This window comes from Chionomys nivalis, chromosome 11 (assembly GCF_950005125.1).
Source record: "Chionomys nivalis chromosome 11, mChiNiv1.1, whole genome shotgun sequence".
NCBI classification, from domain to species: domain Eukaryota; kingdom Metazoa; phylum Chordata; class Mammalia; order Rodentia; family Cricetidae; genus Chionomys; species Chionomys nivalis.
Window position 1 is genome coordinate 18340917 of NC_080096.1, and position 121693 is coordinate 18462609.

At 48.4% G+C, this 121693-nt stretch overlaps 6 protein-coding genes and 1 non-coding gene across 12 annotated transcripts; 6 read left to right on the forward strand and 1 right to left on the reverse strand.

The window, feature by feature from the left end:
* Positions 1-2367: 2367 nt before the first annotated feature.
* On the forward strand, positions 2368-13444 carry Cnksr1 (connector enhancer of kinase suppressor of Ras 1). 3 transcript variants are annotated; one of them, XM_057784610.1, is made up of 21 exons: positions 2368-2453; positions 4227-4384; positions 4501-4682; positions 5376-5460; positions 5870-5911; positions 5988-6092; positions 7030-7089; positions 7205-7267; positions 7557-7655; positions 7734-7795; positions 8261-8334; positions 8458-8564; positions 8643-8673; positions 9132-9304; positions 10702-10775; positions 10935-11006; positions 11776-11849; positions 11992-12053; positions 12147-12231; positions 12316-12497; positions 12820-13444. In XM_057784610.1, the coding sequence occupies exons 1-21, from the start codon at positions 2402-2404 to the stop codon at positions 13093-13095; spliced, it is 2118 nt and encodes a 705-aa protein (XP_057640593.1). In that variant the 5' UTR covers positions 2368-2401; the 3' UTR covers positions 13096-13444. The 3 variants fall into 3 exon arrangements, with proteins under 3 accessions (XP_057640593.1, XP_057640594.1, XP_057640595.1); XM_057784611.1 differs by having other exon boundaries at positions 8503-8564; XM_057784612.1 differs by lacking the exon at positions 2368-2453 and having other exon boundaries at positions 4376-4384; positions 4520-4682.
* Positions 13445-14134: 690 nt separating this feature from the next.
* On the forward strand, positions 14135-24195 carry Catsper4 (cation channel sperm associated 4). The gene is made up of 11 exons (XM_057784180.1): positions 14135-14182; positions 14269-14346; positions 14703-14846; positions 16813-16914; positions 18413-18510; positions 18690-18810; positions 19012-19145; positions 21512-21686; positions 23006-23217; positions 23486-23651; positions 24145-24195. Exons 1-11 carry the CDS (start codon positions 14135-14137, stop codon positions 24193-24195), a joined length of 1329 nt encoding a protein of 442 aa, XP_057640163.1.
* Positions 24196-31606: 7411 nt separating this feature from the next.
* LOC130883600 (mucin-5AC-like) lies at positions 31607-43949 on the forward strand. The gene is given in 11 exon segments (XM_057784182.1): positions 31607-31624; positions 33144-33894; positions 35387-35436; positions 35684-35735; positions 35738-35838; positions 38466-38614; positions 39254-39490; positions 41286-41445; positions 41668-41786; positions 42932-42963; positions 43897-43949. Coding segments are annotated over 11 exon segments (1722 nt in total).
* A 6118-nt stretch (positions 43950-50067) lies between these two features.
* Positions 50068-89036, forward strand: Cep85 (centrosomal protein 85). Of its 4 annotated transcripts, XM_057784528.1 has the most exons (15): positions 50068-50199; positions 52363-52472; positions 60698-60767; positions 64004-64156; positions 69398-70092; positions 71422-71555; positions 72027-72144; positions 74429-74614; positions 78556-78708; positions 79188-79339; positions 81693-81786; positions 82668-82718; positions 84522-84629; positions 86327-86552; positions 87502-89036. In XM_057784528.1, exons 3-15 carry the CDS (start codon positions 60713-60715, stop codon positions 87660-87662), a joined length of 2286 nt encoding a protein of 761 aa, XP_057640511.1. In that variant the 5' UTR covers positions 50068-50199; positions 52363-52472; positions 60698-60712; the 3' UTR covers positions 87663-89036. The 4 variants fall into 4 exon arrangements, with proteins under 4 accessions (XP_057640511.1, XP_057640510.1, XP_057640512.1 ...); XM_057784527.1 differs by lacking the exon at positions 52363-52472 and having other exon boundaries at positions 50075-50199; XM_057784529.1 differs by lacking the exons at positions 50068-50199; positions 52363-52472 and adding an exon at positions 58816-58855.
* LOC130884517 (small nucleolar RNA SNORA32) lies at positions 63493-63613 on the forward strand. The gene has a single exon (XR_009058044.1). It is a non-coding gene; the product is annotated as a small nucleolar RNA SNORA32 (small nucleolar RNA).
* A 1098-nt stretch (positions 89037-90134) lies between the features above and the next one.
* Positions 90135-91537, forward strand: Sh3bgrl3 (SH3 domain binding glutamate rich protein like 3). The gene is made up of 3 exons (XM_057784885.1): positions 90135-90296; positions 90833-91000; positions 91119-91537. The coding sequence occupies exons 1-3, from the start codon at positions 90249-90251 to the stop codon at positions 91182-91184; spliced, it is 282 nt and encodes a 93-aa protein (XP_057640868.1). The 5' UTR covers positions 90135-90248; the 3' UTR covers positions 91185-91537.
* A 620-nt stretch (positions 91538-92157) lies between these two features.
* Ubxn11 (UBX domain protein 11) lies at positions 92158-118186 on the reverse strand. The gene is made up of 15 exons (XM_057784411.1): positions 118134-118186; positions 111462-111565; positions 110482-110510; positions 109977-110075; positions 106312-106412; positions 105315-105369; positions 104845-104921; positions 100793-100919; positions 94609-94823; positions 94305-94382; positions 93960-94080; positions 93746-93849; positions 92657-92730; positions 92434-92574; positions 92158-92353 (listed from the first exon to the last, which is right to left on the reverse strand). Exons 2-15 carry the CDS (start codon positions 111530-111532, stop codon positions 92158-92160), a joined length of 1488 nt encoding a protein of 495 aa, XP_057640394.1. The 5' UTR covers positions 111533-111565; positions 118134-118186.
* Between the last annotated feature and the right edge of the window lie 3507 nt (positions 118187-121693).

The window sequence follows — 121693 nt, forward strand, 5'->3', positions numbered from 1 at the left end:
TAATCCCAACACTTGGGAAGCAGAGGCAGGGGGATCTCTGTGAGTTTGAGGCCAGCCTGGTCTACAGAGCGATTTTCAGGACAGGCTCCAAGCTACAGAGTTACCTTGTCTCAAAAATTAAAAAAAAAAAAACAACTAATAGTAATAATTTCAAATTTGTATACAATATATAAAAGTCCAATCAAATATAAAACATTTAAAACTAGTAGTTGCTTTCTAAAAGTAGATTCAATAATCCACTGTTTTATCTTATCAGGATCCCTGGAACTAGAGTCACAGACAGTTATGAGCTGCCATCTGATGCTAGAAACTGAGCCCAGGTCCTCTGGAAGAGCAGACAATGCTCTTCACACTGCACCACCTCTCCAGCCCTTGTTTTGCCTTTTGAGACAGGTATTTCACCAAATCTGCCCAGCATTCTTTAAAATATTATATAAACATTACAATTTTTTGGGGTGCCTGAATTGATATCTCTAAATAGCTCTGGCTGTCTTGGAACTCACAATATTGACCAGGCTGGCCTCAGACTCAGAGTCCACCTGCCTTTGCCTCCCAAGTACTGGGATTAAAGGTGTAATCCTAAACAATGTTCTGTGCTCTTTTGCTTGTTTGTTTGTTTGTTTTTGTTGTTTTGTTTTGCTTTTTGAGACAGGGTTTCTCTGTGTAACAGCCCTACCTGTCCTGGAACTACCTCTGTAGACCAGGCTGGCCTTGAACTCACAGAGATCCACCTGCCTCTGCTTCCCCAGTGCTGGGATTAAAGACATGTACTACCATCACCTTTTTAATTTTTATTTATTTATTTATTTATTTATTTATTTATTTATTTATTTATTTATTTATTTTTCGAGACAGGGTTTCTCCATAGCTTTTTGGTTCCTGTCCTGGAACTAGCTCTTGTAGACCAGGCTGGCCTCAAACTCACAGAGATCCGCCTGCCTCTGCCTCCCGAGTGCTGGGATTAAAGGCGTGTGCCACCACCGCCCGGCTTTACCATCACCTTTTTTAAAAAAGGTTTTGTGTGTCTGGGTGTTTTGCCTACATATACATGTATGCGTGCAGCTTTTGAGGAGGCCAGAAGAGGGCATCAGATCCCAGGAACTAGAGTTACAGATGGCTGTCAGTCACCATGTGGGTGCTGGGAACTGAATTGGGGTTCTCTGCAGGAGCAGCTCCTCTTAACTGCTGAGTCATCTCTCCAGCCTGAGTTGTGCTGTTTTTGAGAGCATTATTCTAGCTGGCTCTGTGATAGAAACTGTGATCTCTGCTTTTTTTTTTGGAAGCCAGAGCAGGAGAATCACTTGAACCATCCATTCATGAGTTAGAGAGCAGTCTGAGCAACACGGCAAGAATGAACAGCTTCTCAACAGTTGTGGCAACAGTAAGCATGCCTTCAGGAGGCAGCTCCCGTGTCTGCAAACGTCTCTCCAGGTGAACGGCTGGCGTGTTTCCTCTTCATCTGTTACCAGTAAAGGCTGTTTGTGCCCTAAAATAAATAATAATTAATGTAAAGTTTTACTTTGAGAAAGGGTTTCTAGTTCTCAACAGACTGTCAAAGGGGTCACAATAAGAGGGCAGAGGCCCTCACTGAAGACTGTTATTTACTTAGTTTTAATTTCCGCTGTTTCATTTTTGTTTTTGGAAGGGCTCTCTCAGTAGCCCAGGTCCTCCTGGAACTTGAAGCCATGCACACTGCCTCAGCCTCCAGAGCCCGGAGGTTACAAGCCGGAGTCACGGTGTCCGGCTCTCCAAACATGTAAAGCCATTTCCTCCGATACTCACAAATGTCCCATGAAGCAAGGACAGTGCCCTGAAACTGAGCACCGGGTCAGCTGTCAGCTTAACAACTCCGGATGGCAGTAACAAAAGGTATCCGGGGACCCCCGAGTGGGGGATGAGGCCACCCATGCGCTTTGGTTCTGCACCAACCACTTACCAGGTTCTCTTCTTGTTGTTGCTTTAGGTGCTGAGAGGTCAGAATCCCGGGCTGGGAAATGGGGCCAGTTTTTTGTTTGTTTTGTTGTTTTAGACAAAGTCTCCCTAAGCAGCCCTGGCTAGCCTGGAATTCGGCTGTGTAGACCCGACTAACGTCAAACTCACAGGGATCCTCCTGGTGAGGCCAGTTTCGAGATGAATCTCCTGCCAGTTCCGGACTGCCCGAGTCACACCCCCGTGGCGTCAACCCCGGAGCCCGCTGGCGTAGCTGCCAAAGTCCTAGGATGCCAAAGGGGCAGGGCAGGAGGAAGACAGACAGGGGCCAATGGCAGTCCAGCGCCTCACCTGGGTGACCACGTGGGCCCAGGTATGCGGCGGCCCCGCCCTGGCCCAGCCCGGCGGACTCCGGGCTCCATCTGGGAGCGGAAATTCCTGCAGGGGCTGAACGCCGCGGGCGGAGCTCAGCATGGAGCCCGTGGACGCCTGGACCCCTGGGAAGGTGGCAGCTTGGCTGAGAGGTTGGTGAGCTGGGGCCAGGGGTGGGCTCGAAGGGAATATAGTGTGGTGTCTTTTGGACAGAAAGTAGGGAGGGGGCAAAGGAGAAAGAACCTGCCGAGTCTGTTAGTCAACAGGTATTTATAGACGGTCTGCCATGTACCAGTGTACCAGGCTCCCCTGAACAGGCACCGTGCTGGTAGACATAGGCCAGGCCACACCAGAGGCCCTAAGACGCAGGAAACGGTCTTTCCATATCTTTGTATGGCTTTGTATGTTCAAGCGCCTGCCAGGGTGGCGACGGGCAGGTGCAGTAATAGGCAAAACAGGGTGGCCCTGGTGGCCCACGCCCCCTTTATCTCCGTCATCTTCTCTGTGCCCCAGGGCCCAGCCAGCTGTTTATTAAGCCCATTTTTCGGAAGTGCAAACATGTACAGGGTCAGGAAGTGATTTGTTCAGTCTTGGAACAGGGCCGTCCCTGGTGTCGCTTCTCTCCTCAACCTGGGCTGGCAGTGAGAGAAGCAGAAACCCCAGCCATTCTGAAGGGGTGAGCACAGCCCCACCCTGGGGTTGCCGTCAGAGGGAAGATCACTCCCCGGGCGATCAAGAGACACAAACATAGGCAGACTCAGAACTGAGGGCCTTCGGTGACCGCAGCAGGGAGTGGGGAGGCCGGTCGTTGCTTTCACAGGGGCAGCTGGAGCTCGCTGGAGGCGGTTTCAGTGTGAGCAGCCCATCCGAGCTGCAATCACGCTCCCAGGCTGGGGCCCAGGCCAGCGCCGCCACTCACCAGGTGTGTGAGCACAGGTCTCAGTTTCTCTACCATGAAACTAGATAAGATGTGACCATGCTGGTGTGACTGTCATGTGTCACTCAGTGTTGGTGTCTCCTGGGAGACATTTAACATGGGGAGGAAGTTGTCCAAATAACCCTGGCTGAGTGAGCTGCCAGAACTTACTGTCACAGGACCACGGAGAAACACCCGATGACTACACACATTCCCCAGGGACAGCCTAGCCTGGTGGGGTGGGAGGCGTGAGCAAGCCACTGTCTCTCCCTTCATCAGGTCTCCCATTGTGTATCAGGGATGATGCATAGTCCCTGCCTTCTAGAAACGTGAAGATCAATGTGCCGATATGTGTAGTGATATTTTGTTTGTAATATCTGACTCTGGGTTTTTATTAGTAATACCAGTTAGAATTTGTGCTACAAATATGGGTGAAGTTCTTTTTTTTTTTTTTTTTTTTTTTTTTTTTTTGTATTTTCGAGAAAGGGTTTCTCCATAGCTTTGGAGCCTGTTCTGGAACTCACTCTGTAGACCAGGCTGGTCTCAAACTCACAGAGATCTGCCTGCCTCTTCCTGCCTCTGCCTCCCGAGTGCTGGGATTAAAGGGCTCGCGCCACCACCACCTGTCTGCAGGGGACTATCTTAAGTGTTAGCTCCCACTCAGTTCTCCCTGCCTCCGGGGGGTGGGGTCCTGGGAAACAAGCTCAGGTCCTCAGCAAGAGCAGTGTGTCTAGTTCTCAACCGCTGGAGCATCAGGCTCGCCTCTTCTGTTTGTTTTATTTTTTGGTAACTGGATTGGTAGATGGCAATGCCAGCAGGTTGGACACACTTGCTAGAGTGGCTGCTGTTTACCCTCCTCAACTCAGTAGCGTCAACTGTGAGATGGGACAGAAGCCAGCCCAGGTCTCAGGGTTGTCATTAGCGACAGGTAGGAGGGGAAGAGCTCTGATGTAATGGAACCTCAGAGTGGTAATGACAGCTGTTTCTCCACGCTGACCCCTTGCTCCAGGCCTTGATGATGCTCTGCAGGACTATCCCTTCGAGGACTGGCAGCTGCCTGGAAAGTACCTGCTGCAGCTTTGTCCCCAAAGCCTTGAGGCTCTGACTGTGTGGCCTTTGGGCCACCAGGAGCTCATTCTAGATGGGGTGGAACAACTCCGGGCCCTGGTGAGTAAGCACTGGCCATAGCATCCGCCACACTGGTTGTAGCATCCACCAGTCTAGGGGTTTGCCCACGTGGGCTGGCTGTTGAAGGGGCAGTAAGATGCTTGTTTTTGATACAGGGCTCCAAACTACCTACAGAGAACCTGCAGAGCCTGGCTCAGGGGCTGCTAGAAAGGACCCAGGCCTTCCAGATCTTGGTCCAAGGCCGGTTGGGAAACTGCCCCGAGACTCCCTCTGATGTCCTCACTGCTGCTGTGGAACTGGTGCGGGAAGCCCAGGCCCTCCTCTCCTGGCTCAACAGGTATTAGGGATGGGGTGACTTCTGACCCTTCTCATCCTGGGGCCTGGGACTGAAGAACAGTGCTTATCTCTGGATCAGATATGTCAGAGCAAACACAAGAGTGTTCAGGGACACTGGGCCACCTTGCTTCCCGCCCCACCCTGGAGCTTGTCGTCCCAATGGTTTATCAACAGTTGAGTTTTTGTTTGCATGTTTGACATTTGTGTGCATGGGGGTGTTTGGAGGGTGGGGGGTTGCACAGGAGTGTATGCGAAGGTCAGAGCATCTCTTGTAAGAGTCAGTTTTCAACTTCCACCACGTGAGTCCCGGGTATTGAACTCAGGTACTCAGACCCTCACAACTGTAGGCAAGCACCTTACGGATAAACAATCTCCCTGGTCCCTCAAGAGCTCTTGGATAGAGAGCTTCCCCTTCACGGGCAGTTGTCTGTCCTACATGTCCGACCTCAAGTGTCACCTCCTCAGGGACACCCCTGTTACCCTTACATTTGTAATACTCAGAACAGGTGAAGTTAAGTCATTAATAATAAAACTGTCTGTTTGATGGCCGTCTCCCTGGTGCCAACAACAGGGCCTGGCACACACGGGACAAAAAAGTCGCGTGCTGAGCCCAGCGCACTGAGGTAGGAATTGTCCCCACTTCTCAGGTGAGGAATTATTCCCAACACAGTGTCTTAATTGTCTTTCCTGTCAGGTACCTCTTCTCCCAGTTAAATGACTTCTCTGCCTGCCAAGACATTGGTGTGTTGTGCCGGGAGCTGGGCCAGGTCTTGCAGGAGGTAGGAGGCCAGGGGCCACTCCAGGTCCCAGAGCTTTTTATAACCTGTGAATCAGACCAAGATTAGGTGTGAGAGCTGGGGGCGGGGAGAGCAAGCACAGGAAAAGGCCTGCCTCTGGGAATGGGGTAACAGGCAATGGGGTGGGTCGTGGGATGTCTCTGGCAGAAGTTCAGGTGACATTTGGGAAAGGTAGCAGGAGAGGACGTGGGTAGTGATTGAGTCAAGTGTCATGTCGGAGGAAGGAAACCTTGGCATTGAACACTGAGACCATTCTAGTTCTGCCAAGGAGACCAGTTAGAGAAAGCAAGTGAGGAACGTCAAAGGCCCTTCTCAGCCTCTCCCCGTGTCCTCGGGAGAAAATGTCCCTCATTGCCATCTAAAAGGGGGCTCCTGTACTCTCTGTTTTCAGGACTGCCCAGAGGCTGAGAAGGAAAGCAACATCCTGAGGATTGTGAGTCTCGGGGCTGGGTGGGGAGGCCTAGGATATGGACTCGGACTCAGCCAGACAACCTGCCCTCCTCCCCCAGTGCAGTCACGTGGCCGGGATCTGCCACAACATCCTGAGCTGCAGCCCAGAGGAGCTGCTGGAGCAGAGGGCTGTGCTGGAGCAGGTGCAGCTGGATGACCCTTCAGTGAGTTGACTCTCACCTTCTCCTGCAGCCACCCACAGCCTTGGCTGAGCCCTGAAGTATGGTCCAGGAGTCCCAGCATCTTGTATTGCTAAGTCTGTTGTGTACAGGTGTTTATTTGAGGGCCCAGAGGATCTACCTGGAGTCTCACCTTTGCTGGGCACCTTTCCCGAGCCAGAAGGGCTATTTAGCGTGGCCTGGGTGACATCCCAGCCCTGACAGGGTTCTGGAGCAGATTAATAGAGATGGGAGGGAACGCTTACACTTTAAACTTGACCAGTTAAGAAAACCAGAGTTAGGGCTGGAGAGATGGCTCAACTGTTAAGAGCACTGGCTGCTCTCCCAGAGGACCCAGGTTCAATTCCCAGCACCCACTTGGCAGCTCACAACTGTCTGTAACTCCAGTTCCAGGGGATCTGATACCTTCATACCAAATGCATATAAAATAAAGTTAAATAAATATTAGGGCTGGAGCCATAGCTCAGCGGTTAGGAGCACTGACTGCTCTTCCAGAGGACCCAGGTTCAATTCCCAAAACCTACAGAGCAGCTAAGAACTGCTTGTAATTCCAAGATCTGACACTCTCACACAGACATACATGAACACCAATGCACGTAAAATAAAAATAAATTATTAAAAAAGTAAAGGAAACCAGAGTTGCTCCCCTTACCCCCAACCCCATGTCATCCCCCATTCTCCCTTCAAGAAAAGTTCTGAGACTCTGCTACCTCAGAAATCAACGACACAGCTTTCCTGTTCGTGTGTGTGTGTGTGTGTGTGTGTGTGTCGCCAACGAGCCCAAAGTTACACAGCAGTTACAATCCCATCTTGAGGCTCTGTTGCCATTCTGTCTACCTGAGAGTCCTGGTGCCCAGTGTGAGGTCCTGCCCATTGGCTCTGTTCAACCCCGGTTTTCTTGACTTAGCTCCTATCTCTACAGGATCTAGAAATCCATACCACCAGCAACTGCCTACACTTCGTGTCCCAAGTAGGTGCCCGGGTAAGAGCCCCGCCACTCTCACCACCCATGCCTACCCTGAATTCTCAGCTGCAAGCCATGCCAGCTTCAGGTCCAGGAAAGCCCCATTCTCTGGCCCCATTTCTCCTCACACTAGGCTCCCGCCAGCTCCCAGATCCTGCCAGGAGATGAGATTGTCCAGGTCAATGAGCAGGTGGTGGTGAGTGAGGGAGGGGCAAGGTGGTGGGGATGGGTGCTGAGGAGGCTCATGGGGGCAACAGGAACATCGCCTGAGGGGTTTGCCCCTTGTGAAGACCAGGGTTGTGGGAGCTGCCTTGCTTGACATGCACCAACACAGGAAGGTCTCAGGGTGACCCCTGGCCTTTCCTCCCCAAGAGCTCAGTTAAAGAGGCTCCTGGTGGCTCCCTGAAGGTGGACAGAGAGGGTGCTCCTGACAGGGAAGAGTTGCTGGGCAGTTTAGAACCTCACTCAGTGTCCCTGTCCCCCAGGTGGGCTGGTCCCACAAGAACGTGATGGAGTTGCTGAGGGAGCCAGGAAGGGTCAGCCTAGTGCTGAAGAAGATCCCAGTGCCCGAGACCCCTTCTCAGGTACCTGCCCCCCACCCCTCCTGCCTGCTTTCTCACTCCCTTGGGCAGCTCTGTCACTTTGTTTTTGATTGTTCCCAGATGCCCCTGGACTCCCCTCACCTGCCAAGCCAGTCCCTGCCTCTGACCCCACTATCTCCCAGGTAACAAGCTCTGTCTACTGGGTGTGTCTGTTTTTTTTGTTTTGTTTTGTTTTTAAAAAGAAAAAAAAAAAAGCTTAATGTGTACTACTTCTTTAAAAAAAAAACTTTATTTTATGTGAGTTGGTGTGAAGGTATCAGATCCCCTGGAACTGGAGTTTAGACAGTTATGAGCTGCCATGTGGGTGCTGGGAATTGAACCCAGGGCCTCTAAAAGAGCAGTCAGTGTCCTTAACCTCTGAGCCATCTCTCTGGCCCTTGTTTTGGTTTTTGAGACAGGGTGTCTCTGTGTAGCTCTGGCCGTCCTGGAACTCACGTTGTAGACCGGGCTGGTCTCGAACTCACAGAGATCCACCTGCCTCTGCCCCCCAAATGTTACCATTAAAGGAGTGAGTCGTTGGGCCCGACTTCTGGGTATTCTTTAAGCGGGGACCAGAGGCTCATCTCCTGTCCTCTTGTTTTCCGCAGGGTTCCTTCTGAAGGTCTTTTTGCCTTCAACCTGTCTGCAGATGGAAGTCCTGGAACCAGCGCTGCCTGGACAGGTAGTTTCCCGGCGCCAGCAGGTGGCACACGCTCTGGAAAAGGCATCTCCGTGCTGACGCTCCTAACCACAGGCCTAGGCCTGAGCTCAAGGATTTCCCTTCTCTCTCTTCCCTGCCTGACAGACTCTGCCTCCCTTGACACTGAGTCCCTGCCCACGCCCCCTCCAGCCCCAGGCACTGTTTCAGAAATAACAGCAGAGTCTCCGGAGACATCTGGACACTCTGACCAGGTAAACTCAAGGACTCAGCAAGGAGGGCCATGGGCTCTGGCTCTAGAACCTTTTCTAAGCTCTTTGTGGTCTTTGCAGAGTTCCACCCTTGGTCGGAAGAAATCAAAAGGTATGAGCGCCCCTGACTGGGTGGGGTCTTAGAAATCTTTACAGGGCTGGGCAGGACCCCTCAATGCACACACATGTTTCCAACACAACAGTCTTTTCTGGAACCATGGACCCCTGCTTCTCGCCTAGGCGTCTTGCTAGCTCTGAGACTGAGAAAGTACCCTCTGATCGTCAGCTTTATCTCATGTGGTGTGTGCATGTGTTTGTGTACGTGTGTGCGTGCATGTGCGTGTGTTTGTGTACGTGTGTGCGTGCATGTGCGTGTCCCAGAGCTTCCCAGAGCACTCTGCCACTACGCTGTATGTCCAGCCTCTCTAAAGTCACTCCACCTGAGGCCATTTGTGACATTGTGAGCACAGAGTGAGTTCAGACAGTTCTACTGGGGATTCCCATGGGGGCAGGTAGACTGAGGGAAGGATGCTTGCTGGACCCTCAGCATGCTCTGCTGTGTCGGGGCAGGTATGGCCACAAGGTTGAGCCGCCGGCGGGTGTCCTGCCGGGAGCTGGGCCTGCCTGACTGTGACGGATGGCTTCTACTACGCAAGGCACCCGGTGGCTTTATGGGCCCACGCTGGCGCCGCTGCTGGTTTGTACTCAAAGGACACAACCTCTACTGGTACCGCCAACCCCAGGTGAGACCCCAAGAACACTTGCATAGGTACCTTGATAAATTCTTATCTGTTTGACACAGAGAAGCGCCATACCTAGCCCTAGGCCTTAGTATTCCCATTTGTAAAGTGGGGTGGCTTGGTAGAGAAATGAGTTCATCCATGTGTAAGAGAAGGTTGTGGGGAACTGGAAAGCTGGCTCGGCAGTGGAAGCACTGGCTACTCTTGCAGAGTGCTGGTGTGTAGTTCCCAGCCCTCACGTGGTAACTCACAGCTGTCTCTAATCCCAGTTCTGGGAGATTCAGTGACCCCCCCCCCTTTTTTTTTGGATTTTTCGAGACAGGGTTTCTCTGTAGCTTTTGGTTCCTGTCCTGGAACTAGCTCTTGTAGACCAGGCTGGCCTCGAACTCATAGAGATCTGCCTGCCTCTGTCTCCTGAGTGCTGGGATTAAAGGCGTGTGCCACCACTGCCCGGCCTCAGTGCCCCCTTCTAACTTCTGTATGCACAGACATGCATCAGTCTGGGCTACATAGCAAATTTCAGGCCAGCTCAACAGAACAACAACAGAGTGAGACTCATGTCTCAGAAGAAAAGAGCCAATGAGATTGCTTGTCACCAAACCTGATGGCCTGAGTGTAATACCCATAACTCACATAGTCTGGCAAGTTGTCCTCTGATCTCCATGTGTCTTGTGGCATGGATGGGTGCACACACACACAGGCACACACACACACATACGCACACAATAGATAAATGCAAGCCATTTTTTTTTAAGTGTAGGGAAAATCATTTTTATTCTCCTTACCTCCCTTTTCTTCTGATATTCTATCCAATTTAGTGATGGGCCGCTCAATCACTTATTCACTCGGTAGACATCCAGGTGCCTACTGGACCCAGCTCTGAGTTAGAGCCCTGAGGGTACAGGGGAGATTTGGATAGTCCCTGCCCATCTTGTAACTTAGAGGCCCATGGGGGAAAGGCCCGAAGGGGAAAGGACAAGGAGCCATGTGCTAGGATGAAGGAACTTCCAGGCAACGTGTGGGAGCCCAGAGAGGTGTCTGATCTAGTCCAGGGAGTCCAGAAGCTTCTTCGGAAAGCTGTGTTTGAATGTTTGTCAGGTGAAAGGGAAAAGGAAAACCAGGAAGGAAAAAGACTTAGGACACAAAGCAGCTCCTGGGAGAGGACCTGTCTGAGCAAGCTCCTCCCCTTTGGCTATCTTTCTGGTACCTTTGCTCTCCTTTCCCTGCTCAGAGGTGCCCCTTGGCCACACCTCCTGCCCTGAGCTCTAGAAACCCAGACAGGTAACTAGGGAGCTTGAGGGCTCGTGGCTCCGTGGCTCCGTGCTGACCTGGGGCTCCATGGCGACCTGGGGCCCCACGCTGACCTGGAACTCAGTGCTGACCTTGTTGTGATCCCCCAGGATGAAAAGGCTGAAGGGCTTATCAATATCTCCAACTACAGTCTGGAGAGTGGACAGGACCAGAAGAAAAAATAGTTAAGTCTTGAGATGGGACGGGATGGGGAGAAAAAGGGAGAGGAAGGGTGGGGTAGGGTGGACATGTAGCAGGTGCCTGGGATTCCTGATCCAACCTCTCTCTGGGTTCTGAATGGGCATGTCCAGAGGAGATTTGACTTGGTTTTGCTTGCCGGCAGTGTGTTCCTGCTGACCCATGACGTGTACAAGCCCTTCATCTTTGCTGCTGAGACCCTGTCTGATCTGAGCATGTGAGTACCACTTCCCCTTCCCTATTCCCATGAGGTCTCCAGCCTCCACATGCTCAAAAGCTGGTCTCAGGAGACTAGACTCAAACTGCAGCTCTCAGAAAGCCTCAGTTTCGTCATCTGCAGAATGGGCAAAGGAGAATTTCAACCTAAGTTGCTCTATGAGGGTCAGATCTGTGGATCTGGGACATGGTGGTTCACCCCTTTAATTCTAGCACTTAGGAAGCTAAGGCAGGAAGATTGCAAGTGTGAGACCAGTCTGGGCTACATAGTGAGTTTCAGGTCAACCAGAGCAATATAATAAGACACTGCCGGGCGGTGGTGGCACATGCCTTTAATCCCAGCACTCAGGAGGCAGAGGCAGGTGGATCTCTGAGTTCGAGGCCAGCCTGGTCTACAGAGCAAGTTCCAGGACAGGGTCCAAAGCTACACAGAGAAACCCTGTCTCAAAAAACAACAACGAAAAATAAAACAAAAAACAAAACAAAAACAAAAAGAAAGGAAGGAAGGAAGAAAGAAAGGAAAGAAAGAAAGAAAGAAAGAAAGAAAGAAAGAAAGAAAGAAAGAAAGAAAGAAAGAAGAACCTGGAAGAGAACGGAGGATAGAGTCCAGTATAGAGCGCATCCTTACTTCCTTACACTCAGACTCCAGTAATGTACAAAAAAGTTCAGGGAAAAAAAGTTAAAAACTGTAGGTAAAGGGTGAAAAGCTCAGAGGTAAGTGGGCTGCAGGGAATGGGAACCCCATAACCCACGTGCTCCTTCCTCTACAGGTGGGTACGTCATCTCATCACCTGCATTTCCAAGTACCAGACTCCAGGCCAGGCAGCCTCTGCCAGAGAAGAAGGTGAGCATCACAGCGTGGGAGAAGGGGCCCAGACATCACTGAGTTCCTGCCTTTCCCAGGCTGGGTGCTGGAGTTCGAATCCCCTGGCCCACTCCCTGGCCTCCCTAAAGCTACTCTGTGGTTCTCCGACTTCCCACTGTAGATTGCTACAGCGAGACAGAAGCTGAAGACCCGGATGAGGAGGCTGGGTCCCGCTCCGCTTCGGTGAGTAGAGTCGCTTCACACGAGGACGTAGGGGCTGGGCAGTAGAATGTGGGGGGCTCCGGCTCATCCTTGCTCTCCTTTGCCTTGATGCAGCCTAGCCTGGCTCCAGCTTGGAGTGACCCATCACCCACGGTTTCACTGTCGCAGAGTCCGAGGACGTCCATTGGCTCTTCAGCAGGTGCTGCGCGGGGAGAAGGGCACTGGGCTGCGTAGATGTCCCGAGTATGTTCACGTGTTCTCATCCTGCATCCCGCTCCCACAGACAGCAGTGACAGGGTGCTGGAAGGAATGGTTCAGGGACTGAGGCAGGGGGGTGTGTCCCTTCTGGGGCAGCCACAGCCCCTGACTTATGAGCAGTGGCGGAGCTCTTTCATGCGGCGCAACCGTGACCCTCATCTCAATGAACGAGCGCATCGCGTGCGGGCACTACAGAGCACCCTCAAGGTGAGCTGGGAGCATTGGGCATGGGCAAGGATGAGGCTCTGGGCTTCTGGCCCTAGTGTCTGGTTCCCAGCTCCACTGTGAGCTCCAGACAGTAGACTGAAGGCTCGAAGCCCTGGCTTTCTGATTCTGGGGCTCAGTTCTGGGCTTCATACTCCATTTGAGGCTTAAGGGTTTCCTGAACCAAGTTCTAGAAGGTTCCGTATACAGAGACTAGATACTAACCCAGGCTCTTGGGCCGGGGTACCCTGGAGCTGAGCACAGGACATGAAGTTCTGAGTTCTGTCCCTCCTGGGGTGAATTTTGCCGTCTACTCTCACTCCAGGCAAAGCTGCAGGAACTGCGGGCCCTGGAGGAAGTGCTGGATGACCCTGAGCTCACAGGAGCAAAGTTCCGTCAGTGGAAGGAACGGAATCAGGAGCTGTACTCAGAGGGCCTGAGCACCTGGGGAGGGATACGGGCCCAGAACAGTTCCTCAGCCCCAACCTCTGACTCCAGAGGTCAGTCCCCACAGCCCTTGCCCACTGCCTCTGACCCCGAGGAGCCCTCTCAGCTTTTTCCTTTGACCTCAGAGAACAGCCTCCAACCTCCTGACCTCTGACCCTGGCTAGTGCCTGACTCCTGACTTCTGACCCTGAGGGCTACGTCATCCCCAGCCTCTGACATGTCTAAGACAGCATGCCCAAGGGGTCTGTGTGAGGCTGGAAGTAGTGCTGGTCCTTAGCGTTATCCCCAGACTGATCCCCCTATTCTGGGCTTCCACAGTTTCTGCTCGTGTGTCCCCTGGAGTGGAGGGAAAGTGGCCTTCCTCTCTGTGCTGTAGAGATCCCCTAACCCATCCTCAGATCTGGATATACCTGCCTCCCGGGTCCTCCGGAAAGGTTTCCCAGACCACATCTGGATGAGCATTTATTTGACATGAGAGATGCTTTTCTATCAAATAAAGTTGATTCCTCTACCATGAACCCTTGTGTCTTTGCTCTGAATTGGGAATCTGCATATACCCCCTCCACACACACACAGGGGTGAAGAGCTGTCCCGCTCGCTTCCCTCCCCCCCCACACACACAGGGGTGAAGAGCTGTCCTGCTTGAGTGAATGCTTTCCATCACAGGGTGGGTGACAAGCTCCCTGTGTAGCTCATTACTCTGAGTGTCCACTCAAGGCTCCTGTGACAGGGTGCTGAGCTCTGTGGTCCTTCATTTCTTTGCTCATCTCACCTTAGCCCTGGGAGGTCAGACCTGCTTCCCTGTTCTAGCCCCAGGGAAGGACACTCTTCTACATAGATAAGAAAACTTACCTTTCTGGAAGGACCGGGTGGGTAGCTGTGGGACAGGTAGCTGAAGGCAAAGAGTCCTGGGCATCTCTTCTTCACTCAGCCCCACCTCTAGTCCCTGGATCCAGAAAGGGGACCTCTGTTCACTGTATTCAAATGACATGGGAGTGCGACCTATTCCCCTGCCCAGCCTCTAATCTCTGACCCCATCCTGAAGCCAGTGGCTTTTTTTTAAAAAATCCGGTTGGAATGTCTTGGTGGAACACAGAAGGGTATATGGGTAATAGCTGCCTTTGTGACCTCACTTCAACGGGGAGAGCTTGCCTGCAGCAAATCTTCACTGGAGAGAAGGGGACAGAGCAAAGATGTCTGAAAATCAAAAATCGTGGCTGCAGCGGCCCGAAACCAGCAGGGTAAAACACTTGAACACTATGGTGGGGAGGCCCTGGGTTGGGCAGGGGCAGTGACCACACTAAAGGCCTGCTCCTGTCCCCTGTAGAAAAACAACACCTACACACTCATGGGCCGGCATGAAGAACAAGTACTCATCAGCCGCAGGGACATCATGGACAAGAAGGTAAGGACAGGAGGAAGGTAGGGACAGGCTGGGCTGAGATTTAAGTGACCCCATAGTTCCCTTCTGCGGCCCTCTGCCCTTTAAATGTCCTGAGGACCTTCGTTAGGAGCTAATGCCCGCTGAAGTGACTCCTCACAGGGACCCCACTCACCAGCAGATACTCCAGGACCCCCAAAGGTCCCCAACAGCAACTCTCTTTTGATGATATTTGTTGTGACTTCTTTCCTGGCAACAATAGCACCCTCTAAGGCAGACCCCCAAGTGGGCCCCCATTCCCAGGGAACATGGAGTAAATATCCAGGCAGAGGCCACCTGTGGTGACACCTGCCTGAAGGAAGGTCTCCGTTCCCTCCCAGGATGCCTTGGACATACAGGAGTTCATCACTACCTTGTTTGTCAAGCAGTTGCTTCGACATCCCGCCTTCCAGCTGCTGCTGGCCATGCTGCTAGTGACCAACGCCGTGACCATTGCTATCCGTACCAACTCTTACCTCGGTCAGGTGGGCTGCTGAACCTGATCTCTACCCCTACTGGCTCTGACCTGGGACAAGGTGCTTCCTTTCCAGGCCCTTGACTCCTTGTCCGTGTATGATGGATGGTTGGATTGGATGTTCTTCAGGACTTGGGTCCCCAAACAGGCCTAGTGCAGCAAACCTTTCACGCTAATGTTTGGGAGGCAGAGGCGGTCCGATCTCTGTGAGTTAGCAGCCAGCCTTGTCTATGAAGCAGGTTCCCAGCAAAGCAGACTACATAGTGCGATTATGTTCAAATAAGTAAATACATAAAAAAGACAGTCTCCATGGACCTTCATGGGATCTGCAAGTCAAGAAAGACTTATTGGGCTAGAGAAATGGCTCAGTGGCTAAGAGCACTTGTTGCTCTTCCGGGGGACCTGAGCTTGGTCACCTGAGTATGGATTTCCAGAACCCAAAGAAAAGCTGGATGTCACAGTCTGGTGTAGGTGAGAAGAGCCTTGTAGCTAGCACAGTGAGGACTCTGGAGGTCCACGCACCAGCCATTGTTTGGTTATGAATGCAGATGGCCCAGCATTCTGATAGTGAACTCGAGCTGGAGAGACAAAAGGAAAGAAGGGGTGGGGGGTAGAAAACAGAGGGAGCAGCATTATAGTTTTTTCTTTTATTCTTCACGTGTATATGTGTGTGTGCATGCGTGCTTGCGTGCATGCATGTGTATGTGTTTATGCAAGTGTACATGTGAAGGTCGAAGGGTGACTTCCAGGAACCGACTCTCTCCTTCCACTGTGGGACCCAACTGAGGTTGCCAGGCTTGATGACGAGCACCTCTACCCACTGAGCCACCTTGCCAGTCCCCGAGGACCATTTTGTTAAGTGTTAAAACAAGATCTTTTTATGGGTCTCAGTCAAAAATGCTGGAACTGGGGCTGAGAGTGTAGTTCAGTTGATAAATCAGAAATTCAATGTCACCCTTGGCTACATAGTTTGAAGCCAGCCTGAGCTACATGAGGTTGCCTCAAAGAATATAGTAGAACAAGAAAAATAAGCAAAGCCTGAGACCCTAGTGTGGAGTTTGTGACTGAAGATCAGAGCCTAGAAGGTTGTAGGTGCAGCTGGCCGGCCGTAGTGGGTGTGGACAGCAGAAGGCCCACATACAGAACAGGGATCGTTTGGCTACTGGGGTACAGAAAGAGAAGAGGCAAGATAACTGGTTTCCCGGGGTGGACTCCATGGACTGGAAGGGGGTCACAGCTATAAGGAAGCTGAGAGAGCAAGATTGAGGCTGGGGAAGAATGAACATGGGCTTGGACAGCGCGTAGCTACCAATCTGCCAACCCGTGCACCCAGGGTACATGTCCTGGATCTACAGAGGGAGGACGCCTCTGGCCTGACCCAGAGAACTTGGAATGCTGCAGCCACAGGGGTGGTTGGGACCAGGCTAGCAGAGAAGTTCTCTAGGGTCTGGGGTCCTGCAACTCCTGGGGGGGGGGGCTTTTTATGTTTTTGTTGTTGTTTTGTTGTTTGTTTTCTTCAGTTCCAGAGTCTGTTTAGCCTCCTCCACCCCCTCCCAAATAGCCCACTCTAGAGGGTGGGGTGAAGGCCCGCCGTGTGCATCTGGGCTCCTAACTCCCCATCTGGGAGATGCGACAGAAAAGAACAGAACAGTCACCTGACACAGCACGTGACTGCACTTAGCACTACCTGGCATATGTGCAGAAAGTAGTTCCTAAAGAAACCCATAGAGATGCTAAGGTGTAAGAGTAACAGGGGTACTCCGCACACCCTCTCTCCAGCCCCCCCACCCTCTCTCCAGCCCCCCCACCCTCTCTCCAGCCCCCACGCCCTCTCTCTAGCCCCCACACCCTCTCTCCAGCCCCCACACCCTCTCCTCAGCCCCCACACCCTCTCTCCAGCCCCCACACCCTCTCTCCAGCATGGCGCAGATTCTGCTCACTGATGCCTCTGCCCCGCTCTTTCTCTGTCCTGGCAGCAACACTATGAGCTGTTCTCAATCATAGACGACATTGTGCTGACCATCCTTATGTGTGAGGTTCTTCTCGGCTGGTTCAATGGCTTCTGGGTTTTCTGGAAGGTAAGGTCCCTGGAATTCCTATCGATACACCCTCACCCTACCCCTCCTTGGGGTCTGCAGACACATCAAGTCTTTGTCCTGAAAAATAAAGGGTTTGTATGGAGAGAGAGTGTATCAGTGCGAGGGGCCTTGTGTGGGGGATTTCAGAGAAATCTGTGGTTGGGCAGAACGTACGTTGTTCAGGAAGTGCCCCCTCTGTATGTCTGAACCCCTGCTCTTGCCTCCCCAGCTCTCTCTACTCACACGAACCCTGGTTTCTGTCTTTGGGGAATTGGAGTCAAGGAACTGAGAGTATCTATCTTAATTCACATGGTTCTGGATCAGAACTCCATAATCTTTTAATGTAATGTATAATGTAGTAATTTGTTATGTTTTATTTTGGTGTGTGTGTTGGGGAGGAGAACTTGTTTGGTTGGTTGGCTTGGTTTTTCCAGACAGGGTTTCTCTGTGTAGCCCTGGCTGTCCTGGAAATTAGTTCTGTAGGGCAGGCTGGCCTTGAACTCACAGAGATCCGATTGCCTCTACCTACCCCCCCCCCAGTGCTGGGATTAAAGGCGTTTGTGTGTGTGGTGTGTGGCATAGACTCAGTGAGGTGAGTAAGACTTGAGTTTATTTGATTGCCTCCCAAGGTGAAGAGCATCTTCCATAAAAACAGAGCTTTCTTTTTGAACGTTTACCTCAGTCACACGTTGAACAGAAGGCTGTAGTAAACCACGCGGAGTCCTGGATCAGATCCAGTCCAATCCCTCACCCTCTTGCCTTCACTCACCTCTGTGGTAATCTTCTAGCCCCTGTTTATCCTCTCAGCTGCGCTTTATAGTCCTAGGCACAGAGGCGTGTATTTTTAGCGCTCCCTTTTCTGACTGTAGCCTACTGTAAACAATGCTTTGCTCTTAGCTGGTACTTATGGGATCCTGGTAATCTTTCTGTATTAGTGCATGATGAATGGGCTGTAGCTTATGCTACTACCGGTCTCTTAACTGCTGGGTCTGTTAGTTGTTTTCCACTTCTTTTGTATTTATATATTTATGACTTAGTTTTGAGACAGGGTATCACTATGTAACTCTAGCTGGCCTGGAACTCCCTCTGTAGACCAGGCTAGCCCAAACTCACAAAGCTCTTATTACGTCTGCCTCCAGAGTGCTGCGACCAAAGACATGTACCACCAGGCAGCTACTTTAATGTTATTAATTATAGTGTTTGTCACACTTTATACTGAGGCAGGAGCATCCAGGAGTTCTCAAGTCACCTAACTAGACAGATCAAGTCATTGGCTAAAGGGCTACCCTTGGATGTATGGGGGCGTCTTCACTGTGCGTCTCTGAGAAGGACTGTTTTCATAGGTATAGGACTGTGGTTATGTGTTTGCGGCATATTGGGGGTGACAGCCAGGAGATGGCAGCTGGCTAGCTTTGTTCTCAGAGGATCATCAAGTCTCCCATTGTGGCAGGTAGACAGGGTGCTCCCATGAGCTGGGCTTGACAGACCCTCCTTGCAGGATGGCTGGAACATCCTCAACTTCATAATTGTCTTTATATTGTTCACGGGATTCTTCATAAAACAACTTGATATAATTGCCGTCACCTACACTCTCAGGTGAGTAGGGAGCCCTGAAGGTAAGAGGGGTATCTATCCTGACCGCAGGAGTGAGTAAGGAAGTCACTACCATCTGGGGCTCAGCTCTGCCTTTTTGGGAAGTTGGTGGAAGGGAGGTAACAAGGAGGGGAAGGGGTCTGGAAAGGGTCAAGGGGCACCCCTGAGAGGCTCTGCCACAGGGCACTTCGGCTGGTACATGTGTGCATGGCAGTGGAGCCCCTAGCCAAGATCATCAGGGTCATTCTGCAGTCGGTGCCGGACTTGGCCAACGTTGTGGCCCTCATCCTCTTCTTCATGCTGGTCAGTGTCTCCCAGGCCCCAGCCTATCTCCTTCCCCAAACAGAACCTGCAGGGCAGTGGACGGGGATGGATGCCTCCAAGAGGAAGGGGGCTTGGGTTGGAATCCTTGTGGGTCCCTGGGAACATTTATTGGCATTCATTTGCGCCCCTTGTCAAGCTCCAAGGTCACTGGGTGAGATTAGGTTGTGGTCTCTTTGGCAGGTGTTCTCTGTGTTTGGGGTCACACTCTTCGGTGCGTTCGTGCCCAAGCATTTCCAGAACATGGGGGTTGCACTGTACACCCTCTTCATCTGCATCACCCAGGATGGCTGGCTGGACATCTACAGTGACTTCCAGTGAGTACAGGTGGGGTTCTGGGGTTTCCTCCCCTTCTGGCTAGGGCAGGTGAGGGAAACTGTGAGAGGGGCCCCCAGGACTTGGAGGAAACTGGCCTCACAGGAAGTGACTACCCAAGAAAATCATGGTACTTGAACCTTATTTCCACAGAAGCTTCACACAGTCACAGGGTCGCCTGACCCAGTTCAGGGAGCACAAGGCATAGCTGTGTGGCTCGGCCTTGGGCCAGGGAGCAGGTCTGTGGTTGTGCCTGAGGTTACTCGGTGGCCCCCAGCTCACACTAGAGCGCAACCAACCACCTAGAGGCCTGGGAAGTTGGGGTTCAACCCACTCATTCTCAGACTTGCTCCCCAAGGCCACTTTTGTGTTCTGTTCTTCGCTTCTTATCTGTCGAGTTCAAGTCCGATTTCATTTCATCCCACTCCCCTTTGTGAAGTAAAAGCCAAGTAGGCCAAGGGTTTCTTTAGTCATAGGGAATGGAGAGCCTAGCGTTCAGGAAGCCGAGGTAGGAGAATCAGGAGTTCAAGCTCAGTACAGCCTACCTGGGCTGTGATAAGACCCTGTCTCAAAGAAGAAAAAAGGGGGAAGGGTGGGAGGAAAGGGACCTGGGGGTGGAGCTTAGTCGGTAGAGTGTTTACCTAGCCTGGGTTCAGTTCCCCAGACCACACAAACCAAGACTGGTGACATTCACCTATACCACACAGTATGAGGCCAGCCTGAACTAATTTGAGAACCAATCTAAAAAAAAAAAAAAAAAAAGCTGACATGTTGGCACACATTTTTAATCCCAGCATTCAAGGAGGCAGAGGCAGGAGGATCTCTGTGAGAACTCAGTCAGCCTGGTCTATATAGCCAATTTCAGACCAACCAGACTTACATAGTAAGACCTGGTCTCAAAAAAACAAAAACGAAAAACAAAAAAAAAAAAAAAAAAAAAAAAAAAAACAACAAATCTCAAACCACAAAAACTAAAACCAAGCCAAACTAAACCAGCAAAAGGTGGGGTGTTAGGGCCCAGAGCACGGTTGGTTGCTTGGTGGAAGATGCCTTTAATCTCAACACTGAGGAGACAGAGGCAGTCTACTCCCTGAGGCCAGCCTGACCTTCGTGGACTGCACAGTGAAGTGGCACTGGGCTTTTGAGTCCTTTCCCCTGCACCAGCCCTGTGACATTAGGCAAACTATTCCACTGTGGGGCTCAAGCTTGAAGTGATCTTCCTGCCTTAGTTGGCTAAGTGCTGAGCTGACTGAAGTGAGCCACCAAGACCGGCTTGTTTATTCATTTGTATCTTGTAGTTCTGGATCTTAAGCCTGCTAAGCAAGACTTCTCCTACAGAGCTATAGCTCCAACCTCTAGCTTTTAAAAGTTGGAGGAGCTGGGTGGTGGTGGCACAGGCCTTTAATCCCAGCACTCAGGAGGCAGAGGCAGGCAGATCTCTGTGAGTTTGAGGCCAACCTGGTCTACAAGAGCTAGTTCCAGGACAGGCTCTAAAGCAACACAGAGAAACCCTGTCTCTATAAAACAAAACAAAAACAAACAAACAAAAAAAATACGTTGGAGGGGTTGATTTGTCTCTTTTACTTTTGTTTTGAAGTGGAGTCTAGCATAGCCCAGGATAGCCTTGAATTTCTTCCCAAATGATCATAGTCATACACCACCCCCTGGTTTATGCTGTACTGGGGCCTTGTGCACCCGGGGCAAACACTACCAACTAAGTTTCACTCCTAGTTTTGTTTTTTGGTTTGTTTGTTTGTTTGTTTGTTTTTGAGACAGGAAATCAGGTAGCCCAGGCTAGCTTTGAACTCCTGATCTCCTATCTTTACTTCCCGAGTGCTGGGATTCCGATCTTCAGTTTACAAATTCATAATTAGAGACTCCAGGGCAATATTGACTACCTCAGCCGGGCGGTGGTGGCGCACGCCTTTAATCCCAGCACTCGGGAGGCAGAGGCAGGCAGATCTCTGTGAGTTCGAGACCAGCCTGCTCTACAAGAGCTAGTTCCAGGACAGGCTCCAAAGCCACAGAGAAACCCTGTCTCGAAAAACCAAAAAAAAAAAAAAAAAAAAAAAAAAAAATTGACTACCTCATAGAGTGCCGTGAGGGTCAGTCTAGAAACTTCTATAGCACTCTTCTATTTATAGCATATGTAAGCATAGCCTGTGCTTTATAATGCTGACACACCAATCTCCTGGTAGGGCTGGTTTGAGTGTTGGCTCTGCTTGCCTAGCAGACAGCACAGCAGGCCTCAGTCAAAGAGCTGCTTCTGCAGCCAGCAGGAGTGGGAAATAGTCCCTTGTCTTAAAGATGAGAAAGCTGAGGCTTCAAGGGCTAGGGAAATGACGGAGCTCCTGACTGCCGCCCGCAGGACGAACGATGAGGAGATTGCCATGGAAGTCGGAGGTGCCATCTACTTTGCCATCTTCATCACCATTGGCGCTTTCATTGGCCTCAACTTGTTTGTGGTTGTCGTGACCACAAATCTGGAACAGATGATGAAGATAGGAGAGGAGGGGCAACAGCGTCAGATAACTTTTAGCGAGGTGCATGGGATGGGGAGGACGGGAGGGAGGAGAGTGTGTGCATGAATGACTTGTGTACGTGTGTGTTTGCACATTCGAGTGCATGGAGAAAGCCAAATCCAAAACCTGGAGGCCAGACCTCCACCTCTGTAACGTCCACTCAGTGACTGAGGCTCCTGGGGGTTGGGTATGGGTTCCTAGATGTGCCATGGTAATTCAAAGCTGAGCGATGGGGTGGCATGAGGCCATTCACCCAATGGGATTCAGAAGTTCTTCCCTATGATGGGAATGATAATAGCACTCGCTCGCCAGGACCCTCGTGAGATATAGGATCTGATGAGTGTTTGCAAGTAAGAGCTCAAGAAATGAACTGGAGATCGGGCTCAGTGGTTAAGAGCACTGATTGCTCCTGCAGAGGTCTTGGGGTCAAGTCCCAACATCCACATGGCCACTCACAACTGTTTGTGACTCTAGTTCCAGGGGATTCATAGCCATAGCCACCTTCTGGTCTTCACAGGCATTGTATGTACATGGTGCCCTTACTGACATACATGCAGGCAAAACAGTCATATATTGGCTAGGTGTGGCAGTGCATGCCTTTAATCCCTGAAGTCAGCTTGGTCTTCAGAGCGAGTTCAAGCCACGCTACAGAGAAACCCCATCTTGAAAAGCAAAACAAAGCTGGGCGGTGGTGGCACACACCTTTAATCTCAGCACCCAGGAGGCAGAGGCAGAGGCAGAGGCAGGTGCAGATGGATCTTTGTGAGTTTGAGGCCAGCCTGGTTTACAGAGCTAGTTCTATAGTACACGCAGGGCTACACAGAGAAACCCTGTCTCGAAAAACCGAAGGGGGGAATAAAAAAGCAAAACGAAGGTGGGGGACTGAGGGAGGAGGGAGAGGAGGAAGAGGGAAGGAAGGAAAAGAAAAAAAAAAAGAACTTAATAAATGTTAGCTCCTCAGTATTCACTTGGTAGAACTTGCTTTTAAAAGGTGCAGAATGGAGCCGAGTACTTTGGAAAGGTCAGAGGGCCAGGATCATCATCACCCAGCGTAGGTAGAGCTTTAAAGGTTTGCTGGGGCAAGAATTTCCAAAGGGATCCGAGAGGGGCTTATGTCCCACTTGAAACTGAGTCATCACATCCAGGAAGGGAGGCTAAGATTAACTGGAGCTGAGGACCGGACCCAGTGTAGAGTAGCTAGCCTGGCTTGCTGGAGGCACAAATAAAATAAGGTAAAATGTTATAATACCAAAAGGGCTAAAGGGGCATGTGCTAAGAGACTCAGCCTCCCTGAAGTAACGTGGCCCTGAGCTGCCTACCGTCTCCATCACCGTCCTCAGACAGGTACAGATGAAGAAGACTTTGCTGACGATCTGCCCTTGGTGCATTGTACAGAGGCTCGCAAGGAGGCTTCTGGTCACCCCCAGGAGCCGCTGGTTGGGGGTCCCCTGTGCAACCTCACGGAAAAGACCTGCGATAATTTCTGCCTGGTGCTTGAAGCCATACAGGAGAACCTGATGGAGTACAAAGAGATCCGGGAGGAGCTCAACATGTAGGGGAGGGTACTGGGGAGTCAGAGCTGGGCCTGGCTTCAGTCAGGCCCATTTTCTAAGTAACTTGCCCAGAGTTGAAGCTTCCCAGCTCAGGAGCTAGTGTCCTGACCTTTCGGGTCGTGCCTTTCTCCCAGGAGGTCCCTGCATGGCCTGGGTTTCCCTTAGGGATGCGGCAGAAGCAGTGAGGGAGGAGGGAAGACGAAGGAGGGTGCGCACCAGGGAAGAAACGAAGGGCTTCGGAGGAACACAATGTCTTTTCTACCCCAGGATCGTGGAGGAGGTGCGCTCCATCCGTTACAACCAGGAGCAGGAACGGGAGTTGTTGCAGAAGCATGCCTCCAAAACCCTGTCCCTCCAGAGCGAGTCCTCCCTAGACATGCGTGAGGTGGCTACTCAGCAAGACTTGATCTCTGCACTGGTCAGCAGGGAAAAGGTGCACATTCCCTTCCCTATCTGATCAACTCCTCCCCGCCCCCACCCCGACCCGCAATACCCCTGACAGGCACCACAGTCAAGATTTCCTTTCTTTTCCGGTTGACCCTCTAAAGTCCCCCCTCACCTCAGCTGGCACCCATTGGTCAAGTCGAGTCATAGAGGCCCTGCTTCCTCCCATCTTCCCCTTCCCCAGCACCTACAGACCTATCTTTATCTTAGAGCGGCTTTTGCCAGCTCAGCTCTTCCTTGGAAACAGGGCCTTAGTCCCACATTGGAAAAAGGACCCCTGTCAACCCATCTAGGGTGCATATGAGCACCTCTTATCTCATGGGAATGGAGTCTTGGGAATGCCTGGGTTCCTCAGTTCAGAGTGGGTTCTAGGCATGCCAGAGTTACCCAGCAGGGGCAGTTAGCTATTGAGGCAGGAGGAGAAAGGGGCAGTCTGTCCCGTCCAGGTAAGTGAAATGACAAGAAGACCTTTTGGTTTGCAGGTTCATGAGTCTAGCTCAAATGTGCTTAGCAAACACAAGTTCAGCCTGTGAGAAGGCAGCATGGGAGCCAAGGGGCCTGCACACACACGGGATCAGCTGCTGCATCTTCCTGCATCCCTGACTGGAGCCCATCGCTCTCCCTTCCACCTGGGTGGCAGAGGCCATGGGGCTGGGATGGTGGCAGCATCTGCAGGGCTTATGCTTGTGAGCCTGAGGTCCGGAGGAGTCAGGACAAAGGATTCTGTGCGAGAATGGAAGCCCCACATCAGGGATGAGCACCCCACAGCAGGGATGAGCGCAGAAAGGGGTAGCCAGGCGGTGACCTAAAGATGACTATCCCTGACATCTGCTCCAGCTGGAGCTGGACGAGGCCTGGGTGGGCCCAAGCATTGAAAAGAGCCAGGCCAAGTAAGGCTGTATGCACCAAAAATAAAATTTCTTGTTATAATTAATTATTCTGACTGGCTGTTCTCAACCTGTTTTTCATCCTTCCCTTTGGTTTCCTAGATACGAAAGATTGTGCTTTCTAAAAGCCTGTTTGCATGGAGCGTGGTGGCTCACACCTCATTCCCAGCACTTGGGAAGTTGAGGCAGGAGGACTAAGAATTCAAGGTCATCCTCAGCTACTCAGCTAGTTGAAGGCCAGCCTGAGCTACAGGAGATCTTGTCTCAAACAAAACAAAGCAAACAAACAAACCAAACACTTGTTAGTGCTGAATGTGGTGATGTAGCCCTCAATCCCAGCACCTGAGAGACTGGGATAGGAGGACTCAGGAGACTCAGGGGCTAGCCTGGGCTTCGCAGTGAGAACTAGTCTTGGGGTTAGTCTGATGAACCCCTTTAAGGGCTTCCAATTTAGCGAGGAGGCTGGAGGAGTAGCTGAGAGTATACTGGGGATGGTGGAGGCTTTTGAAATCTCTTTTTCTGTTTGTTTGTTTTGTTTTTCCAAGACAAAGCTTCTCTGTGTAGCCTTGGCCATCCTGAAACTCACTCTATCGATCAGGCTAGCCTTGAACTCAGAGATCCACCTGCCTTTGCCTACCAAGTGATGGTATTAAAGGCATGTGCCACCACTGCCTAGCGAGGCTTTTGAAATCTCAAAGCCACCCCCACTAACATACCTCCTCCAACAAGGCCACACCTCCTAATCCTTCCCAAATGGTTCCACCAACTAGGGACCAAGCATTTGAACACATGAACCTGTGGGGGCCATTCTCATTGAGACCACCCCAGAGAAAGCTGAATCAGCATAGGCAGAAGAGCTGGATTCTCAAGTGTCAGTTGGAAACCCAGACAGTGGAAGACCAATATCCCTGACCCTCAGACACTTTGCTGGTGCTGATGGGGATGCTGTGTGGCCCAGACACTCTGCTGGTGGTGATGGGGAAGCTGTGTGACCCAGAGTTCTGCCCTGCTGTTCAGGAAAGGCTGATAACTAGGGCCTTGGGATATTCACTAGTTGGCACCGCAGTCCCTAGAGGCTCACTGATTGCAGCTGATGGGAAACACTGCCTCACCCGGCCCCTGACTGCATCAGCAGAGGTTCTAACTAAAAAGCCCCCTGAGGCCCACGGGCAGTCTGGACAACAGAGTGGGTAGAGTGCTCATCAGGCAGAGAGGTGGCGCTGGTGGCAGCAGTACCACTCTGTCTTGCAGTCTGCCCCCTTGTTTGGGCCAGAGCTCCTTCCTAACACCCCTAGGACCATCTATCAGCATGGACATGGGCAGCCACTGGTTTCTGCTGCTTCTGCTGCTCCTAAGTAGGGACAGAGCCTTCAACCTGCCCAGTAAGTACCCAACCCCTTTTCCATCCTCAACTTGTAGCTTCTTTTCTGACTGGCCAGAGACGGGAAGAAAGTGCTAAAAAAGGCAGGTAATACCTCTCTGGTCGCCAAGGGAAGCTCAGCTACTCCCTAACTAACCTCTTTAGCTGTCTAAAGGGTGTGGGGCAGAGGTGCCAGGGAGTTTTAAAAACAGAATGACCTCGGCGCCTCTGGCCTCTCCCTTACATCTCTTGCAGAGTGCTATCTTTGTCTGTCTGCTCCATCCCGTCTGCTCATCTGTCTTTCTATCTGTCCTTCCCATCTGGGCAGGCTAATAGCTGGGTTTTCAGTGTGGCAGGTTAACATCTGAGGCTGTTCCTGCAGGCTGAGGGCTCAGGTGTTCCAACATAGTTGCTTTGCCTTTCTCTACGAAGACCAGTGGTCTGCTGCCTCACAGTTTGAGAAAGGAAGGCATTCTGGGTTACTGAGTTCCTAGATCAGCATGAGGGAAGATACAGGCCACACACTGTGCACAGGCAGCTCCCCAGGTCCACAACTTTGACCAGGGACAGGAGCCTCTATGATAAAGCAATAAAACACACATCAGTAGGTGTGGCGACAGCAGTGGGTGGGAGAGTGATGACTCCAAGAGCGGGGTCCACTGTGCCTGTGCCGAGCACTGTGTGACAGCTCCCCTGGCCTTAAGACTCGAAGTAGGCACTGTCAGCATCCCTGCTTTGCCGCCATAGAAACTGGGGCTTCCAGTCACCTGCCGATTTCCACATCCTCCCAATCACACAGGTCTGACTCCAGAGTCTAGGATACTCCATCGCTAAAGGCAGGGAATCACAATCACCATGAAGATTTTCACCAAATTTGAAATTTCGGCCTATACCCAACTAAAATCCCAATAGGGGCTTGTAGTCTAAATTAGTTGACTCTAGTGTGTAAGAAAGGACAGAGGGAAGCTGATTGTGTTAGCACATACCTGGAATCCCAGCACTTGGGAAGCGGAGGCAGGAGGATCAGAAATTCAAAGTCAGCCTAGGCTCCAGTCTCAAAGAATTCAAAAAGTGAAAAACAACAAATAGCATCAGAGAACAGAGGTCAACAGAGGTCTGTGATATTGTGTATGTCGCGTATGTGTGTGTGTGTGTGCACGTGTGTATGAAGAAGCCTGAAGGGCAATTGGTTGACCCCCCCTTGGAAAAAGCATAAAGTCAGGTCAAATGTGGTGGTACAGGCTTGTAATTCCAGCCCTGGGGAGATGGGAGGGTCAGGCATCAGACTGGTGGCCTTACAGAAAACAGAGAAGTGTAGGGGAAGGTACCAGGGTCCCAAACCCCAGGCCCTCAGTCCACTGAAAGTCCAAACTATTACTAAGGTGTCAGAGCCCCCGAAGCCAGAGTTATAGGGCATCGTCAGCCATGCGACACAGGCATTTGGGGACAGAAGTTGGGTCCTGTGGAAGAGCAGCAAGTGCTTTTCTCTGTGAGCTGTCTCTCCAGTCCTCCCACCTGCCCATCAAATACTGCCCCGCCCTTTAAAGTGATGGATGATGTGGTGTTAGTGCGGTGGTACAGAAGTATACCAGCCAACCAGAAGACAGCACGGCGCTGTGCTGGTTGCAGAATGACAGCTCGGTGTGGCACATCTGTGGGCAAAGATGGACTCCTGCATAAGGACAGAGCAACAGGTTGTCTGCTCAGAAAAAGCACAAAGTCAGATCAGGTGTGGTAGTTCACGTCTGTGATCCCAGCCCTGGGGAAGTGGAGGATCCAGATGTCAAGGTTAGCATAGAATACCCTGTCTCAAAAAATCCAAAAGGAAAAAAAAAGCATGCATTCGAAGCCAATGAGATAGTCCTCTTTGCAAATACAAACCTAAGTCCCTCTAACAAGTCACCTGCCCTGTTAGCCTGGGCTGTTGCGGCTCCTCTAATACTGAGCCAGGATCTCACTATGCTGAGTGAGCCATGGAGACCAGAGTAAGGGGTGGGATGCCAGCCACAAGGTCACACAACAAATACAAGACCATGATAGGACACCCACTGAAAAGCTTACCTGAGCTAATGTGAGCTCACCAACTCTGGCCAGACAGGGGAGGAACCAGCATAGGACCAGACTAGACCCTCTGAATGTGGGTGACAGTTGTGTGGCTGGGGCAGACTGCAGGGCCACTGGCAGTGGACCAGGATTTATTCCTAGTGCTTGTATTGGCTTTTTGGAACCCATTCTCTTTGTATGGATACCTTGCTCAGGCTAGATATAGTGGGGAGGACCTTGGACCTTCCCCAAAGCAATGTGCCTTACCATCTCTGAGGTGTGGATGTGGGGGGGGGGGAGGGAGCGAGGAGGGGAAGGAGTGGGAACTCAGATTGGTATATGAAATGAAAAAAAGATAGTTTGTTTTCTTAAAAAATAAAAAATAGGGGCTGGAGAGATGGCTCAGAGGTTAAGAGCATTGCCTGCTCTTCCAAAGGTCCTGAGTTCAATTCCCAGCAACCACATGGTGGCTCACAACCATCTGTAAAGGGATCTGGTGCCCTCTTCTGGCCTGCAGACATACACACAGACAGAATATTGTATACCTAATAAATAAATAAATATTTAAAAAAATATATTAAAAGTTCCTTGGTATGTTTATAGGACTCACATTATATAGATTTACAGTTATGTTCAAATGATGGAGACTGTCTCACAAAAAGAATATTTAAATTTCATTCCCAGTGGAATATACTCTGCAAAATTTATGTGTGTATGTTTTAGTTGTAATTTTGAATAAAGTTTTGTTAAGAAAGAAAAAGAAATACGTCACAGAATCAGTCCCCACTCCAAGCCTCCCTACTCTTTGTAAGCCTCCCAGACAGCTGCTGCCCTGTGTTGACCCCGCAGCTCTGTACACAAGGAAGATGTCATAGTAGAGGTGGTCCAGGGTGGGGGGCAGGCCAGTGCCTCTTCAGAGTACTGACAGGAAGGAGGGCTAGCATCTGAATCAGCCCTCGGGGAATTGCTAGGAATCTAGAGCAGGGCATCAGGTGATGGCCCGTTTCTGCCCATTGCCCAGGGGAAAGAGCAAGGTGCCCTGGGGATTAGTTCAGCATGTGTGTGAGGCCTTTCCTCTCAAGGGAAAATGGCCAGCTCAGCCTTGGAAATTGGGTGATGTTTTTGTAGGGCTTCATAGCACAGTTGAGAAAGCAAAGTGAGGGGTCTGATGGTCTGGTTTCAAATGCAACATCACCACTTCCTTGGGGTGTGGCTTTGGACAGATGCCTTCCCTGTTTCAGCCTTAGTTTCCACGACCTGTTTTCCAAAAATAGCAGGCGTCACCTCAGTGAAAAAACAGCATATCATTTCCACTCTGGACAAATGAGAGGGAAAGATGCTGAGCATCCATAACCACCAGTGCTTTGTGTGTATGTGTGTGTGTGAGAGAGAGAGAGAGAGAGAGAGAGAGAGAGAGAGAGAGAGAGAGATACAGGTTGAGAGTGCATCACCATGGCTCAGTTACAGAAGTCAAGTGATATGCTTTTTAAAAAAATATTGTTATGACTACCACTATTATCCTTCCCCACCGTGTGTGTGTATGTGTGTGTTAGGGTTGGAGTGCACCATGGTGAAGGAAGTCAGATGACAAACCTCAGGAGTGAGTTCTTTTCGGCTGGGATACAGGAATTAAACTCAGGCAAGCACTCTAACCTGATAAACCATCTTACCGATGGCTGAGTTGAAAAAAAAAATTTTTTTAAGAAGTAAAATTCTTGGGAGGGGGGGTTGCTTTGTTTTTGCTTTGTTTGTTTGAGAAAGGGTTACTTTGTAGATTAGGCTGGCCTGGAACTCACAGATATACGCCTGCCTCTGCCTCCCCATGCTGGGTTTGAAGGCTTATCCCATATGCCCAGCTTAGTTTGTTGGGGGTTTTGTTTGTTCTTTGTGTTTTGATACAGGGTCTTGCTATGTAGCCCTGGCTGGCCCCAAACTTGCTGCAAGGCACACTTCCCCTGCTTCCCAGGTGCTAGACTATAGGCACATCTGCTACCACATCTGGCTTTTGTGTGTGTCAGTAGTTCTCAACCTGTGGGTCACAACCCCTGGGGAGGGGGTCAAATAGCCTTCACAGGGGTCACCTAAGACCATCAGAAAACACAGATACTTACATTATGATTCATAGCAGTAGCAAATTACAGTTATGAAGTAGCAACGAAAATAGTTTTAGGGTTGGGGGGTCACCACAACGTGAGGTATTTAAAGGGCTGCAGCTTTAGGAAGGTTGAGAACCACTGGTGTATGTGGTACTAAGAATTGAAGCCAAGGCCTCAAGGTTGCCAAAATAAACTTTCTCCCATTGAGCTGTGTCCCTAACCTGCTTGCATTATTCTGCGTAACACTTTTGTGAGCGCTGGGAACCAAATCCAAGTCTTCTAGAAGAGCAGAAAGTGCTCCTACTGGCTAAACTGTCTCTCCAGCCCCCATGTTGCTTTAGTTTTAGATTTATCTATTTATTTAATGTGTATGAGTGTTTTTGCTTGCATGTATGTATGTACAACACAACACGTGTGTGCCTGGTGCCCTTGGAATTCAGAAGAGGGCGTTAGCTCACCTGGGACTAGACTTACAGATGGTTGAAAACCACCATGTGGATGCTCAGAACTGAATGTGGGTGTTTTGGGGTATTGGTGCTCTTAACCACTGAACCACTAGTTCAACTAAGTTCAAACAAGTTATCAAGAAATCAAACACTTCCGGAAAGCCAGTCTCGGTGGGCACTCAGGAGGTAGATACAGGAGGATCAAGGTCATCCTCTGCCATGTAGTGTGGCCAGCCTAAGATTCGTAAGAGCCTGTCTCAACAAAGCAAAAGAAGGAATTCAGTGAGACCATAGGGAATTTAAGGCCACCCTGGGCTCATAGTGAGTTCAAGGCTAGCCCTGTATGCAAGGTAGGCTTTTTAAGGCCTTGTCTTTTTTTTTTTTTTAATAAAGATTTATTTATTCTACTTTGTTTAATACAAGCCCATAGGGCTGGAGCGATGACTCAGAGGTTAAGAGAACTGGCTGTTCTTCTAGAGGTTCTGAGTAGTGACTCACATCCATATATAATGAGATCTGGTGCCCCCTTCTGGCATGCAGGCATACATGCAGGCAGAACACTGTATATATAATAAATAAATAAATCTTTAAAACAATAGAAGAGGGAGGTGAAACTGTGGTTGGTATGTAAAATAAATGAAAAAATTAATAAAAAAAATAGGGGGCTAAAGAGATGGCTCTGCAAGTTAGAGCACTGGCTACTACTCTTGTAAAGGACCTGGATTTGATTCCCAGCATCCACTACAGTCATCTGTAACTTTAATTCAGGTGATCCAACACCCTCTTCTGGCTTCCACGGGCACCAGACATACGCAGGGCGCACAGACTTACAAGGAAGTGGAACATCTATACACATGAGGCAAACGAACAAAAACAAACAAAAACAAAACAAAAACAAGAAAAACCACAGCAGGGATGGAGAATGGAACTGGAGAGATGGCTCAGTGGTTAAGAGCATGGAGACTGCTCTTCCAGAGGTCCTGGGTTCAGTTCCCAGTACCCACAGCCACCTGTGGGTTCAGCGTGTGTGTGGGTCTCAGGGGAGCTGACACCCTCGTTTGACCACCAACGGCACCAGGCACACATATACATGCAGGCAAAACACACAAACAATGGCACCAGGCACACATATACATGCAGGCAAAACACACAAACAACGGCACCAGGCACACATATACATGCAGGCAAAACACACAAGCATATTAAATAAGGAATAAACCCAGCATGAAAACAACACAGAGGGCTGAAGAGACCGCTCAGCCATAAGAGTACTGGTGCTCTTGGAGAGGACCTGGATTTGGTTCCCAGCACGCACCCACATGGGGACTCACAATTGTCTGTAGCTTCAGTTCCAGGGGTTCCAATGCCCCTTTCTCGTCTCCAAGAACACCGCACATGCACGATGCACATACATACAGGAAAACATGTGTACACATAAAAATGTTAGGTATGGTGGCACATGCTTTTAATCCCATCACTCAGGAGGCAGAGGCAGGCGAATATCTATGCGTTTGAAGCTCAGCCTGATCTACATAGTTTGAAGCCAGCTTGTGATACAAAGAAAGACCCTGTCTCAAATAATACATAAATAAGTAACTAGATACAAAGTAGGAATGGTTGATTCAGTGGTTTGGTGGATAAAATCACTTGCTGCCTAGCCTGAAAACCTGAGTTCAAACCCAAGAAGCTATGTACATATGGTAGAGAGGAAATAATCCCATACTAGTTCAGAATTACGTATAATAAGGGGTTATTTATTTAGGGGTAGACTTACAGATCACAGTCCTAGATCACAGTCCTCTGCACAAACAGGAAACAGGAACCGAATCTAGCAGATAGAAACAAGAACCTGAAGCAAGAGAGCAAGTCTATGCTATACTGCTGCATTTATAGTATAAGAGATCACATCCAAGTGGGCTGGTATCTTAAAGGCTATTGGCTGAAGGAGCTCCCACAGCACCTCCCCCTTTTGTTTAAATAAGAGAGTTCCAAACCCAATACAAAACTATGTATACTAGGAACAGATATCAAGTATAAAGTTAGAATTACAACCAGCATAAACAATATTAAACAAGGAACATATCCTACTGTTTTATTAAACATTCTATCCTAAGGAGTCTAAGTCTTGCTGGCCTCTGCATGTGCGCCCATGGCCTTCGCCTTGTCTGCCTTGCATCTTCTTCAGGCCTTTCTTGTTGTGCTCCTTGGCAAAGCTCATGTAGATTCATATCTTTGTGACTGGGGTTTCTTGGTGCCATTTCTGTGCCATTTTCAGGACTGGTTGTGTGTGGTGTGGTTCTGGAACTTAACCAAGTCTGAATGGTAACTGGCAGCTCCTGAAGCATCTGGGACCGGAAGAGAAAGTGCATGTGCGAGCTCGTTACATGGACTAGTGTAGCTGTTGTTTTCATTAGATGTCCTCAGTAGGAGACTTGGAGGCAGAGCACTGGGGGGAAGGAAGGCATGGTGCTTGGTGTCTTTATTTTTGCTGCTGTTGCCATTTCTGTAGGTGGCGCTTCGGTCGGGGTGCTTGCCTCAGACTCGCCCTCCACAGAGAGCTCTGTGAGTAACAGAAATCTGCCCTACCCATCTACAAATTCAAGTCTGCCTCACAGTATGAAAGGCCATGACTCCACAGAAGAACCCAACAGTTCGTCAGTGACTGAGACACCGACATCTAAGTCCCAAGATCAGATGACATCACCTACTCTTCCAGCATCACCCCAGAGCAGAGGCACAGCAGGGCCCACAGAACAGATGACATCAACAGTACACACCCCTGCCATCACAGTCACTAATAGCATGTCACTGTCAGATTTCACAATGACCTCTGCAGTAAAGGAATCGATAGTGACATCCAAAACCACAGTTTTATTCAGCTTGGCCATTTCATCTGAGACCCCACAACTGAATCAAATTCCACCCTCATCAACATTGGACAAAGCCAGGGACACACACGAACCTTTACCCACAACAACCGTGGCAGTTACGAACACCCCTTCATCCACCACAGTCGCCGCCCCGAGTACAGCTGTTCTCAGCACAGACACAGCTGAGACTCAGGAAAAAGACACTGCAGCTGTACCCCCAACTCCAGCGACACCCCCCACAACAAGCAAACCACCAGACCCACAGAGCAGCTCTGTGACACAGACGCCTTCTCAGCCAGCACAGACAGACTCAAGCATAGGCACTGGTACAGCCCAGTCACCTGAACATCCCACAGGCCTTGTCCATAACGCCTCAGAGACCACCAAATCCTCCACTATAATTGGGACCAGTCCAGCTCCCCGCAGCTCAAGCCAGAGTAGTGGTCCAGGAGGTGGTGCCTGTGCTTTGGATGAGTATCTAGACAGCACCAGAGGCTGTATGTGCAGCAATAGCTACTATTTCCACTTGGGTAAGTCTGAATAATCCTTCCAGGAAGTCTATTGCTGTTGCTGCTGCTGCTGCTATTGCTTTTCCTCCTCCTCTTTCTCTTTGATTTTGATTTATGTGCATGGATGTAAATATGTAAATAACATGAATAACACGTATGAATGAATCAGATAACTGGCCAGGATGAGTGCAGTCAGGGAACTCTGAGAAGGCTCAGCGGGAACCCTGTCCAAAGAAACTGGTAAGACCTGAACATGGAATGAGTCCATTCAGAGTTGGCTGAGCAGATGAGACCATCTACCTTGCCCCAGCCCCAGCCTGCAGCCCCCAGGACCCAAACTGCTGTCCAGGTACTGATGGGGATTACAGGCACATATCACACACACACACACACTCACACACACACACACACACACACACACACCAGGTTCTAGCTTCCAGCTTGGAATGAGAAAAATTGGAGAATAAACAAATTAACCCCTTAAAACCCCAATCTTGCCAGACAAGTTAGAGACACCAGCTGCCTTCGCCAAAGTCATTCTCTTTCGTTGAAGCCCAGACCAGGCTTCCTTGGTTCCCTGGGGACTGAAAATTGAAGAGTCTGGCAGGAACAGGGAGCCACCTTCTTCTTTTCTTCTTACCTTTCTGGCTCTGCCTCTGGGCTTCGTCTATTCCTGCATCCACTGCCCAACCCTCAGGCTACCTGGCTCCAAGATGGGAGCTTCATCCCCCCCAAGCTTTGTTGTTTAGTCAAGGTCTCTTAGTCCAGAGCCGCCCTGGCCACTGAAGACGAGCTTCAGCTCTTGATCTTCCTGCCTCTGCCTCCTAAATTCTGGGATTACAGGCGGCCACCATCATGCCCTATTCATGTGGCACTGGAGATCAAATGATGGCAGGCAAGCTCTCTGCCAACAAAGCTACCTTCCCAGCTCCCACAGACGCTTTGTGACCCAGGTACTAATTCTCGGAAAAGAGATCTTAAGGACCTGTGAGGGCCAGGATCAGGATCCCACAAGACATGTATGAGATCTGTATGTGTGTGTGTGGGGGGGGGTGTTTTGAGACAGGGTTTTTCTGTGTAGCCCTGGCTGTCCTGGACTCACTCTTTAGACCAGGATGGCCTCAAACTCACAGAAATCCATCTGCCTCTGTTTCCTGAGTGCTGGGATGAAAGGCATGCGCCTCCACACCCAGACATGTTTACAATTTTAACAATTATTATGTGTGCATTGTGTGTGTGTGTATTGGGGGTACACTTGCTATCGTGAAGAGGTCAGAGGACAGCTTTGTGAAGTCACTTCTTTCCTTTCACCTTTCTGTGTGCCCTGGGAATTGAACTCAGGTCTCCATGGCAAGCCTTTACCTACTGAACCATTTGCTGGCTGTGTTTAAGGGAGTGGAGAGTGGACCAGTATCCACTGTCTTCTTCACCCACCTGAGGAAAAGTATTCCTTCTCATGGTATCATCCCAGGATCCTCAAAAGACCCCGCCCCTGGCTCTTGTTCCCCTGCAGAACTATCCAGGGAGATGGGAATCCTGTGCTGCAAACCAGAGGTCATTGAGGTGGCTCTGAGGAGCTGCTTCTTTTGTTTTTTTTTTTTTAAAGAGATACAGGATTGTTATTTATTTATTTATTTATTTATTTATTTATTTATTTATTATGTATACAATATTCTATCTGTGTGTATCCCTGCAGGCCAGAAGAGGGCACCAGACCTTATTACAGATGGTCGTGAGCCACCATGTGGTTGGTGGGAATTGAACTCAGGACTTCTGGAAGAGTAGGCAATGCTCTTAACCATCTCTCCAGCCCCAGGGGAGGAGCTGCTTCTTGAAGCATCAGCACTGGGTCCTGAAGAAAGATGTCTCTCGGGGTGTTCCAGTACCAATACAACAGACCAGGGTCACCGGGTCCAGGTCTTTCAGTTGGAGAAGAAAGAAGGAACTTGTGGACTCCACATCTCTGTAAGCTGACCCTCAACTCTAAGGAAAGGGGAAAGTCCTGGGGCAGAGCTGGGAAAGCTGTGGGGGCAGGGCCAGGAAGCTTGTGGGCAGGGTTGGGAAGGCACGGGGTGGGGGAAAGCTCTGAAGACTGGGCTGAAACAGGAGAGGTTAGGTAACTCTTGTCTTGGGTGGTCTCAAATCTTAGCCATCAGATCAGTCTTGTTGAAGAAAATGGTCAATCTGTCTCCAGAATGGGAATGCCTTTACATGTGCTGTATTTGCTGAATTGGGGTCTTGGTTTCCAAACTCTCAACCGTGAAACACTTCAAAAGAGCAACCACAGCAGTTTTTTACTGATTTCTGTTCAAATGCCATGTCTATCAATTTATTTTTAATGGTTCTAATCTTGAGAGGTTCTCATTATAAATGAGGAATCCATAGCTCAGAGAATTTAAAGGATTTTCCCAAATTACAGTTGGAACTTGAGGTAATCCTCCTGCCTCAGCCTCCTGAGTCCTGGGATTACATACCTGCACCAGCATTCAGAGACTAGTTTTATAAGGACAACGTAATTCACATAAATAATAGAATGCCACCGAACAACAGCAGTGCTTCTAAAGCCCCCATCTCTTGATCAGAACTCATCTTTTTCTTTCTTCTTCCTTCCTTCCTTCTTTTTTTCTTTCTTTTTTTTTTTTCTTTTCAGTGCTGGGGAGACTTAATGTGTGCTAGGCAAACACTCTAAAACTGAGATACATCCCCAGCCCTAGAACCTGGAATTCTTTTTTTAATTTAATTTATTTATTTAGAGATATACTCTCACCATGTATCCCAGGCTGGCACAGAACTCACTATATAGACCAGGCTGGCCTAGAACTCACAAAGATCCACCTCCTCTGCCTCCCAGTAAGCACTAAAGGTGTGCACCACCACACCCGACCCAGACTTAGGTTTTTTTGTTTTGTTTTTGTTAGGGACAGAGTCTCTCTATGTGGCCATGAATATCCTGGAACTTTCTATGTAGACTAGGTTGGCCTCTGCCTCCCCAATGATGGGGTTTAAGATATATACCATTACACCTAACTCCGACTTATAATTTTCTCTCTCTCTCTCTCTCTCTCTCTCTCTTGCGTTTTTGATTTTCAAGACAGGGTTTCATTGTGGAGCGTTGGCTGTCCTGAAACTATCTGTATGAACCAGGCTAACCTCGAACTCACAGAGATCCCCTGCCTCTGCCTCCAAAGTGCAGGGATTAAAGGTGTGCACCATCACCAGCCATTCAGACTTAGAATTCTTTTTTTTTTTGGTTTTTTGAGACAGGGTTTCTCTGTGGCTTTGGAGCCTGTCCTGGAACTAGCTCTTGTAGACCAGGCTGGTCTCGAACTCACAGAGATCCGCCTGCCTCTGCCTCCCGAGTGCTGGGATTAAAGGCGTTCGCCACCATCGCCCGGCCAGACTTATAATTCTTTTTTTTTTTTGGTTTTTCGAGACAGGGTTTCTCTGTAGCTTTGGAGCCTGTCCTGGAACTAGCTCTTGTAGACCAGGCTGGCCTCGAACTCCCAGAGATCCGCCTGCCTCTGCCTCCCGAGTGCTGGGATTAAAGGCGTGCGCCACCACCGCCCGGCTTCAGACTTATAATTCTTAACAGCTCAGGGATCCTAATTTTTTTCCCAAGAGATTCCAAAAATTCAAATTGGCACCAATAAGCCCAGAACTAAGAAAACTGAGGCAGGAGGATTGCAAGTCTCAGGATAGCCTGGGCTACAGAGCAAGTTATTCTTCCTAGGCTGGAGAGAGACTCAGCAGTTAAGAGTTCACATTACAGAGGACCTGCAGCTCACAATCATTTAAAATCCAGATCCAGAGGTTCTGGTGCCCTCTTCTGTCCTCTTCAGGAACCTGCACTGTCAGATACATTCAGCTAGAGAGGTACACACATGTATATAATTTTCAAAATAAAATAAACCTTTAAAATGCTCTCTCAAAACAACCACCACACTATCACACCAAAAATAAAAACAGCCCAGATGTGGTGGTGTCTGCAGATAGGCTCAGCACTTGGGAAGCAGAGGCAGGGGAGAGTTCAAGACCATCCTTGGGTACATAGTTGGACACTAGTTTGGGCTATATAATGCCCTGTCTCAAAATAAAGTAAAATAAAATAAGTATTAACATTTTAGGACCATGGAGTAAGAACCTCCATTGGCAACTCTGGGTTCAATTCCCAGCACCATAGACATTGGGCATTGTGACATAATCCTGGTACTTGGGAGGTGGAACCAGACATGTCAGGAGTTCAAGACCATCCTCAGCTACATAGTCATGAAGACCAACCTGGTCTACCCCATCTCAAGAGAAGAAACTTAGAACCATGGCATGGGGGGATAAAGTGATGGTCCCCGGAGTCAGAGTGCTGTTGGATTTAAGCTGTCACTTGCTGGGGACATCTTTGAACCTTTCTGAGCCTTCTTTTACCCTTTTATAAAATGGGGCCAATAAAGGAGCGCTGTGTTCAAGCCAGAGAACCAGGCTCAAAGAACTTCGGCTACAGCTTTTATTGAAATAAACACCTTGTTGCCAGAGAGGATGGGAGGCGTTGACCCCAGGGACTTGTGGGTAGTGTCTGCTCACCTACCTGTCTTTTCTAGACCAACGTCAGCCATGCCCTGTACTCTGTGAATGTGCACCTTGAAGAGGCTCGCCTTGGCTCTGGCTCCAGAGTGCTCCACTTCAGCTGTGCGTACCCCCTGGTGGTGAATGTCAGCAAGCCTGTCTCCTACCAGGAGGCCTCCATTCCGTGAGTTACATCCCATCAGCTGTCTCTGCAGCTAGGCCCTAGGCCACCCCCAAGTTCTCACTGCTACCTTGAAGCTAGCCAAAGCCTCAACACTCTCGAGAAATTGGCCCTCATGCTCACCCACCATATGTAAGCATCTCTGACGTGGACAGAGAAACGGGATGCTTCTAGGAAGAGATGCATTGTGGGTTATTTATGTAAATTATCATGAAGTTAGATACCTGCCAAGGTCTGGGGACCTATGATGTGGCACTTCATAGTTTATGTGGTCCATGAAGAAAGTGAACAGGTTTGCTCCTCCCCGGCCATCTTTTCTTCCTTTTATATTTATTGGAGACCCCCAAACACTACTTCATCACGAAGTCCCATCCCACCGCAGATGGTGACCTTATGGAAGCTGCCTCACAGAGTTCCCTCCCTTATTCTTTAAGGCAGGCTCTCCCATTGGTCTCAAACTTATCAAGCAGGGCTAGCCTGGTTGACCAGCAAGCCCTCTGGGTCTGCCTGTCTCTCTAGTAGTTAAGTTCGCAAACACGCCATTATGCCTGGGCTTGATCTCAGATCCTCGGGCTGTACAATAGGGCGCTTTACCCACTCCCTTCCCTGTGAGGGCTCACTCTTGTTTCTCTCTGGATACAGCACTATCCATATTCCTGGCATTGGAGAGACTGTCATCACCCTGAGCGTCTTCACAGACCTTGAACTCCACAGACCACTCGAGGACCGTACAGCTCCCGTGGGCATGCCCCTCTATGTGGTCCTCAAGTCCACCAGCAGTGATCCTGACCAGTTCTCCCTAGTGGCTAATGAGGTCTTTGCCAGTGACAACATCTCCAACACAGTGGCTAAGGCCACCTATCATTTTGTGAATGAGAGGTAAGGACCAATCAGGCTCCAGCTCTTGGTCTGTGACTTAGGCAGGTACTTTTGTTCCCATGAGCACAGACCCCCCCTCCCCCGTTCTTTTCGGTATCTCTGGCAAACAAAATGGGGAAGGAAGGAAGGAAGGGATGGGGAATGCTGGTTGAGCGAATGCATTCAGCCGCATTTTACAGATGAGTAAACTGAGGCCCAAGGAGATTAAAACCTGCTCAAGATCTCACAGTCAATAGGTGACATTCATTTCTTCTATTCTTTCACCCAGACAGTTATTGAGGACCTATGATGAGATTTAGAAATATAGCATTAACATGTCAGAGTGCCATATGCTATGTTGTTATTGAAGTACACTACATGTAATAGCTAACGACAGCTAAGAATTTGGTTATTTACAAATAATATTTATTTCATGCTGGATGTAGTTTGAGTCACATCACGCTTATCAGTTAATTTAAATCTTACCACACACTGTGAGATAGTTATATTTTGATTAGCATCTTACACGAGAAGCTAAGACTCAGTTCAGGTGCATGGGAGGTGACTGTGTTCAGTGTTGAGCACAGTCGGGTCAGAGTTGGGCCTCTTAGTCAGGTGTTTATGCCCCAAATCCAAGTACTTGGGAGGCTGAGACAGAGGAATTACTTAGAATATCAGGTTAGACAAGTAAGACAGCAAGACCCTATTTTTTTGTTTTGTTCTATTTTGTTTTAATTTCAAGACATGATTTCTCTGTAGCTTTGGAGCCTGTCCTGAAATTAGCTCTTGTAGACCAGGCTGGCCTCAAACTCACAGAGATCCCCCTGTCTCTGCCTCCTGAGTGCTGCGAGTAAAGGCGTGCGCCACCACCGTCTGGCACGGGAAGACCTTTTTTAAAACATAATTATAAAATAAAATAAAAATTGGGTATGATGGTGCATGCCTGTAACCTAAGCAATCAGAAGGGAGAGGTAGGGTGGTTGAGAAGTAAGAGCCGCCTTCAGCTACTTAGAGCAGGACAGCTTGTGCATGCCTGGTATCCTGACTCAAAATGAGACGGGGGTGGGGGAATGTCTTACTTCCATATCAAATTTCAGTAATATTGGCAATAGTTTTTGCAGAAGCATAGGGATTGCTCATCAGCTCACAGAGCATCCCAGGAAGGATTACTTCCTCTGCTGCACAGATGAGAGCAGAGGGCTGAGTATGACCAAGGGCTGGTCATGCTCAGTGTGGTCCCAAAACACACTCTTGAATTTGCCCTAGCCTGTAATAAGCTTTTCCTCTATTCCTGAGGTTCTGGGGTTCCCACCGGGGGCCAGCATCGTGCTAGAACACCCTGGCCCAAATTTGAGGACCTACCTAACATCTCCAAACCCGTTTCCTCCTTTTTAAAAAAGAAAGGGAAGGGTAGGGGGCTGGAGAGCTGGCTCAGCAGTTAAAAAGCACTGGCTGCTCTTGCAGAGGACCTGGGTTGGGTTCACAGCACCCACATGGCGTTACAACCATCTGTAACTCTAGTTCTAGGTGATGGAACAGCACCCTCTTCTGACCTCCGTGGGTACTGTACTTCCGTGCTGCACAAACATGGGCAGGGATAAGATAATAAACATTTAAAAATGGGGAACAGTCAAAAGTATGGTCATCCTTAGAATATGGTTGTTGGGATGAAATTAATCTATGTAAAGTGAGTTCTCAGCAGGAACACCCCCAATTATACAGAACACGTTAAAGTGGCCGAAATCAAACTGTGTGTTGATACCTGGGGCCCCAAGCCTGGGTCTCAAAGATCAGCACTAGGGCCTTCTCCCCATAGCTGCCCAGTCGGGGACCGGCTGCTCCAGGACTTGAACAATGGAGCCTCCATACAGGTGACACTGGCCTTCATTCTGTCGCGATTCTTGAATAGCGACACGCTCTACCTACACGCCCAAGTGACCCTCTGTGACAAGCAAGCATCTCGCCCATGCCAGCCGGTGAGTGGGGTTCCTGAAGCCCAGCCATGCAGCCGGGACTGGGCCGAGGGTAGTCATGTGATTGTGTGCTGGCCTCCTTTTCCCGGGACTGACTTAAAGAGGGGCATTTGAAGCCCTAGATCTTGTAGGTGGAAATGGGAAAACTTATTTGAGTTGTGGGGTAGTGGAACACGAGTCTCTGAGGTCCTGGGAAAAGTCCCCACACTGTCTTGTCACCTACAGTCTTGTAGTGGGAAGAATTCCCTGCGGAGAAATTCACTCTGGGACTCTCGAGTTGGGACCCATCTGGAACCTGGTGGTAGCAAGTAGATTGTATTTGGGCCTCTCCAAATAAGCGGTATGTAGATGGACCTTTGGAGGGCATCCCCAGCTCCTCTGCCAAGACCTTCCTAATGTCTTGTTCTGAGACCCTGAGCTTCCACTGAGTCGCCCCTGACCTTCTTGTCTTCACACTCTTCCCCTGTACCCAGGGTCCTCTCTGAGCCCACATTCTCCCTCTCTCTGGACAAGTCCTTGCAACCACCCCGGCCTCTTTACGCTCATCTTAGTTTCTCTGCCCGTTACTGTGGGAAAACACACATATGGATGCAGCTTAAAGTTTCCTGTGGCTCATGGTTCAAGGGTCCCGTGCAGTATGTCAGAGGATCACGGCAGCAGGAGCTTGCTGGCTTTCTCACATCACATCTGCAGCCAGAAAGCAGAGAGCCAGGAACACACACTAGTGCTCAAACTCACTTTCTGCATTTTCAACAGTTCAGGGGTCCCTTGCCCAGAGAACTGGTGGCTTCACTACAATTAAGATGGTTCTTCCCACATCAACTAATATGTAATCAAGATACTTCCACACAGGCATGCCCAGAGACCCGTCTTTGCGTGACTCTAGATTCTGCCAGGTTGGCAACAGTAACCCATCATGCCACTCTCAGGTCTGGGCCATCTTCACTTCCAGCGTCTCTCTAAAACATGTTTTTAAATTTTATTTTACGTGTATGAGTGTTTTGTCTGCATGTATGCCTATGGACCACCTGTGCCTGGTGTCCACTCGAGGCCAGAAAAGGGCATTTGATCCCCTGGAATTGGAGTCACAGATAATTGTGAGTCACTTTATGGGTGCTGGGAATCGAACCTGCATCCCCTGAGAAAGCATTCAGTGCTCTTAACCACTGAGCCATCACTCCAGCCACTCAGACACTCTCTCTCCTTTCCTGCCAAGCAACCCACTCTGCTCATGCTGTCTTTCATGCCAGCCTCTCTTTGGTCATTACTCCTGGCCCAGTACTCTCTCTCCTTTCTAGTCTGTAAGAGTCCTTTTGCCCTCACTGGGAAACCCCACACTTTTGGGGATTCCAGGATATTTCATCCTTCTGAGTCCCAGTTTTCCAAAATCTGCCAGCCTCTTTTGTCTAATCCCGATGGAACGATGGGTGAGTGCTGGCCATGTCCGGGGCACTTGGAATTCAATCTCGCTCTTCATGTGGTTGCAGAGCCCAAGAGCCTCCAGCAGCAGGAGCAGAGCAGGTTAGTACAAGAGGACAGCTCTAAGGAAGTAAGTTCTCATGTGACACGCTCAGGCTGCTGGTGATTTTGCATGCTGTTTCTTCTCCTGAGCTATGCGGCCAAGAAGTCAATCAACCTCTCTCAGCTGGAGTAATATATGCTAGAATTAATGTGAGGCTGTGCTTTATCCGGCCTCAAAAAATCTGAAACTACCCAGAAATGATTCCGAGTAAGGGTTGAAGATTTAAAGTGCCCTGGGCACCGTGGAGCATGCCTGAGCCCAGAAGCTTTGAGTCAGCCTGTTCAAGATAGCGGACCCTGCTCCACATAAAGCCAGGTGTAGTGGCTTACCCTGGAATCCCGGCACTTAGGAGGTGCAAGCAGGAGAGTTAGGTGTTTAAAGCCACCCTTGGCTACAGAGCAACTTTGAGGCCAGCCTGGACCATGTGTCTCAAAGAAAAAGAAAAAACAGCAGTGTATTTAATAACACTCCTAATTGAGGCTGCTCTGTGAGTACAGGTACTTGATGCTAAGCTTGATGGCCTGAATTCTATCCCTGGGACCCATGTATGGGTAGAGGGAACCCAAGAATATGTCCTCTAACCTCAACATGTACATCACAACATGCACACATAAGTAAATAACTGGAATAAAAAGAAATATTTAAAAAGGCTCATAGACTCTGAAAGCTCCTCAAATCCCCCTTTGAATACTTACTTTTATTTTAAATTCTGTGTATACATGCTTGTGTGATATGCACGTGAGTGCTGGCATCCATGGAGGTCAGAGGTGGCCGACTGCCCTGGGACTGAAGTTACAGACTACTGTGAGCTGTCTGATGTGGCTGCTGGGAACCAAGCTGAGGACCTCTGCAGGAGCTATGTGCTCTTAACTGCTGTGCCACCTCTCCAGCCCCCTTAGTCTATTTCATAATCATTTCTTTCTTTCCTGCAGGAGCCTGGATGTCCATCTTGCTCCTGATAGTGACAGGCTGGATGCTGGACTAAAAGTTGGTCCAGCCTCCCCACTCCAACACGAGCACTTAGTGTCTAGTTTACTTGCCTCAGCCAAGGATGGAGTGGAGGAAGACTTGATGAGAGGCAAGTGTGACCTCTGTTAGGCACCAGAGGAGCTGGCCACGGACCAGTGTGTAGCCCAGCGTTGGGAAGACTGTGGCGACTGCCTGGTGGATTACGCTCTCTTGTCATGCCTTTGTTTCCTATCCTTGTAGCTCTTAGGGGAGGGTGTGTGATTAGACCACTCAACATGAGGGGGAAAGTAGAGAGTTTATGGCCAATAAACACACAGAATTCTACTTTTTCTGACGTCTGTCTGTATAATTTGACCTTAAGGCTTCAGTGCTCCAGGTTAGTGGACTGAAGGATTGGAAAGGGAGGAGGGGGTGGCGGCCACTTTTTTCCTTTGGGGCTTCCTCTCCACACAGGTAAAATGAAAGTGTTGACCTGATCAGCTTGGGAATCATTCTCAGGAAATCCTTGGGCCTTAGTCAGCTACTTTCTCTCTTTTTTTTTTTCTGCAAAATGGCCGAAACTGTTCAGTTCCAGGACGAGAGTTCAATGCATTTATATAATAGTGCCCAAGCCTTTTCCTCCTATAGCTTGGTAACCCGTGGCTGCCTTAGGCCACCTTTCCTATTTGAGAGCGATACAGCCACAGTGTTTGTGCTGTCGTCCCTCATTCGTCCCAAACCAGAATCTTTTCCATACCTGGGACTATGTTATGCCCCGGGGATGAGGGCTGGAAGGAGGCTGTGGACCAGGAGACAAGACAGACTTTAGCTGTGAATGAGAGACTCAGGCCCCCGGAAGATCTGTAGCCATAGCACGATCCCCAAGCACCCTGACTCTGAACCCAGAGCCAGGGAAAGAAACACACCCCGGATCTGGGACCTGAGACAGCGGGAAAAAAAAAAAAACACTTTACCCCTGAACCCCTAGCTAGATGAAAACACCCTGACCCCGAAACCAGAGGCAAAGGAACACACTTTGTCCCTAGAACCAGAACCTGTTAAAGGAATTCACCTTGGCCCTAAAGTTAGAGCCTAAAAGATAAAAAGGATCAGAGAAAGAAACACAGTTTGGCCCTGAGATCAGAGCCACCTCTAGCTGACAGGAAACCAACCAATCCCTGAGCAGGAAAAACTGGCCAATCCCTGAGTAGGCAGCAGTAACCTCTAGGCTAGAGTAGTGACCTCTCCCTGATACACCATGGACTCCTCCCCCTAACAAGAGGAGTCAATCAGGAGCAGACAATCCCCTTACCCCATAGAGGGCAGCCAATCCCGAGCCTACAGGGATTCCGCAAGCCTTTCCCACTATAAAAACCCCCTCCCCTCGCTGCTTCGCTTTGGGATCGGACGCGACCTTTTGGTGATATATTGGGGATCCGGACTTTGGGCGTCACAGTTAACAGACAGGCAAGCCTTGCGAGGTACTGTGCACCTGGAATCCCAGCTACCTGGAGACTGAGGCTGGAGGATTATTCTGAGTTTGAGACCAGCCTGGGTTATATATCAAGACCCTGCTTCAAACAAATAACAAACATAAACAAAACAGAAAAATGGGCGAAGGTGTTGCTCAGTGATAGAGCCCTTGCATAGCACATGCAGGGTGTGAGTTTGAGTCCCCAAACAGCAATAAATTCATACGAACCCCAAACATATATACTCCAAGAAAAAAAATCAGAAAATGGGAGCTAGGTACAGTGGTGTACGTCTGTAACCTCAGCACTTGAGAGGTGGAGCTGGAGTCAGGAAGACTGGGAGGTCAAGGTCATCGTGAAAGACCCTACAGACCCCCTCCTCAGAACCCGCAGCTAGCAGGCTCCCCGGGAGAACGTCCTGTTTGCTTGAAAGATTCTCAGGATCAGCAGCTAGCCTGCTCTCGTGAGAGGAAAACAGGATATCTATAAGATAGGACATCTACAAAGCAGGGTGACTGCAAAGTAGGATATCTATAAGATAAGAGCAGGATGTCTGCTGCCAAACATCCATGCTGGGAGAGGAAAAACCATTTATGCCCCCCCCCCATAACCACGCTTCTGCTTCTGTAAAACTTGCTTTTGCTGCCCTCTTTCCTATAAAATGACCTCCTCCCAGTCTGCTGACGCGCAAGTCCTCCGAAAGACTTTGTCGCCCGCAGGTACCTGTGTCTACCTAATAAACCTCTTGCAGTTTGCATCCGTGTGGTCTCGGCCTATTCCTTGGCTTCGGGGAGGTCTCCTCCCGAGGGAAGGTCCTTTGGGGGGGGGGGGTCTTTCATTGTCAGGAGTTCAAGTTCATTCTCAGCTCTGTAGTGAGTTTGCTAGTTTGGGCATTATGAAGCCATGTATCAAACAGAAAACTCAAGAAATGCAGAAAGTCGGGTGGTGGTGCGGTGGTGGTGCACACCTTTAATCATAGCACTTGGGAGGCAGGGGCAGAGATCTCAGTGAGTTCAAAGACTGGTCTACAGAGTGAGTTCCAGGACAGTCAGAGCTACACAGAGAAACCCTGTCTTGAAAAAAAAAATTAAGCTCAATTCAGCATTCTTTTCTCTATTTGTTTAGAGAATAAGCACATGCTTGTCCAATGTGTGCTCGTGGGTATGTTTGCCACAGGACAGCCCGTGGAGGTCAGAGGATAAACATGTGTGGAGTCCCTATCTTCCCCCTTTATGAGGGTCCCATCTTGTCTTTTTGACACAGCATTTCATTGTGTGGATCAGGCTGAACTTGCTGTACTGACGTCTCAATCTTGAGAGCCAAGATTGCAGGCATGCACCCCTGAATTTGACTCCTCCTGTTCTCTTTGGTTAAATGAGAAAATTATATTTAACAAAATCTAACATTAAAAAAATATGTGTATGAGTGTTTTTTGTTTGTTTGTTTTTGGGTAAGGTCTCCTGATGTATACTTGGTTGTCCTGTAATTTACAATATAGACAAAGCTGGCCTCAGAGATCTGCCTGCCTGTCTCCAGAGTGCTGAAACTAAAGGCATGCGCCACCATGCCCAGCTCACCATGCATAAGTGTTTTGTTTGCATGTGTGTAAACTCACTGCTTACATGCTTGAAGCCTGTTGTTTGATGTTGGGTCATAGATGCCGAAGTAGAGAGGTAAGATCACCAAGATGCCAAGCCTTCTTTTTCTGAAAAAGCAGAAGGGTAAGTGTACCAGGCTTTCTCTAGCCACCTACCAGCTCCCAAATAAAGACACAGAGACTCGTTATTAGTTATGAATATTTGGCCTTATCTTATGCTTGTCCCACTAGCTCTTATAACTTAATTTAACCTGTTTCTCTTGATCTATGTTTTGCCTTAGGGCTTTTTACCCTTCTTTCATTCTGTATGTCCTCCTTTCATTGTCTTCTCCAATGTCTAGCTAGCTGCTTAGCACAAGATATCTTCCCCCTTTTCTCCCCCGTTCTCCACTCCCTGTGGTTTTCTTTCTCCTAGATTCTTCCTCCTACTTATTCTCCTTGCCCACCAGCCCCACCTATCCCTCTAATGCCTAGCTCTTGGCTATTCAGCTTTTTATTGGACCAATCAGGTGCCTTAGGCAGGTAAAGCAATACATCTTTACATCGTTAAACAAATGCAATGCGTCTTTACATAATTAAAGTAACAGTCTGCAACCATACAGGCTTCTTGGAAAAGACTCACACTCAACTAGCTCACTCTAGTTACTTTATTTAAACATATACAAGGTTGACAAGGGCTGGCAAAGGTTCCAACTACCAAAGTCATACCAAAGCTTCAAACTACCGAGCCATAATCAAAAGTAAAAACTCAGGTCTGCCAGGAGTGTCCTAGGACCAAGGTCGATGCAGTGGCAAGCTCTCTCGCAGCACCAAGTGTAGACTCCAGAGAAACAACTCTTTAAGGTTGTAACAGTCTCAAAACAATTCCTCAGCCTCTACTGATTAACCCAAACATGGCAAAGGATTTGCTGAACCATTTCTCAAAGCCAGACACAAAGGCTTTGGTATACATTTCACTTAAAGCCAGACATATAAAGACTTTGCTTGTACATCACTACAGATGCCCACAGAGGCCAAAAGAAATGCTGGATTCCCTGGAACTGGAGTTATGACCAGTTGTGAGATACAATGCAGGTTATAGGAACCAAACCCAGGTCCTGTGGAAGAGCCGCGAGTGCTCTTCACGGAGCCATCTCTCCAGCCCCTAATCTAGTCTTTTCACTTTTCATCGTGCTAGTTGGGATACTTACATTAATACATTTTATTAAATATGCAGCAAGTCTTTTAAAAATAATGAAGTAACCACAGGTAGGATAGGATGACCAGAAGTTCAAGGTTTCCCTGAATTACAAAGTGAGCATGAGGCTGGTTTGGTTTACATGAAACCCCTGTGTCAACAAAGAAATAAACAATAATAAAGTAACTTAAAATGAAGAATAGTCTTTGAAGCGAGAACCTAAAGACTGCTGAAATATGAGAACTCATTTTCATATGAAAATTATCACATGGTGGAGGTACTGCTAAACTACAGAGGGAAACTGAGCCGGCATATTTATTCACCCAGTAATCTCAGCACTTGAGAAATGGGTGCAGAAGGATTAGTTCAAAATTGACCTTGGCTGTAAAGCAAACTCCAGGCTAATCTGGACAATATGAAACCATGTCAAAAACAAAATAAGAAGCCAAGAACAATTGATTCAGACCCCAGCATATTAAGTGGCTCACAAATGCCTATAAGCCCAGCTCCAAGGGATCCAGTGCCTTCTGGCTGAGGGTACTGGCACACAGACACACACACAAATAATAAAACCTTAAAGTAAATATATATATATATATACCCACCCATTCAGGAGGCCAAGCCAGAAGTACCAGGGGTCTGAGGTCCAGCCTATGCTAAATAGCAAGACCCTGTTGAAGAGAAGGAATGTATAAACACACTTTTTTTTCTGACAAGATCTCACTGTGTAGCCCAGGCCAGCATCAAACTCCTGAGCCTCCTGCATTAGCCTTCTGAATTGTGATTACAGACATACTCCATCTTCCAGCTCATTAATGCACACAGCTTGTAGATTTAAATCCCAGCATTTCACTGTTGAACTTTCTTCTCTTTTCAGGACCAGCTCTTGTCTTTGCTCCCTCCTTCCTCAGAAAAGAAGCAGAAGCTATCAACTGGGAAAACTCAAATATCTGTTCATTAGTTTATAAATTCATTTTTAGACATCCAGATTTAATGTTCATAGTAATAAAGCCCCTGTTCCTTTTTTTTTTTTTTTTTGTTTTGTTTTTCAAGACAGGGTTTCTCTGTGGTTTTGGAGCCTGTCCTGGAACTAGCTCTTGTAGACCAGGCTGGTCTCGAACTCACAGAGATCCGCCTGCCTCTGCCTCCCAAGTGCTGGGATTAAAGGCGTGTGCCAGCCACCACCGCCCGGCAAAGCCCCCTGTTCCTAATTTCTAAATTCTTCTGTCATTCCCAGGTTCAACATCCATCCATTAATTTGTTATTTTTAAATGTCTTTAACTTTTATGTGTGAATGCAGTGTGTGTGTGTGTGTGTGTGTGTGTGTGTGTGTGTGTGTCTGTATGTGTGTGTCTTCGCGCGCACCAGTGGAGGGCAGAAGAGAGAGTTGTGAGCGGCCAGACAAGGATGCTGGGAACCGAACCTTGAAAGAGCAGCCCTCGCTCTTAGCCTCTGAGCCAGCTCTCCAGCGCCTCATCATTAACTATTAATAGGCAGTGACCCAGGCAGGTCACTGACACCCCCTGCCCTCCTCGTTCCTGAGGGAGGGGAGTGAGGCAGGTTGTGGGGGAGTCCCTAATGCCTGGCCTCTCGTGCCCGCCCCTGCCGAAGCCCAGCAGCTACCCGAAGCCTCGCTGGCACAGCGCCACCTAGAGGCAGCACCGGGTAAGGAGCGAGGAGTCCGAGCTGAGTAGCCGCTGGGTCATGCGCAGAGCGATCCACCGGTCTCGCACCGCCTACGCAGTGATCCTCCCGCCCACCACCCAGGGCTCCGTGCAGGGGCGGGACTCCAGAGCGGCCCGAGTCTCCATTGGTCAAAGAAAAGCAGAAAGAGGCGGGACAGCCACATGCTTCGACTTTCTATTGGTCAGGATCCAGCAGAAAGAGGCGGTGCCGGGCGGCGCGCGCTCGGAGGCGTGCGGCTGACGGGTGTGTAACGGCCGTTAGGCGGCCTGAGGAGAGGATTCGCGACTCGCGCGGACGTGGTGGCCGCAGGCAGTGTCCTGGGGAGGGATCTCGCTGCCCGCTCTCGGGGCTCTCTGTAAGTTCTTCTTGGGGGCTCCCGCCGCGGCGGCCGTCCCTGTCCGTCCTTCCGTAGCCCCGGGAAAACCTTGGAAACTTGGGACCTACGAGGGGTGGGGGGGCGTGGGGAGGGTGCCCGGGACAGCGCCCGGGAGAGCGAGGCGCATGCGCAGGTGGACCTGGCCGGAATGCCGGCCCAGGCTTTGCTCGCCTCGGCTCCGTTTCCTGGTTAACGATCCCCACACGCCCCCTCGGGTCCCCGTCGCCCCCCCTCCGCGCCTCGCTGTCCCCCGTCGTTAACTCGTTGCAGTTGCCATGCTCGTGTGCCAGACGCCCCCCTGCCCTCGTAGGGCGCGCGGCCCGCGGGGCAGACCCGGGGACAGAGTCAGAGGGTCAGCGAGTGTTGTCACTCGGCTGGTGGAGTGGACACCTTTCCCAAAGGGCCGGGAACGGAAGGCGCTGGTCAGGGAGCCATTCTCGCCGAGGTGGCGTCTGAGCCGAGGAGCGGAACGTGGGGGGGGGGGGTGCAGAGGGCGCCTGGGAACGGCCTAGACCCGTGAAGAAGCGGGAGATGCTTCCAGATCCCCGTGCGTAGGGCAGCCTCCCACCCCCAACCCGGAGTGAGTGAAGCCGAGGTCACAGGTGTCAGAGGCTTGGGAGGAATCGAATATTAAGTGTGTTCAAGTTTGTCCAACAGAGTATTAAAACCTTTGACTTTTAGTCAGTCAGGAAGGCCAGCAGGTCGGTTTGGGTTTTGTTGTTGAAATACCGAACTTTAAAGAAGCCCTCAGCCCTGTTGAGGCAGGCACTCGACTACTGAGCTATGGCCTCTGTCCGCCCGCCCTTTTCTTTCTGTTATTTGGTCTTGCTGTTTAGTTCAGGCTGGCATGGAATTTCTGTTTATCCCAGGCTGGGCTTTTGTTGTTGTTTTGGATTTTTGAGACAAGGTCTCACTATGTAATCCTGACTAACCTGGAACTCACTCTGTGGACCAGGGTAGCCTTTGAACTCACAGAGATCCTCCTGCCTTTACCTCCCGGGCTATCTTGCGTTCGTGTTGTTTGAAATTGCAGGCTCACACCCAGCCAGTAGTTGTTCACTGCATAGAGTCCGGGAGGTAGTAGGTGATCAGTAAATTCAGGTTGATGAATACAGTGTCTGGCCAGGTTCTTTAAACTGCCAGGCCTGCCCCCCCCCCCTTTTTTTTTTTGCCTGGAAAATTTTTATGAGACCTTGATTATATAAAAATCAAAGATTTGCTGATAAGTAATAAAGAAACTTACTTTAAGACTATTCTTTGGAGCTTGGTATGGTGACCCATGAGGCAGGAGATTTCCCCAGGCAGTCAATGCTAGCCTGGTATACATACTGCATTCTAGACCAGCCAGGGCTACATAGCAAGACCCTAACTCAAAGCCCAATTCTTTGGTCTGTGTATGATTTTTACCATTTATTAAAGACAAAAGCTATTGCATATACTAATGAGGTGCATATGCTTATAATTCAGTATTGCCGAGGATGGTGGTCCATGCCTTTATTCTCAGCACTCAGAACATAGAGAGAGGCTTGAGGGTAATCCTTGACTAGGTAACAAATGCTAGGCCATGACCCTGTCTCAGAAACCAAAAGTCATCTTGGCTGAGTGTTTGAAACTGCAGGGTACAGACCATCTACAACATTTTTCAGAGTTGATACTTTGATTTTATCACCATCAATATTAAGAAAACTGCTTTCCATAAATACAAAGTACAAAATGGCAGAAGTGTGTTTAGGGCCATTTAATTGTGTGTGTATGTGAGTGAGAGAGAGACAACTTTCAGGAGTTGGTTCTCTCCTTATACTGTAGGATCCAAGGATTAACTTAAGTCGTCAGGCTGTGACAAGTCATTTTACCTGCTAAGCTATCTCATCAGCTGGTCAGACAGCAGTTTTCCAAGTCAGATATCTGAACAGTGTATCACATGCACATGCTATGTAAAGCTTCATGTGCCAAGAATGACTTTTAATTTCTGGTCTTGCCTCCTCCTCCTTCTTAGTGCTGGGATTATAGGCATGTGTTACCTTGCTATGTGGTTTGCCTGTGCCACAGATCCAACTCAGAGCTTTGTGTGTACTAGAAAAGTTCCTAGTCTAGCTACATCTCTAACCTTTTTGATTTTCTATTTTGTTTTGGTTTTGTTAGTTTTCTTTTTGAGATCTCGTTGTGGCCCTGGTTAGCCTGAAACTTCTGTGTAGACCAGAGTGTCCTCAAATTCATAGAGATTCTTTTGCCTCTACCTCACAGTACTCAAGGTATGTGCTGCCATGCCTGCCTCCTTGTGTTTTTTGTTGTTGTTTTGTTTGTTGAGATAGGGTCTCATGTATCCCAGGTTAGCCAGGTTAGGACCTCACTGTGTAGCAAAGGTTTACCTTGAATAACATTTTTAAAAAAGACAATAGGAAAACCTTAAAACTGTTTTGTTTGTAAGATAGTAGGCTTTCATAAAAGCAGAAAACTTTGAATGCACAGTAAAAACAGTGTAGTTGAGCTGGGTAGGGATGGCTACACCTGTAATTCCAGCATTTGGGGGACAGAAGCAGGTGGATCTCTTTGTCCACTTTGTATTGTATCACCTATCAACCCATAGTTAAGAAAGCATGCGCTGAAGCTGATCAGTGGCGGCAAACACCTTTAATCTAATCTCAGCACTCTGGGAAGTGGAGGCCAACAGATCTTCAGAGTTCAGAACCAGCCTGGTCCACAAAGTGAGTCCTAGGACAACCAGGGTTACACAGAGAAACCCTGTCTTGAAAAACAAAACAGACAAATATGTATGCTGGGCCTTGAGGATAGCTCAAGGATGGGTAAAGGTGTTCGCTACTAGGTCTGAAGACTTGAGTGTACACATGCATGCATACTTGAACACACACACGCATGCATACCCGAACACACAGGCAGAAGGGTGATGTTCATTGAGGCAGAATCGTCAAGCCCAGAGCTTCCCAGTATAATCTTGCTAGCCAGTTCCCCTCTGAAGCTGGGATTACAGACAGGCTCCCATTCCGGGAGTCCTCTAAAGCTGGGATTACAGATAGGCTCCCATTCCAGGGGCTCTCTAAAGCTGGGATTACAGACAGGCTCCCATTCTGGGGGTCCTCTGAAGCTGGGATTACAGACAAGCTCCCACTCCCATTTGGCATTTGCCAGGGTTCTGTTTGTACCCTTGTCCTCATGCTTATGTGCGAGCATTTTAACTACTCAGCCATCTTCCCAACCTCTAAATCCAAACCTTTACTTTCTTTTCTGCAAAAGGAGAATGATAATAGTAACTATCTCAGTTACTATTATATTATTGATATGAGCATTCAGTGTGACACATGACATAGGAAGTGCTGTATACATGTTGAATTTGTTACATGAATGAGCATTTTTTGTGGTGTGAGTGCTCAGTTAGGTTGGGTGCTTTACCTTTCTACCTTCCTTCAGTTGTATCTCTTTAGTTGAATAATTGGTTATTTGTGTTGTTTCTTATATACTCGTTTATTTTACTTTTATTTTAGAGAGTATCTTTCAGTGGGTACTAAAAATCTTTTTAAAAAATGTTTTTGATGTTTATTATATTTTATGTGGTATGTGTTTATTCATGTGAGTGTGGGCACACTTGGGACATGGCATGTGTGTAGAGGTCAAAGGACAGCCTCAGGTGTCAGTCCGTGTTTTTCAGATTGTTTGGGACAAGGTCTTTGTTTGCTACACCAGGCTAACTGGCCCATGAACTATTAGGGATTCTTTTGTCTATGCTTCCCATCTCAATTGTAGGAGTACTGAGATTACAGATGCGCTACTGTGCTTGCCTTTAAAATGGATTCTGGGGATTTGAGCTCAGGGACTCATGAGTGGTTGGTAAGTGCTTTACCTCTAAGCTGTCTCCTCAGTGCAAAACACTTTTCTTGTTTAGTTTGGTGTGTGGTTGCTTTTTTAGACTTGTGTATTTGGTGTGTGTGCATGCACATGGCACATGTTAAATTCCTACAGCGATCAGAAGAGGGTCTTGGATCTTTTGAAGCTGGAGTTACAGGCAGTTGTGAGCTACCTGGCATGGGTACTAAGCACTGAACTTTGACCAGTAAGCACTCTTACCTGCTACCCTGTTTCTCTAGCCCTGATTTGATGTTTTAATACAGGTGTCACTGTGTAGGCCAGGCTGAAGGTCCCCTGTTTAGCTTCTAGAGTGCTGGGTTCACAGTGTGTACCACATGTTGTACTATATTGTTTGGGGGAATAATGATGAGAAAAAGTCAGGTACCTATTCAGTATAGATAGTTTTCCTGTTCACAGTACATTTTCAGTCCATGATTGGTTCAATATGCAAAGAACACCAATGGTACATTCAAAGAAATTAATATATATGTATTCACTCAAAAGCTTGTCTGTGAATGTCCTTAATAGCATTATTTACAAAAAGTAAATAATTATATATCAAAAAGTACAAACATCCCTAAATTCATGAAATAGATATGACGGATAATTGTGATATAACTATAAAACTGGGCATCATGTAACAACAAATAGAATGAAGTGAGCTAGAGACCTTAGCTTGTTAAGTGCTTTGCTGCAGTTATGAGGACCCGAGTTCAAATCCCCAAAACCCATGCAAAAGCTAGTGCATGGCTGCAATCACAGTGCTAGAGAAGCATTGCCATGAGGATTTCAGGGGCTTGCTGGCCAGCCAGTCTAGCTAAACCAGAGAACTAGAGTTCCTGTCTGAAAAGGAGAAAAAAAAAAAGTGGAGAGGGATAGAGACGTGCACCATCAACCTCTAACCTCCATGTACACACAAACATATACATGTGCATATACATCTCACACATATACCAAAGGGAATAAGGGGCCTAGGAGAGTAAAATGCTTGCTGTGCAAGCATGAGCTTCTAAGTTCCATCTCAGTACCTACAAAAAGCTAGGCTGGGATTATAAGTGTGTGTTTGTGTTGGGGCAGGGGGAGGGAGTATCTTGCTGGTTTGCCCAAACTGGCCTTAAACTTCTATGCCTTAGCTTTCTAAATAGTTAGGACTATAGGAGTGGACTATTACCTTGGCTCTAGAGTTAATGGTTAAAATGTATAGGAAAATGTGTACAGATGTTATTTGTAAATACTATTCCATTCTACATAAGGAACGTGAGCATTTGTGAATTTTGCTGTCTAAGGCATTCCTAGAATTAGTTCCAAATGGATATAGGAGGACCATTCTAGAGGAGCACTGAGTTCCTAAATACTATGACTCAAGTCTTTGAGGTAACTCTGTTGGACTGGGAGTTCTACTTTTGTCATTTTCTTCTGAGTTGGAAAATATCTCAGAATTGGGCTACTGTTTTGTTATCCTTTTTTTTCCCCAGTTTTTAATTTTTTTAGACTGATGTCACTACACTAGTTTTCCAACTGGCAGTAGTACTGCTTTTGCTTCCCCAGTGCTGGGACTACAGAAGGGTACTGGCACCTTTATTCTTCTCTTTAAAGGGTAATAAAATGGAACTGGTATTATGTACCAGTCCTGGAGGTAGGGAGGAGAGAAAGTGTTGCAAACCCAGCTGCCTGGCTAGCTAGCTTATACCCCAAAATAACAACACACAAATTGTATTCATTTAAACACTGCCTGGCCCATTATATCTAGCCTCTTCTTGGCTAGTTCTCACATCTTGCTTTAACCCATATCTAGCAATCTGTGTATCACCTCGGGGTCATGGCTTACCAGGAAGATTCTAACCTACATCCATCTCAGCCTGGAGAATCATGGCATCTGCCACATTGCCTTCTTCCCAGCATTCTGTTAGGTCTACTCCGCCTATCTAAGCTGCTGTCCTATCAAAAGGCCAAGGCAGTTTTTTTATTTAATCAATGAAATCAACACAAAACAGAAGACCCTCCTACATCAAGAAAGAGAACCAAAAGTTCGAAGGTAGAAGGCGAAAGAAGAGGCTCAATGAAATGGTAGTTTTGGTGTTGACAGGAAACATAACTAGTCGCCAGTGCATGGTTATCCTTCCGTGTCATTAACTCACTAGCCAGCAGTTGAATGGCTAGCCATAAATTGAAGCATTTTGCTCTTGTTGTTTTCTTTGAGTTTTTGTTTTTTTACATGATTTGTTCATTTTTATGTGCATCAGTGTTTTGTCTGCATGTATGCATATATGAGGGTGTTAAATTTTCTGGGACTGGAATTAACGGTTGTGAGCTGCCATCTGGGTGCTAGGAATTGAAACTGGGTCCTCTAGAAGAGCAGCCAGTGCTCTTAGCTCTGACCTCTCTCTCCAGCCCCTTGGTTTTTGTTTTTATTTTTATTTTATGTGTATGATGGGTGTTTTGCCTGCATGTATGTCTACACCATGTGCTTCAGTGCCCAAAGAGCCTAGAAGAGGGTGTTAATCCCCTGGAATGGAGTTAAAGCTCGTTATTTTGAGGCACTGTGTGGGTGCTGGGATCCAGCCCAGGTCCCCTGGAAGAGCAGCCAGTGCTCTTACCCACTGAGCCATCTCTCCAGCCTCACTGTGTAGCTCAGGCTAACCTGGAACTTAAAGTCTTTCTGTTTCTGCTTCCTGGGTGTTAGGTTGATGCTTTTATGAAGTGTGATTTTGGAGTTTGTTTCATTTATGTTATTGTGCACAGTGAGTTGATGACCATTTGGGTTGTTGTTGCTAAGATAAACTGTAGAGGTCAGTAAAGTACATTATACCATATAATCACACACACCCCTCTTTTTTCCTTTCAAAATTGAATTTTACCTCTAAGAATTGAATCTTGTGAATTTTCCCAAATTATTTTGGGCACTGTTAAATTCAGAGTTTCTGAATTCCTTTTGCCCCCCCCCGCCCCGTTTTTGTTTGATTTCCTAACAGCATGTTAAACAAAAGCATTAAAAACAACAGATAATTGTGTACTTAGGGCTGGTATGTTTGTAATCTTGAGTCTAAACAGTGCATTTCATGAAACCATCTTACAAAATTTCATTTACAGAAGAAAATTCTTAATATAGAGAAACACTGTCTTGAAAAAAAATGCTGGGCTGGAGAGATGGCTCAGTGGTTAAGAGCATTGTCTGTTTTTCCAAAGGTCCTGAGTTCAATTCCCGGCAACCACATGGTGGCTCACAACCATCTGTAATGAGGTCTGGTGCCCCTTTCTGGCCTGCAGACATACACACAGACAGAATATTGTATACATAATAAATAAATAAATAAATAAATATTTTAAAATGTTAAAAAATGCTTTAGAAAACTATATTCGTTAACTTTTTTAAATGAAATCTTATATGCTGCTTAATCATAACTCTTGTTATAAATTACATACTTTGAGCATTGGAACTTAGCCACAGCATCATAGTACAGCAGTTGTAAAGACACCTTAATGTACCCTCTTGAGAAACCCATACCCATAGCCTGCATGTATATAGTGTCTTTCCTATGTGTATCTGTCTAAATACTTAATAAGGTCACCAACTTAGCTTCACTTTGACAGGTCTTGAAAGTCTTTCCTGCAGCCTAGCCAAAGGTCTGGCTTTACCTGAGTGAAAAGCCTGCCTAACCTTGACAGTTGGCTTGGCTTCATCCTCTTTCCTTCCCTCTCTCCTTTTCTTTATTTCATTTGCTTTTCTGAGGTAGGGTCTCATGTACCCAGAATAGTCTCTTTTTGTTTCCCTCAGACAGGATTTCTCTGTTTAGCCCTGGCTGTCCTGGAACTCTAGGCTGGCCTCAAACTTACAGAGATTTACCTGCTTCTGCCTCCTGTGTGCTGGGATTAAAGGCATGTGCCACCACCCTCCGCCTAAAAATATATTTTTTTAATTTTAACTATATGTATATGTGTGTAGATATGCATGTAGGTGTGTGCATGTGAGATGTGAGTGTAGGTGCCCATATGGAGTCCAGACGAGGGTATTAGATCCCCTGAAGCTGGAGTTATAGGGGTGGTTACCTGCTTGACATGGGTGCTTAGAATTGAACCCAGGTCCTCTACGGTAAGTAGTAGTACACTGTCTTAACCACTGAACCATCTTTCCAGCCCCTTTTGTTTGTTTTCTGAAATGTGATCTTGCTATATATTTCCCAAGTTGATCTTGAACTTTCTTGTAGTATCAAGCAGTTTTCCTGTCACAGCCTCTTGAGTAACTGGGACTACATGTTTGTGCTACATGTAGTGTGCGCTATGCCTCCATGATTTGCTTTTGTTTTGTTTTGGTTTTTTTTATTTATTTTTGTATTTTGAGACATGCTCTCTGTGTGTGTATCCCTAACTACCCTGGAACTCCCTAAATAAACCAGGCTGGCTTCAAACTCACAGATCTACCTGCTTTGGCTTCTTCTGAATGTTGGGATTGAAGACCTTTGCTGCTAACCAAGCTCATGGTTTGCTTTTTAAAATAACTCTTTTAAAAATGAGGTTTTATCATTATCTTATATATCTGGATGATTTTTTTGTGTGTGTACCACATGTGTACCTAGTGCCATCAGAAACCAGAAGAGGGTGTTGGATTCCTAAAGTTAAAGGTAGTTGTGAGCCACCAAGGGAATGTGGGAATCAAGCCTGTATCCTCTGGAAGAACAGCCTGTATTCTTAACGGCCAAGCAGTCTCCCCAGCTCTAAAATAGTCTTCAAAGTAAAATATGGGAGAATACCTGACTATATTGTGTGCTATTGTAATGTAAGTATTTTTTTTCTCTTGCTTGTTTTGTATACTAATAAAATAGCCTTAGAATCTTCAAAATGGTATTTATCTTTCCATATGCTAATAAATTGACTTGTTGGCTGGCAGCCCCCGGGGTAGTTTTTTTTTTTATTCCTTTAGGCGTTAACCAGGGTTATTCTGTCTGGAAGAATTCTTTTGATATGGCAGTAGAACTTAATGGGCAGCAGTCCTGGTGGACAAATCTTTACAATAGTCCTAAAGTTCTCTTTATGTTAAACTTACAGCTTTATTTTTCTTTAGTTTCTAGAAAATCTGGCTAGTATACCACTTTATCTTCTAGTCATATTTGTAGCAGGATTTCTTTATCTAAATTTTACTTTTGTGTAACTTTACTTTTCCAGACCAAGTTTATTGGTAAATCCTTTATAACACTAGTTTATCATTTCTAGCTGCTCCATCAGTAGCAGAGTCAAGGGATGTGGTGTGCTCTTTGAAGCTCTACTCCCCTTATTTGCCATTGCCCTGTGCTCTCTTTATCTGTGTCCTCTGCAATATCTTTTTTCCTGTTTTTGTTTTGTTTGAGATAGTCTCATTCTGTAACACAGGCTGGCCTCAGAATTGCAGTATTCCTTCTGTTTTAGCATCCTGTATGTAGGATTATAGGCATGCAGTACCACACCTGGCTGTAATGCCTTTTTTTTTCCCCCTTTTTAAATGATTTATTTAACTTTATTTTATGTGCATTGGTGTGAAGATGTCAGATACCCTGGAACTTGATTTACAGACAGTTGTGAGCTGTCATGTGGGTACTGGGAATTGAACCCTGGTCCTCTGGAAAAACAGTCAGTGCTCTTAACCACCACGTCATCTCTCCAGCCCCTATAATACCTTTATAATAAACTTGTTATTAATTCATTTTTCCTTTCTTTTTTTTCTTTTTTGGTTTTTTGAGACAGGATTTCTCTGTGTAACAGCTCTGGCTGTGTCAGAACTCACTTTGTGGACCAGGCTGGTCTTGAATTCAGAGATCCTACTGCTTCAACCTCCCTAGTGCTGGAATTAGGTGTGTGCCTCCACCACCTGACTATTTATTTATTTTTTAAAACAGGGTACAAAAATAAATAAATAAATAAATAAATAAATAAATAAATAAATAAATAAATAAAACAGGGTACAGCCGGGCGGTGGTGGCGCACACCTTTAATCCCAGCACTCGGGAGGCAGAGACAGATGGATCTCTGTGAGTTCGAGGCCAGCCTGGTCTACAAGAGCTAGTTCCAGGACAGGAACCAAAAGCTATGGAGAAACCCTGTCTCGAAAAATCCAAAAAATAATAATAATAATAAATAAAACAGGGTACATAGTTCTGGCTGACCTGTAATTCATTATGTAAGTCAGCTGTCCTTGAATGTGTGGTAATTCTCCTGCCCCTGCCTCTTGAGTGCTGGAATTACAAACATGTACCATCAGGTGTGATCTAAACTAGTAAGTGTAAAGATTCCTTGAGTTCTGTAAAACATTCTAGGAAATAAATCAACTCTAGGAAGGAATCAGGGACCCTTGATTTATAGCTAGTTGATAAGAAGCATGGGTGAAACAAGCTGGGAGGAGTTAGGGTGGCATTGGAAGCAGGGCAGTTGGACACACACACCCCCCAACGCACACACATACTCACACACGTACACAGTCTGATGTCAGAAGCACATTATTAGAGTTAGGAGGAAACTGAATTTGTTATTCTTATATCAAGATTATGGTTTTTTTTGTTTTGTTTTAGTTCCAGCCAATGGGAATTGAGTTACAGATAATTTTTAAAGATACTAGAAAGTTCTGACTGGTTACTTTTTAATTCTGCAGTTGTCTCAGGTACTGATGGCCATGCAAGAAAAATATCCAAATGACAGGTCTTCTCATGCTACTTCACCAGGTCAGTAGTCTTCTGTATTCAGTTTTGACTTCTGCTATATCGAGAGTGTGTGTGTGTGTGTGTGTGTGCGCGCGCGCGCGTGCATGCTGGGTTCTCTTGTGCACATGGAGTCCAGAGGTTAACTTCTGTGTGTAGTAGAGGGAAACAAACAGCATTGATCACTGTGTTCCACTCAACCTATTAGTCCACAAAGATTGGAATTCTTGTATACCAGCTGTGGGGATGTATCTCTAAGATCATGGTGGTGCATCCCACACACAGCTCTTGGGAGACAGGCAGATCTCAGGTTCAAGACTATCCTGGGCTGTCTGTGCATCCAGAACCTACCTCAAGAGAGAAATAATGTATTTGTTTTGTGTTTTTGGTGTTGTTAAGCTTTGAACCCTGAACTTTGTAGAAGTAAAACAAGAACTCTACCATTGAGCTACATCTCCCTCGAAAGAAAGAAAAGAAAGGAATTAACGAATGATAAAACAAGTCAGTAGCACACATACTTGAGGACAGGCAGGAGGATCAAGAGTTCAAAGGCATAGGTGATATTGTCTCAGAAATAAAAATAATTTGGATTTAAGTATTTTTAGGACTTGCTTTGTGTTTTGTTTGATTCTTACTGATTTTGTAGACAAGAGCTTACTATGTAGTCCAGGCTGGCCTCAAACTTGGGAACATCTTGTTTTAGCTAAAATACTGGCTTTGTTAGTATATTAATAAATTTTGTAAAGATTTTTTTTAAATTTTTTTTAAAAAAAATTAAGTGTATGTGTGGGTATGTGCACATGAGTATAGGTGTTAGGCCAGGCCAGAAGCAGGTGATAAATTCCCTCTAGAGCTGAAGTCACAGGTAGCTGTGAGCCACCCAGAGTAGGTGCTGGGTACTGAACTTGGATACTCAGTGAGAGCAGTTTACTTTAACTACTGAGCCATTTCTATGACTGTTAATTTTAAAAAATCATAATCTAACCTGCCTGTTGGTATATGCAACAAGCTTTAAAGTCAAATTCTACTAGTCTTGCTTTTTCTTACATGCTCAGAAAGTAAAGTGTTTTAATTTTTTACATTTAGAGATTTTTTTTTTTTTTTACTATTTTGTGTGTATGCCTGTTCTGCCTGTATGTATATCTATGCACCAAGTACATGCCTGATGCCCAGAAGAGGGCCTTAGATCCCATAGAACTGGAGATATGGATGGTTGTGAACCTTCATGTGGGTGCTGGGTATCAAACCTGGGTCCCCTGGGAGAGTAACCAACCAGTGCTCTTAATTGGTAAACCATCTCTCCGGCCTGTTATGTGCTTTCTCTCTGTATTACTACCCTCAAGATAACACCTTTTCTTTCTTTTTTTCTTTTTTTTCTTTTTTTTTCTTTTTTTTTGTATTCAGGGTCTCTCTATTGTAACCCTGGCTAGACTGGAACTTGATATGTAGCCCTGGCTAACCTTGAACCCAAAGAGACCTGTCTCTGTGCTAGAATTAAAGGCATGTACCACCTGGCCGGCCACTTTAAACTTTTTAGATTGACTTCAATCTAAATGTATCTGGATTGACCTGTTGAGGGTAACCCTGGTTCTGACTAACAATAGTTTTTTTTTTTTTAATATTTATTTATTTATTTATTATGTATACAATATTCTGTCTGTATGTCCACAGGCCAGAAGAGGGCACCAGACCTCATTACAGATGGTTGTGAGCCACCATGTGGTTGCTGGGAATTGAACTCAGGACCTTTGGAAGAGCAGGCAATGCTCTTAACCTCTGAGCCATCTCTCCAGCCCCTAACAATAGTTTTCAACAAGGAACTGAAATATTGTGTGACCTTGGCACATGTAGGATAATTCACGCAATCGTGATTGAATGAGGGTTGCTGCTGGTATTTAGTTTGTAGAGGCCAGTGATATTAAACCATTCTGTGGTGTCTAGACCACATAAGTTATACATTGAAGAATATTTGTGCTCAGAATGCTAACAGCACCCAATCTGAAAGCATGTAAAGGAATGTGTGTAGATATTGGATCTGGACATGTACATAAAAGCTCACTTGTCTGTAAATTAAAGTATTGTGGCTTCAAGATTTCAATATATATATATATATGTACACACACACACTATATATGTATATATAGTGTGTGTGTGTGTGTGTGTGTGTGTGTGTGTGTGTGTGTGTGTGAGAGAGGGGGGAGCGGGTGAGGTAGAACCCTATTGCAATGACTGGTCTGGAACTGGCTATGTAAATGTGGCTGTCATTGAACTTGGAGTGACCTTTCTTCCTCCCGAGTACAGTATTATAGATGTGTGCCACCATGCCAGGCTTCTTGTTAGGTACCCATCTTTCAGCATTCTCATGTCTCATGTGTTTCCATTAAACATCAACTAACTCAGCCTGATGGTGGTAGCACATCTTTAATCCCAGCACTTGGGAAGCAGATGCAGGCAGATCTCTGAGTTTGAGGCAGATCTCTGGTCTATAGAACAAGTTCCAGGACAGCTAAGGCTACACAGAGAGACCCTGTCTTGAAAACAAAACAGAATGGGGCTGTAGAGATGGCTCAGATGTTAAGAGCACTGGCTACTCTTTCAGAGGACCTGGGTTCAATTGACAGTATCCATATGGCTGCTAACAACTATAGATCTAGTTCAAGGGGTTCTGACATCCTCACACAGACATACATGCAGGAAAACACCACATAGAATAAAAACAAATAAAACAAAACAAAAAAGTTCTTTGAAATGGTTGTTACCAGGCTTTTAGAATGCAATTTCTCATTTGCTGTGGCAATAACCATAAAAAAACATCCATCTAGGGTTTTCCATGTACTGCTTTGTGAGTAGGCAACCTTTTGGGAGCATTTTTATTGCTGTTGAGGTTTTAAGAATCACTTTGCAAATTATCACTATAGTGCATATTTAGAGCAACAATCTATTGTATATCCTATGTTGCTAGTGATAAGGTGTTGTAATGTAGGTAGGTCAAACTGAGGTAGAATGTAGCTCCAGGTAATTAGTTTATTACTTCCATGTTCTTGTCATATAGGACGAATAACATAACTGGATTAATTCCCAATTATTTGAAAAAGGGTTATCTTGAGAAATTGAAACTTCAGCAACATGGATGGACAATGAAGGAATTACATGTGAAATCCCCTAAATAAAAATTTACTGACTTTAACCCCCCCAAAAAAGTACTTAATTGAGTTTCATCAGCTGGTTTACACCAAAGTGAATAATGTCTCTTATTACAGGTTCCAGTGTGATTCAAAAAAGCAGTTCTCTGGGAACTGAATGGCAGACACCAGTTATCTCAGAGGCCTTTCGTAGCCGCTTCAGCCGTTGTTCAAGCATAGCTGACAGTGGGGACACAGCCATTGGAACATCATGCTCAGACATTGCAGAGGGTAAGGTTGGATTTGTGATTGGATTGTCAACATACGCCACCATTTCAGTTTGAATTCCACATATATTGTCATTTACAGAATGGTCATAGGGTCAAGCTATCCAGTTATGGAATCTGAATAATAATGAGTAATTATTTCTTATTTTTTAATATCACTAAATTTGTTGTCTTACCATGGCATGAATACGCAGACCTCTTTTTTGTTTGTTTTTGTTTCTGTGGTACTGGAAATTGAATCTTGGGCCCTTACAAGTGCTGGGCAAGCGTTCTACCAGTCAGGCCTAGCCTTTGTCTATTGTTTTTTATTCATGGTCTCTTTTTCCTTTAATCTAGGCCCGTTTGTGTGCTATTCCCATCCTTTAGCTGCTTCTACTAGCTATACCAGTTTTACTACTGTGCATATTCCGGTAGTCCTATGAGACTTTCTCCATCCCTCTCCTTAATTGATCCCTCCCATATAACATTTTTGTATCTTTAATATCTCTGCCACTTGTTTTTGCACTGAAATACCAATTATCAATCAGTACTTTACAAGGCATATAGGTGGGGCCTAGAGGGCAGAAGGTCTAAAGATATTAATTATTATTTATCGGGCACAGACTTTTGATCCCAGCACTCAGAAGGCAGAAGCAGGCAGGTCTATGAGTTCAAAACCAGCTTGATCTGATTTACAGAGTTCAGGACAACCAAAGCTACATAGTGAGACCACGTCTCCTAAAAAAAACAAAGCAAATATACAAAAAATTAGTATTTATGGGGCTGGACTGATGACTCATCAATTAAAAGCACTACTTCTTCTAAAGGACCCAAGTTTATTTTCTAGCACCCACATCAGGTTACTCACAACAATCTGTAACTTTAGTTACAGGGAATCATGTAGTACACATGCACATATGCAGACAAAACACTCATATGAGTAAAGTAAAACAAACTTTTAAAAAAAATTTGTATGTTAATTTTTTGGTTTTGGGAACAATGCCTTGTGTAGACCAGACTGTCTTTGAACTTGCTGTTGTCAGGAATAACCTGATCTACTTGCACCCACCTCCTAAGTGCTTGTATTACAGGTGTGTGCCACTGTGGCCAGCTTTTTATTAATATGTATTAATAAAAATATAATAAAGTAGGAATGGTAGCACACTAATTCAAGACTAGCTTGGGCTACATAGCAAGATCCTATTTCAAAAATAAAGTACTGTGTGCACGTGTATGAACAAATGATCTGGCGATTCCTACAAAGATTAAATACAAAGATTTTTCTTTTTCCTTCTTTGAGACAAGTCTCTTGTATTCCAACTTAGCTTCAAACTCCCTATATAGCTAAGAATGACCTTGAACTTCTGATTCTACTCCAGACTTGTGCCACCATGCCTGATTTTTATGGTACTAGGGATCAAACCCACATGTTTCATGCATGTTAGACAAGTGTTCTACCAACTGAGATATATCCTCCTGAAGATAACTTTTAAGCTAATGATTATACTCTTAGGTTTATAGCCAAGAGAAATGAAAACATATGTACATGAATGTTCATAGCAGCCTTATTCATAATAAACAAAAAGTTGAAAAACATTCACAGCAGATGAATGGTTATATATCAATATAAGACCTTAGAATAAAATAAATGAAATACTCAGGTGGTTTGAATTATATGAACCTTAAAAGCATTAAACAAAGTTAATAAAAAACAGAAAAGATTCTTATTACATATGATTTTTAACATTTCTCCTCTCTCTCTCTCTTTCTCTCTCTTCCTCTCTCTCTCTCTCTCTCTCTCTTCCTCTCTCTCTCTCTCTCTCTCTCTCTCTCTCTCTCTCTCTCTCTCTCTCTCGTGTGTGTGTGAATTATACCTGTGATCACATGCCATGGTACAGTACAGTGTGGTGGTCAAAAGTCTGTTTGTGATAGTCAGTTCTCTCTACCATATGAGTCCCAGGGAACTTAAGTTGTCAGGATTGGCAGTAAAAGCATGAGGGAAAGTGCTTTTAACTGCTGAGTCATCTCACTGGCTCTGGTTGATCAGTTTATTTGTTGGGACATTCTCATGTATTGTGGGCTTGCCACGCAGCTGAGAATGACATGAAACATCTGCCTCTGTATCCTAAATGCTGGAACTACCTCCACTTTCTGAAAATTGGCATATACTATACACCCAGTTTAAGCAGTGTTAGAGCCTGAACCCAGGACTCTGCATGCTAGACAAGCACAGGCGGTCTACCAGCTAAACTAGGGCTCACTGACTCAGACTGGTTGACTAGCAGGTTTCAAGGATCCTCCTGTCTTGGTCTCCCCAGCGCTGGGATGAAAGGCTTTTGTTTTCTTGCTCCGCTTTTACATGGGTGCTTGTAAGAGGAGACTGTTCGTTCATTTCCTGGCCACCCAGACGCAAATAATCACACAGAAGCTATATTAATTACAACACTGTTTGGCCACTAGCTTATGCATATTTCTAGAAAATTCTTTCATCTTAAATTAACCCATTTCTCTTAATTTGTGAGTCACCATGAGGCTGTGACCTACCCGTAAGGTTTTCTGACTGGCAGCTGGCATCTTTCTCCTTCAGCAGCTACATGGCGTCTCCCCAACTCCGCCTGCTCTCTCTCTACATCTCTGCTTGGATTTTCCACCTGGCTTTACTGTTAGGCCATTGGCCGAAGGCAGCTTCTTTATTAACCAATAGCAATAAAACATTCATTGCATACAGAGGGGAATCCCACATCAGGTGCTGGTTAGTTGAACTCAAGTCTCCATAATCTCCACTGCGAGTACTTTACCAACTGAGCAATCTCCCCCAGCCTGATTTTCTGCCCTTTTTGTTTATATACTGTGACTGTGTGTATTGCCAGAAATCAACCTGAAGACTTTTGAACATGTTAGGCAATTGCTCTATACCCAGCTCTATGCCATGAGGTTTTGATTTCTTTAGATTTTTTGAGACAGTGTCTCATATAGTAGCCCAGGCTGACTTTGAAATCACAATGTTGCCAAAGACAGGAAAACAACTGATAGATTACAGGCACTTACTACGTGATTTTTTAGTTAGGCTTTTTAGATTTCAAATCTGTACAAATATCATAAAGTCACATTTATATCCCTGTTCCACTCCAGTATTTACACCAGTTTTGGTCCCAGTTGCTTCAGAACAGAATTATTCAACCTGTAGTTGCTGGGCTGGAACAAACTAGCATTCTTGGATAACCAGTGTGGAATGTGGCCAGAACTGATTGATTTTAGCAGTAACTATTTCCATTCCATGAAAGGAGGGTTGCTGGGAAGAATGGACTGTTTTTTAAGGGGACTGGATGTGACTAAGAGATTTAGAATTATACCTTTGAAATATCAAAGGCTTCATAGTTTGAGGAACTGTGGTTGTCTATACTTAAAATCCCATACACACTAAATCTGGAATACCTTTGAAAATCACAGAATATAGTACAAGTTTGAAAATGAGTGTTGTTATTACTCTCTTTCAGAATGCTCTAAAAGACAAAGCAGACTTGGGGCGGATTGCTATTTTAAAGCATAGGTGTGAGTTGGTTGTCTTGGCAGCCCTTCCAGTCTGTCTTCCTCCATAACCATGCTGTGGGAACAGGCTGGGGGCCTCTTAGGAGAGCATTAGGGTGGTGCTCTCATCCTCAAGCTGATACCTAGGATATCAAATAGAGTCTACTGGTTTTAGACTTAAGGCAGTATTCTTTAACCTTTAACTCATTGTATATTTAAGTCCTAAACTTCAAAATCTGTCCATTAACTCAGAAATTTCCTCTCCTCCCCCCACCCCCCGAGACAGGGTTTCTCTGTAGTTTTGGAACCTGTCCTGGAGCTAGCTCTTGTAGACCAGGCTGGTCTCGAACTCACAGAGATCCTCCTGCCTCTGCCTCCCGACTACTGGGATTAAAGGTGTACACCACCACCACTGAGACTAATGCATATTACCAGAGATTATTCAGGTTTTAGGAGGAATTCTGTGTGTTTGTTTGGTTTTGAACAGAGTGACTCCATAGCCCAGCCTGCCTACATCTTTATATGTACTCAAGCTGGTCTTGAATTTGTAGTCAGCCTCCCAGGTGTGCCAGGATTATAGGTATGTATAGGTATAAACTCACTTTAGACTTAGTTTTTTGGGTTTTGTTGTTTTGGGGTTTTTTGTTTTGTTTTGTTTTAGAATAATCTTTTTTTATACCTCTAGGATAACCTGAATATAGGAAGTTGGATACTTCACATATATTACAAGGGTAACTTGGATTGGTATGTGTTTGGTTTTTGTTACTTGTTTGGTTTTGGAGATGTTTTGAGACTGGATCTCCTCATTATAAACTCAGGCTGACTGCCAGCTAGCTATGTAGCCCAGGTGGGCCTCAAATCAAAATTTAGTCTGAAAAACAGTGTAAAATCACATTATAATACGGACAAGTGGGCAAGTGGAGAACAAAATACAAAATAGAAGATTTCTGTATTTACTCATTTGAGCATGCTCAGTGTGCTAGGGTGAAACCTGAGAGTTACTAAGAATAACCTCAAATGTCCGGGCAGTCGACTCTGGGGTGTGGGAGGGAACACTCCTGACTCAGATGCTGTGCTCCTGCCCTGGACCCCAGCAGCACCGTCTGTCTCTTCTGTCTTCAGGTGGCTTGGACTCATTGCTTGCTTTCACTGAGGAGCCTTTGGAGGTCAGAGGGCTTGGTACTCCCTGGAAGGAATTTTATTTTTATTAGATTAGATTATAAGTTAGATTTGTTCAGCTTCCAGAAGAATAGGGCCTAATGCATTTCCTTTATAGTAAATGAATTTCTTTTTAAGTTAGTTTTCAGCTTTGCTTGATGCCCACCAAGAGTTTATTGAAATACAGGGAACGTAAGTTAAAAATGAAGCCATTGTTGTCTTTTGCTGGCATATCTTATAAATAATAGCGTTTGAGATACTGGAACAAATATTTCTCAAGTTGTTGTGTCTCCTTGCTTGATTTTCTTTCTTTTTTAGGGGACAAGGATGGTACTCTAGCCACAACTGGCCCAGAACTGGCAGTGTAGCCCTTACTGACCTCAAACTTGGGACAGTTCTTATGCTTCTACCTTCCAAGTGCTAGAATTACAGGCATGAGCCTCCACTTCTAAGTCCTACCTGCTTCTTCTGATAGGACTCTCTCCTTGGTCTGAAGACAAGTAGAAAACATCTGGCGTAGCAATCAAACAAGAAAGCTTGGTCTTTAATTTTGACTCATGGGAGACTCTTCTCTCTACAGATTTCTGCAGCTCAAGTGGCAGCCCTTCTTTCCAGCCAATCAAAAGCCACATAACCATTCCAACAGCCCATGTGATGCCTTCTACTTTGGGGACTTCTCCTGCCAAACCAAATTCTACACCTTCTGGGCCTTCTTCCTCTAAACTCCCCTTGTCAGGCTTGACTGAAGGTGTGGGAATGACAAGAAATGGAGACTTCGGTGCAGTGAAACGTTCTCCAGGCCTGTCAAGAGATTTCATGTATCTCCCTAGTGCTGCTGGAGAAAATGGGATTCAGCAGTCCTGGTTTCCAGCAGTCGGCCATGAAAGAGAGGGAGAGTTGAGGAAGTTTGATATTCCTAGCATGGAGTCTACTCTAAACCAGCCAGCCATGGTAGAGACATTATATTCAGATCCACATTTCCGAGGCCACTTCCCCAACCCAAGATCTGATGCAAATAAGGATGTATACAAAGTATTGCCAGAATCTAAGAAGGCACCAGGCAGTGGTGCAGTATTTGAACGGAATGGACCACATGCTAGCAACAGTGGAGTGCTCCCTTTGGGACTCCAGCCTGCTCCTGGCCTTTCCAAGTCACTATCCTCTCAGGTGTGGCAACCAAGTCCTGACCCTTGGCATCCTGGAGAACAGTCATGTGAACTCAGTACTTGTCGACAGCAGTTGGAATTGATTCGTTTACAGATGGAACAAATGCAGGTAGAGAACCATTTCTTGCATTTTGCGTGTTGTTTTCCTCCTTAAACTTCATAACCTTTGTCTTATAAGTTTTAGGGTTTTTTTGTTTGGTTTGGTTTTTTTGAGACAGGGTTTCTCTGTGTAACCCCGGCTGTATTATTAATTGCTATGTGAGTATTTGAGTGTGGGTTTGTGCATTGAGTGCAGTCACAGAGAAGGCAGAAGAGGGCATGGATCCCATGGAACTGGGGTTAACGGCAGTTGTGAGTCACCTGACATGGATGCTAGGAACCGAACTCAGGTCTTCTTTATTGGTACATGCTCTCTCTTAATTGCAGAGCCATCTCTTCAGCCTACTTTGTCCTTATAAGTTTTAACTCTGAAGAAAACATTTGTGAGAAAAGATGATGTTTGTAGACAGAAAATGAAGATGTGAGTTTTTGATCATTAAATCTGTTGGTGGTCTGATAAACGACCAGACCAGATATGTGCTCTAAAGTAGAGAATTATGAAGGAAAGCTCAAAGCTTGCTGTATAGACCAGGTGGGTCTTGAACTCACAGAGATCCACCTACCTCTGCCTCCCCAGGTGATGGAATTAAAGGCCATCAAGCCCAGCCCTAAATAAAGATCATCTTTGAGGGGCCAGTGAGATTGGTTAGTAGGTAAAGACACTGCTGTAACAAGCCTAGAACAGTGAATTCCATCCCCAGACCCACATACCCACATATCACATATGTTCTTCCTCTCTCTGTCTCTGTCTCTGTCTGTCTGTATGTCTGTCTGTCTGTCTCTCTCTCTCTTACACACACACACACACACACTCACAATCATCATCAACATTTGAAGCTGAGTGTGGTGTCTCTCTTATGAATTGAAGGCCAGCTTAATCTACGTAGTGAGTAGATACATAGGCCAACTAAGACTGCCTCAAAAACCAGCAGTGCTGGGAAGATGGGGAATGTCTTTGAACTCTTGGTTGGTTGGTTGTTTTTTTTTGTTTGTTTGTTTTTTGTTTTGTTTTTTTTGCTAAGCCCCACCCCCCCTTTGTGCTGCTGTAGAGTGAGAGAAGGAAGGAAGCAGGGTATATTCTCCTGTCCTGGTCTGTAAGCTCCTGATTTAATGACTGACCTTAGAACTAGAGACTTTCTGAGCAGAGTGTTTAGTTGGCAGACATCCCCCTGGCAAGTTCTTTCCAGTCATGCATCAGAGCTAAAATTATTTTTAAAACATTGACATTATCAGGCTGAGCCAGACTAGACCTTAACTTCCAGTCCTAACTGGGTACTGCTCAGGTGTTCCCAGGTACCTGTGGTTAAGCTCAAGCCCAGCTGGCCTGTTTGTCTTCCAGCTTCAGAATGGAGCCGTCTGTCACCATCCTGCTGCTTTTGCTCCCTTACTGCCTACCTTAGAGCCAGCACAGTGGATCAGCATCTTGAACAGTAATGAGCATCTTCTGAAGGAAAAGGACCTCCTCATTGACAAGTAAGATGGTGGGCGTGCTGCAAGACAGGCTCTGCTGTCGGGTCTCCCCGGGAGGCACTTAGTGAGCTCTTCCCAAGAGCAGGTTATGCCTGTCCCCCACTGTCCATTGTTTAGGCCCATTGTTTAGGCCCATGCCTGGCTAATGGGCAGCTTGCTCTTGTTACTTATTAATGTGATAGGCCAGTCTCTCTGCAGGGCCACTATAGAGGGCTTTCAAGGGGTGACTGGTTTATGGCAAATCTTTTCTCATTTTTCCCCTTAATCTTTTTCTCATGTGATCCTACCCTTTCAGCAAAATATAATGTCCAGCATACATTTGTGGTATAGTAGTGTAGCATGCATAGCTGCCTTCCAAACTGTGGTATCTAGAATCAAGATCTAAGTATTGTTACTCTTCTATCTAAGGAAAGGAGCTCACACTGTAAAGTAGTTTAATGTCAGGATCTCAAATCTGACTGTTGGCTTTTGCAGGCAGAGGAAACATATCTCTCAGTTGGAGCAGAAAGTGCGAGAAAGTGAACTACAAGTCCACAGTGCTCTTTTGGGCCGTCCTGCCCCTTTTGGGGATGTCTGCTTATTGAGGCTACAGGTAAATATAGCCCCTAGGGCAGCACTCTTCTTACTATAATGTATTTTCCCTGTGCTTAGATAGCCAGGAAACATAAGACATCAAATGACAAAGGTGACCTCTCCTTAAAAAGTAAGAATCTTAAACTTTGCTCGGCTCTTGTGAGGTTAGAAAAAGTGAAAACCGGGCTGGAGAGATGGCTCAGTGGTTAAGAGCATTGCCTGCTCTTCCAAAGGTCCTGAGTTCAATTCCCAGCAACCACATGGTGGCTCACAACCATCTGTAATGAGGTCTGGTGTGTATGCCTCTTCTGGCCTGCAGGCATACACACAGATAGAATATTGTATACATAACAAATAAATAAATAAATATTTTTAAAAAAAGAAAAGGGGAAAACCAGGTGAGAGTTCAGATGTCTTGGTATCAGAAGATACATGGGAAGAAAGGAAGGCAAAGCATTGTAGATAATAAGGTCCTAGCATTGAATAATATTCTTAGAAGGCTTCGTGTTTTATATGTTTGTTTTTGTGTATGGTTGGAGTTTAGAAAATTTATGTGTATGAATGTGTTGCCTGAATGTATATGTGCGCATGGCATTCATGCCTGCTGCCTGGGGAAGTCAAAATAGGGTGTGCAAGAACAACAATCTAAAATGATCTACCAACTCCAGCCCTTGTATTTGGCTATTTAGACTACATGGATGTCTGTGTACTACTTGGCATGTGTGTTATCTGTGAAAGCTAGAAAAGAGCATATAACTCCCTGGATTTAGAGTTAATACATGTAGATTTTAGAATCAAACCCAGGTCCTCTGGAGGAGCTTCCAGTGCTTCTAACTGCTGAGCATGTCTCCAGCTTTATTCTTAGAAGTCTTTTTATTTGGCTTGCTTGTTTTTGTTGCTTTTTCAGGTCAGGGTTTCTCTGTTGTAGCTTTACCTGTCTTAGAATTTACTCTGTAGACCAGACTGGCCTCAAACTCGGAGATCCGTCTGCATCTGCCTCCCTTATGTTGGAATTAAAGGATTGAACCACCGCTGCCAGACATTCTTAGAAGTCTCAGTCTGCAAATCCTGGCCAAATAAAGAGTGGCAGAGGCCATGGGTGATTTAGAGCTGTTCTCATTTTTATTCTTTCATATTTAGGAACAGCTTAAAGAAAACCATATTCTCACTGAGGTCAATGTCCAGTAAGGTTAAGAAGGAATCTGCTTTGTCAGCTGAACTTGTGCATTTGTGCTTGTGAGTGATGAATATTAGATTATCGTATTAAGGCCTGCTTGATCTAACAGCATCAGAGTATTCTCTGATTCACTGACGAAAACAGTGTGAGTAGAGGGAGCCAGGCCTTAAACCCGAGTCTGTGGTCCTTCCTCTGTGGTCCTTCCTCTGTGGTGTATCCTGAGGTATTGCTCTGCTTCTTTGTGTTGATTTCATTTTATTTCTATTTTATGTATCTGAGTATTTTGCCTGTATGTATGTATGTGTACCATGTGTGTGCCTGGTGCCCGTTGAAGTCAGAGGGGGCTTCAGATCTGGAGCTGGGATTAGGCATGGATGTTAGCTGCAATTTGGATGGTGGGAACTGAACCCAGGTCCTCTGTAAGAGTAGCCAGTGCTTTTAACCACTGAGGCAAATCTCCATCCCTAGGTATTGCTGTTAAAAGTCATTGCCGGCCAGAAAAAACAAAACAAAACAAAAAAAAAGCCGGGCGGTGGTGGTGCACGCCTTTAATCCCAGCACTTGGGAGGCAGAGGTAGGCGGATCTCTGTGAGTTCGAGACCAGCCTGGTCTACAAGAGCTAGTTCCAGGACAGGCTCCATAGCCACAGAGAAACCCTGTCTCGAAAAACCAAAAAAAAACAAAAAACAAAAAAAAAAGTCATTGCCGGCGATGATGGTGCACACCTTTAATCCCAGCACTCGGGAGGCAGAGGCAGGCGGATCTCTGTGAGTTCAAGACCAGCCTGGTCTACAAGAGCTAGTTCCAGGACAGGCTCCAAAACCACAGAGAAACCCTGTCTCGAAAAAGAAAAAAAAAAGTGTTTCTCAAATTTGAGTGCATATCAGAGTTACTTGGAGGGCTTTCTCACAGCACAGGTAGGATCTGTCCCTAGAATTTCTGATTCAGTGGACCAGTGAGTAAGATTCTAAAACTTATCAAATTCCTGTAACAAATGATACTGACTCTTGGTCCTGGAGAAGCACTGCCTGAAGAAACCATTGGAGAAGGATGGTGCTTGACCTAGATATAATGGGAAATGTATAATTACATGGAACCAGTTACATATTAAGAATGTTTTTGGCAGGAGTTGCAACGAGAGAACACTTTCTTACGGGCACAGTTTGCCCAGAAGACAGAAGCCTTGAGCAAAGAGAAAATGGAGCTTGAAAAGAAACTCTCTGCTTCAGAAGTTGAAATTCAGCTCATCAGGGAGTCTCTCAAAGTGACACTGCAGAAGCATTCGGAGGAGGGGAAGAAACAGGAAGAAAGGGTGAGCTGAGAAGCCACTGGCTCTAAACCACGAGAGAGTTTGGTAATCAGCCCTCTCTACCAAATAGTCTCTTTAGTCTGTTCCCCGAACCAAGAGAAGCCAGTTAGGTGGGACTCTTCATCGACTTCTCACACAGGGTATCTAGAGGTGAACCTCTGCTTTTCTGTATGCTACAAGACTCCTTAAGCCAGGGAGAGGTGAATAGTCCCTCACTAGCCCAAGGTCTGTTGTGCTGCCAGCTTTCTGGAGGGAAACCAGCCTGGGCAGTTGTATCAGATGACACATTGCAGGAGGTAACCTTAACTCCATTCAGTCTGCTTTCTCTTCATCCTGCTGAAAAGTAGAGAAAGATTTCATGCTCGCCGCTAGATTGAGTTTGTCAGTGCTCTTAAAGCTCCTTAGTGGAAAATTGGTCACCATTGGGGAAGATCTTTTAAATTTGGGGGGTTTTGTTGGTACTCCAATTCACAGCTTTCTCTAAAAATATTTTTTTTAAAGGTTTATACCTGCAGACCAGAAGAGGGCACCAGGTCTCATTATGGATGGCTGTGAGTCACCATGTGGTGGCTGAGAATTGAACTCAGCTCCTCTAGAAGAGCAACCAGTGCTCTTAATCGCTGAGCCATCTCTCCAGCCCCCTCTAAAGATATTCTTGGGGGACTAATTTAGCTCTTGGCTACTTGTATTAAAACCAGTTACAACAGTACTTTTTTAAAAATCTCATTTGTTTATTATGGGGCATGTACACGGATGACAGCCTATGGGAATTGGTTCTCTTCTTCCACTGTGTGGGTACTGGGAATTGAACACAGGTTGTCAGACTTGGTGGCAAGTGCCTTTACCCATTGAGCCATTTCACCAGCTGTGTTGTCTAGACTGGCCTTGATTTCATAGAAATTCACCTGTTTCTGCCACACCAGGGTTTGTTTTTTTATTTTTATTTTTATTTTTTTGCATTTGTATTCAGTTCAGGACTCCAGCCCATGTGTTGATACCACCCACATTTAGGGTTTGTCTTTCCACCTTAGGTAACCTAATCTAGATAAATCTTTCACAGATGTGGCAAAGGCTTATCTCCTCAGAGGTTCTAGATCCTAAAGTCAAAAGGACTAACCATATGACTTTTCAGTTGTGTGCAGTGAGATAGCTCAGTGGGTAAAAGGCTTTCTGCAAAAGTCTGATGACCTGAATTCAGTCCCTAGTTCCCACAAGGAAGACAGAACCAACTCCTGAAAGTTATGCTTTGACCTCTACATGTGTGCCACATGTGCCCCCACATACCATACATATGCACAATAATTAATAAAATAATTTTAAAGGGGAAAAATATCAGGCATATTGGTGCATGACTTTAATCTCAACACTCAGGAGGCAGAGGCAGACATACTTCTATGAGTTTGTGACCAGCCTGGTCTATATAGCAAGTTTCTTGGCCAACTAAGGCTACATAGTGAGACCCTGTCACCAAAAAATGAGGAAGGTTTGACCTTTGGATTCTCAGTGCTGACAGCCAACAGGACTTAGAGTCTTGGTGCTGTACATAGATTTTTACTTATACTTGTTTTTAACCCTGTATTGAACCTTCTCTCTTGCCAAGGTTTGATGTTCAGGGGTCTTCAAGCCTCTCCTTTGACCTCTCAGGTATATAGTTCAAGTTTCTTATTGGAAAAGCCTGCATGAAGGTGCATTGAGACTAACAAATGAATTCCCTGAATTTTCAGGTCTGTAATTGCATACTTTGATCTTCTGAAAACATGTTAAAATATCACATACATTTTATTTTAAATATTTTTATTCATGTGTGTGCCATGTATGTGCATGTTCCTGCAGGTGCCCTAAGAAAGCATTGGATCTTCTGAAACTGGAGTTTACAGGATGTTCTGAGCTGCCTGATGTGGGTGCTTTTAAGTGCAGAGCCATTTCAGCAGCCTGTTTTTTTGCTTTGTTTTTTAGGGTGTGTGTGTGAGAGAGAAAAAGACAGAGAGAGAAGATGGTGTTGGATGGCCCTGGAGCTAGAGTTATGGGTGGTTGTGAGCTGTCTGTTGTGGCTGGGAACCAAACTCAGGTCCTCTAGAAGAGCAAGAACAATACTCTCACCCATTGAACTGATTTCCTCCATATGATACCCCTTTTTTGTTTGTTTGTTTTGTTTTTGTTTTGTTTGTTTGTTTTTTAAGACAGGGTTTCTCTCTGGCTTTGGAGCCTGTCCTGGAACTAGCTCTTGTAGACCAGGCTGGCCTCAAACTCACAGAGATCCGCCTGCCTCTGCCTCCCGCAAGTGCTGGGATTAAAGGCGTGTGGCTTTTATTATGTAGTCTCACCTAATCTAGCCTTCACATGTAGTTCCAGCTGGTCTCAGACTTGAGGCAGTCCTCCCACTTTAGCTCCTTAGTGCTGAGAACTACACAGACTAGGGCTGTATGTAGATTTCCATACCCACACCACATACTTGTTTCTCTTTTCTTGCTATGTTTTTGGGGTTTTTTGTTTTGTTTTAAAGTCAAGGTCTTCCTGAGTAGCCTCAACTCAAGAAGATCCACCAGTCTCCAACTCCTGAGTGTTGGGTTTAGAAGAATGTGCCACCGCACCCAGCTTGTCTTTTTTGTTTTTTTTTTAAGTTAATACTTTATTTATGTTTTACATGTGGTCACTTTATCTTTTTTGCTTTTAATCCAGAATTGGTTTACCATCATTTTTCAGTAAACTTCCCAGATAATTTTGGTACAAACTGAAATGTAAGAACTATAGGTTTAGAGCTTGATGATTAACAGCTTAAAGCTGGAATAAACCTTTTAACTTATTTTCAAATATTGTACTTAATATTGTCATGTCTTTGGATGGAAGAGTAGAGGTGTGTCTTTGCTCTGACATAATTCTCTCCTTGCTTTTCCTCTTTTGTTCCCCCTAGCTTCCTTATTTGTAAGCCAAAGAAAACATCTCCTTTCAACAAGTTTATTGAATTCCTTCTGGGACAAGCATTTTGCTATGCTTTAGGGATATGGTAACTTAGCAAAATGGATATAATCCATAGAAATAGCCATTCTGTTCAAAGAGTTTACCTTATCAGACAAATGATTATGTTATAGCAGTGGTACAGTTTTGTTTGTTTTTAATGTATACTTATGTTTTGCCTGCATGTATGTCAGTGCATCACATTCATGTTTTGCCCTTGGCAGGAGGAGGTGTCAGATCCCTGGAACTGGAGGTACAGATGGTTGTAAGCCACCATGAGTACTGTGAATAGAATCTGTATCCTCTACGAGAGCAGCCAGTGTTCTGACTACTTGAGTCATGCCTCCAGTCCAGAAACCAGTTTTGGGCTTTCTGTTTGTTTGTTTGTTTGTTTGTTTGTTTGTTTGTTTGTTTAATTAAATAACTTTTTTCTTGTTTGTTTGGTTTTTTGAGGCAGGATTTCTCTATGTAACAGCCCTGGCTGTCCTGCAATTCACTTTGTAGACCAAGCTACCCTCGAACTCAAGAGATCTATCTGCCTGCCTCTGCCTCCTGAGTGCTGGGATTAAAGGTATGTGCCACCATGGCCTGTCATAAATAAATTTTTATTGAAGGGGTTTTGATTCCTCTGCTGTCCGTGCAGGTCACTCAGGTTCAAGATTTCTGTAACCAGCTCTTTCTTAGAGAAATGTGCTTAGTGCACTTGTGCTGTCGGCTCTGTTCTGTGTCTGCCCTTGGATTAGAGACACGTGGTCATGACAACTTCAGGGATCTCCACTGGTGGATTTCTGGCAATTTCTTCAAACAATTTACTTTAGAAACTATGTTAAGGTAGATCTGTGTCTTAGCAAAGGTTACTTAGCTCTCTGTCTTCATTGTAGGAAAGAACACACATATCTTCAAGGAAAGGCAGAGACGGCAGTCACTGAAAAATGTTCATAGCCATAGAAAAACAAATGGAAACAGACTTTTGATATTTCTTTCACTAGGTCAAAGGTCGTGATAAACATATCAATAATTTGAAAAAGAAATGTCAGAAGGAATCAGAGCAGAACCGGGAGAAGCAGCAGCGTATTGAAACCTTGGAGCGCTACCTAGCTGACCTGCCCACTCTTGAAGATCATCAGAAGCAGACCGAGCAGGTAGCAGCAGTCTCTGGGAATACTGGGAACAAGCAGGGAGCAGGCAGGGGTCGTTCTCGTTATCTAACTTATTGAAAGGAATATCTCAAAGGAGTCACGTCTGGCTAGATTTACAACTAGATGCCTTTATATATAATTTATTTGAGATACAGTCTCTGTATAGTTCTAGCTATCCTGGAACTTACTATGTAGACCAGGCTGACCTCGAACTCACAGAGATAGCCTGCCTCTGCTTACTGAGTGTTGGGGTTAAAGGTTTTTGTCACCATACCAGTCTTGTTTTATTTCTTGGAGACAGGGTCTAGTCCCTGACTGGTCTAGAGCTCACTGTGTAGAGCATACTGACCTGAACTCAAAGGGGTCTACCTGCCTCTTGCTGGGATTAAAGGCATGCACCACTATACCCAGGTTAAGGACTGCAGATGTTTATGATACCCATGGCAGTCTTCCTTAGCTAAGCATGGGGTCTTGTCTCTTAGCTGAAGGATGCTGAGTTGAAGAACACGGAACTGCAAGAGAGAGTGACTGAGCTGGAGACTTTACTGGGGGACACCCAGGCAACCTGCAGAGAGAAGGAGGTTCAGCTGGAAAGCCTGAGACAGAGAGAAACAGAATTCTCTGCAAGACATAGGTAAATGCCCTTTAGACTTGAGGGAAGGAGATAGTTTCATCCTGGTGCAGTGTTAACTACCCTTGCTTGCTTACTGATTTAATTTTGAGTGAATGTGCAAACCCCTTCTCTTCTTAGAGCTTTGTTTTCTTTGGATTGTGACTAGTAGGAAAGTTGCTTATGGGCAGAGAATCTGTCTTTGTGGTGAAGTGGGGTTTTATCATAGTATGATTGGAAAAACACTTCTGTCTTAAGGTTTCTATTGCTGTGAAGAGACACCATGACCACGCAAATGCTTATAAAGGAAAACATTTAGTTGAGGTGGCTCACTTACAGTTTCAGAAGTTCAGTCCTTTATCATGATGGGGAGCATGTCAGCATGCAGGCAGACGTGGTGCTGAAGCTGAGAGTCTTAAATCTTGCAGGCAACAGGAAGTCAGTTGACACACTGGGCGGTAGCCGGAGTATAGGAAACCTCAAAGCCCGCCCCCAGAGAGACACACTTCCTCTAACAAGGTCATGCCCACTGCAACAAAGCTATATCTCCTAATAGTGCTCCCCCTTTGAGATTATGAGAACCAGTTACATTCAAAGTACTGCACTATCTGCCTGTCACAAAACCCTTAAGAGCCAGGCGTGGTAATGCACACCTTTAATCGCAGAGACAGACAGATTTTGAGTTTGAGGCCTACCTAGTTTACTAATTCCAGGCCAGCTAGGGCTACATAGTGAGACTGTCTCAAGGGGAAAATAGTTTATAAAGTAGGAAATGAGATAGTCTATATTTTCAGAAATGTATCCTAGTTCTATAGAAGACTTAGGGATTATCCACATTTTGAGTCTGTAAGCTAAATACTACCAAGAATATCTATTTCTCATCAGTGCTCAGAATTGATTTTTGTTTGGTTGTTTTTTAGTGGTATATGTTTGAGATAAGGTCTTACTCTGTAACCTTGGATGGCCTTGAGCTCACAGAGATCCTCCTGCCTCTGCCCACCCCTGCTGAAATGCTGGGATCAAAGATGTGAGTCACCCACTCACAGCCCTCAGAATTGTTTCTGGTTGCTAGGATAGTCTGAGACAAGAGAAGATGCTGTGGTGTAGTCTTGGGAATTCATAACAATTTCTGAAAAGGATGGTTGTGTTTCAGCAACCTCTTGGGCTAAATGTTTCTAATTGATAGATTGGATTTCTTATCCTGTATTCAGACACAGTGGTCATCTTGTTTATCTCGGTGGGTCACAGTAGAAGTGATTACAAGGGGGGCTGGAAAGATGGCTCAGAGGTTAAGAGCATTGACTGCTTTCCGGAGGTCTTGAGTTCAATTCCCAGCAACCACATGGTGGCTCACAACCATCTGTAATGAGATCTGGTGCCCTCTTCTGGCCTGCAGGCGTATGTGGAGGCTGAACACTGTGACTTGATAAATAAATAAATATTTTTTTTTTTAAAAAAAAAGTGATTACAAGGGGCCAATTGGAGGAAGTATTGGGTGGAGTCAGAATTGGAGGATTGTTGTTGTTTCATCTCTGTTGCTGTGATAAAAATGCACTGACTGGGGGCTGGAGAGATGGCTCAGTGGTTAAGAGCATTGCCTGCTCTTCCAAAGGTCCTGAGTTCAATCCCGGCAACCACATGATGGCTCACAACCATCTGTAATGAGGTCTGGTGCTCTCTTCTGACCTGCAGACATACACGCAGACAGAATATTATATACATAATAAATAAATAATTTTAAGAAAATGCACTGACTAAAAGCAGTATCGGGGTCGAAAGGCTTTATTTCTTCTCCTGCTTCCATTGGGAGAAAGCAGGGACCTAGAGAAATGCTGGTTACCAGCTCTGTCACAGACTGATGCTAGCTTCTAACTCCAACTCACAGAGATCCGCTTGCCTCTGCCTCCCAAGTGCTGGGATTAAAGGCGTGTGCCACCACCACCTGGCTCAAATCTTTTTTGGGGCGGGGGGTTGAGACAGGGTTTCTCTGTAGCTTTGGAGCCTGGCCTGGAACTAGCTCTTGTAGACTAGGCTGGCCTCGAACTCCCAGAGATCCGCCTGCCTCTGCCTCCCGAGTGCTGGGATTAAAGGCGTGCACCACCGCCGCCCGGCCTGGCTCAAATCTTATTAATCAAAACAGAATGCAAGAGTCTTTGGCAAATAAGGAATTGATAGTATATTATATAGCTCGGGCCCCTAAAAAAGGAAACTGAATGCATTGAGTATCTTCTCTCAGAGATAACCTGTATCACATCATCCTCAGCTTTGGGAGGAAGGTGGAACTGTTTTGCTCCAAAGACATAGTAAATAATAGAACCAAGAACCAAAGCCACAATGATTCTGATTTCATAGTTCTAGAAGAATACTTTTCTTTCAGCTTGCAAGATAAACAGTCTGTGGAGGATGCCAGTGAAGAAGGTCTCCCAGTGGAAATGGAATCCCAGCAAAAGGAATGTGATTCCCTCCGAAAGGTGATTAATGGTTTCTGGGCTCTGGCCTGGGTAGATTGGGAGGAAAGAAGAGATTGTGTACTGGGAAAAAAATCAGGAATTCTGTCTTAAGCCACCTAGGGATCTGCTCCCAGGAGCCTTTCTCTCTTCTGAGAAGTAAGCCCTGTATAGAAAGTTTGTATTTTAGGTATTCAGTCTTATAACAAGTAAGTTGCTTATTATGAATACATGCAAAAGCTAGGGTCATCATGCTCCTCAGATGAATCAAAATGATGTACTGAAGCCCAGGTGCCCTGCAATCATGGTTCAGGTCCTGAAGAAACTGAACTGCTAAAGATCGTCAGAATGTTATAACCAATGAGGTAGCCCAGTTTCTTAACTCAGCAAATAATAGAGATCCAGTAACCTGCTGGTAAGACAGGTTACAGGTTAGCAGAAATGGGTCAGAGACTGTTAGCTCTGGAGGCACAGAAAGCTGGGACTATTTGTGTTCTCTGCTTGGATAGGTTACTATGACCAAAACTCTAAACTCATACCCATTGTAGCTCTGGATAGGGAGACTCAGAAAGCTAAATTTGTCCTTTTCCAAAGAACCTTGATGTGTACTGGGTATGTATAAAGTTAATTCCACTGACCTGCAGTTAATTAGGTGAAGGTCCCTTACCCTAGAAGTGCTCATGTGAACTACTGCAGTTCTCTGTAAGACTCTGACTAGAACACAGATCCAAGGTCTGTGAAAGCAGGTAACGAAGACTGGGAGTCTGAGTTAGATTTCTGTAGGTCATGCTGACCAGTCCTCAGTGGTCTTAGAATGGGTGGTAGCTGGCATTGGATCAAAGATCCTCACACATCAGCCTCGTGCTTGTAGCCTTTCTTGCTTTCTTGATAACTTTGCCTTTCAGAGCATGGAGAGGCCACAGCTGAAGATAGAACAGCTGCGCTCTCAAATCCAGGTGAGCAGGAGGCTTTGGCCCATGGTGGATAGGACTTAAATGGTGGAAGCTTGGAATTCAGCTTAACCTTTCATTGCCTTCTCAGCCATGTAATTTGCTTGTTGTTTGGTATACAGGAAAAATGAAACAGTGATTTTGAACCTCCTGTCTTGCTGAGGAGACAGAGGATAGACATTTAAGCACGGTTCTCTGCGAGCCAGGCTTATACCACCTTAGGGGTGAACTCAGAAGAGTTTGTGTAAGGAGGGGAGGTCAAGGACAAGTTTCTGGAGACCCTGAGCATGAATGAAGACTCCTTAGCTAGGCAAAGAGGAGCTGAGTAGGATGGTAGGAGGACATCAAGAACCTGTAAAGCAGTTTGATACTATTGACGTACAGTCATGTACTGCCTGCCAGTGGGGACACATTGTGAGAAATGTCAGATGCTTTCACCTATGTGAACATTAGTGTATACTATTATCTTTAGTGGGTGATGGGAATCTTATTAAAGCATTTAGTTATGGTGTGGTATGGTGAGGTTTGCAGTTCAGGCTCTCCTGGAAGATTGACATCCTAGAAAGAGACAGCCAGAGACTGTTGCAGAAAATCTAGTGAAGTGATGTGGAACGTGGCCAAGGCATGGTAACAGGGATATAAAAAGACAGATGGAAGTAACCCTTCGAAGGAGTCAGTGACTGACAGGAGCAGGGGTTTGAAAAATAGGAAAGACCGGGTGGTGCTGGCGGCGCACGCCTTTAATCCCAACACTCGGGAGGCAGAGGCGGGCAGATCTCTTGTGAGTTTGAGGCCAGCCTGGTCTACAAGAGGTAGTTCCAGGACAGGCTCTAAAGCTACAGAGAAACCCTGTCTCAAAAAAAAAGGGAAAGAACCAGCGATGACTCCTGGTTCCTATTTTGGGCCAGAGTAGGAGTGTTCATTAATTGTATTCTCCGAGAAATCTTGAGTGAAATAGATTTACTCAGGTTTTTTGAACTCTAAAAGGTTTTACCCCAGGGGCTGGAGCTATGGATTAATAGAAAAAGCACTTCTTGTGTGTCAGGACCAAAGTTCTGATCCCAGCACCATGTCAGTGCTCGGTGAGTGTGACAGCCCAGCTGTAATTCCAGTGCTAGTCATTGAGCCAGATGCAGGATGAGCTGGAGAGAAATCAAGAAAAGACACATGACCCTCTGGCCTCCACACACAGTGTACATGTGCATGTTTACTTACACACGTGCAGACCCACACAGGTAAAGTAACACACACACACTATATATGTGTGTGTGATACACATACATACATACATACATACATACATACATACATACATAATAAAAAGGTTTCACACCAAATTCAAAATGCACCAAAGAAGCTGCAGGCTACAGGCCTGCCTTTCCAGCTGTGTCTGTGTAATTCACCTCTTCAGTTCTTGTAGTCGGAGATGTCACACTTGGTGAGCATTTAAAATGCCAGGGCTGTAGGTGTTAATGGCTCATTAAGTGAAAGGGTTTAAATCGGTGGTTCTCAACCTGTAGGTCACGATCCCTTTGGGATCAAAAGACCCTGTCACAGACCTAAGACTATCTGAAAGCACAGATATTTACATTATAATTTATAACACATTAAAGGGTTGCAGCATTAGGAAGGTTGATAGCCCTGGTTTAAATGGAAAGTGACAGGTCCAAGCTCTTCTCATAATCACCCTTAAAGCAGCTGTGTGGCAGGGTGGGCTTCACTGTGTAGCCCAGGTGAGAGTTGATACCATCCAAATCAGATCTGTTACCCTTGGTAGTTCTGCACAATATCTCACTGTGTGGTCTCTAGAGCCTAAAGGAAGAATTAGCTCAAGAAGAAGGAATAAGCCAGGCCCTGAGAGAGGAGGCACAGAGGAGAGAGACAGCCCTGCAGCAGATGCGCACAGCCGTGAAGGAGGTAAGCATTGACTGGGTCCATAGAGCCTCCACGAATCTGATTTCTCTGTCTGCCCACCCCATTCTTAGAGTGTAGAATGGACTGTGAGCTTAACAAAGGAATGGATAGTAACATTGCATTATCTTGTATATTAAAGGCCCTAGAACTATTTTAGAGTGGCCATAGTCACCCAGGAATGCTTTTTAGATGTGGGATTCCCTCCTTTTCTCCCTCCCCACACAGTCTTCTGCAACCACAGGTTTATGGGATTGGAGGCAGGGGAGGTCAAGACGACTTAGGGAGCAGGGTACGGCTTTACATATATGTGTAATCCTAGCACTTGGGAAGTTGAGGCTGAGTTCAAGGCATGCCTGTCTCACAGCCCTCAAATGAAGATTTGGTGGCACTCGTGTAATGAGTAGAGCTGTCAGTAGCTCAACAGAGTTCACTGGCCCAGTGCCTAGGAAGACATCTCCCAGAACGAGGATTGTGATGTGGCCCAGTGTAGGTGAAGGGCAGAGACCAGAGGTGGGGGATGTGGGGGGGGGAGGCTTTCAGGAAGAGGGAAGGCAATGACAGCCTTATATAAATAGCCGCTCTGACCAGGCGGTGGTGGTGCACACCTTTAATCCCAGCACTCGGGGGCAGAGGCAGGCAAATCTCTGTGAGTTCGAGGCCAGCCTGGTCTACAGAGCTAGTTCCAGGACAGGCTCCAAAGCTACAGAGAAACCCTGCCTCGAAAAACAATAAATAAATAAATAAATAAATAAATAAATAAATAAATAAATAAATAACCGCTTTGTATAGGAAATCTTAACTGTACTACAGGGAGAGCTTGAAATGTAGAATGCTAGAATTCTACCTCCCTGGAGGACACGAGAATGACTACAAGTTCAAAGCCAGTCTGGTTTACTACTCTGTATCAAACAAAGGAGCAAAGATGGGTTAGGGAATATAGTTCAATTAATAGGGCACTTGTTTTGCATACATGAAGCCCTGAGCTATAAACTAGGGGTAGTGGTACATACTTGTAACCCCTACACTTGGAAGGCGGAGGAGAAAGGAGGATCCGAAGTTCAAGGTCATGCTCAGCTATGTAGGAAGTTTGTGGCCAGGCTGGGTTATGTGGCTTTGTTATACTCTGCCTCAAAGATAAAGGGGTGAGGGTGGGGACAGGCTGGTCTCTCACTTTCCCAGCCCCACACCCAGCTAGCACTCCTACTCTGTCCCTTGCCCCTCTCTATTCCTCTGACAGCCTGTTATCAGGCTGGCTGGTGGCCACTTTTGTCAGGGTGTCAGGGCGAGATTGAAACCAGTGTCTTCTCAGATTTCACTGTTCACGTTCAGCCATCTCTAATAGCCTAGCTAACAGAGTTGGCTGAAGGACTGGCTTCAGATAGAGTTCCTAGGGGGTGGGAGCATCTTCTCTGGTTCCTGGACCGAAACCTGGAGGCTGATGACTCAGATCCTGCTGAGGAATAGTTTCCTCTCCAGTGCTGGGTCCCTAAGGGCCTGGGCTCAGCCTACACACAGGAGGAGCTAGTGTTTGTAGGGGGAGAGCTAGGGGTTGTAGGGAGGGGAAGGTGGCATGAAGCCTGTGTGGGTAACAATGAGGAGTAACAATGTAACTAAATTTCCCCTTCACACCCATGCACATTCAAATACACAGATCCTTGCCTCTCTTTGGGTCTTAATCAGTTATCCATCTGTTTGCTTAGCTCTCAGTGCAAAACCAGGACCTGATCGAGAAGAATCTAACACTGCAAGAGCACTTGCGCCAGGCCCAACCGGGGTCCCCGTCTTCACCAGATGCGGCCCAACTGGCTTATGAGCTGCACCAGGAATTGGCCATTTGCCTTCAAGATCTGCAAGCTGTCTGCAGCATTGTGACCCAGAGGGCCCAGGGCCATAACCCTAACCTCTCTCTGCTCCTAGGCATTCACTGTGAGTCATCGAAAGGGCCTTCATTCTCTCACCCATCCAACTTTGCTATCCTTACAGTAATTGTGAACCAGGTGTATAGGTCTGGCCATTCATTGCCTTGTGGGAGTTGGCAAAGTAAGTGTTCATTAAGTGTTTCACAAACAGGCCTCCTTAGAGGATGCTTGCATGGAGGACAAACAGCAGGCCTTAGGCAACAAATTATCACCTCACTATTTCCAGCCTTTTCTTTTTTATTTTATTTTTTTTTTCCTTTTGGTATTTCGAGACAAGGTTTCTCTGTGCAGCCCTGACTCCTGACTATCCTGAAACTCACTCCATAGACCAGCTGGCCTCAAAGTCACAGAGATCTGTTTGCTTCTGCCTCCTGAGTGCTGGGATTAAAGGAGTGTACCACCACCACCCAGCTACCAGCTTGTTCTTTTAAGTGTCATGTCTGAAAATGGGGGTGGAGGGGAGCTGGCAAGACACCTGGATCATCAGGTCTCTTACTTTTCCCAGCCCCACACCCAGAGCCGCTAGCAGTCTTACTGTCTCCCTTGCCCTCTCTATTCCTCTAATAGCCTGTTAATCAGGCTGGCTGCTGGCCATTTTGTCAGGGTGGCATGGGAGGACAGAAACCTAAGTTAGGAGCCTTAGTTTATGGTTGAATCCTTAGTATAAGCAAAACCCTGGTTCAGTCCTTAATACTGGAGGGGGAAAACTGTGTCCTAAGATCATAGCGCTTTAAGAACACCTTACTCCTTTAATCCCAGCACTCGGGAAGCAGAGGCAGGCAGATGAGTTTGAGGCCAGCCTGGTCTACAAGAGCTAGTTCCAGGACAGGCTCCAAAGCTACAAAGAAACCCTGTCTGGAAAAACAAATAAGAAAAAAAACAGCTTACTAGTCTTGCCATTCCTCATGAAGTTTCAGTCAACTGATTGTCTAACACTCTTAAAATCCTCTTCTTAGCCACCCAGCTCCCAGGGACTCAGCTAGATTTGCAGAAGCCAGATGTGATCAGGAGAAAACTAGAAGAGGTTCAGCAACTGCGTCATGACATCGAGGACTTAAGGACCAGCCTGTCAGACAGATATGCCCAGGACATGGGAGAAAACTGTGCCACACAATGAGGAGTGCCAGGGAGGACCTGGCTGCTACTAGCCTCGCCAGAAGGTTCCTGCCTGACAATCCTGCCTTCTGCTGCTTCACCCAGAGGAGAGAGCCTGTATCTTGGGTCAGGGTTGATGTGAAAAGTCTGCCTGTTTTGCTGTACACTGGCTTTGCCTTACTGGGTTATGTTTTACCTGTTACCTTACTCTAAAAGGCTGAGTTACTAATTAACCTTTTTGCAGATTCGACTGATAAATCAGAAGCAAACAGGCTGCTCACCTCCCTCTCCATCCTCCAGGATGATCCATGTTCATTCCTGCTCCACACCTTGGTCCTGCTGATCCTCTACTAAGATAGGCCTAGGAGGTTAGGTAGGAGTAGCAACCTTTTGAGGATTCTCGGGCCTCGTGTGTCAGCCTTCCTGGGAAATCAGCTGGCTTTCTGGGTTTTCTCGGGCACCTGCTTCCTCAGGGCTGTTATTCCCACAGAGGCCTCAGGGTTATCCACCCCTTAGCAAAGTCCCCCTAGGATTGCTGGCTTAGGGACTACAGCACGGCTCCTCAGCCTGCCTGCTGTGCTGTCTTTTACAGGAAGCTCTGTGCCCCTGGAGCCCTGGCATGTGGTCAGCATAACCTTTCTCCTTCACTCGGGCCTTCCAGGTAGCCGCCCCGTTTGGGCTAAGTGCAGACTCCTCTGGTATTGCCCTGTGGTTCCCAGGTTGGATAGTCATTTCCCCAGACCACAGGGCAACTGTCAAGCTGCTCACCCCTTCCCAAGGTTAGGGCTGTAACTAGCCCTGATTTGTGCCTCTTGTTTGAGGTTGGGGGGAATTTCCTTTTCCCTCTCTGACTCCTTGAGAGTTCAGAGCTTCTAGTGTGGGTCAGCTCTAAAATAAAGTGTTCAGTGTTTCCTGGGGTTCTGTGTTTCACAAGGGCCTTTGGACCCTCAGCTTTTTGGTTTTTCTTACCTCCTGATTTAGGGATGGTCTCAGTTTTATCTGGTTGTTGGGCCAGCCCTGAACCTCTAGTTTAAGGGTTACAGAGGCAGCCATGACAGGACTTTTGCTAAGCCTCTGGCCTGTTGAAAGGTTCCTGGACCTCCAGGGCTGGCCCAAGTGGCCTTCTTTTTAAGTGTTTTCCTACGTCTTGTGTTTTATTTATGGATGGCTCACCTTCAGAGTAGCCACAGCTGGCTAGATACCTCAGCCTCTGGGCTTCTGCCTCCTAAAACCAGAGCTGCCTGGTTGGTGTCCACCCCTAAGTCATTGGGAGCCCAGCCTCCATGCTCACAGGTTTGTTTTTTGTTTTTTTTTTGTAAAGTTTATAAAGTTATTTATATGAATCTTTGTTATGTCAACTGGTTTGTATTGCCTATTTTGATTACAGAATAAAACATTTAACAGATGCTTCGGTTTCTCGTTGCCTCCCGGCATCCCTTGCCCAGCCCTCGCTTTGTTTTATGGAGCCAAAGACTAGTTCACTGGCTTCAGGCAGATCCAGCTTGCTGTCTGAATCTCTTCCCACTTATGCTTTGTCCGGGTGGGGACAGATGAAGTCTGCCCACACTCGGTTGCAGAGCTCCCCACCAGCCAGTGGTCACTGCAAAGTTAAACCAGACCTCGGAAGTCAGCAGCTTCTGGGTTTCTGAGGACGTAACTTCCCCATAACCAGATAGACAGTTTGCCTCAGAGGGCAGGACTGGCTTCCTGGGCCTTCACCAGTATAGTCCTAGCTCTACTGAGGGGAGCTATAGTGAACCTAACCGCTTGCTCCAAAATTGGGGTGGGTGCTGGACTCTTTCCCACCTCGTCAGCTGAATTCCTAATATTTAAAGCCATGGGGTGTCATTTTCAACAAGAGTTGAGCTGGGACAGCCCCAGAACTAGCTATGGATCTCTACCAAGGGCCAGCTGGAGGCAGACTTTCAAGATGTGGCACTAGCCTTTGCCTCCACACACCAGTGAGCTGTCCTGCAGCTTCTTACCTCCTTCTCCATCTGGCTTCTGAAGGGTGTGGCCCCAGTTTACAGCCACCACCCTTTCTTGTCAGAGCCTGTTTCAGTGGAGGTGCTTGAGGGGAAGTGTGGTGGCTGCAGTGCCCCTCCCAGCGCCCCCACCATCCCACCGCCGCCCTTGCTGAGGTTCCTAAGCTTGGAAACTGCCCCGCCTTCAAAAGTCCCATACTGAGCTGTACTATTAAGGGACCTCCTGGAGACAAGGGTGGCACTGTGCTGAGCACTGGATGTTCAAAACCCGGGTAAACTGGGAAAAGTTTTTAGCCGAACCATTCTGCCATTTGGTCCCTCCCCAGCCACACGCCGTGAGCCCCAAGTCAGAAAGGGCTGACCGCAGCCAACAGCTGCTGGGGGGGGGGGGGTCCTCTGGGCTCCAGGCCGTGGAGCAGAGCAGGGAGGTGGCCTCCAGCGCAGGGCGGTGTCATGCAGGCCCCGCCTTGCCCGCCTGCGCAGCTCATTGGCCCCGAGCGCACTGACTCGCGGGCGGAGCAGGAAGGAAACCGCTCCCAAGCGCGGCGGCAGCGTCGTTCCCAGCCGTGCAGCTGCCGCTCCCACCGTCCCTCGGTTGGTTTTGCGTGTCCCCTTCCTGCAGCATGAGTGGTCTGCGCGTCTACAGCACGTCGGTCACCGGCTCTCGTGAAGTAAGTGTGTGCCTGAGCGGGCGCCCGGGGAAGGCGGGCGGTCTCCCTGTGCTCCCAACCGGCTCCCGGGAGCCGCCCCCACGATGGAGGCAGTGAGGTGCAGGGTATGGCCTCCCAGGTCTAGTCCGGGGGACGCGGCCCACTCTGTCCCTCCACACATCAGGGAGCCTTCGGCATCCCAGCATGAGCTTCCCACTCCCATCCACCATTATGGGGTGACCCATTCTCTTGTACACCCCCTACACACACCTCCTTAATCCCCGCTTCCTCTCCACTGTGAGGCTGTGGAGGAGGGTTTTTCTGCTGTAGGGCCTGGCTCTGGCGAGTCCAGCTTCCCTGACTTACCCAGGACTTGGCTGTCTTCTCTGAGACTCCTGTAGGTGATCCCTTCATCCTTGGACCCTTCCCATCCCTTAGTGCCCAGAATCTCCCCGTAGAGTGGGCAGGAGGACAAAAGCTCCTGCTAACACCGGACCAGAGTTCCTTCCATAAATTCTCCAGCTTGCCTGCCGACTGTGTCAATCCTCTGCCCCTAGATCAAGTCCCAGCAGAGTGAGGTGACCCGCATCCTAGACGGGAAGCGGATCGAGTACCAGCTAGTGGACATCTCCCAGGACAACGCCCTCCGAGATGAGATGCGAGCCTTGGCGGGCAACCCCAAGGCCACCCCACCCCAGATTGTCAACGGGGACCAGTACTGTGGGGTATGGAGTTCGGGGTTTGGGGTCTGGGAGGTGTTGGAGGACTTGCAGCCAGGGTCAGACCTGGGTAAAGCAGTAGGGTCCTCTGCATCTGCACTCAGGTGACTACCTCCTCCCTCAGGACTATGAACTCTTCGTGGAGGCCGTGGAACAGAACACACTGCAAGAGTTCCTGAAACTGGCCTGAGCAGGGGTGGCCACAGTCCCTACCAACTCCTCACCAGGCCTTGAGGGACCTTGTGACCAACTCCCTGTCATTCCTAATCTGACCTTGGAGTCTTTCCTTGCAAACCCAAGCCCTTTCTGTGTCCTCCCCCTTCCCGCAGAGGCAACATTCCTTACTCACCAACTGGTCTCAGAGATTGTCTTAAGCACAGCCCCAGTGCTGGCTTGTCCCCAGCCAGGCTTTGGGGCTACCTCCCTGCCTGGCATTGCCTGATGGGGTATTTCTCTTAGTTCCGTCAGTCAGGGCTCTGCCAAAGGCCCCGCAGTCCCCTCTTGGGAGCACCCTAGAGACGATTAAATGCCCATTCCACTGGAGCAGCCTGTCTGGTTATGGTGTCCTAGGTCCCTGCGTGGCAGAGGTGGTGGTTCTGGTTGGCTCAGAGCGGTGCTAAAGTGTTGCTGCCTCTGTGTGTGCGTGTGAAGCATGTGCTTGTCTGTGTCTGGCAACACGACCATGGCTGACATGGCCTTTTTCGACATGGTAGCTGAGTCACCCTCAATTCCCATGCAGGTTCTGGTGCTCACCTGCCTTCCTGACAGTGAGGGTGGCTGCCCCAGAACTGCCTCCGGTTGGAGGGAGACTGTGTTGGAGGTGGTTCGGTGTGGGCGTCACTGGAGGTACAGCAGCAGCTGCATCAGACTGGGAGCATGGAGGTGGTGGCGGCAGTGGTTTGTACACGGTATGGAGAAAGTGTCTGCATAAGCATCTGGCTGTTTTCAGAGGCCTGACCTCCAGTGAAGCTTCCCTGCCCCAGCTGAGACAGTGTCAACCCACTTAGCACAGCTTGGGAGGAAAAGGAACCTAGGGGACAAAGAGCCAGATGGGGCTCCAGTTATAGGCCTGAGCATCTGTACCACCCCCTCCCTAGCCCAGCCTTCTCTCAAGACAGCCCTGTCTAGAGAGCCTGTAGAGCTCTTGTCAGGCGGCACTTTATTCAGGGAAGTGAGCCTGGGCCAGCGTGGGGGCCAGAGCCAGTAGCAAAGCTGGGGTTTGATGGCTGGGCTCTTGGAGCCCGTAACAGCAGTGTTGCATTGGGAACCAGGCCTGCGGCCTTCAGGGTGAGTGTATCATCCTGGTAGACCGTGGGTGGAAAGGTGCTGAAGATCTCAAAGGTGGCTGCGTCCATGTCCCTGGGTGTTCATCAGAGTACATCGAGTTAGGCCATGGGACCAGGGACGCCCTGCAGCCCCCAGCCCTGCCTCGTACCCACCTGGCCTTTGCTAAGAGGTTGCGCACGTCGCCTATGGTGTCCTCAGGCCACATCATCAATAGGAAGGCCTGCTCCCCATTCTCAGACTTGATGCGCAGCATGGAGAGCGGAGGCGTTGGCATGGTGGGTGACTCCTGGCTCCTGCAGGTCCAAAGGCCCTCAGTGCTCCCCGCGCCCAGGTCCTTTCCCCTCTAGCCTGCTCTCTCCTCTGCCCAGTGCTCACCTCTGCCGCTCAGAAGCCAAGGCAGGTGTCTCCACTATGATCTCCCGGATCCGGGCAGGCACTGGGCAGCAGCTCTGGAAAGCAGCCATGAAAAGTGGACGGAGCCCTAGGTCCCACCTACATCGTCCCCTCCGCCCTTAGGACCGGCTCATTCTTGAGCAGGAATGGAGGAGCCCGTGAGCCAGAGAGCTGGCGTGTTCTGTGTAAAGGGAAGGAGGCTCTGGAAGGCAACACCATCATTCTTCCGGTCCGATGTAAGAGACAAGCCCACCCAGATGACGGCCAGGCTCGGGGACCTAACCTGCCTTAGCTCAGGGAAGACACTGAAGGATGAGTAGCAGTTATCTGAAATGGAGCAGGGCAGGACTCCCTACGGCACCAAGATCCCAAGCAACAAGAGCCTGAAAGAGGGATGCAGTCGGGGGCCTGGCAGCAGTTTACAGGTCTCGAAGCAAGGAAACAAGTGAGACAGGAAAGAAGGGAGGGAAGGCTAGAAAAGGGGAGAGCACTGGTACAAAATGGATGTTCAGGGCCAGGATAAGGGCCTTGACTTTCTCCAAGAATCCCCAGGCAGTCCCTGCTGAGGGCCATGGCTAGCAGGAGCAGGAGGGCAGTGGGAAGGTCAGCACAGAAAGGGTGTGAGACACCCTGCAGACTAGACTAGGGAGGTGAGCTGCAGCCAGGAGCGTGAGGGGTGGCCAGACTGCACAAGACAACTTGAGCAAAGGAGATGAGTCGGAGACAGCCTTGGCACCCCTTTCTTGGGTGGAGACCTGGGGAGAAGAGCGGGGTGATGGCAGAAGATAATGAACTCGTGGCATCTGAAAGGCCTGCGGGACAATTGAGAAGGAGCTCCTAGGCCAAGCTCAAGGACATGCCCCCGGCCTTGGGCTCGTCCCCTCACCCCAGCTGCCCTGTGGAGTAGAGCCCCAGCTCCACAGAGACACCGTACAGTTCTGAGGGTGCACTTGCCATCCTGACCTCTGCTTGGGCCTATAGGCCTGAGCCTCCAGGCAAGACACTGTAGGTTGAGCCAAGGTTGGTGAAAAAGTTCCCTGGAGAAAGCTGGGGAATTAGGGCAGGCCTCACCTGCAAGGTGTCCCTGATGGGGCCCCGGATGTCAATCACCTCGCCTTGTCGGATGACACACTTGGGAAGCCTATTCAGGAATTTCTCAGCAGTCATCCTGGAGCCTGCAGAGAGGGCATCGGGAACCTTAGCCCAGGAGGGACAGCAAGGGCTGGCAGAGGCCGCTTGGACTTGCTCTGCACAGCCCCCCAGCCAGCTGTGGGGCCCAGCTTACCTGACATATCCTCCACCCTGTCCGAGGCCTTGCGCATTTTCTGTCGGCCCACCACGCGACCCTCACCTGGGAAGGAGCCCAGCCCATCCTCTGGGAAGACCTGATTGCGCAGGTCGCTTACCTGGCAGAAAAGAAGGGCCACAGAAGCAGGGAACCCAGCTCCTCAGCTCTGCAGCCTCACCCCCACCCATTTGCCCAAAGACCTCGAGAATAACCCAAGAGAACCACAGTTCAAGTCTCTGCTACCGCCTCGGGCTCCGTTCGTGCAAGCGCCCCTTACTCATGCCAGCTGAAGCCATAGTACTACCGACCCCCCACACTGGAAGCTGGTCACACACTTGTTACCTTAAACGGGACTCCATCAGGATACAGCCGCTGGAGCTCTGTGGGAAAGAAGCCATCCAGTATGTCCCGGAGGCAGCGCTGCAGGAGAGTGAACAGGCCTCTGTAGCCATGCTGTGCCATGCTATGCCAAACCTGCTACCTATTTAGTTGGCAAACCCTAAGCATCATACTCTGGAACTACGGAGAACTCTGAGACTGGAGAGGTGGGGCCTGTGTACTCTGTGGAGGACACGCTAATGCAGTGAGCTGGCTCCAGGTCTCCCAGCAGGGGCGAGCAGGCCTGGGCCCCACAGCCCCATCCTACCTGTGTGGAGGGATCGTAGAAGGGGCGGAAGGGCCCGTCAAACATCATAATGCCATTCCGGTAGAGCTTTAGTGGGATGGGCTCTAGGGTACGGAGCTGTGCCCCACCGGGCATTGGTGTCACCTGGGCCTCTCCCTCCACCACCAGCTCACTCAGGTCCTGCAGGCTGGCCAGCAGTCTGTCAAAGTCCACCTCGGGAGGTACTAAAGAATCCCCTGGCCAAAAAAAAGTAGACACCCATAAGCCTCTGTGGCTGCTTGTACCCTGGCAGCTCTCTCTGGGGGGCCCTCCCGCACTGAGAAGAGGCCTTAGTTCCTAAAGGTGCCGCGCGAATACTTACTTTGAACTGTTTGCTTATTTAAGCCCTGGTTCATGTAGTCTTGAACTATATACTGAGGATGACCTTGAATGCTTTCTGATCCTCCTGCCTCCACAGTCCAAGTGCTGGGAGGACGTGAGTGTTATCACACCTAGCAGGGCACTTAATAATGTCAAGGGCTTAATAATGTCCACCGTCCCATTTCCTCCACGTAGGCTCCTACCCCCTAAGGGTTATACTCCTTCCCACTGTCAGAGATGGAAACTGAGACCAGAGAGAGTTTGGTAGCTTTGTAGATGTGCACAGCATTAAGACCAAAGTTTGATACTAGATCTATGCCAGGTACTGGGTTGGCGAAGCTCCCAGCCCGGATCAAAGCTTTGAGCGTTCCAATCCCAGCTCTGCACTTCCTCCTATGTGGCCTTACCACAGTGCTCGGGGCTAGAATGGGACGCCAGTAGCCATGGCCTCCCAGGGCGGCTACAGGTGCCAAGGAAATGGCCACGTGAGGGCTAACTTGGAACAGCCTGAACTATCCACGTCTGATCACTGGTCACCAGCTCTACCTTGCACAAATGGTCCTCGGGCCAACCCCAAGGCTGGGAGGCAGGGGCTGTTTCATCTCCACTATATGCATGAGGAAACAGCAACAGAAAAGTGGAAAATGACTCAGCTCAGGCCATCTGGAAGGCTAGAGGACTTAGGACCCAGCTGCATCGTCAGGAGGAGGGGGCAAAAGGGGGGTAGATGACTGTCAGGATGCTGGGCCAGCTGCTGCACAGGTGTGACAACTTCTGGGCCTCACTCTGAGAACCTGCCAGGCTCTGGCTCCTCTGGAAACTGCTGCCTGCACACGTGGCTGTGCACAGTTCGAGAGAGTGTCGACAACATGATCAGGACGGCCACGAAGGGGCCAGAAGAAAGGGTGGTGGGCAGGAGGGATGCCAGCTGGGGCCCTGCCCCTCGAGTGCAAGCCTCCAGCACACATCTGGCTGTGGGCTCTGAGAAAGCTCTTTCCACCAGGGCAGCTAGGCTGGGGCAGGATGTGGGGCAGGGTGTTGGGGATGCAACTGCTGTCCCCCAAGTAGACCTACAGGTACAGGGGTTGTGTTTCCTGTTGTCTCTGCAGCTGATGAGCCCTAGGCCCTCTGCCAGCCTTTCTTTCTCCTTGGCACTGGCTACCATCTGAAGGGCTATGCCTACCCATCTCTGGGCTTGCACAGTCTTCCCTGTTGTGTGCACCAGCAGCCCAGTTTACATGACACTGGGAAGTAAACCTCATGGATGAGAAGCAAGTGCTCTGCCAACTGCATTACCCCCCTACCCCACAATGGTATGACATTGCTTTCCTTTACAGTTAGTTTAAGAACAAAACAAAACAAACAACAACAACCAAAAAAAAAAACAAAACAAAACCCAGAAAGTATCTCCCATAAGGCCAAGACAGACACGGGATGGGCAGGGCAAGGAGACAGACTGGACAATGCTAAGAAATACTGACGGCAAGTCTGCTTCAGAAGGCTGGCCTGGACGGTAGGGGCTGGAGACAGAGGCAGGGCATTTCATAGATGAAGAGGTGAGGGCAGGGTGGTGGTGGCACAGGACTTTAATTCCAGCACTTGGGAGGCAGAGGCAGGCAGATCTCTGTTAGTTCGAGGCCAGCCTGGTCTACAAGAGCTAGTTCCAGAACAGCTACGGCTGTTACACAGAGAAACCCTGTCTCGAAGAGTGGGGAGGGAAGGGAGAATGGGAAGGACTAGAGCAGGGAGAGACAGAGGAAGTGAGAAACTGGTCTACTTCCTGCCTAGGAAAGTAAGAGAAACCTGGCCCGGGCCAGGAAGAGGGCAGAGGCTGGGCTGGGCTGCCATAGGGTGCAAAGACAGGAGGGCAGCTAGGGCTCCCAGGGAGGAATCACAGCTCTAGGAAAAAGCACTCGGGGAGTAGGACAGGAGGGGCCTGGTGTGGTCAGCACAGGGCAGCTGTTAAATCAGTGAACACGCCCCCAATGGGGTTCAGCAGAAACCTTCATCTGGAGAGAGGTGTGGTGGGCCCTCCCACACAAGGCAACACAGGCCAAAAAGCAAGTCCCAGGTCTGTCTTAAGCCAAAGGAGGGGGCATGTCCCTTTTGTGGGATGGGCAGGTAAGAACCCTGATCTGGCCACAAGACAAGTCAGTGGACTTTGTATCACCGTTCCCATTTAAGGGATAGGAAATTGGGCCGTGTGAGGTGTCATGTTCCATGTTAGCCTTGCAGAGACCACATGACTCATTCAGCTCTCAGTGACCATGCCTCCCCCTCAAGTACCAACCCAGCCTCTCCCCACTTGCCACTTCCCTGGCCCCCACGGGCCACACTGGCATGGCTGCTGCTTGTGAGTTCCGCGGCCTCGGCAAGCAGGCTTCTCTGCCTCGGCTTCCTCTTGTGTACGAGGACAGCTCCCTGTCTTAGGAGGTGCTGTTGAGCCTCCCAACTTACTGTGGGCACAGGCTGCACCAAGCCCACCTCCTCTGAGAACCTTGCAGGGACCCCCTGGCTCTTCTGCCTGGTTCCTGTAGCCCGAGCCCATCCCCTGGGCCCATCACACTCTTTGTCATTTTGTGTGACTATTTGCCTTCCAACTGCTGGGCACTCCTTGAACCTAACCTGGCCCAGCTGGATGTCCTAGAGGCTTGTGCCGACCCCCGGGGGCACCTGTGGCTCTGCTGGGCTCTGGGAGTGTCAACACGCTCTAGAGTCCTGTCCTCCAAGTCATACCCTAGAGGGGCTAGGGTTCGAGACAGAGCAAGTGTAGGAGAAGCGTGTCCACCCAGGGCAAATCAAACAGGCTGCCGGCGTGGCCTCCTGACCTAGGAATGTGGGAAGCACCAACCAGACTCAAGGGCTTGGAACTTGGGCAGAAAGCTAGCAAAGACAGGTTGGCCAGCGATGTGCGGGAGAGTGAAGAACACCAAGCCCACCGATGTGCTTATCCCTGAGGCCCAAGACCTGTCGTGTGTTGTGGCCAGGCAAAAGTTCTGGATCTAGAACATTCTAATTACTCCCTTTGGCCCAAAACTGGCATTCTGGCCCTCCTGCCCACTGGCAGTCTGTGGGAAGTGATAGCCAGCAAAATAGGTAAAATCGGTGCCCAGCAATGAGGCAGCAAGAAGCCAGTGCTGGCAGCAGAGGACCCCAGGGACAGAGCCAGGCTAGTCCCTGACACAAGAGGGAGTTCTAAGGAGGAAAAGCTTCTAGAAATGGAAAACGTTCCCTCATGTGGCAGGAAGAACTAAAGGCCCCTCCCACACAGAAGGGAAGGACAACGGAAGTGCAGTGGGCCCTGTGCCCAGGAGCTCTGAGATGGAAGGCAACGGTGGCCTCCACAGGTGGCTTTAGTTGGGGAGCGCGCGGCTTCACAGCCAGAGAGCTGCACCAACAGAACAGAACACGGATGATGCCTGCTAGAGGGCAGGCTGTGGGGGCACAGGGGACAAGTAGAAGACGTGTTCAGACACCAGCCATCTGGTCCAGCCCCTCCTAAAGGAGGCCGGAGACACCTTTGGGCCAGGAGGAAGGCTGCTCTCCAGGATGGGAGGGGCCCGTGAAGCAGAGAGCCTCACCTCACAGGGTGGACACCAGGGACGACGCTAGGAAACGTCAACCTTCAGCATCCTCAGCACCCACAGTCATCTGCTGGGGACTCAGGCCTAGAGGACTGTGACCAGGGCACATGCCCTGGGCTACTCTGGTCTGATCCATAGACCTGCCTAGTAGGCCCTCAGGTGCTTCCCATGGCCTGGGCCGCACTGCTCCCTAACATCTTGTCATAGCCACGGTCCAAAGCCACCTGACTCCTCTCCTCCATCGTCCACACCGCCCAAGCCTCTCCTCTCTCTCTTGTCCTCCACACCAGCACCGCCTCATCTTCTATCAAATGATTGGGCCACCTCCCAGTGGGCTCTCGGCCCCCTCCATTAGTCTTCAGATACTCTGCCTTAGTCTGCCCATCTATAAAATGGAATACCCTTTGGCCCATGCCAAGGTTGTTTATTCAAAACACTTTGAAAGCGGTAAAAGAGCCAGGCATGGTGGTGGCACACGCCTTTAATCCCAGCACTTGGAGGCAGAGGCAGAATCATCTCTGTGAGTTTGAAGTCAGTCTAGTCTACATAGCAAGTTCTAGGACAGCCAGAGCTATCCAGTGAAGTCCTGTCTCAAAAATAAATGAATAATAAGGAAGGGCAGAAGATAAATGGACTGTACTTTAAACATGGGAGGGTTGAGATTGATTTAGGGTGAGTAGGGCGAAGCTCAGGCCCAAATAGAAGCCATGCTTGCAACATGGGTTTAAGAGGCTGTTTGGATCCCTGGAGCTGGAGTCATGGGTGGTTGTGAGCCACCCAATGTGGGTGCTGGGAACTGAACTCATCCTCTGGAAGGGCAGCAGCATCTTAGCCCTCAGTCATCTATCTTCCTAGCCCCATGTTTGATCTTTGAGATAGGGGCTCTTGTAGCCCATGCTGTCCTCAGAACTGCCTCCTAGCTGCAGACAATCTTTAACTTCTGATCCTCCTGTCGCCACCTCCTACGTGTTGAGATTGCAAGTCTGCATCACTCTGCCTGGCTTAGCAGGTGCCAGGAAAGGAACCCAGGCTTTATGCATTACGGGTAAACACCCTACCAACTGAGCCATGCCCTCAGCCCTAGACTCTGGTCTTTATCTAAAGGACACTTTGACAGCTACACTGTTGTCATCTTCTAGACAGTCCCTTTGGGAATGCTGCTTCGGTTCCCAGGGCACTTGTTTCCTTTGGAGTTTGGGAAAGAGCATGACACGCAAGGGCCTCCATATGTGACTCATTTGCTATTGGTAAAACCCCAAGGGTGACAACGTGCGCCCCATTTTGTTGATGAACTTGAGGCTCAGCGAAGGGAAGTGGTTTGCCTAAGCCACAAGCCACCCCTGAACAGGTGGTGGAGTAGACATGAGGATCTGAGTTAGATTCCAAAGCGTAGAGGTGAAAATGGGCCCCATTTCAGAAACAGCTTTTTGGACCTGAATCTAAGAACAAGGTGGGTTGGGAGCCCCACTAAATATCAGTGATTAAACATGGAAAATGATGCAGAGGCAGGCGGATCTCATGGTTGAGGCCAGCTTGGTCTATAGAGTGAGTTCCAGGACAGCCAGGGCTACAAGAGAAACCCTGTCTCTGTCTCCAAAAAAGAAACAAAATAAATCAACAAAACCCCCATGAAAATCAGTGCCTATCAAACCAGATTCCCATGTCCTGATGCACACATGAGCCTTCAGTGGGACCCTAGGAGGAGGCTGAGCCCTGGGAACTGGATAGGGGCTTCCAGTCAGAGGGCGGGCTTCCACTCTTCTCCACCCCCCTCCCGTTGTAGTCTAGGCTGGCCTTGAACTCTCAACCTTCCTGACCCAGCCTTCCAAGTGCTGGGATTACAGAGAGACCTGCTGTACTACTACACCAGGTTTTGTGAGGTTTTGTTTTTGTTTGTTTGTTTAAAGACAGTGACCTTGGGTGGTAGCGGTGTAAACCTTTAAGGCTTACGGCCAGCAATTCAGAGGCAGAGGCAGGTGGGTCTCTGATTTCAAGGTCAGCCTGTTCTACAAAAAGGGTTCCAGAGCAACCAGGGGTGTTACACATTGAAACCCTGTCTCAAAGACAAAACAAAACAGAAAGCATCAAATATCTCGTGAGTCTGGGTCTCTTGTCCTTGGCAGATGAGCAGGTGAAGACCCAAGTGAGACCAGGGAGGGAGACCTCGGCTCGCTTTCCCTGGGTCAGGACAAGGTGTTGGTAACTCAGCAACCCCACCTCCACCCCAATACTGAGGGGCTAGGGCAGATGCTCCACTGTACCTGGCTTCCAGAACTTCTTGGCCGTCATCCAGTCTCGCTCATCATTTTCAGAGGCTATCTTTTCCTCCGAGTCCTCCTGGTCCATGGGCTCGCCCACCCACTGCAAGCCATAGTCACTGAGGAACCGCTGTGAGCAGAAGAGCGAGATGTGGTAGGCACCACCTGCCCAGTTTCCATGGAGAGCACCAGTCCAACTCAGCTGTTCTCAGCGCAGAGCGGCCTGGACAAAAGACTCCAGCCACTTCCAGCCTGAGACTGTGGAAGCCCTTGACCCCCTAAAGCAGCAGGCTCCTTCCCTCTGAGGGCACATGCCAGACCTGTTTCATTGTACCCAGTAGACCTCTCACGTCAAGTACTTAACACAGTACGTGACCCAAGAACTCCTTAACACTGGCCACTGCAGCTCTGGGGACAGTGCGGGTCTGGCCTAACATGAGGAGGTGGCAGGGACACCTGCTCCACAGGAGTGAGCCACCCTCTCCTTCCTGACACAGACTTGGTGTGCACAGCTCATGTCTGTGGTTCTAGGTGTGTGCAGTGCACACACACAGATGCACTTGTATGTGGAGCCAGAGGACAGGCTGGCGTCACTTCCTCAAGCACTGTCTGCCTTGGTGTTTTTCACTCAAGGGCCTGGGTGCTGCCTGGATCACGGCTGGCTAATGAGTTCCAGAGATCCACCTGACTGTTTTCCCAGCTCCAGGATGGTTAACTCCATGAAACCATTCCTGGCTTCTTTTTCTTTTTTTGTTTTAATGGATTCTAGGAACAAAGGTCCTCATGCTTGAAGCAAACACTTTACTGACTGAGCCATCTCCTCCCCAGCCCAGGAGAAGTTGCATATACTTTTTATTTTTTGGGGGGGGGCATGTTTCCAGACAGGGTTTCTCTGTGGCGCCCTGCCTGTCCTAGAACTCACTCTGTAGACCGGCTGGTCTCAGATCCGCCTGCCTCTGCCTCCCAAGGGCTGGACTAAAGGTGTGTCCTTCTTGGCCAGCTCTTCTGTGCGCAGCTCACTCAGAAGTGAGGGGTGCGGCTATCAATTGCCTGCCGCTGTGGGCCCTGACGCCACGGGTCTCCACTTCTCTCAACAGCTGGTTTCCCTCTCACTACTTCTGTGTGCTTCTACCCCCACACACCTGTGAGGTTCCTCGTGCCCAGCCCTGACCACTCTCCCTTTGTATGGCTCTTGTCTACCCCTCCTTACATAAGGACAGAACCCAAATCCACAGCCAGTGAGGCTCTCACCTCTGAGCTTGACTCCCACTCACCTCACAGCTACGCAGATGTCCATCGAGCCCCAAATCCACCCATACCGACGAGCCTGAGCCCACACTGCCCCAGACCTCCCCCCATCCCAGCAGGCAGCACCTCTCTAGCTACCAACCTCCATGCCCCACTCCTCTCTGTTGTAGGACCCACAGCAAGGCGCTCAGTGCCACCCCAGCCCTCGGTATTCTAGCTCAGGCTCTCACCCTAACCCAAGCTGTCATGGCCTCCTCCCCACCTCTGTCCCACACAGAGGCTGTCTGTCAGGTCTTCTACTCCTGCTGCTGCCAAACTCTGGAGTCAGTCTGTCTTTCAACACGGCTGGTTCCCTCCCTCCGCATACATGGCAGCTTCTGTCCCATTTCCACTTCCTGCACCTACGAGGCTGCCAGCACCCAGCCGCCACCACTCTCCTTTAGGGCTCTGTCCACGTGCACAGACTCCCTCAAACAGAGCCCAAAGCGAGGCCCCTTTGGCCTGACCTCTCTTTCTCTTCACAGGACCTCCACAACCAGACGGGAGCGAGCAGATGGAGCCTTCCGCCTCTGCCTAGACCCTCGCAGGCCCCGCCCCTTTCCAGATCTGCTTGCAGTGGCTCCTCCCACTGTCTCTCACACCCGCTGCTAGCCACACGTGTCTCTCCACTGCTGCAGACTGTCAGTCTCGAGCATGTGGGGACTGTGTCTTGTTTTACAGATGACACGAGCCTAATGGCTGGAGTGTCAAACAGGATAAACACTTTAGGTTTGTTCAATTGATGAATCAATAAACATGCGAAGGTGCATGCCGGAGCCAGGGGTGCACTTGGCTGCGAGGCTGTGGCCCTGCCCCACAGGTTACACATTCCCAGAAGGTAGTTCAGGCACACCTGCAGTTGCCACCCACAGCCCCAGATGTGAATATCTGCAGTGGGCTGCAGGTGCTGTTATCATGGACTGGGGCTAAAGGCTTCTGCTTGGAGACTGAGCCACTGCATTCAAGCAAGGCCTCAGGAGGGGGCCAGCAGAGGACCAAGGCACTGCGCCTGCCAAGCAGGCAGGAATACTGGAATCTTCTGAACACCCAGTGCCTTCCAACTCAAGCCTTGAAGCTTGACTGCAATGCTGAATGGAAGAAAAATGACTGAGGTGACCAAATCAATGGGTAAAGAAGTCATGGCCACCAGGCAGTGCCTGGTGGCGCACGCCTTTAATCCCAGCACTCAGGAGGCAGAGGTAAGCAAATCTCTGTGAGTTCGAGACCAGCCTGGTCTACAAGAGCTAGTTCCAGGACAGGCTCCAAAGCCACAGAGAAACCCTGTCTCGGAAAACTAAATAAATAAATAAACAAATCAATCAATCAATCATGAGGACCACCTAGCGCTAGGTCCAGGTTCTTAGAGGTCCCTCGGGGAGAGATGAGGCCCCAGGAAAGCAGAGGATGAAGAGCCCACACTGGTCCACATCAGAAGGAGCTTCAAGGGTTTCTCCAGGAGAAGGTGGGATTTGGTCCATGCAGAGAACAGTGTGGGCCAGGGGCCTAAGGTGGGAAAGAGTTAGGAAGGCAGAGTGGCTGGAGAGTAGAACGGCTCTATGTAAGGGAGGGCTAGTGAGGGAGGAGGGCTGTGTGAGGGAGGAGGGCTAGTGAGGGAGGAGGGCCATGTGAGGGAGGGAGGGCTGTGTGAGGGAGGAGGGCTGTGTGAGGGAGGAGGGCTAGTGAGGGAGGAGGGCTGTGTGAAGAGGGAGGAGGGCTAGTGAGGGAGGAGGGCTGTGTGAGGGAGGAGGGCCATGTGAGGGAGGAGGGCCGTGTGAGGGAGGGAGGGCTGTGTGAGGGAGGAGGGCTGTGTGAGGGAGGAGGGCTAGTGAGGGAGGAGGGCTGTGTGAAGAGGGAGGAGGGCTAGTGAGGGAGGAGGGCTGTGTGAGGGAGGAGGGCTAGTGAGGGAGGAGGGCTAGTGAGGGAGGAGGGCCGTGTGAGGGAGGAGGGCCGTGTGAGGGAGGAGGGCCATGTGAGGGAGGAGGGCCGTGTGAGGGAGGGAGGGCTGTGTGAGGGAGGAGGGCTAGTGAGGGAGGAGGGCTGTGTGAAGAGGGAGGAGGGCTAGTGAGGGAGGAGGGCTGTGTGAGGGAGGAGGGCCGTGTGAGGGAGGAGGGCCGTGTGAGGGAGGGAGGGCTGTGTGAGGGAGGAGGGCTGTGTGAGGGAGGAGGGCTAGTGAGGGAGGAGGGCTGTGTGAGGAGGGAGGAGGGCTGTGTGAGGAGGGAGGAGGGCTGTCTGAGGGAGGAGGGCTGTCTGAGGGAGGAGGGCTGTGTGAGGGAGGAAGGCTGTGTGAGGGAGGAGGGCTGTGTGAGGGAGGAGGGCTGTGTGAGGGAGGAGGGCTGTGTGAAGAGGGAGGAGGGCTGTGTGAGGGAGGAGGGCTGTCTGAGGGAGGAGGGCTGTGTGAAGAGGGAGGAGGGCTGTGTGAGGGAGGAGGGCTGTCTGAGGGAGGAGGGCTGTCTGAGGGAGGAAGGCTGTGTAAGGGAGGAGGGCTGTGTGAGGAAGGAGGGCTAGTCACAGAGCAGCAGCGCTGGAGCAGAACAGATGGAGCCAGGAGTACGTTAGGCAAGAGCAGGGCCGTTCAGAGTCTGCGTCGGCCCCAAAGGAGTAGTGTGCCCTGGTGCTGGACACCTGCCCTGGCTCTAAACTCCGGGTCAGCCCAGAGCAGGCAAGCAGGCAGGACCCCAGAGGATGGTGAGGGGCTCGTGCAAACCCTTCAGGCAGCTGAGACCAGGGAAAGGGTCTGGCTACACATTCCACCGCGCCTGACCTCTCACCTCCATCTCGCCAACCTGCCGCTGCAGCTGAATGCACTGTGTCTCAAGCTCCTCCTGCCTCTGTGTTGCATTGCCTCCTGGAGAAGAAGTGAGTGAGTCTACTGCCATAGCCTAGAGGCTGGCAAGAGCTCTGCTCGAAGGCCTTCTGGGGATCCTCTGAGAACCACCCCTGAGCTGGTCTCGCTGATCTCTCTCTTAACCCTGAGTGGTGGAGGTGGTGGTGGTGGTGGGTTTGCCTGAACTGACTTTCGAGAGCCAGCCATCCCTTCTTCCACTGGAGCGTGCCCCCCATGCTCTCAAGAGAAGTCTGTGTATAAGGCATGGGGTGAAGGGTTATGTCCCTCTTGTCCCATCTGTCCAGACCCCACCAGGAGTCTGCCTGATGCCCTTGGAGTCTTGATTCCCAAAGCCACTGTCTAGGCTCCCACGATTCAGGGACCCGAGCAGGTACCTGACCCAGGGCCTCTTACCCTGGTTCTGCTGGAGGGTCTGCACCAAATCCTCCAGGGCCAGGATCTTCTGGTCCTGAAGCAGTGAAACTCAGAGTGAGTGCAAGTCCTGGTGGGTCCCAGAACCCCACAGGGTAGTAATGAGGTAACTTTAGCCCTCCCCATGGGACGAGCCATATCTTTGGCCTTTGAGCATAAACCTGTCCTTATTGCCCTTCGGTATAGCCCCTGCTCTGAGCCTTGATAACCCCATCTCTCTGATAGTCTCATTAGCTGAGGAAAGGCCCAGCCCATCTTGGACCCAGTGTCCAGCTCCCACCTCTGCTCAACAGCCTGCTAACTACCCAGCCCACATTCTACCAGGCTCTGCCCTCTGCTAAGCTCATGGAGACCAAGATCATCCACAGTTCATGGCTTGCCATCAAAGCAGGCTAGCACTGACTGCTCTTCTAAAGGACCCTACCAGAGGACCCAGGTTCAATTCTCAGAACCCACATGACAGTTCACAACTGTTTATAATTCCAAGATCTCTCACACAGCCATACACGCAGGCAAAACACCAATACACGTAAAAGAAAAATAAATATTTTTTTTGTTGTTTTTTTTCGAGACAGGGTTTCTCTGTGGCTTTGGAGCCTGTCCTGGAACTAGCTCTTGTAGACCAGGCTGGTCTCGAACTCACAAAGATCCACCTGTCTCTGCCTCCCAAGTGCTGGGATTAAAGGCATGCCCCACCACCTCCCGGCACATAATTTTTTAAAAATATTTATTTATTTATTATGTATACAATATTTGTGTGTATGTCTGCAGGCCAGAAGAGGGCACCAGACCTCATTACAGATGGTTGTGAACCACCATGTGGTTGCCGGGAATTGAACTCAGGACCTTTGGAAGAGCAGGCAATGCTCTTAACCACTGAGCCATTCTCTCCAGCCCCCCGGCACATAATTTTTAAAAAACCAGGCTATTCCATTCAAGGAAACAGTCCTCCCTGGCTGTCTCCTGCCTCAGCCCTTACCTTGGACAGTATCTCATCACTCTGGACCTTCAACTGTTGCTCCAGCTCCCGCAGCTTCCTGCCCATGTTGGTCATCAGATCCGAGTCATGGAATACAGGGACTGCCAAGTGGACAAAGTTTCTAGTGCTCAGGTCTGGAGCTGAGGCTGATGTGGGAAGGGCCAGAGAGGGAGAGGGCCGCAAGGATGGAAGGAGAAGCCTCAACAGCAGCTATGCTCAGTCATGGGCCTTGAAGCTCTTTACATGGAGCAGCTCACGCCAACCCCACAGTGGGCTGTGAAATCAGTAGGCTACGGGCGACTTCGTGAAGCTGGGTGGGGTGCAGCAACTTGTTCCAGGGGCACACATCAGTGCGATACATAGGCTACATCGTTTAAGTCGTGTGTGTGTGTATGCGCAGGCTTATATATCCCCATGCACACACATGCAGAGGCAAAGGAGGACATGGGTGCTTTCCTCTATCACTCTCACTTTTTTTTTTTTTTTTTTTTGGTGGCAGTGGTGGAGCAAACTAGGGCCATATGCATGCTAGGCAAATGCTGAAGCTAAAGACTGCTGTTTGGGGTAGGCTAGCTGGCCAGAAACTCCCACAATCCACCTGTCTCTGACCTCTTCTGGTGGGGTTAAGACATACAGAGCCATGACAAGGCTTTATATGGATGCTGGGGCTTGACTGCAGAGCCTCTTGCATTCACAACGAGTACTTTTACCCCCCACCCCCACCCCGCCATCTCCTTGCCATCAAGCCTGGTGACCTGAGTTGGATTCCCGGAATCCACGTGATGGAAGAAGAAGAATGAGTTGTTGACACATACACACTCAACCTTGTGTGTGACCACAGGAACACACACACTAAATAATAGATAATCACCCAACACCCCTGTATTCTCCAACACAAGTAGTTGGGATTTTGTCAAATGGGCATGGTGGTGGTGCACACCTTTAATCCCAACACTCGGGAGGCAGAGGTAGGGAGCTCTGTGAGTTGGAGGCCAGCGTGGTCTACAGAATGAGTTCTAGGCCAGCAGGGGCACCCAGTAAAATCCTGTTGAAAATACAAAGGTTAACATGGCTGTTTTAAAGATCTAAAGATAATACTGCAGCGATGCATGAAGCCGCGTGCCTCCTAGGCCCCAGATCAGGGGAAAATCATTCTGAGAGACACTGGAACCACTGAGGAGACCAGAATGTAGGAGAGAGAGATGTTAAGAGGATTAATACATTACACATGCTCAGAGGTGCAGCGATAACACTGTCTGTGCTTCCTTATCATTAGGGCTGCAAGGGCACTGAAGGAGCTAGATCTGCGGTCAGGGTCAGGACCTCTGGGTTCCCTCTAGCTTGCTCATCCGAGATGCCCTTCTCTGCCTGTCTGTGCAGGCGAGGCAGGTGACCACGGTGAGATGAGAGCTCAGCTGCTATGAGGTGAGGGACACTGGACTCCTACTTCAGCTTATCTGTACACTGGAAATGCTCCAAATCAAGCCCAGAGCCAGCGTGGTGCTGTGTGCCACTTTCATCCCAACACAGGAGGACCAGGAGTTCAAGGTCATTCATAGCTACATAATGAGTCTGAGGCCAGCCTAAACCACATGAGACTGTCCCAAACCCTCAAAGAGAGAGAGAGAGAGAGAGAGAGAGAGAGAGAGAGAGAGAGAGAGAGAGAGAGAGAGAGAGAGAGAGAGAAAGAAAAAAAAGGGGGGGCTGGAGAGATGGCTCAGTGGTTAAGAGCATTGCCTGCTCTTCCAAAGGTCCTGAGTTCAATTCCCGGCAACCACATGATGGCTCACAACCATCTGTAATGAGGTCTGGTGCCCTCTTCTGGTCTGCAGACATATACACAGACAGAATATTGTATACATAATAAATAAATAAATATAAACAAAAAAGAAAGAAAAAAAGGAACGAAGGAAGAAAAGAGTGAGTGAGATGGGACAACACCAGCCCTCTTCATCCCATAGACACCAACTACCCTAACTATATGGAAAGCAGGAACTGCAGCCACTGTCATGAGACCACACCAGATACCCAGGATGGCTTAGGAGAAAGATGAAGAAAACCAAACTCTATCTTGACGTCATCTTCAAGTCCCTGAATTACCAGCCCTAGAGTTGCCTCCTTAGGGCTTCTTTGCCCAAGGGATAACACAACTCCCTAGTGTGTATGTTCACGGAGTCAGGGCTCTCTGGAACCAAAAGCATCTTTTATTCTTTCTTTTGTGTGTGTGGGGGGGTTCGAGACAGGGTTTCTCTGTAGCTTTGGAGCCTGTCCTGGAACTAGCTCTTGTAGACCAGGCTGGTCTCGAACTCACAGAGATCCACCTGCTTCTGCCTCCTGAGTGCTGGGATTAAAAAGATGTGCCACCACCGCCTGGCTGCCAAAAGCATCTTAAGCCACTTTTTTGTTTTGTTCCTTCTTCCTTCCTTCCTTCCTTCCTTCCTTCCTTCCTTCCTTCCTTCCATTCGTTTTGTTTTTTGAGATAGGGTTTCTCTGTGTAACAGCCATAGCTGTCCTGGAACATTCGATCTATAGATCAGGCTGGCCTCGAACCCACAGAGATCGGCCTGCCTCTGCGTCTCGAGTGCTAGGATTAAAGGAGTGTACCACCACCGCCCAGCACCTTAAGCGGGAACAGCATACAGAGCATGCTGCCCTCACTGGGGCAGTATGGAGAGAAGGAAAAGTCCACATGAGAAGTGGGGAAGACAAGGGGGCACTGAGAAAGCAGGAAAGACCCTAGAAGCAATGGGTGACTGCGGAGCCATCAACCATCTAGCCAGCACAGTCAATCTGAAAGGAGGCAATGGGGCAGGCGAGGTGGCTGCTGAGCAGAGAAATGGAGGAGAGGCAGGTCCTGTTGGAGACCTTGGTGGGGACACACACCAGCTGGGAGTGGCAGGGAGAGGTGGAGTGAGGATGCAGAGTCCCTAGAATGGAAGAAGGTGGTGGGTGCACGAAGGCTGCTGTCCCCAGCTAGGTGTAGGAGATCCTGTCTTTGATTAAGTCACTGTAGGACTTGAGCTAGGAAAGTCCTGTCTCTTCTACTTTAATCCTCTGCAATGTCAAATAGAGGGGTTTGGTCTAAGGCACCTCCTGCTGTCCTTCAGTAGGTTGACCACTGCTCTAAGTACCCTGTGCTTAGAAAGCAAGGAGATGTTAAAGTTGCTTAAGCCTTCAGGGCTCATCCCCAACTTCCCCTGATCCTGCCCATTGCCTGTCTGGCCTCTCTCCCCCGTACCACCCCACTGTAGGCAGCTCCATATAGGTCTTTGCAGACACAAAGTCAGGTAAGAACACCCTTCTCTGGGACTCTCAGCCCTTCTGGACCTTGCTGATGAAAAGCAGATGGCCAGAGGCTCCCCTTCAGGCCCTTCGCTGTCTCTGAAGCTGAACTACAGACCCGCTGATAACACATTTGCTAGAGGTGCTAGTCACAGCCTGGCCTGGGGGTTGCTCAGGCCCCCAACCTGCGGCTTTAGGTTAAATCCTGTCCTGGATGGGTTTGGGGATACAGGTATTGGGGCAGCTAGCCAGAAGTAGGAGCAGTGTCTCAACCCAGCAGGTGAGAATAGGAGCCCTGGGTCACAGGTCCTCACCCCACCTCTGGAGCCTCTGCTGCTGCTGTGAGCAAGGGGTCCCACAGCCCTTTAGCTCTCTGCTCTCACCTTGCCTACTCACAGGGGCACCAATGCCTCCATAGCAGGAAGGGACAGAGATCTTTTCTTCTGAGTTGTGTCCATCATTCAGCATGTCCACCTCATCTTCTGCAGACAGGAACGCCGAGGTCACTGCTCTGGTGCCACAGCCCAGAAAGCACTCTGGCCCTGGGCCCTGGCCAAGATGAAATAGCTTATATACTGCCCCCCAAGGGTACACAGTCAAGGCAGCGATAAGGCCAGGGCTCCAGGGAGGGAGGGCAAAGGCAAAGGCTGAGGTGCAGGTGCACATCTCTGGTCTTCCCATAGTGTCAAGGTCCCATAACCACCTCACATTAGGCAGAGGAGTTCTATCACAATGTAGGCATTTCTGCTGAGGAGCAGAGCAAGGGGTGGAGAGCTGGAGAGTACAGGTTGCTGACCAGATGCCCAGCCTCACAAGACCTCAGCACGCTCTTTCCCTAGCTGCCCAGCTGTAAGGGGAGGGGAGGGGCACGGCAGAGCACACACTCACCATCTCCGTAGATTCTTATCCCTCGCCTCCTGGGAACCCAGGCAGGAAGAAGGAACAAATACAAATTAAGCCTCTTGGAATGCTACCAAGGGAAGGTTTCAGGCCCCATGCAAGGCTAAAAGAGATAGAGGTTAAGCCTCTGTCTCCTGAAGACCCCCCACCCACCCACCCCCCACCCCCCACCCCCGTCCAAGCTGTCCTTAGCCAGGGTGAGCTGAGGGACAGCATGCTGTACAGTGTTTAACTGCTCCCAACAGAGAAAGACGGACGGACACTGCAGGACCGTTTTGGTGGGAAGAGTCCACAGCCCATGGAGCTGGCCCTAGCTCCTCTCTGTAGCACAGTGGGCCCAGGCTTGCTGCTTAACCTCCCTGGATCACCCTGGCTTAAGCAAGACTCCAAGTGTGTTCAGAAAAGCAACAAGGAAACAGGATGTAGAAAAAGCTTTGCTCCAGGTGTGGCAGCACACACCTCCAGCACTTTGGAGGTAGGGGCAGTGGATCTTTGTAAATTTGAGTCCAGCCTGGTCTACAGAGAGAGTTCCAGGATGGCCAGGGCTACACAGAGAAACCCTGTCTTGAAAAACCAATAATAATAATAATAATAATAATAATAATAATAATAATAAAGAAAAAAGCTTTACAAGAGGACTGGAACAAGATATACAGCGCTGGCACAGAGCCCAGCACAGACGGCCCAAGCTGACAGGACACTCATGTCTGCAGAGCCAGTGAGTGAACAGTGAATGACAAGACTCTCACGGGGCCAGGCCTTCCAGAAAGCACCACCCGATCTTTGGTCCACACAAAGCAGTGTTCCCGGAAGCATAGAGAGAAGGAAGATGGACACCGAAAGCCACCAACTGCTCTCTGTATGTCTGTATTTCCCTAGACACTAGCGTCATTCTCCTCTGGTGAGGGAAAGGGCAAGGAGGACACAGGGCAGGGGCACAAGGACCTAGAGGCCAGCTGGCTCCTTACCCAGGATTCACAGGCTCCGACTCTAGGGGCACCTTCCGTGTCTTGCTAAGAGAGGCCAGAGGTGAGCTCATTGCTCTAGTCTTGAGGCTAGCTGTCAGGAACTCCTGAGAGGAAACAGGGGAGTCAGCCCTTGGGGACACAGGAGACCCAGGACTTCAGGTCAGGAGGAGGACGGCAGCTTTTCCTGAAGAGGAGCACTGTCCAGGAGAAGCAGACTTCGTTCCTCCAATGCGGGCCAGGGTTCCTGATGTCTGCTGGCTCCTCTGAGCAGCTGACTCTCTGCTCTGAACATGGAGTCCCTTGCCTGTTGAGGTGCAGGGCCTGGAACTTCCCCAAGCTTAGAGTGTGGGCACAGATGTGTGTGTTCTTACGGATCCATCACTGAGCTGGTTGGCATAAAGCCTGATCTCCTCCCCGCCTGCAGAACCCAGGAGCCACCCCATCATCTCAGGCAGAGTGGGCTACCCACAGGCAGGAGTCATTGAAGATATAGCCATGTACCATGGAGGTCAACCGCCTGGGCCCTTGCACATGCCCTGCAGCCCAGCGTTAACTGGCACCTCACTTCCTCCCTGTAAAATGTGCATGGTATCAGCACCTACCAGACAGGCGACCAGAGAGGGCACGCAAAGTCCCAAAGCATTCTGCCCAATGCCAAACTCCAAGGCAGGCACAAGCCAGCTGAACTGTGGCTGTGTGGGGCCATTGTTATTCACACACGGGACTAACACGCAAAAATGCTGACTCCCCTCTTCTGATGAGGAATGTATGTGTGTAAGTCAGCTCTAACTAAAGCCACCACTCTGTTCCCTTCATAAGTGATTAAACCTAGCAAGTCTAGACCCAGAGAAGGGATCTCCACTAGGGAGGGTCTGAAGTGCGTCTTTTCAGAATAAACCGGAGGCAGTCCTTGGGAAACGTGACACTGCCCTTCCCCAATGCACTGGTCGGTTTGTGTCAACATGACACCAGCTAGCGCCATCTGGGAAGAGGGAGCCTCAGTGGAAAAAGGCTCCCATTGAGTTAGGCTGTAGGCAAGCCTGTGGGCTGCAGCCCTCTGCTGGCTGTGCCACTCCTGGGCAGGGAGGTCCTGAGTTAGATAAAAGCGGGCTGAGCAAGTCATGGGGAGAAGGCCAGTTAGCAGCAATCCTCCCTGGTCTTTATTTCATTTCCTGCCTGACTTTCCTCCATGTTGGACTATGACATGGGAAGTCTAGGCTAAGTAAACTCCTTCCTTCCCAAGTTCCGTTTGGGCATGGTCTACAGAGAGCAAACAAGGACAGATTGACACTCTCCTATAGGGAACCTACGCTGCCTGGAGGCAGCCTCCCTCACCCACCATCCAGCCTCCTGGCCACATCCCTGCATTGCTCTGCGACTCTGGGTTCCCTCATGATTTGTGTGACTAAACAGGACAGCCCCCAGAGGCTTCTTTCCCTGATGCCCACAAGCAACAAAGACATGCCACACCCTTGAACAAACCTCCCCAAGGGCTCCATTCACCCTTGAATGAAAACTCAAAGCTGGGCATGGTGATGCAATACCTTTAATCCCTGCACTTGGGGGAGACAGATCCCTGTGTGTTCCAGGTCAGCCAGGGCTACATAGTGAGATCCTGTCTAAAAAAAAGGAGGAAGAGGAGGGCAAGGAGAGGAGGAAAATAAAATTCCCATGGGTGATCTGGCCCTGTTTGCCTCCTCAGTTTATCTGCCCCCCCCCCCCAAACCATCTCTGCACTGAAGACAGCTAAGCAACGCCTTAAACACAGGGCTCCCTGTCACTAGCCTCCTCTCCCGGGAACCAAGCTCTTCCATTTTTGGTGGTAAGCCTAGGCCTAATGGCTGCTCTCTCTCCAGCCCTAGCCTCCTCCTCTGGAATGGACTCCTCTGACCCATACCCTTCCTCTGCCCAGGCTAACCCCTCTGTTTTCCTTGTTTCTTCCTAGGCTGTAATTTAGCTCTTCATTTGGAAACTATCAGAGAGTCACAGGAAAGCAGTTCTAAGAGGCCCCCATATCCACCACCCAGTCTCTTTCTGTAGTTACCATTTTACACAACCCCAGTAAAGCATGAGGAGCAGCAGCTGTTTCCGTGGTCTGTGTGTACAGGCCGGTGTCACCTGAGCACATGGACAGACGGGGTTTAACCCTTTCCCACCTGAGCACATGGACAGACAGGGTTTAACCCTTTCCCACCTGAGCACATGGACAGACGGGGTTTAACCACCACTGTCAAGACGGAGGCCTTTCCCACCCCCACACTTTCTCCTGTAGCCTGAGTCACCCTCTGCCGCCTCAGTAGCCTGGACCGCAGGCAACCACAACTGTTTTATCCCTATAATTTTCTGATTCATTGATTGATTGATTTAGACAAGGTCTCAAGGACTGCAGTGATGGCTCAGAGGTTAAGAGCACTGCCTGCTCTTCTAGAGGTCCTGAGTTCAATTCCCAGCAACCACAAGGTAGTCACAACCATCAGGAATGAGATCTGGTTCCCTCTTCCAGCATGCAGGCAGAACGACTATATACATAATAGATAAATCATTTTTTAAAAAGGTGGACCTGTCCACCTCCTTTAGGAAAAAAAAAAAAGACAAGGTCTCAGCATGTAGCCCTGGTTGGCCTAGAACTCACAGATCTCACCTGCCTGTGTCTCCTAAGTACCACTCCTACTCAGCTCTGGAATTTCCTTTGATAAAGCTACATAAATAGAATCATAAACTATAAAATCACCTTTTTCCTTACATACTGTTAGCAAGACAGACTTCATATACTTCACCATTTCAAAGTAAAATTAAGGGGTTTTCAGTCAGAATTTCTGTGTAGTCCTGGCTGTCCTAGAACTTGCTCTGCAAACTAAGGGAACCACCTGCCTGATTCTGCCTCTGGAGTGCAGGGATTAAAGGTGTCTGCTCAGCTTTAAGAGTTGTTTGTATACTTGGTTTTTTTTGTTTGTTTGTTTTGGGTTTGTTTTTTTTTTTTTGGTTTTTAATGTTTTGCTATTGAGACAAGGTCTTACTATCTAGTCCAAGATGGCCTCTAACTTGGGATCCCCCTGCCTCAGTCTCCCAGTGACCAGAGTCCTGCAACTGCCACCACTATTTACCTCTCTGTGTGTGCATGGGGGCACACACTTACAGGTGTGCGTGCATGACCGCCTGGAGTGTCTCTGTATGTGCATGGGGGCACACACTTACAGGTGTGCGTGCATGACCGCCTGGAGTGTCAGTCCTCGGACACTCTCCACACTGTAGTATTATTTTTTTTTAAATATATAGGGTTTGGGCCGGGCGGTGGTGGCGCACGCCTTTAATCCCAGCACTTGGGAGGCAGAGGCAGGTGGAGCTCTGTGAGTTCGAGACTAGCTCTGGTCTACAAGAGCTAGTTCCAGGACAGGCTCCAAAACCACAGAGAAACCCTGCCTCGTAAAACAAAAAAAAACAAAAAAAACAAAAAACAAAAAACAAAAAAAAAATATATATATATATATAGGGTTTGTCACTAGCCTGGAACTTGTCAATCTAAGGTGGCAAGCAACAAGCCCTGGGGATCCCCCTGCCTCCACTTTCCCAGCACGGGGATGACAAATGCTGGCCTGGGACACATGTGGGTTTTTGTTTTATTTTAAGTGTGTATTTTATTTATTTGTTTATTATTTATGTATTTGTGTGTGTGCACGTGTGTTGTGCACACGCACACACCATGGTGAGCATGTGAAAGTCAAGAGGGTATCCTGAAGAAATCAGTGTTCTTTTGCCACCACATGGATCCTGGGGGAGGAATTCAGGTGGTCAGACATGGCAGCAGGAGCCTTTACCCTTACATCTGTTTTTTAAAAATAGGTTCTAGAAATCAAAGTCAGGTCCTCAAGCTTCCTAAGCAAGTGCTTCACCAACTAACCTGTCTCCCTAGCCCCTCGCTGTTATTTTGAGACAAGATTTCACTGTTTAACTCTGTCTGGCCTCTCAGTCACAGAGATTCTCCTGCCTCAGCCTCCTGAGTGCTGAGATTACAGGCATGAGTCACCGAAAGACCCTGTGAAGTCCAGTGTAGTGGTGCACATCTGTGGTCCAGCACAGGCAAGGCTGAGCTCAAGGTTAGCATGGGCTACAGAGCACAACCAGGCCAGCCAGAGGCACGCAGTAAGACCTAGCCAAAGAACAAATGCACACCAGGGCCGTAGTGGCACACGGGAGGCAGAGGCAAGTGGATCTCTGTGAGTTCAAGGCTAGCCTGGAACTAGCCTGGGCTACAAGAGCTAGTTCCAGGACACCTAGAGCTGTTACAGAAAAACCGTAACAGAAAAACCGTGTCTCAGAAAATTAATAATAATAATGATAATAAAAATAAAAGAACAGTCGAGCAGTCGGGCTGTGGTGGTGAACGCTTTGAATCCCAGCACTCAGGAAGATCACAGAGACAGGAGGATCTCTGTGAGTTTGAGGCCAGTTGGTTTATGGTCTACAGAGTGAGTTTTAGGACAGTCGGGACTGTTACACAGAGAAACCCTGTCATGAAAAACCAAAGAAGAAAAATAAAAAGAAAAGTCAAACTTTTTTTTAAAAAAAAAACAAAAACAAAAAATCCCTGTGCACTTTAATAGCTTACTCTCCTCTACGTTCCAGTTCCTCCCCACTTCTCCCAGCCAAGCCTGGGTGGTTATTAACAGATCTGCCCATTCTGGACATTTCCTATAAATGGAGCATAAACACAACTAGGATTTATAGTGAGGGGTGGTGTGGAGACTATGTCAATTATGTTATCGGTAAAACAGACTTGCCCAACAGTGTGCCACAAAGTCAGCTCCAACTCCATTGTTTCTCTCTCCTTTACTCTCACTTCATCCCATCAGTGAGCAAACCCTTTAGATTAAACTCTGCAATGTCTCTCACAGTGGAATCTTTTTTCTTCATGCCTCTCAGGCCCCTCTGGATGCAATTCTTTCAGGCTATTACACCGCAGGTTTTTACTTTTACTCTTGTCTAAGATGGTGGTGTACCTTCCTTTGAGCTTTGGGCCCTGAGAACAGAAGTAATGCCTTCAGTGGTTCGAGAATTTCTCCTGGGCAGGACTGTGCCTTCTCCCCGGGGCCAAAACCGCGTTGTTGTTGCTGCTCCGGCACTTGGGGTTGAAAAGCTAGACAGGTGCTCTACCACTGAGATAACCTCAGTCCTTTTAAACTTATTTTTTTTTTTCGAGACAGGGTTTCTCTGTGGTTTTGGAGCCTGTCCTGGAACTAGCTCTGTAGACCAGGCTGGTCTCGAACTCACAGAGATCCGCCTGCCTCTGCCTCCCGAGTGCTGGGATTAAAGGCATGCGCCACCATTGCCCGGCTTAAACTTATTTTAATATCTTATTTATTTGTATTTTATGTGTATTGGTGTTCTACCTGCATGTATATCTGTGTGAGGGTGTCAAATCCCCCGGAACTGGAGTTACAATCATAAGCTGCCATGTGGGTGTTGGGAATTGAACGTGGGTCCTCTGGAAGAGCAGAGTGCTCTTAACCTGAGCTAACTCTCCAGCCCCCAAATTTATATTTAATTAACTTTTTTTTTTTTTTTTTTGGTTTTTCGAGACAGGGTTTCTCTGTGGGTTTGGAGCCTGTCCTGGAACTAGCTCTTGTAGACCAGGCTGGTCTCGAACTCACAGAGATCCGCCTGCCTCTACCTCCCAAGTGCTGGGATTAAAGACCTGCACCACCACTGCCCGGCTAATTAACTTTTTTTTAAGGACTGGAGAGTGAGCCCAGGGCCTCACACATGCTACACAGGCGCTACATTGCTGAGCTACTACATCTATGGTCTTTTTTTTTTTTTTTTTTAATGATAAAATCTTGGACTTAAAAATGGCTCGGAGGTTAGGAGCAATTGCTGCTCTTGAAGAGAGCCCGGGTTTGGTTTCCAGCGTCCACGTGATAGCTCACAACCCCCTAGTAACTCCAGTTCCAGGGAATCTGATGCCTTCTTCTGGCTTCCTCCGACACCAGACATGCACGTGGTACGGACACATACATGCAGACAACTTACATATATGAATAAAATTATATATACAGAAAAAGAGAGGTCTTTGCCCACTGTGGCCCTGAACGAACTCTAAAGTCCAGGCTGACTTTGAACACGTGGCCCTCCTGCTTCCGCCTCCTGAGTGGTTAGGATTACAGGTCTGCAGAGCACCAGCCCCAGCCTTCTATTTTGTTCAGCTGTTTGTTTTTTAAAGATAGAGTCTCACTATGTAGGCCAAGCTGGCTTCAAACTCAGAGATCCTCTCCTGCCTCTGCCTCTAGGGTGCTGAGATTAAAGGCCTGCACCATCAACCAGGCCTTGCTTTACTTTTTTAAAATTTGAGGCAAGGTCTCGCTGAATTGCCCTAAAAGGCCAGAGACAGGTTTCACACTGGCAGGCCTCCTGCCTCAGCCCGCCACAACGGATGAAGGTTGTCAGGGTGCGGTTGTCGCCTCAGGTGAGGGTTACGCGACTGCCAGGTGGCTGCGCGCCCAAACCCCGCCCCGAGCGCCCGCCGTCTGCTCCGCCTCCACGCGCGGACACCGTGAGCGGGGTCCCCACGCCCCTCCTGAGCCGAGCCACGCAGACCGCGAGTCCGCGGAGTCGGGGCGAGGGCCCTGGCCTGCCGGAGGACTTGGCGGAGCAGAAAGGCCTGGAGCCGAGACTCACCACGGGGCCAGCGAGCCGTCCCGCGGCGCTGCCATCTTGTTGTCTCGGGGTTTCCCAGGCAACCGGGACTCGAGCACTTCTCATTGGCTAACTCCGAGAGGCTCGCTGACGAATCAGTGGGCAACGACAGCGGCTGTAGCCGACCGTGCCCGAGCCGCTCGGGATACTTAAGGTCCCAGAATGCATTGCTCTATGAGGTCAGACGTCAGAGAGCTTTGTTGGGAGCCTCTGGGTCCGAATCAATACTGAGCTAAATTAATCTTGGGGACGTAACCTTTCTTTTGTTTCCCCATCTGATCATTCAAAGATGAATTGGACGGATGCAGTTACTTAATAAATATTTAAATCTCAGTTTCTTCTCTAACTTATGGACTAGATGATACCCTGTAGGAACTGGGTAACATACCCACTCCTAGTTTGTAAATAATTTCCACTCCCCGAGCCTCATAGCTAGACGACTCAGCGGGTTAAGACGCTGGCCGCCAAGCTTGACGACCTGAGTTCTGTCACTGGGGCACACATGGCAGGAAAAAACAACTTCTGGGGCTGTCTTCTGACTCCCACACAGACACTACCCACATGTACACACAAAATAAGTTACTAGAGCCCGGGCGGTGGTGGCCCACGTGTTTAAACCCAGCACAGAAGCAGGTGGATCTCTGTGAGGTCAAAGCAGCCTGGTCAGACATCTCATTTCCTTCAGGTGTAAAATGAAGATAAAGCCTACCCGATACAGGGTCACTGGGGTGCTTAAGAGAGGTTAATGCAAAGTAGATATGAAAACACCTGTATAGATGTTTGCAAAAGTAGTTCTTGCCAGGCAGTGGTGGCTCAGGCCTTTAATCCAAGAACTCTGGAGGCAGAGGCAGGCAGATCTCTGAGTCCCAGGACAGCCATGTCGGTTGAGACCCTGTTGGGGGTAGAATGCCAGATGTCCTGCATATCAGATGTTTGCATTATGATTCATAACAGTAGCAAAATTACAGTTATGAAGCAGCAACAAAATAACTGTATGGTTGGGGTCACCACAACATGAGGAGCTGTATTAAAGGTCTCAGCACTGGGAAGGTTGAGAACCACGGCTAAACTCCCCTCAGAATCACTTTCCAACCCCTGTCACTCAGAGCACTGTCTAAGACTCTAGAAATCTCTCTGGGGTCTCCAGGTTCAAACAAGCCTTGAGGGCTAGGAGACCTTGGAGCGCTGTCTGCTTAACTTCCACACTGCCCCGGACTCCCTTTGCTTCTGGGATGGGGTTCCACCGCTCCACTGGCTGCCTCTTTATTCCGTCCACGATCTGAGTCTCTTTTTTGTTGTTGTTTTTCCAGATAGGGTTTCTCTATATGTAGTCCTAGCTGTCCTGGAACTCAGAGAGATCTGTCTTCCTCTGCCTCCTGAGTGCTGGGATCAAAGGTGTGCACCACCACTGTCGCTGGCTGAGTTCCTACTCTTGAGTAGATAGAATCTACTTGACTTTTTGGTCATTTCCTGAAAGATGCTTGTCATGTCTGGCTCCTTTGTGGTTAGGAGCTTACTGGGAGCTGGCAGCTCAGGGAGGAAGTGAACAGAGAGAGGGAGACTCCAAGCCTGTGGAGTCCCTGAGAGTAAAACCTAGCTCTACACTTCCTTTCCCCTTTGCCACCCCTACAGCCACCACCTCCGCCACCTGCCATTTCTGATGAAGACCTGTCATCCCCAGCTTATCACTGCTCCTGAGGCCTTTGCGTTCTAAGTCCTACCCTCTGCCTTCCTTGACTTCCAAACATCATGCTCCTTCCCAAGTGTTGGGCTTTTCCTGGACACATCCCGTTGCTCCTCTAGACTCTCTCAAGAGCCAGCGCAGATGTGCCTCCTCCAGGAAACCATCTCAGGTCTTTCTCCCTTCCCTTAAGCAGATGTATCCTCTACTTTAAAGCCTGATGACCTTCCCATTCAGTTTTGTGAGCTACAGTGACCCCCGCCCCTTCCATAGGCAGTGAGTGGCCTATGAAGTCCTCAAGGGAAGGGTCCCTTTCTCATTCATCTTGCCCCAGCTAGGAAGTAACAATAGACTGGAAGAGAAAGTGAGCAAAAAAAATGATGGATGGATGGATGGATGGACGGACGAACAGATGGATGAATGGATGGAAGGATGGAAGGACGGATGATTTGCCTTGATAGACATTTGAGGACAGCTTGGGCTACGTTGTGAGTTCCAGGCTAGTCTAGACTACCAGAGTGAGATCCCGTCTCAAAAGCAGCAGCAGCAACAACAACAAAGATTTACCTTGAATGCTCCATCATGCTATTGGGTCACACCTCTCCTTGAAAATGAAAATCTCAGGGCAGATCACATGATCACACTGCAGCGTGCGCTGCAATGCCCTCCCCTGCTTTATCCCAGCTCATCTGGGAACAAGCTACATAGTGAGTACTCATTTTGTGTGGGCCTCGTGCTGGGCCCTGGGGACAGTTATAAAAGAACACTTGGTGGCACAATGTCACTCACAGGGCAGAGGCAGAGGTGGCAGGACCACAAGTGTAGGGGCAGCCTGGGCTAAACAGTGAGACCCTGTCTCAAAGAAGGGTTGGGGAGGAGGAGAAGGGCAGGGGAGAGAAGAGAGGATACCTGTCCCCTGCCCCTCTCCTCCTCCTCCAACACTTGAGAGAGAACTGGGCAACTGGGATGGGATAGCCATCTAAGGTGCTGTGTGTCTACGCGTCTCCTCTAAGTGTGAACATTAACAGTTCCTCTGAGTGGCCAGTCCTGACCACTTGTCTGGATGCACTTTCTCCATTTCTCTCTTCTCACATCCTGATTTCTTCAATATTTATTGAAACCTGAAATTGCCGGTCTTTTTTGTCTTCCCCATTTGAATGTCAGCTCCATGAGTAGGGACTGTGTCTTTCTGTTCACTGCTGTGTCCCCAAGGCCTAAACAAAACCAGTAGCAGGCACACAGTGGGTACTTGAGAAACAGTGCGTGTGTCCTGTGATCGCCTCGCACTTCAGTTACAATCTGAGGTCGACCCTGTCTGCTGGGTTCTGATAATTCTGTATTTCCGCTGAGTGGTGGTGGCGCAGGCCTTTAATCACAGCACCCGGGGGGGGGCAGAGGCAGGCGAATCTCTGTGAGTTCGAGGACAGCCTGGTCGACAAGAGCTAGTTCCAGGACAAGCACAAGGAAACTCTATCTTGAAAAACCAAAGGGGGGGAGGGGCTGTATTTGCCAGTTCAGATATTTCAGCTGTCTTGTCTTATACGTCTTTGAAAATTCCAGGTGCAATTGCTCAAAAGTCATATTGATGACTCTATTATCTTTTTTTTTAAAGATTTATTTATTTATTTATTTATTATGTATAGAAAGTCTGCCTCCATGTATGCCTGCAGGCCAGAGGACCCAGATCTCATTACAGATGGTTGTGAGCCACCATGTGGCTGCTGGGAATTGAACTCAGGTCCTCTGGAAGAACAGCCAGTGCTCTTAACCTCTGAGCCATCTCTCCAGCCCGATGATTCTGTTATCTAGACCCATCCATGACATGCTCGTCTGCGCTGCTTCTGCCATCTGTGTTTGAGTT

Coding starts and splice junctions, on each gene's coding strand:
- Catsper4 (XM_057784180.1), top strand. CDS start 14,135: ATGTCTGAAAATCAAAAATCGTGGCTGCAGCGGCCCGAAACCAGCAGG. Junction 19,146..21,511: donor GACATCTACAGTGACTTCCA/GTGAGTACAGGT, acceptor TGCCGCCCGCAG/GACGAACGATGAGGAGATTG. Junction 23,218..23,485: donor ATCCGGGAGGAGCTCAACAT/GTAGGGGAGGGT, acceptor TTTCTACCCCAG/GATCGTGGAGGAGGTGCGCT.
- Ubxn11 (XM_057784411.1), bottom strand. CDS start 111,532: ATGAGCTCACCTCTGGCCTCTCTTAGCAAGACACGGAAGGTGCCCCTA. Junction 110,511..111,461: donor TCGGAGCCTGTGAATCCTGG/GTAAGGAGCCAG, acceptor CTGGGTTCCCAG/GAGGCGAGGGATAAGAATCT. Junction 92,575..92,656: donor TTGGCTTCTGAGCGGCAGAG/GTGAGCACTGGG, acceptor TTGGACCTGCAG/GAGCCAGGAGTCACCCACCA.
- Cnksr1 (XM_057784610.1), top strand. CDS start 2,402: ATGGAGCCCGTGGACGCCTGGACCCCTGGGAAGGTGGCAGCTTGGCTG. Junction 8,335..8,457: donor AACCAGCGCTGCCTGGACAG/GTAGTTTCCCGG, acceptor CCTGCCTGACAG/ACTCTGCCTCCCTTGACACT. Junction 8,565..8,642: donor CATCTGGACACTCTGACCAG/GTAAACTCAAGG, acceptor TGGTCTTTGCAG/AGTTCCACCCTTGGTCGGAA.
- Cep85 (XM_057784528.1), top strand. CDS start 60,713: ATGGCCATGCAAGAAAAATATCCAAATGACAGGTCTTCTCATGCTACT. Junction 60,768..64,003: donor TTCTCATGCTACTTCACCAG/GTCAGTAGTCTT, acceptor CTCTTATTACAG/GTTCCAGTGTGATTCAAAAA. Junction 71,556..72,026: donor AAGGACCTCCTCATTGACAA/GTAAGATGGTGG, acceptor TGGCTTTTGCAG/GCAGAGGAAACATATCTCTC.
- Sh3bgrl3 (XM_057784885.1), top strand. CDS start 90,249: ATGAGTGGTCTGCGCGTCTACAGCACGTCGGTCACCGGCTCTCGTGAA. Junction 90,297..90,832: donor CGGTCACCGGCTCTCGTGAA/GTAAGTGTGTGC, acceptor CTCTGCCCCTAG/ATCAAGTCCCAGCAGAGTGA. Junction 91,001..91,118: donor ACGGGGACCAGTACTGTGGG/GTATGGAGTTCG, acceptor CTCCTCCCTCAG/GACTATGAACTCTTCGTGGA.